Source organism: Medicago sativa, chromosome 6 (assembly GCF_051527215.1).
Source record: "Medicago sativa cultivar Bolivia chromosome 6, Bolivia_mono, whole genome shotgun sequence".
In the NCBI taxonomy this organism is placed as follows: domain Eukaryota; kingdom Viridiplantae; phylum Streptophyta; class Magnoliopsida; order Fabales; family Fabaceae; genus Medicago; species Medicago sativa.
Window position 1 is genome coordinate 33,749,695 of NC_140754.1, and position 123,200 is coordinate 33,872,894.

At 35.2% G+C, this 123,200-nt stretch overlaps 11 protein-coding genes and 1 long non-coding RNA gene across 13 annotated transcripts; 8 read left to right on the forward strand and 4 right to left on the reverse strand.

The window, feature by feature from the left end:
- The first annotated feature begins 14,098 nt into the window (after positions 1-14,098).
- LOC146914683 (uncharacterized) lies at positions 14,099-14,822 on the forward strand. Of its 2 annotated transcripts, XM_085717466.1 has the most exons (2): positions 14,099-14,416; positions 14,642-14,822. In XM_085717466.1, exons 1-2 carry the CDS (start codon positions 14,220-14,222, stop codon positions 14,820-14,822), a joined length of 378 nt encoding a protein of 125 aa, XP_085573592.1. In that variant the 5' UTR covers positions 14,099-14,219. The 2 variants fall into 2 exon arrangements, with proteins under 2 accessions (XP_085573592.1, XP_085573591.1); XM_085717465.1 differs by having other exon boundaries at positions 14,099-14,822.
- Positions 14,823-39,288: 24,466 nt separating this feature from the next.
- LOC146914684 (uncharacterized) lies at positions 39,289-42,999 on the reverse strand. Its single transcript, XM_085721116.1, has 2 exons — positions 41,595-42,999; positions 39,289-39,344 (listed from the first exon to the last, which is right to left on the reverse strand). The coding sequence occupies exons 1-2, from the start codon at positions 42,997-42,999 to the stop codon at positions 39,289-39,291; spliced, it is 1,461 nt and encodes a 486-aa protein (XP_085577242.1).
- Positions 43,000-67,996: 24,997 nt separating this feature from the next.
- LOC146914685 (uncharacterized) lies at positions 67,997-68,413 on the forward strand. The gene has a single exon (XM_085721117.1). It carries the CDS (start codon positions 67,997-67,999, stop codon positions 68,411-68,413), a length of 417 nt encoding a protein of 138 aa, XP_085577243.1.
- An 833-nt stretch (positions 68,414-69,246) lies between these two features.
- On the forward strand, positions 69,247-69,911 carry LOC146914686 (uncharacterized). The gene is made up of 2 exons (XM_085717469.1): positions 69,247-69,414; positions 69,619-69,911. The coding sequence occupies exons 1-2, from the start codon at positions 69,300-69,302 to the stop codon at positions 69,909-69,911; spliced, it is 408 nt and encodes a 135-aa protein (XP_085573595.1). The 5' UTR covers positions 69,247-69,299.
- Positions 69,912-75,386: 5,475 nt separating this feature from the next.
- Positions 75,387-76,276, forward strand: LOC146914687 (uncharacterized). Its single transcript, XM_085717468.1, has one exon. The coding sequence runs from the start codon at positions 75,418-75,420 to the stop codon at positions 75,943-75,945; it is 528 nt and encodes a 175-aa protein (XP_085573594.1). The 5' UTR covers positions 75,387-75,417; the 3' UTR covers positions 75,946-76,276.
- Positions 76,277-78,310: 2,034 nt separating this feature from the next.
- LOC146914688 (uncharacterized) lies at positions 78,311-78,971 on the forward strand. Its single transcript, XM_085717467.1, has one exon. The coding sequence runs from the start codon at positions 78,402-78,404 to the stop codon at positions 78,969-78,971; it is 570 nt and encodes a 189-aa protein (XP_085573593.1). The 5' UTR covers positions 78,311-78,401.
- A 9,785-nt stretch (positions 78,972-88,756) lies between these two features.
- LOC146914689 (uncharacterized) lies at positions 88,757-89,794 on the forward strand. The gene has a single exon (XM_085722284.1). The coding sequence runs from the start codon at positions 89,108-89,110 to the stop codon at positions 89,693-89,695; it is 588 nt and encodes a 195-aa protein (XP_085578410.1). The 5' UTR covers positions 88,757-89,107; the 3' UTR covers positions 89,696-89,794.
- A 4,727-nt stretch (positions 89,795-94,521) lies between these two features.
- LOC146914690 (uncharacterized) lies at positions 94,522-95,562 on the forward strand. The gene has a single exon (XM_085721118.1). It carries the CDS (start codon positions 94,957-94,959, stop codon positions 95,560-95,562), a length of 606 nt encoding a protein of 201 aa, XP_085577244.1. The 5' UTR covers positions 94,522-94,956.
- A 2,345-nt stretch (positions 95,563-97,907) lies between these two features.
- Positions 97,908-98,761, forward strand: LOC146914691 (uncharacterized). The gene is made up of 3 exons (XM_085721119.1): positions 97,908-97,946; positions 98,198-98,334; positions 98,446-98,761. The coding sequence occupies exons 1-3, from the start codon at positions 97,908-97,910 to the stop codon at positions 98,759-98,761; spliced, it is 492 nt and encodes a 163-aa protein (XP_085577245.1).
- A 5,407-nt stretch (positions 98,762-104,168) lies between these two features.
- Positions 104,169-109,110, reverse strand: LOC146914692 (uncharacterized). Its single transcript, XR_015014352.1, has 5 exons — positions 108,992-109,110; positions 108,692-108,858; positions 108,290-108,332; positions 108,021-108,202; positions 104,169-104,458 (listed from the first exon to the last, which is right to left on the reverse strand). It is a non-coding gene; the product is annotated as an uncharacterized LOC146914692 (long non-coding RNA).
- A 3,119-nt stretch (positions 109,111-112,229) lies between these two features.
- LOC146914693 (uncharacterized) lies at positions 112,230-114,674 on the reverse strand. The gene is made up of 8 exons (XM_085721120.1): positions 114,525-114,674; positions 114,162-114,429; positions 113,932-114,028; positions 113,706-113,827; positions 113,475-113,559; positions 112,829-112,946; positions 112,550-112,738; positions 112,230-112,466 (listed from the first exon to the last, which is right to left on the reverse strand). The coding sequence occupies exons 1-8, from the start codon at positions 114,672-114,674 to the stop codon at positions 112,230-112,232; spliced, it is 1,266 nt and encodes a 421-aa protein (XP_085577246.1).
- A 2,386-nt stretch (positions 114,675-117,060) lies between these two features.
- Positions 117,061-117,766, reverse strand: LOC146914694 (uncharacterized). The gene is made up of 2 exons (XM_085721121.1): positions 117,391-117,766; positions 117,061-117,245 (listed from the first exon to the last, which is right to left on the reverse strand). Exons 1-2 carry the CDS (start codon positions 117,764-117,766, stop codon positions 117,061-117,063), a joined length of 561 nt encoding a protein of 186 aa, XP_085577247.1.
- Between the last annotated feature and the right edge of the window lie 5,434 nt (positions 117,767-123,200).

Below are 123,200 nucleotides of genomic sequence, written 5' to 3' on the forward strand. Positions count from 1 at the left end.
ATAAAAACATAACTGCCCATAATTGCTATCATAAGCAGTGTAACACAATCCTTTGTTCTGTTTCTTATAATGAACTGAGTAAGTAACTGATTAAAATAAAACAACATATCACCATCTCAAGGTATATCATCATACACATCATGGTTTCTCAAAATAATTCAATAAAAGATAAGAAATAGAATCTCATCAAAGTCCTAAATTAGAGCCTACAACTAGACTCCAAAAAGCAAGCAAAAAGTGAGAAAGCTTCAAACTATCCGTGAGTACTCACACGATCAATTAAAAACCAGTTAAATTATATTAAAATAAGAATAATCCAGAAGAATATGAGAAACAATCCAAAACAATAGGAGTAATATTACACACTAAAACAACTTTATCTTGACTTTATATAAATAAAAAAATATATATTGTATTTTGGTGTAATTTATTTTTTTCTTTCAGTTTAATTTAATTTTTTTTACAACTTTATCATTAATTAGTCACTAATAAACATGTCAAAACGTAAACTAATGTACTCGTCTTGATAGATGAACACCAGCATGCTCTTCTGCTTGTCATCATAAAAATATGGCTAAAATATGGTTTTAGTCCCTGCAAATATGCCTTGTTTTGATTTCAGTCCCTGTAAAAAAAATTGTTGTTTTTCGTCCCAGCAAAATATTTTGTTTTTGAAAATAGTCTCTGACCCTACTTTTGTGATGATTTGCATATGTGGCACATGATGGCTGGACCTATTTTGTAGTTTTTGGTCCCTGCAAAATATTTTGTTTTTTAAAAAGGTCCCTGCAAAATATTTTGATTTTGAAAATAGTCCCTCCAGGGACTATTTTAAAAAACAAAAAATTTTGCAGGGACTAAAAACTAAATTTTTTTTACAAGGACTAAAACCAAAACGAGGCATATTTGCAGGGACTAAAACCATATTTTAGCCTAAAAATATTTAAATTTATGTTGAATTTTCTTAATAGAATATGTCTTTTTTTTATGTATAAGAGGGTTACAAATTATTGTTTTTCTAAATACATTTGGTATTAATCTAAAAAAGAAGATAATATTTTTTCTCCACAGTTTGAAACCTCAATCTACTTGCACAATTCTTATTCTCACTACTTCAGAAACTTCATCGTCCTTCATCAAATTTCTACTTTGACTTCCTGCACCGTTGTGATGACGCTTGTGGCTACACTATTGATGAGTTCAACATTTGCTCAATCTCCATCATCATATCCATCCAAATTTCCCGTTGCAAATTCATCCAAGTTCCCCGTTGTAGCAAATTCTTCAAAAGTAAAAAACCTTGTGGTCAAGTTTCGGAGATGAAAGCATACGGAGCTAAATGATGATAAGCTTGAGGATATTGCTATTGCAAAAATTAATGGTGCTATAGATAAGAACTACTTAGTGCAAAAATGAAAACATAATAAGAAGGAAAAAAACTAGTGGAGTTGTAGATGTGCACTGTGTAACAGCCCGTTTTTAGCTAGAATTATTTTAATTATTTATTATATGTATTTATGTGTGTTTATATATGCTTATTGGCTTTTGTGTGTATTTTATTTGGGATTAGTGTATTTTTGGCCTTGAAGGGTATTTTAGTCATTTTAGACTAAGGGGTGTTTTGGTCATTTGGTGAGTAAGGATAAATTAGCCATTTTATTAAGAGGGTTATTTTTGACGTTTTAGTGAAAATAGTTATTTTTACTAAGTTTCTATTGAGTTAGGGTAATTATTTAGAGATGGTAATTATTCGATGTTTTGACGAATTAAAGAGTAGTAACTTTTTAGAACTTATTATAGAGAGTTTTAAGCCCATTATGGTTGCTAAGCTCATTAAGGAAGAGTATATATTCATAAACTCTTAAGAGAAAACTAGGTTAAACTATTCATTCATTTCATTTCGCAAACTTAGAGAGGTAGGGAGAGAAAAAAGAGGAAGAACTTGGAGAAGAGGAAAGCTAGAGAAGGAGAGTGAAGCCATAGCTAGTGATTGTGAAGTTTTGAGGTAAGGGGGATAGATTCCTTTGATCAAATAAGCTATAATCTCATCTTTTGCTTTTGGGTCATAAGTGCTTTTGTGTGAATTATGACTTTTGTGATTTTTGATGTTGAATTTCGTGCTCTTAATTATTGTGAAGTTATGGGTATGTTAAATTTCATGGAATTGATGTGTTTATGTGCTCAAGTTCATAGTTGACATTTATGATAAGTTGCTTTGGTGATTTTTGCTCAATTAAGTGTAAACCATGATTTTGTGAGTGCTTGTTGTTTAAACTGAAGGTTAGAAAAACACAAGAAGAGGGGGTGAATTGTATTAGCTTTTTCTTCTTTTTAAACTAAGTCCAGAGTCCAGAGTCTAATAGAGTTCAAATTGTGGAACAATGTTCAGAGTCTAATGAAGCGGATAATGTAGAGAGAGAGAGAGAGAGAGAGAGAGAGAGAGAGAGAGAAGAGAAAGACACAAAGCAATTATACATGTTCTTTCCACAAACCGGAAGTAGTCTTGTCCCCTTGCACTTCCAAGGAGAGTTCACTAAAATCAGAATCTGATTACAAATGCTCAAGCACACAAGCAAAAGACTTCAAATACTCAAGCACACAAACAAGAGATTTCCAATGCTCAAGCACAAAAACAAGAGACTTCTAAACAAACAAAATTACACAAAAAGATGTTTGGTTTGAACACTTGATATACAATCAGTAGTGTTCACAATACAAATCAAATACAAACTCTTAAGACTCTAGAATATCTAAAATATTAAAATTGTTAAGAAATTCTTAGTGAACTGATGTGCAACAATCTCAGCAGAGTTTTGGCACAAGTAAATTATTGTTGAGTCTCTACTAATCTTCAAGTCTTCATTCCTTATGATAGATACGTTGTAGAAGTCCCAGCACATCAAAAGAGACGTTGTTGAAGCTTGATCATCACCAATGATCTGTTGCTTGAATTGGTTAATGTCCTAGGAAAAAATAATTTGAAATCCATTCATTGTTTGGAGAATTAACCAGTGTAGACACATCTGTAGTAGTACTATGTGAAGACAAGAAAGTGGAGTAGTGGAGTAGTGGTTGTACGATTGTACTATTGTCCTTAAACTGACTTCTAGGTTCAGACTCTGAAGGCTTCAGACTCTGTTGGCTTCAGACTCTGACTATCAGCTCCTGATGGTCTTCAGACTCTGACTTCTTCAGACTTGACTTTCAACATAAGCTTCCTTTTTAAATTCTCTTGCTCTCATTTGTGTTTCCAAAACCAATACCTTGTTTTAAGACTTATAAATTTTTAGTCTATGGTCTTGCGCACTTGAACAAATATTAGCATATCCAATTGAACTTTAATACTTTGTTATTATCAAATCTTAAGGTGACAGTGTTAAACACATTTTGTTCCAACATAAAACAAGTCTAAATTCACTTGATATACGATTATATATGTTTGTATGTAGTTGGGGTTTGAATTGTTGTTGTTGTTTGTGAAGTTTGAATGAAAATGAGAAAATATGATTTTTTGGAGAAAAATGAATTTGATGATGATTTTGATGTGAATTAAGGTTATGATTCCATGTTTGTAAGTGTTTTGATTGCCTTTTGATGTATCTTAACTAATAACAAAGTTTGGGGGACGAATTTGGATGAAAGGGGATCAAAATCGGGGTTTTTTGTGGAAAAATTGGATGGGTTCCCGAGAGGAAACCCAAAATCTTGGTGCACCTGTCTGGTGCAGCTCGCTAGGCGAGCTAGAGCTTGCCATGGCGAGTTGCCCAGGACAGACCCTATAATTTTGAGCATCCCGTGTTGTTGGGGGTCGATCCGGACTTTCCTAAATGCTTATTTTGATGTGTTTGATTACTGTTTTCACTTCTAAACCTATTGGAACATCAAATGGATTGGATTAAGATTGATTTTGTGAATCAAATTGAAACTTAGTTGAAAAATGTTCAAGAACATGAAATTTTCCGAAACGTGTTTTTCTCAAATGAAATGGTAGGGTTAAGGTTTGTTTTCTGTAACAATGATTTTAAAATGATTTTTAAAGGTGCATATAAGCTTTAACTTGGTCTTACTTTAAAAATGATTTCCTTTTAAAAAGGGGGGGAAAATGAGACGAACTTAGGGAATTTTTGAAATAAGTCAGAATAAAGTTATGATGGGGGTTATGTATGAACTATTGTGATCATATGTGATATGTTGTATGAACTATTGTGATCATATGTGATATGTGGATATGATTAGTTGATGTGTTTAAACATGGATGCCTTGTTCTTGGTGAATTATTTTGAAAAAAATGTATTTTGTGAAAATAGACGCACTTTGTCAGAATGAGGTTTTATCGTCGAATGACTTGTAAATGGCATTGTATTCATGATGATATGATAGAATAAGAATGAATCAATGATGATTGGGTGTTTAATATGATGAATACCATGGTGTGATTAGTTGTTCGTCTTTTATGTGAAATGTGACTTTGAAACTTTATTGTTTCCTTGAGGTGATAGTTCTTGATGATGATTATGATGATGATTTTAATGATGATGAATTCTTACATGCAAAATGACGATGATATTGATGATGACCGCATGTATGAAAAGTGACGATGTTGTAGACCATGATTTTCGGGTGTCAATCCATTAATTGGTTTTGAACCTTCAGTTACGATTGGGGAAGGGGTTAGGCACCCGAATCGTCCACGGTACTCCGTGGTAACCTCTTACCTAACTTTATCTTGTGCTAAATTCATTTGTTTATTTTGGAAATTATTGTCTAAAAACTTAAGTGAAAGAATGGAGGGAGGAGAAGTATGTTTTTGGTTGTTTTTATTTGGTTGGTTTGGAAGGATATATCCTTTGCCTACATACCCCTAAAGAAAAGGAATCAAAACCTAATGTAGTTCGCTCTCAAAAATATTTTTGGTGGGTTAGGTTGATTTTAATTTGTTTTTGAAAATGGTTTTAAGAAGGGTTGCGAGACCTCAAGGTATAGAAGAATAAAATGGTGTGAAGTTGTTCAATTTTAATTAAGAAATTTAGTCTAAGTTCAATTAACGTTCATTAGAAATTTGATTAAGAAAATAAAGGAGAAAATCTCGGATTTGGATCCAAGGTTTATTAAGAAAATATTTTTTTGACTTTTTGCTTAATTGATTTTTTTTGAGATAAAAAGATTTTTCTAAACTAATCGGTAAGCTAGCGTAACGACGAGAAAAAATAAAATAAAGCGGTCGTAAAGCGATAAATAAAGTGGTGTTGTGTCGGTGCTTGTGTCGGTGTGTGAAATTACTACATTATTACATACCCTCCTAGATACATTCTAGATACATTCTAAGGGAAATAAAAAAGCACAAAATAAATTACATCAAATTCCTAATTATACACACTAAATATCATGGAATTTAAATAAATTGCAAAAATAAAAATGCATGAGATTATACTAGAATTAAAGCACACAAGATAATAAAAGACTTAAGGGTATTACATACTAGGAAGAATTATCAAATAGAAAGCATGATGCCAAAATTTTTAAAGCAATGCATGGAGTAGAAATTGAAATATTAAAGCCAAATCAACATAAGATATTATGGAGTAAAAAAAAAAGTTTAAAATGCATGAAATAAAGTTTTAAAAATATTAAAGCAAAGTAAAAATGTCATGAAGATTAAAGTGTTTAGAAATGCATGAATTATAGTCATGAAATGAGTTTAAAAGAAAATGCAAGAATATTTTGAAAAGAGTTAAAAGAAAATGAGTAGAATAAATATGATGCAGGGAGGGGGGTGCAGGAGCATTTCAGGGGATGACAACAGTAAAACTGTAGTGATTTTTAAAGAAAAAGTTTGGGCTTAACAAAGACAGTATGGGCTCAGACTGTGCAGATCTGCACCGTCAGATGAATCCGAAGGTCCAGATCTGAACACAGGGGAACTCATCACAGCCATTGGAATTAATATCAGAAGGTTACAAACGAGGGAGCATGGGATAACGGTGGACGCACGTGCGTGGAATAACGGAGGGAGTATATAAACGTTTTTACTTCACAAAAATTCATTTGAGAGTGTTCTCCCTCTTTCCAAACAAACTGTTCTCCCTCTCTCACTAACAGCAAAACAGTGAAGATGAAGAAAAGGAACTCCGACGCGGCGGCCGGCCGGTTTCCGGCGGCGGAGCCACCGCGTCAGAAAACTCAAACTATTTTTCTAATTAAATTTTTTTATTTTGCGGAAACCACTCCTTTTCTTTTCCTCTTTTCAAATATCAACACAAAAGTTTCATAAGGCTAACACAAATTCGTAGATCTAGCATCAAAGAACACGAAAAAAAGACAACACAAATACTACCTCCTTCTCTGAAGTGTTCGACCGAATCTCTGATGATGATGATGATTCGGTTTATAGATGTTGTTTTGAGCCACGATCCAGATTCAACTTTGCTTGCTTTGGTAAGGACCGGTTCAGTTGATGCAAGGCCGGTTCAGTTTCCTTCTTCTTTGTTTCTTCTTTTCTAGCTCCGTTTGCTTCGGATCTTGAGTTGTTGTTGGTATGTGTACCGATCTGGACCGACCTTATGATGTTGGAATGTTATGGATGACGATTTGTGCTTTGTGAACGATAGAGGATTCGGATCCCTCCTTCAAAATCGGTTGTAGTTTGTGTAGTTCGGTTATGAACAGTTGTGTTATGGATTCGAAATTTGTAGTTTGAAATGGTGAGAAAACAGTTACTGAAGATGGTTGTTCATGCTGTTCACAATGTGTTCATGCTTTTTTTGATGTTCATCATTTCTGGAAAATTGTTCTTTCTATTTTTTGTTTTTTAATTTGAAAAAAAGGTTGAAAAGATAGAAATTAGGGTTTGTGAAATGATGGCTGCGGCTGTCAGTGTCAGTCCGTCCACAGTGACTGCAATTAATGTGTATTTATACTGTGTGAAAATAGGGTTTGCATGTATTCTGATGATGTGTCTGTCTCTGATTGGACCACTTGTACCCTTGCTGAAGGCTGGATCATACTTGAATAAATTTGGACCATGGACTAAAAAGGACATAAAATAAAAATAGAACAAAAACACTTCTAAAAGGAAACTAAAAAACGTGACATTAAGGGTAAATAATAATAAAAATGGAATCAAATAAATAAAATAAAAAGGAAACTAATTAAAGAGAAATTAAAAATAATAAAGCTGAAATAAATGAATTAATAAAAATGTAAAACTGTAGGTAACCAAATAATGAGGTATTTTAAAATACCTCTCTGCCGAAATTTCCTCTAAAACGACGAAGTTCCCCGGCTAAAAAAAATGACTAAAATTTCTAAAAAATGGTCAAAAATTGGGGTATGACAGATGCCCCTATTTAAGTTTCTTTGTCACGGGGATTTAAAATGATGAAATTTTTAAATCAACGGGTCGAAGAGATTTAAATATTAAGTACCCCAATTTTGACCAGTTGAAATACTAAGGATGCAATGCTTGTGAATGATATGGATGCTTTGTGATGCAAGTATGAATGCAAAGACGACGAAGATAATCTACCAAAAAAAACAATACGTAACACAATAATCTACCAAAAAAAAAAATTATAATTTGAAAAGTTCGCCTACTCCTATAATGACTTGGCCTTCTATAAATAACCTTCCAACCCTAATACTTTCTTCAAAACTTTCCAGTTAACCCTAATATTCTCATTCTCCTTTATCTTTCTGCTATGGCTTCTTCCCACACCGCTGTGTTGATGCTTTTGGTTGCACTGTTGCTAGGTTCAACCGTCGCTCAATCACCATCTGCGATTTCTCCTTCCGTTAACTCACCAGTGGCGTCTCCTCCTCCTGATTTCTTTGGTTTTCCCGTTGCCGCTCCTGCTACTGCTCAATTGTTGATCTCTACTCCTCCATCTCAAGCACAATCGCCAGCAATTTCTCCCTCCGATAACTCAACGGAGGCATCTACTCCCGTACCTGTGAAGAGCAGTCCTTCCCATTTACCGTCTGCCATCAACTCTCCACCATCTCCTCCTCATGCTTCCGCCGTAGCACTCCTGCTAATACTCCATCTAAAGCACCATATTTGAGTGATCATAGTATCATAGTTGGAGAAGTTAATAATTAGAATGGTGGTAACACCATATTTGAGTGGTCTCAGCACCATAATAGAGTGGTAGCAGTACCATATTAAAGTGGTTTCAGTATTAAAGAGTGGTCTTAGTACCATATTTGAGGGTGTAATTCTCGAACGGTTTTCTACAGTGCAGTAGTTAATCGAACAGTTGTAGTTGGGCTTGTTTTATCCTGGAGGCGGCGTGGTTGATAGTCTGCCTTGCACAATTTTGGGCAGTGCCACGAAACGTCTTAAAGAGAGCGACCTGGTCGTGACTCAACCTAGTAACAACTTCGGTAGATAATAGAATTTGGAAATTCAAATACAACAGTTTGGAAATCCAAAATCAACAATTTTAAGACGATTGGTACTGCTATGTCTACCGAAGAAGTTACTTATTGAGGTTCAGTTGTCCCTAAATACTACAAGGATAAATCAAGCTATAGAAATACATCTTTCGATTGAAACGATGAGGTGATTGTTGTTTCAAGCAACAACACTAAAAATTGAAATACCCAGAATCCGTTTGAAATTTGGAATACGATCTGTCACATACTCTTGTTACGAAGTAATAACAAGAAAATAACTTGGCTTCATTTGTTACTAAACAGTAACAAGAATTGATAATGATAAAGTTCTTTTTGATAAAACTTAATGTCTCTTACGTGATGGATTTTTAAAACAGTAACAAGAATTGCTATAAATTTATGCAACGATTTACACAAAAGGTGACTAGCAAGTTTTATGGCATATTGGGTATACAGAGTCGCAAGTCGGCATATTAAACCACAAGAATTTAGAATTCCCTTTTTTATGATGTTAGAGCCAAGGTTTGGACTTATTGCATGCTCTAAAAATAAGAAAGAGTCTGAATTTCAGATTTCTATTGAATAAGACTGAGTTGACTCAGACTTAAAGAGATACTTGTGTACCATGCATTCTTGTGGAAAAAAACTGCGCCTTTGATGACATGTTCAAAATTAAATTCTCCTTCTATTTTATTAGTTGTGTGATTTTAATATTTGACTTTATAATGTGAACAAACGTTTAGTTTTAAACTTGAGTAACTTGGACTTAATTCCAAAGTTATATGATTAGACAATTTTATTTTTTGCAGTTAACATATATGAACCAGAAATTCATATAAATCATAATTTAGAGAATTTGAATCTCTAAACATAATAAATTATGATATGTGCGAACTTGATGGCACATAAACTAGAAATGATAAAATGATATTTTATCATAGTTATTGATGACTGTGAATTTTGAAAAATAAAATTGATATGCTTGATATGTTCAATTTTTATCACGAAAATTGAAATTTATGTTGGATAGTGAACCCAAGTCTAAGAACTAAAATTATTATTAAGGAAATTTTTGAAGAAAAGACAACCCTACTTGTCTTATTTTTGAACTTGGGATTGTCTGAACTATATTTGGATTATGGACCCCAAGAGAGTTGAACTCACTAAGTAGAGCCTATGAATGTGTATTCATTAGGTATACTATAAACAATGAAACATATAGGTTTATGACCTAAATGCTAAAGTGATCATAGAATTAAAAGATGCCGATTTCTATGAAAATATTTACCCCTTTAACTAAAGAATAGTGGGGGCACTAGTGGGGGCGCTAGTGGGAGCACGACATTAGTGGGGGCAAAATAAATTCCCTTTTAAAAATTAAGAACTAGTGGGGCCACTATATCTGATCACATTTCAGCAATCAGAAATAGTTATGAAAACATCGTACCAGATGTTATAGAACCTCGAAGAGGTAAGAAAGCAAGAATTGCTAAAGAGTATGGACCTTATGGTTTATACATTGGAAGAAGATCCATTTGGCCTGCAAGAAGCTTTGTCTTCATTGGATGCTAACTTTTGAATAGAAGCAATAAACGATGAAATGGATTTACTAGAGTCTAACAAAACATGACACTTGGTTGACTTGTCTCATAGTTGCAAAACCAATCGGTTGTATTTGGATTTTGGAAAAGGAAACTAAAACCTGATGGTACGGTTGATGAATACAAGGATCTTCTTGTAGTAAAAGGTTTTAGACAAAGAAAAAAAAAATAGACTTCCTCGACACTCATTCACCAGTGACTAGAATCATATCCATAAGAGTACTAGTCCCTTTAGCCGCCGTTCATAACTCGATAGTACTCCAAATGGATGTGAAAATTGCCTTTTTTATGGTGAACTAGAAGAATTACATCTATATGGAACAACCTGAAAAATTTTGCGATTCATGGACAAGAAAACAAGGTATGTAAGTTAGATAATTCTTTGTGAGGTCTAAAATAAACTCTTAAGGAATGATGTAACACCCCGTTTTCCCAACGTAAAAATTTCATAACAATTATCAGAGTTTTTCATCACAAAACGGAATGTCACATTCTTTTCTTAAAATCATAAACTGAATAAATAAGTATTTATCCTTCAAAATCCAACAACATAATTATTTTAAACTTCGCAGCGGAATAGTTCAACAACTTAAATAGTCTTTGGCACAAGGGCCTCAACATAAAATCTCATAATATCTTGGTTCAACAACAATTCTTGAAAGATTCATAAAATAATACGTAAAGAACAGAAAACAAAGACATAATCCCATCCCGTTACGTATCAGAGCACCTAAGACACACACTTGTGAGGAGTCCACTCACGACCGCAACTAATCTTGGTTACCTGCAAGTTACTCATACGAAGAGCAATATTTTCAAGCAGAAGGGGTGAGATTTCACAAAACAACCCCACAACTCAATATTTATTTTATTTTCAAATCTTATCTTAATATATATAAATGTTATACAGTCTCCAATCAACCCTGATTAAGACAGATACTACCCACACCCCAAATAATCCAAGTTACACCCCAAAATTACTAATATACCCTTTAATTAAAATAAATTATTTTATGTAAACTGAGTTTACATACACTACGTAAACTGAGTTTACACAGTTTATGTAAACTAAGTTTACGTAGTTTATGTAATCTGAGTTTACATAAACTGAGTTTACATAAGTAAAGTAAACTAACGTAAACTGATTTTACACAGTTTAAGTAAACTGAGTTTACGTAGTTTATGTAAACTCAATTTACGTAGTTTATCTAAACTGAGTTTACATATACTACGAAAACTGAGTTTACACAGTTTATGTAAACTAAGTTTACGTAGTTTATGTAAACTGAGTTTACATACACTATGTAAACTGAGTTTACAATAAGAGTTTACACAGTTTACGTAGTTTATGTAAGTTGAATTTACATACACTATGTAAACTGAGTTTACATAAGTTAAGTAAACTAACGTAGTTTACACAGTTTATGTAAACTGAGTTTACTTAAGTTCATGTAAACTGATTTTACTTAAGTTCATGTAAACTGAGTTTACGTGTATGTTATTCCTCTTTAGAATATGTACGTAAACTAAATTCACGTGAGACCTATGTAAACGTAAATTACGTTACCCTTCTACGTAAAATTAAATTAAACAAATCGACAGACAAACGTGAAATTAACAATAACGATAAACATCCATGGTAAAATTAACAACATCAAATAAATCATAGAGCAAACGATAAATAGAAACTCGAAGAAAATTATGAAATTCACTTACTTGTATGAATCGAGTACGTATCAATGGATGAGATGTTGATTTAATTGACGATTTTAGTAGGTATTGATTGCATATCCATGGTGGTTTGTGGGTGAAAAAGAGGTGAGGGTTTAGAATGATAATGAAATAAGGGTTTTTAGAAATTTACATGAAGAGGACAATTTTGGTATTATTGTAAAATTTTAAATAAATTTGGGTGTAACTAAAATTACATGGGGTGAGACTAGAAAGAGTCCCTGATTAACCCTAATCCCGCCCTTTTTTCTGGGAAATTTTATGAAAAAAAGGGTTTGCAAGGAAAAAAAGGGTTTGCAAGGAATTGAACCAGGTACAATATGCCACCACTTCGTAACTTTTACCACTAGGCCACAACCATTTTTTTGAAATATTGTTGCTTCTAAAATACATATGTAAGGCGTTTTTTTAAGCCACTAACACCTTGGCGGTTCTTTTTCCAATAGCAGTAGCAGTTACTTTTTTATTATTGGCGGTTCCTTTTATATTTTTCCCAATTACTACATAGCAGTTCCTTTTCTTATTTTTTTTTTTATAACAACTTCTTTTCATTATTCTTTTTTTTCTTTCTGTAACCACATATCAGTTTCATATATTATTTTCTTGGTGCAAACTTTTGTCTATTATTTTCTTTTGATTACAATGTTCACTATGAATTATCATTTTAATTGTGTTGATATTCACCTTTGATTACCTCAACTTATATATGAAACTCTATAAAAACCCGTGCATCGCACGGGTTAGAATCTAGTATATATAAATGTTAAGCAGTTCTGATTAACCCTAATCCTGCCTTTTTTGAGAGTTTTGAAAAATATTTATGAAAAAAATTCTCTCCCAAGAGATTTGAACCCATAACATATTGGTTACTTCAAAGCATTTTGACCACCAAGCCACTTGTTGTTTTTGTGATATCATTTGGCTTCCACTACATTATATCCAACATTAAACTCCCTTTTCTAATAACCAATTAATTCTTTTTCCTTTCTTTCCAAACGGTTTTGAACCCTTTTTTCTCCTTAGCAATCTAAACCCGAAAGTTTGTGATTTTCAACCATTTTTTCCCTTCATACAGTAACTTTTTTCCAAAAATTTGTTCATTGTTTAAACATGTCGACAACTAATGATATAGTCAATTTGATGCTTATATATGAAAATCGAAATAAACCCGTGCATCGCACGGGTCAGGGTCTAGTTTTATTAAATAATAAAATAAGTCACAACATCTCATAAAATTCTCTAAAATCACATAATTCATATAAATCACATAAATCACATCGATTATATAATATTTTTTTTTTGACAGAGAGCGACCTGGTCGTGACTCAACCTAGGAACAACTTCGGTAGATAATAGAATTTGGAAAGTCAAATACAACAGTTTGGAAATCCAAAATCAACAGGCACCACAGCAAAATTCGTATCCATGGTTTCCCATCCGAACCCACCTCGATTTGATGAGTTTCTCAGCTTTGATTAAGTTTGGGTACGAGTTTGGATTTTCCTCAATTTTAAAACACGGGTACGAGGTAGGTAACATGGATATATGTACTCATCCCGAACCCACACACAAACTCGCCCTGGATGTAGAAATTACTTTATTACTCATTGATATTTGTCATGTTATAAAACGTGCCATTGATATTTAAAGTAGCAATCAAATCATTCGGTCAAAGAAATGTTAAAGTGAGCATATTAATAGATAGTGCATTATAACATTGCCCTCGGGGATGGACAAAAACTTGATTCTTTTGTTAAAAAAAAATAAATTATTCCCAATGGGGATACCCAAGCCCGTCAGAGACGAAAATGAGATTCAATTTCTCATCATCGTTAGATATGTGTAGGGTAACTTGTAAGTATTTGAGAGTCAGGGGATGGGGACGAAGAAGATAAAACTTGTCTCCCACCCATCCCATTGTGGTGCCTAAGTTTATTACTCATAACTTACTCCTTTTCAGTAAAACTAAAACTAGTTTTTTTTCTTCTTGGAAACAAAGTTTGATTGTTTTTTTTATCCCTCAAAAATAAAAGTTTGATTTTTTTTTTTTACACAAAATTTATTTAATTGTTACATGAAAATTTAAATTTCCATAAAACTAAATTGGTTTCCATATAATAGTGGTTATATGATAAGATCAGTTGAAGAATTGAAATACTATAAATTGGCAATTGTTTGTTATTGTTTGTTACGGGAGAGGGATATTTTCCTAAGTAATGCTAAAAAAAAACCAATAACACATCTATTAATCTAAAATAGATCCTCTCAAAACAAATCTAAAAAAACCAATAACACAATAATCTTCCAACAAACAAATCAATAATAATTTGAAAAGATCACCATCGACTTGGCCCATAAACTTCAAAACGCGTTTAAGCTTCTATAAATAATAACCTTCCAACCCTACTATTTTCTTCACAACACAACAATATCACTGCTTCAAAACTTTATATAGTTAACCCTAATTTTCCCATTCTCCTTCATCTTTCTACTATGGCTTCTTCCCACACCGCTGTGTTTATGCTTTTGGTTGCACTGTTGCTGAGTTCCGCTGTTGCTAGATCATCCCCCAAGTCTTCTCCTTTTCCATCACCTGCTATTTCTCCGTCCGCTAACTCACCAGTGGCGTCTCCTCCGGTACCTGTGAATAGTGCCCCCTCTCCTTCACCAACCGCTTCATCTGGTTCTCCCGCTGCCGTTCCTGCTGTCACTCCATCATCAATCTCTACCCCTCCATCTCAAGCACCATCGCCTACGATTTCTCCTCCCGCTGCCGCTCCTACTGTGACTCCATCATCGATCTCTACTCCTCCATCTCAAGCACCATCGCCTGCGATTGCTCCCTCCGCTAACCCAACGGCATCTGCTCCCGTACCTGTGAAGAGCAGTCCTTCTCCATCACGATCTGCCATCAACTCTCCACCATCTCCTCCTCATGCTTCCCCAGCAGCCGCTCCTGCCATTAGTCCATCGTCAATCTCTACCCCTCCATCTAAAGCTCCATCAACGTCCACAAACGCTGCCGCCGCTTTGAATAGATTTACAGTTGCCGGATCTGCTGTTGTCGTGGTTTTCGCTGCTGCTTTGATGATGTAGAGAGTTAGGCTGAGATTTTTTTAGGGTAGACGATGAGTTTTTTTGTACTTATTTTGTATTTAATCACGAATTTACATATTCCAGACTCTTGTTATTATGTTTTTTATCAGGAATTTACATGATTCTATTTCTGCCATCTGCTTGCAATTATTTTGTATACTATTATTTGCTTTGTCGATTATGGTTTTGATTGTAGATTATTTTCTTACCCTTTAGGTCAAGTACTGGATCAAACATGCTGTTTAAAAAAGGCTCATAGTATCCTGTTTCTTTGGTTTCTTTGTGATGAAATTTTGCATTTTGGGTTTCTCTAAATTATATGTATTTTTAATTTCTAGTTCGTGTAATTTCAGCAAGGACCGTGATTATGGTATGTTGTACATTTGAAAGACTGAGAATGTGTTATAATATTCCTTGCTTTTGCCCCTAATCAGAATTTTAAATGAAGAGAAACTATAATTGCATACTTGTTAATAATCGATAATAGGTATGAGAAAATTAGGTAGTTTTGGAGTTTAAGATGCACCTGTATATCTGATATCACATTATCACTTAGTTGTCAATAAACCGAATTAACGCTATCTATTTGGAAAACTAAAGTTTGTTTCTTGTTATCTTCAAATTTGAACAAATTTTTGTTACAAACAACGGTTACAAGAAGAGTAAATAAGATGAGTAACAATCGTTAAAAATTTCAAGTGCAAAGTAAAAGAATAAATTTGAGAGAAGAAAAATAAAAGACTCCATAATGTTAAAAAGTGTAAGAAAGTTAATTTTTTTCTTAACTTTTGATTAATGTGAAGTTAGAAAAAAATTTATATTGACTTAAAATAATTAAAAAGATGTGAACGATATTTAGAAAATTGACAATTGTTTGTTAGGAGAGAGTGCACAAAAATATAGCAATTTGTTGGATTAAAAGAAAATAACTAACAATTCTTACGAGAGAGAAAAGATAACATACTAAATATATTTGAAATATAAAGTGTGTAAAAAAATAGAAATTTATTGGTCGATTAAAATTAGGGTATAATAGGAACAAAATGTATAAAAATACACCTAGCTAATTTGGTGTTAATTTTCTAAAAACACATTTAAAAAGGAAAGGAGGGTGTATATCACATTATCACTTCCTTCGTATGCATTGGAGACTTCCAATGTTACAGGGGTTATGCCACAACAAATTATCCTTCCTCAAGCAGGGATGATAAAAAAAATCTGCATTCGTGGATACTTTAATGAATCTTCATAGGTAAAATAATCGGATATGTCTACCATCCGCTATTTAATGGATATAGATGCGGAGTTGATGGTATCTGGACCCTCGCATATCCATACTCATTATTGAACTAAATAAATTACATAATAATTACTACGCTTTCAAATTCAGAAAAAAATAATATTATATATTATTATTGCGTGACGGTTCAATTCTCCTCTAAAACAAACCAATAATGTTACCCTTTAATTCGCTTTTTTTTTGGGGTCGGGGTGAGGATAATAGGAAAAATTCTTGGATTGATTGGGAGTCCATTTTTTTGGATAAGGAGGTTGGTTGTTTGGGGGTAAGGAGAATTAGGGATTTTAATTTGGCGTTGTTGGTTAATTGGTGTTGGAGGTTGTTGGTGGATCGAGAGGTTCTGTGGTTTAGACTGTTAGCTGCTAGATATGGTTTAGTAGGGGGGCGCCTTCAGGCTGGTGGTCGGGAGGTATCCGCGTGGTGGTGGTAGATGGTGTTGGTAAGCGGTGGGCAGTTGGTTTTCTGATAACGCTCTCCTTGTTGTTGGTAATGGTACTAGTACTTTATTTTGGCTAGATAGGTGGTTTTGTGATATTCCTCTTTGGGATAGGTTTCGTCGCATGTATGATTTATTTGAGAATAAGTTGTTCACTGTGGCGCAGATGTATGAACTGGGGTGGGGTGGGGTGAGGGGTGGGGAGGCTTGGAAGGTGAGAAGGAGATTATAGGCGTTGGAGGAGGACATGGTAGTGGAGTGTAGGGATGTTTTGCTAAATGTTATCATGCAGGTTGATTTTCCTGATGTGTCGCAGTGGGTCTCTGATCTAGTTGTTGGGTATACAGTCAGTGGGGCTTACCGTACGTAGTCTCACAGAAAGGGCATCTACTCCTACTTCCATCCACGTGACTCTTTTATGGAGGAATGATGTCCCCTTGAAGGTCTCGGTGTTTGCTTGGCAGATTTTTCGGAATAGATTGCCATCTAAGGTTAATTTATTTCAAAGACGGATTATTCATCTTGACTCTCAGCTTTGTGTTTCTGGTTGCAGTCTTCAGGAATCAGAGAACCATTTATTTTTTTACTTGTAGTGTCTTTGGTCAGATTTGGTAACTTCTTAGGACTTGGTTGTTTGTTCTTTTAGCGCATCCATCTAACATATTGGATCATTTTCATCAGTTTGATACCTCTTTAGATTATGCCAAATCAATGTGTTCTTTATGCACTTGATTTGGTTTGCTAGCACTTGGGTGATTTGGAAGGAAAGAAATGATAGGTTGTTTCATGGTACTCAGAATTCTCCTTTTCAGCTTCTGGAGAAAATTAAACTTCTTTCTTTCTGGTGGTATAAAGCCAAATCCGGTGCTTTTCATTATAGTTTTCATAATTGGTGCTAAAACCCTTTTCTTTGTTTGGGTTCTGGCTAACCTGTGCTTTTTATTGTGAACTTGTGATGCATCTTTTGGCTATTTCTGTTGGAACAAAATGTGTTTAACAATAAACCTTAAAGAGTTTTGATGATAACAAGGTATTAAAAATTGTAAATTAGACTAGCTAATATTTGTTCAAGTGTACATGACCTTAATTAAAAAGTTACATCATTTATTGGTTCTGAATGAGCAAATGAAGAGCTAAAGGAATCAACAATAATTGAAGCTTAGTGCTTCTGAAGGCAACTCGCTCCTGAAGAGAAAAGTGCTCCTGAAGAAAAGCCGCTCCTGAAGTTAGTAAAGCGCTCCTGAAGAATAGTGCTCCTGAAGACAAGAGGTCCAGAAGCCACATCATCAGAAGCTGTGTTATCAGAAGCTGTATCATTCAGAAGCTGCATCATCAGAAGCTATGTTATCAGAAGCTGCCTCATCAGAAGTCATTTCACCAGAAGCTGAAGATCAACTGGATTTGCAAAAGATTCAAGGATTGAAGAATCATCACTGCAAAAGCTGTCTATTGGATTCGAAAACACAACAAAAGATTAGTGGAATTTTGCAACGGTCATTTCAAAGATGTTTGAAGACATGTGCTTGCAATTTGGATGAAAGCGTTGACATTGTACTATTGTACGAACTGTACAACCACCTTCTCCACTACTCTGTTTTGTGTCCACGCTACAAGACAAGAAAACAGCTCCAGAATACGGCTTCGCCTGCATAGATGTTCCTTTGGATAAGAAATGGATTTCAAATTGGTTCTTCATAGGACAACAACCAAATCAGGCAAAAGATCATTGGTGAAAGATCAAGCTTCAACAACGACTCTTTGATGTGCTGGCAATTTCACAACGTCTCTTTCACACCTCTATATAAAGGAGTGAAGACTTAGAGAATTGGTAATGCAAGAACGCTAAACAAAAGACTCTCATACAAGTGCCAAACCTCTGCTGAAATTGTTCTGCATTCACTTAGAATTTCTGTGTCTCAAAGTCTTATCTTAGAAATTCTTAAGTCATTGAGTCTGTATCTGATTTGTATTGTGAGCACCTCTGATTGTATATCAAGTGTTCAACCTTAAACAATTTTCTGTGTAATTTTGTTTAGTTAGAAGTCTCTTGCAGTTGTGCTTGAGCAGGAAGTCTCTTGATTGTGTACTTGAGCAAAGGAAGTATCTTGCTTGTGTGCTTGAGCAAAGGAAGTCTCTTGCTTGTGTGCTTGAGCAATTGTAATCAGATATTACTCTTAGTGAAATCTCCTTGGAAGTGCAAGGGGGACTGGACTACTTCCGGATTGTGGAAGGAACCAGTATAATTGCTTTGTGTCGTTCTTCTTCTCTCTCTCTGTTTTATTCCGCTGCATTTAGATTCTGATAATCACTTCAGAAGCTGTCTCACTTAGCTTCTGATCAAGTGTGTTCAGTTTTAGGAGAAACGAAGAATTTTTCAAAACACAATTCAACCCCCCTTCTTGTGTTTTTCTCACCTTCAATTGGTATCTAGAGCCTTGGTCTGTTGTGTAACATTTAACCGTGCAAAAATCAAAGATCTGAGAAAAACATGTCTACTCCTCCTCCTACTGGTTCTGATGATACTAGCTATAGACATGCCTCACATGATTATAGTGATAGTAAGAAATCCAGTGTTGGAAAGATTCCAAAATTCAATGGAGATGCTGAAGAATTTTCTTGGTAGAAGACCAACTTTTACAGTTATATCATGAGCCTAGATGAAGAATTATGGGATATTCTGGATGATGGTGTTGGTGAATTAGTCCTTGATGAAGAAGGAGCTGCTGTGGATAGAAAGAAACATACTCCTGAGTTGAAGAAACTCTACAAGAAGCATCATATTATTAGAGGAGCTCTTGTCACTGCTATACCCAAAGCAGAGTACATGAAGATGAGTGACAAATCCACTTCTAAAGCTATGTTTGCTTCACTCTGTTCAAACTACGAAGGCAGCAAGAAGGTCAAAGAAGCTAAAGCTCTCATGCTTGTACATCAGTACGAGTTATTCAAGATGAAGGATGATGAAACTATTGAAGAGATGTACTCAAGGTTTCAAACCTTAGTCTCTGGGCTACAAATTCTAAAGAAGAGCTATGTTGCTTCTGACCATGTGAGCAAGATACTCAGAAGCTTACCTACAAGATGGAGACCAAAGGTGACTGCCATTGAGGAAGCTAAAGATTTAAACACTTTAAGTGTCGAAGATCTTGTTAGTTCTCTCAAAGTTCATGAGTTAAGTCTTAATGAACATGAGTCTACTAAGAAGAGTAAATCAATAGCTCTTCCATCCAAAGGCAAATCATCAAAAGCTCTCAAAGTGGTTGAATCTGAAGAGGAAGATCAATCAAGTTCAGATTCTGAACCAGATGCTGCTGAAATGGTCATGCTCTCAAATAGACTTCAATATCTGGCCAAGAAGAACAGAAAGTTTTTAACCAAGAGGAGTAACTCCAGAAGCTCAAGGAATGAAGATCAGAAGGGATGCTTCAACTGTAAGAAGCCTGGACATTTCATTGCTGAATGACCTGATCTTCTAAGAGAAAAGTCAAAGGACAAGTCAAAGAGGTCTACATTCAAACCAAGCAAATTCAAGAAGCAGATCAAGAAGAGTTTAATGGCAACCTGGGATGATTTGGGAAGTGAATCTGGATCTGACATGGAGGAAGCTGATGAAGATGCAAAGGTAGCTGTTGGGCTGGTAGCAACAGCAACTTCAGAAGCTGGATCAGATTCAGACTCAGAAGATGAAAACGAGGTATATTCCAGAATTCCCAGAGATGAACTTGTTGAGTCACTTAAAGAACTTCTTACACATTTTGAAGTAAGAACCAATGAGTTGAAGGATTTAAAAGAAAAATATGCTGATTTGGTGAAACAGCAAAAATCAACTCAATTGGATCTGAAAGCTTCTGAACAAGGACTTAGGGGCTTTGACTTCATGTGTAAAACGTATGAAGATCAGCTCAGGTTCTTATGTCAGAAGCTACAAGAAAAGTGTAATGAAAAACCTTTAAGTAACCATGAAATTGCTATTGAATATTTTATTATATCTGGCATTGACAGAAGCAGAGTGGCTTCTATGATTTATAACAATTACAAGAACAATGGCAGAGGAATTGGTTTTCCAGAAGTGAAACTTGAGAAAACCAATCTAAAATCTTGTTGTGAATGCATCAAGGAAGGTCTGAAAACCTTCTTTGTACCTGAAGGTGCTGAGTCGGAAACTGTTGTTCAATCAGAACCTGGAGCTTCTAGTTCTAAGGATAAGATTACTTCAAAGCCAAAGAACTCTAAGTTAAAGGCTATGATCAAATCAGATTCCAAGACTTCAAAGATCAGGATCTTGAAAAGATCAGAACCTGTACCTCAGAGTCTGGTGAAACCAAAATCTGAGGTTCTGAAGTCTAAGTTTCAGAAGAAGACAGTTACTGCTTCTGAAGTACCAAAAGCAAAGGTAATGGTTAATCAGAAGCAACCCAACTCACAACACAAGGTACAAGGAGCGAAGAGTAAAGCCTTAAGCACTAACCTTCCAGGACCCATAGGACAATGGGTACCTAAATCTGAAAATGTCAATGATGCAGGTATGTCTAAGAGCAGCACCAAAGCAAAGATCATGGTACCTAGACAGCGGTTGCTCAAGACACATGACAGGAGAAAAGTCCAGTTTCCTCAGCCTAACAATGAAAGAGGGAGGAAATGTGAAATTTGGAGGCAACCAGTCAGGCAAGATCATAGGTACAGGAACTATTGGTAATTCCTCTACCTCAATTAATAATGTATGGTTGGTAGATGGTCTTGAACATAACCTTTTGAGCATTAGTCAATTTTGTGATAATGGTTATGATGTGCTTTTTGAGAAAACCAACTGTACAGTAATCAACAAGGAAGACAAATCCATTGTGTTCAAGGGAAATAGAGTTGATAATGTCTATAAAATCAATTTTTCTGAACTGGCTGATCAGAAGGTGATTTGCCTTCTATCAGTGAATGATAAGAAATGGATGTGGCACAGAAGGTTGGGACATGCTAACTGGAGGTTAATCTCTAAGCTTAGTAAGTTACAACTTGTCAAAGGGCTACCAGACATTGACTATCATTCAGATGCACTCTATGGTGCATGTCAGAGAGGGAAAATTGTGAAATCATCTTTTAAAACCAAAGACATTGTTTCAACCTCCAGACCCTTAGAATTACTCCATATTGATTTATTTGGACCAGTGAGTACTGCATCCTTATATGGAAGTAAATATGGATTAGTCATTGTTGATGATTACAGCAGATGGACTTGGGTGAAATTCCTGAAAAGTAAGGATCATGCATATGAGGTATTCAGTAACTTCTGCACACAAATTCAAACTGAAAAAGAGTCAAAGATTTTGAAAATCAGAAGTGATCATGGTGGAGAATTTGAAAATGAGCCATTTGAAGCTTTTTGTGAAAAACATGGAATTATCCATGAATTCTCTTCTCCTAGAACTCCACACCAAAATGGGGTTGTAGAGAGAAAGAATAGAACTTTACAAGAAATGGCCAGAACCATGATCCATGAAAACAATTTGGCTAAACATTTTTGGGCAGAAGCAGTGAATACAGCATGTTATGTTCAAAACAGGATCTATATTAGACCTATTTTGGAGAAAACAGCATATGAACTCTTTAAAGGAAGAAAACCCAATATCTCTTACTTTCATCAATTTGCATGTACATGTTACATTCTGAACAACAAGCTCTACCTAAAGAAATTCGATGCCAAGGCCCAAAGAGGAATCTTCTTAGGTTACTCTGAAAGGTCAAAGGCATACAAAGTGTATAATTCAGAGACACTCTGTGTTGAAGAATCTATGCACGTTAAATTTGATGACAAAGAGCTTCAAGATAAAACTTCAAAGCAAGGTGAAAGTGTTGCAGAGATACAGGTTCCTGAAGCTACTCCAGAACCTGATCAGATAGCTGAATCTGAAGAAAGTCCAGAAGCTGAACCCACATCAGAAGCGCAAGATGAAACTGCTTCTGATGAAGCACAAGATGGCTCACATCAAGAAGATCCTCCCAGAAACACTTTCAAGCACAAATCTTCACATCCTGAGGAACTAATCATTGGAAACAAAGATAGTCCAAGGAGAACAAGATCATACTTCAGACAAGAAGAGTCAATGATTGGACTGATCTCAATGATTAAACCTACAAAAGTTGAAGAAGCACTTTCAGATGATGGATGGATCTTAGCTATGCAAGAAGAGTTGAATCAATTTCAAAGAAATGATGTGTGGGATCTGGTACCCAAACCTCAGCACAAGAACATTATTGGAACAAAATGGGTATTCAGAAACAAGTTGAATGCGCAAGGTGAAGTAACAAGAAACAAAGCCAGTCTTGTTGCACAAGGGTATAGTCAACAAGAAGGCATTGATTACACTGAAACATTTGCTCCAGTTGCAAGATTGGAAGCAATCAGGTTACTTCTTTCCTATGCAGTTAATCATGGCATAATATTGTATCAAATGGATGTCAAGAGTGCATTTCTTAATGGCGTCATAGAAGACGATGTGTATGTCAAGCAACCTCCTGGATTTGAGGATATTAAATATCCTGACCATGTTTTTAAACTGAAGAAATCACTATATGGCTTGAAACAAGCTCCCAGAGCTTCGTATGATAGACTAAGTAATTTCTTAATCAAAAATGATTTTAAAAGAGGACAGGTTGATACAACACTCTTCAGAAGGACCCTTGGGAAAGATATTCTTGTTGTGCAAATATATGTTGATGATATAATATTTGGTTCTACTAATGCATCTCTTTGCAAGGAATTTTCTAAGTTAATGCAGGATGAATTTGAAATGAGCATGATGGGAGAGCTGAAGTTCTTCCTGGGCATTCAAATTAATCAATGCAAAGATGGAGTCTATGTTCATCAATCAAAGTATACAAAGGAGCTTCTGAAGAAGTTCAAGCTTGAAAATTGTAAAGTGATGAACACTCCAATGCACCCTACGTGCACCTTAAGCAAAGAAGATGAAGGAGCTAAAGTTGATCAGAAGCTGTATAGAGGTATGATTGGTTCTTTGTTATACCTTACTGCATCTAGGCCAGATATTTTATTCAGTGTATGCTTGTGTGCAAGATTCCAATCAGATCCTAGAGAATCTCATATGACTGCTGTCAAGAGAATCTTCAGGTATTTGAAAGGAACAACTAATCTTGGACTCCTTTATAGGAAATCCTTAGATTATAAGCTAATTGGATTCTGTGATGCTGATTATGCTGGTGATAGGATTGAAAGAAAGTCAACCAGTGGCAATTGTCAATTTCTGGGTGATAATCTTATATCCTGGGCTAGCAAAAGACAAACAACTATTGCTATGTCTACAGCAGAAGCAGAATACATTTCAGCTGCAAGTTGTTGTACACAACTACTTTGGATGAAACATCAGTTGGAAGACTATCAGATAACTGCTAACAGTATTCCCATTTATTGTGATAATACTGCTGCTATTTGTTTGTCTAAAAATCCAATTTTGCATTCAAGAGCTAAGCACATTGAAATCAAACACCATTTTATCAGAGATTATGTTCAAAAAGGAATTTTAGATATACAATTCATTGATACTGAAAATCAATGGGCTGATATATTTAATAAGCCTTTAACTGTTGAAAGATTTGATTTTATAAAGAAAAATTTGAACATGCACTTTGTGTCTGATTAAATGATTGCTTACTCCTGAATAAGATTTTAGGTTCTGAAGTTACTTCAGAAGCAGTAGTCCATCAGAAGCTCTTTATTGAGGTTCTGAGGAAAACTCGCTTCTGATGATGACGTCAGCATCTGAAGTCCAGAAGCTGGATTTTATGCTTCTGAATAGTAGAGTTAGTGGAAACATTGGGAGTTACTTTTTATGGTAACTTCTGGCCCACTAACTTGGTAGTTACTCTGTGAACTTCTGACGTGGCCTGTTTGTATTGGTGTATAACTAAAAAGGGCAATGATGATTTAATAGCTTTGAAAATACTTTTCACGCGCCCCCAATTTTGTCATTAATGTTATGTTTGTTTGTCTCTTTTGACTTGTAATCGTTTTACTTTTAACACTTTGTCAATTCACACACTACTCACTCACAACAAACACATTTGCTTTCAAACCTTTTGCGAAGTAAGCGCATTATCTCAACCCTAGAATCCTAAAAACATCATCTTCTTCAAATCTTCTTCAATCATCAAATGGCATCATCAAGCTCAAAAATTTCAGAATCTACTGCACGAATAGTCCCTGAATATGACTACAGAGGTAGAAGCATGAAATTGGAAGAATGGGATTTAGAGGTTCAGATAGAAAATCCAGTGGATTTTGAATCACTAGCTTTCCATAAGTGTTGGATCAGAAGCTACTATGAAGAGCAAGGACTTCTGGATTACTTCAAGATGTTGAATGGACCAACATACGAAGCATTGGTTAGGCACTTCTGGGTAAGAGCGAAACTCTATAACAAAGAAGCATCACAAGCCGAAGAGAATCAAATGGTTTTAATGTATCCAGAACTAAAGGGGAAGACAAGAGAAGAAATGGGACTTGAGCCATTTACAGAAGATGAAATCAGGTCAAGCATCTGTGGCATTCCAGTGAGAATTACACAATGGCAGATAGAAGTTGTACTTGGTCGGAAAGCTTCTGGATATTACTCTGGAATTGATCTTTCAAGTGCTGCTGAAAAACGCATTTGGAAAGAAAGAGCTAATTTGGTTATATACAATTCCAAGAAGGAAGGGAAATATGCTGACCTAGACATGGTAAAGAAGATGCTTCTGAAGATTCAGAATGAAGATTTACTACCATGTGGTGGTAGTGAGAAACCAAATTTGGCTCAGAAAGTCTTTCTCCAGCACTTCATCAAGAAGGAAAAGGTGAACGTGCCAAAATACATGTTCAAGTACTTGATAGAGTGTCTGAATCAGAGTCAGCTGCAGGACAAACCCTGGGTTCCTTATGGAAGACTCTTATCATAGATATTCTATCAAGGAGGTGTCTTGGACAGCCTAAACAGAGCTCAAGCCTTCACTGATAAGATGATTGACACTAAGACTGGGAAGTTCATCAATGCTCATACTCTCTTGAATATGGAGCTAATCAGTGAGGTCACCAAACTCCAAACTGATTTAAGTGAATCCCATGTCAGGTCTGATCTTATGAGAGATTTTTCACCCATCTGCAAAAAGGATCCTATTGATGTGCAGATGTACTACATCAAGGATTACTATGAAGCAACCAACAAGGTCATTAGATTGGATGAGGTACCTGAGGAAATGTATGGTGGTGCAGTGCCTCTGGCAAAAGGCAGTAGAAGAAAAAGAAAAATGATTGTAGAAGAGTATATGGAGGTTGAAAAATCTGCTAAGAAGGAAAAACCTGCTTCTGACAAGCTTAAAATTGGTGGTTCTGCAATGCCATCAATTGAAGAGATAGCTGAAGACACCAACTCTAATGTGGTCCTAAGTATTGGTATTGCTCCTGAACAACCTGTTATACCAAAGAGGAAGAGGAAGCCAGCTTTGAGGAGGACCAATGATTTTCCTCATATCACCAAGATAACTAAAGCTGCTTCTGATTTAGAATTGAAGGACTTACAAGGGAAGAAGGCAGAAGCTGAAAAGGTTTTGGAGATTGCATCTGAGCTACAAGAGTTTGTAGCTTCAGAAGCCAAGCAACTGATGCTGATGGCTAGTGAGTCTGCTGAGAAGGATTCTGATCCTGAACCAGAAGAGGTAGTCAATATTTCATCAGATTCCACATCCTCATCATCATCAGATTCTGATGATGACATACCCATAGCTCAACTTCTTCAAAAACCAGTAAAAAGCCAGTCAACATCAACCAAAACCAACAAAAAACCCTCTCAGTCAACCACTTATGAACCAGTTGGTCATATCATCAATGAGAAGTTGGCTGAAATGGCTGAGCAGAGAGATAGAGTCATTGACACTATCTTTCGCCTTAACCCTCAACCTCTTAACATTCAACCTCTCAACATGATTCCTCCAGAAGATGTTGAACCCAACTCAGAGAAAGCCTCTGAAGCAACTCCAGAAGCAGCTGCTTCTGAAAATATTGTTTCAGAAAGCCCCCATCAACAACCACCTGAACCACACAAACCCACATCACCTCCACAACCTCAATCACCAACTGTTAACATTGACCCCCAACTCAACTCTCAAACATCAACTTCACCACATCAACCACCAACCGAAACTGAAACCAACTCCCCACTTAACCAACAACCAGAAGAATCCTCTCACCAACACACTCCCATGGACATTGATCCTGACCAACCATCAACCTCAACCCAAGCTGAACAACTCACAATTCCAGAATTCATCCTTGTTCAAGATAATACTCTTAATGATTCTGACCTGGAAACCCTTGAACAACCACCCCTAGACATCCTGGAATCTGAACGTATTGACAATGAGCTACTCAAGATTCATTCTGAAATGCATGGTCTGGTGGATCAAAGAAGGACAATTGATCTCACCAATGCATATGAAGAAGCATGGACATCACTTCAAAACAGAGCTGCAGAATTAATAGAAGTTGTTAAGGCCAAGTGCATCAGAATCAAGGAAGCTTCTGTAAGAAGGTTAATGGAGAACCTGAAGCAAAGACTCAGAGTCAGAAGTCCTAGACTGCTTCTGGCAAACAAGCCTTTCTTCTCTGAAATGGAATATTTGACCATAGACGAAAGGATGTTCAAGCTTCTGAGGCAGAAGATGGCAAAGCAACAGCAAGAAGCTAAGGAAAGGGAATTGGAGCTTCTCCAGAAGCAACAACTTCTTGAAGATCAGTTGAAGCAACAAGCTGAAGAAATGGAGAGGACGAGGAAACTACTTCAAACCAAACCTTAGTTGCACACCTTAGTGTTTATATATTGTTTGTTGTTTGTTTAATACTATCTATTTCTTGCTTCTGATCACTTCTTATCTTAAGTTTCTTACTGCTTCTGAATCCTTCATGGTTCTGATTCTTGAATGCATGAATACTTTGTTTTGTTCATCTATATACTCATTGCCTGGCTATTTTATTTTTTGTTATAGATTTTAGGTTCTGATACTTTATTATACTATCTTATTGTTTGAATTTTTTCTCAAATCTTTTTGTCTTGTTTTTTTTTTGATAATGACAAAAGGGGGAGTATGTGTGATGGTATTTAAAGGCTCTGAGCCCCTTTAATGATATTTGAAAATTTTGAAAAACTTATAACTTTTTGTCTTACCTAAAGAAGGGTGTATCAAAATGGGGGAGTATCAAATTTCAAATAAAATTAATTGAACCACTCTTCTCATCTATAACTTATTTCATTTTAAAGCTCTAAGATTATTATTGCGCTAAGAATGAATTTAATTAACCTGGATAGAACTTAAGGGGAGCTTACAAACCTCACCTAAAGACTATCAGACTCAGGGGGAGTTTAAGCTTACAAACCTCAGATTCTGAGCTTACAAACCTCAGAACCCCAAAGTCAACTTGTTAATTGGATTAACAACAATTGATCAATTTTAAATACTATTGTTTGTCATCATCAAAAAGGGGGAGATTGTTGGAACAAAATGTGTTTAACAATAAACCTTAAAGAGTTTTGATGATAACAAGGTATTAAAAATTGTAAATTGGACTAGCTAATATTTGTTCAAGTGTACAGGACCTTAATTAAAAAGTTACATCATTTATTGGTTCTGAATGAGCAAATGAAGAGCTAAAGGAATCAACAATAATTGAAGCTTAGTGCTTCTGAAGGCAACTCGCTCCTGAAGAGAAAAGTGCTCCTGAAGAAAAGCCGCTCCTGAAGTTAGTAAAGCGCTCCTGAAGAATAGTGCTCCTGAAGACAAGAGTGTTGGAACAAAATATGTTTAACAATGAACCTTAAAGAGTTTTGATGATAACAAGGTATTAAAAATTGTAAATTGGACTAGCTAATATTTGTTCAAGTGTACAGGACCATAATTATAAAGTTACATCATCATTGGTTCTGAATGAGCAAATAAAGAGCAAAGGAAACAACAAAAATTTGAAGCTTGGACGCTCCTGAAGGCAACTTGTTGCTGAAGAGAAAAAGCGCTCCTGAAGATAAAAGTCGCTTCTGAAGTAAGGATAGTGCTCCTGAAGTTAAGACGCTTCTGAAGTAAGAATAGTGCTCCTGAAGACAAGAAGTCCAGAAGTCATATCATCAGAAGCTGCATCATCAGAAGCTGCATCATCAGAAGCTATTTCACCAGAAGCTGAATCTCAACTGGATTTGCAAAAGATTCAAGAATTGAAGAATTATCAATGCAAAAACTGTCTATTGGATTCGAAAACACAAACAAAGGATTAGTGGAATTTTGCAACGGTCATTTCAAAGGCGTTTGAAGGCATGTGCTTGCAATTTGGACGAAAGCGTTGACATTGTACTATTGTACGAATTGTACAACCACGTTCTCCACTACTCTGTTTTGTGTCCACGCTTCAAGACAAGAAAACAGCTCCAGAATACGGTCTCGCCTGCATATATGTTCCTTTGGATAAGGAATGGATTTCAAATTGGTTCTTCATAGGACAACAACCAAATCAGGCAAAAGATCATTGGTGAAAGATCAAGCTTCACTAACGACTCTTTGGTGTGCTGGCAATTTCACAACGTCTCTTTCACACCTCTATATAAAGGAGTAAAGACCTAGAGTTTTGGCAATGCAAGAACGCTGAACGAAAGACTCACAAGATTTTCACAAGTACCAAACCTCTGCTGAAATTGTTCTGCATTCACTTAGAATTTCTGTGTCTCAAAGTCATATCTTAGAAATTCTTAAGTCCATTGAGTCTGTATCTGATTTGTATTGTGAGCACCTCTGATTGTATATCAAGTGTTCAACCTTAAACAATTTTCTGTGTAATTTTGTTTAGTTAGGAAGTCTCTTGCAGTTGTGCTTGAGCAGGAAGTCTCTTGATTGTGTTCTTGAGCAAAGGAAGTCTCTTGCTTGTGTGCTTGAGCATTGGAAGTCTCTTGCTTGTGTGCTTGAGCATTTGTAATCAGATATTACTCATAGTGAAATCTCCTTGGAAGTGCAAGGGGGACTGGACTACTTCCGGATTGTGGAAGGAACCAGTATAATTGCTTTGTGTCGTTCTTCTTCTCTCTCTCTGTTTTATTCCGCTGCATTTAGATTCTGATTATCACTTCAGAAGCTGTCTCACCTAGCTTCTGATCAGTGTGTTCAGTTTTTAGGAGAAACGAAGAATTTTTCAAAACACAATTCAACCCCCCTTCTTGTGTTTTTCTCACCTTCAATTGGTATCTAGAGCCTTGGTCTGTTGTGTAACACTTAACCGTGCAACAGTCAAAGATCTGAGAAAAACATGTCTACTCCTCCTCCTACTGGTCCTAGTGATACTAGCTATAAACATGTCTCACATGATTATAGTGATAGTAAGAAAACCAGTGTTGGAAAAGTTCCAAAGTTCAATGGAGATGCTGAAGAGTTCTCTTGGTGGAAGACCAACTTTTACAGTTACATCATGAGCCTGGATGAAGAATTATGGGATATTCTGGAAGATGGTGTTGGTGATTTAGTCCTTGATGAAGAAGGAGCTGCTGTGGATAGAAAGAAACATACTCCAGAACTGAGGAAACTTTACAAGAAGCATCATATTATCAGAGGAGCCCTTGTCACTGCCATACCCAAAGCAGAGTATATGAAGATGAGTGACAAATCCACTGCTAAAGCTATGTTTGCTTCTCCCTGTTCAAATTATGAAGGGAGCAAGAAGGTCAAAGAAGCAAAGGCTCTCCTGCTTGTACATCAGTATGAGTTATTCAAGATGAAGGATGATGAAACTATTGAGGAGATGTACTCAAGGTTTCAAACCTTAGTTTCTGGGCTACAGATTCTAAAGAAGAGCTATGTTGCTTCTGATCATGTAAGCAAGATACTCAGAAGCTTACCTGCCAGATGGAGACCAAAAGTGACTGCCATTGAGGAAGCTAAAGATTTAAACACTTTAAGTGTCGAAGATCTTGTTAGTTCTCTCAAAGTTCATGAGTTAAGTCTTAATGAACATGAGTCTACTAAGAAGAGTAAATCAATAGCTCTTCCATCCAAAGGCAAGTCATCAAAAGCTCTCAAAGTGGTTGAATCTGAAGAGGAAGAACAGTCAAGTTCAGATTCTGAACCAGATGCTGCTGAAATGGCCATGCTCTCAAACAGACTTCAATATCTGGCCAACAAGAACAGAAAGTTTCTCTCCAGAAGGGGTAACTCCAGAAGCTCAAAGAAAGAAGATCAGAAGGGATGCTTCAACTGTAAGAAGCCTGGACACTTCATTGCTGAATGCCCTGATCTTCAAAGAGAAAAGTCAAAGGACAAGTCAAAGAGGTCTACATTCAAACCAAGCAAACTCAAGAAGCAGATTAAGCAGAGTTTAATGGCAACCTGGGATGATTTGGGTAGTGAATCTGGATCTGATAAAGAGGAAGCTGATGAAGATGCAAAGGTAGCTGTTGGGTTGGTAGCAACAGCAACTTCAGAAGCTGGATCAGATTCAGACTCAGAAGATGAAAACGAGGTATATTCCAAAATTCCCAGAAATGAACTTGTTGAGTCACTTAAAGAACTTCTTACACATTTTGAAGTAAGAACCAATGAGTTGAAGGATTTAAAAGAAAAATATGTTGATTTGGTACAACAGCAAAAATCAACTCTATTGGATCTGAAAGCTTCTGAACAAGGACTTAGGGGCTTTGACTTCATGTGTAAAACATATGAAGATCAGCTCAGGTTCTTATGTCAGAAGCTACAAGAAAAGTGTAATGAAAAACCTTTAAGTAACCATGAAATTGCTCTTGAAGATTTTATTATATCTGGCATTGACAGAAGCAGAGTGGCTTCTTTGATTTATAGCATTTACAAGAACAACGGCAGAGGAATTGGTTTTTCAGAAGTGAAACTTGAGAAAACCAATCTAAAATCTTGTTGTGAATGCATCAAGGAAGGTCTGAAAACATTTGTTGTACCAGAAGGGGCTGAGTTGGAAACTGTTGTTCAATCAGAACCTGAAGCTTCTAGTTCTAAGGCTAAAATTACTTCAAAGCCAAAGAACTCTAAGTCAAAGGCTATGATCAACTCTGATTCCAAGACTTCAAAGGTCAGGATCCTGAAAAGATCAGAACCTATTCCTCAGAGTCTGGTGAAACCAAAATTTGGGGTTCTGAAGTCTAAGTTTCAGAAGAAGACAGTTGCTGCTTCTGAAGTACCAAAACCTAAGGTGATGGTTAATCAGAAGCAACCCAACTCACAGCACAAGGTACAAGAAGTGAAGAGTAAAGCCTTAAGTACTAACCTTCCAGGACCCATAGAACAATGGGTACCTAAAACTAAAAATGTCAATGATGCAGGTATGTCTAAGAGCAGTGCCAAAGCAAAGATCATGGTACCTAGACAGCGGTTGCTCAAGACACATGACAGGAGACAAGTCCATGTTCCTCAGCCTAACAATGAAAGAGGGAGGAAATGTGAAATTTGGAGGCAACCAGTCAGGCAAGATCATAGGTACAGGAACTATTGGTAATTCCTCTACCTCAATTAATAATGTATGGTTGGTAGATGGTCTTGAACATAACCTTTTGAGCATTAGTCAATTTTGTGATAATGGTTATGATGTGCTTTTCGAAAAACCCAACTGTACAGTAATCAACAAGAAAGACAAATCCATTGTGTTCAAGGGAAAGAGAGTTGACAATGTCTATAAAATCAATTTTTCTGAACTGGCTGATCAGAAGGTGGTTTGCCTACTATCAGTGAATGATAAGAAATGGATGTGGCACAGAAGGTTGGGACATGCTAACTGGAGGTTAATCTCTAAGCTTAGTAAGTTACAACTTGTGAAAGGGCTACCAGACATTGACTATCATTCAGATGCACTCTGTGGTGCATGTCAGAGAGGGAAAATTGTGAAATCATCTTTTAAAACCAAAGACATTGTTTCAACCTCAAGACCTTTAAAATTACTCCATATTGATTTATTTGGACCAGTGAGTACTGCATCCCTATATGGAAGTAGATATGGATTAGTCATTGTTGATGATTACAGCAGATGGACTTGGGTGAAATTCATAAAGAGTAAAGATGTTGCGTGTGATGTATTCAGTAGCTTCTGCACTCAAATTCAATCTGAAAAAGAATCAAAAATTTTGAAAGTCAGAAGTGATCATGGTGGAGAATTTGAAAATGAGCCATTTGAAGCTTTTTGTGAAAAACATGGAATTTTCCATGAGTTCTCTTCTCCTAGAACACCACAACAAAATGGGGTTGTAGAGAGAAAGAATAGAACTTTACAAGAAATGGCCAGAACCATGATTCATGAAAACAATTTACCAAAACATTTTTGGGCAGAAGCAGTGAATACAGCATGCTATGTTCAAAACAGGATCTATATTAGACCTATTTTGGAGAAAACAGCATATGAACTCTTTAAAGGAAGAAAACCCAATATCTCTTACTTTCATCAATTTGGATGTACATGTTACATTCTGAACAACAAGCTCTACCTAAAGAAATTTGATGCCAAGGCCCAAAGAGGAATCTTTTTAGGTTACTCTGAAAGGTCAAAGGCATACAGAGTGTATAATTCAGAAACACTTTGTGTTGAAGAATCTATGCACGTTAAATTTGATGACAAGGAGCTTGAAGATAAAACTTCAAAGCAAGGTGAAAGTTCTGCAGAGATACAGGTTCCTGAAGCTACTCCAGAACCTGATCAGATAGCTGAATCTGAAGATAGTCCAGAAGCTGAACCCACATCAGAAGCACAAGATGAAGCTGCTTCTGATGAAGCACAAGATGGCTCACATCAAGCAGATCCTCCCAGAAACACATTCAAACACTAGTCTTCACATCCTGAGGAGCTAATCATTGGAAACAAAGATAGTCCAAGAAGAACAAGATCACATTTCAGACAAGAGGAGTCAATGATTGGACTAATCTCAATGATTGAACCTACAACAGTTGATGAAGCACTTTCAGATGATGGATGGATCCTAGCTATGCAAGAAGAGTTGAATCAATTTCAAAGAAATGATGTGTGGGATCTGGTACCCAAACCTCAGCACAAGAACATTATTGGAACAAAATGGGTATTCAGAAACAAGCTGAATGAGCAAGGTGAAGTAACAAGAAACAAAGCCAGGCTTGTTGCACAAGGGTATAGTCAACAAGAAGGCATTGATTACACTGAAACGTTTGCTCCAGTTGCAAGATTGGAAGCAATCAGGTTACTTCTTTCCTATGCAGTTAATCATGGCATAATATTATATCAAATGGATGTCAAGAGTGCATTTCTAAATGGTGTCATAGAAGAAGAAGTGTATGTCAAGCAACCTCCTGGATTTGAGGATATTAAATATCCTGACCATGTTTTTAAACTGAAGAAATCACTATATGGCTTGAAACAAGCTCCCAGAGCTTGGTATGATAGACTAAGTAATTTCTTAATCAAAAATGATTTTAAAAGAGGACAGGTTGATACTACACTCTTCAGAAGGACCCTTGAGAAAGATATTCTTGTTGTGCAAATATATGTTGATGATATAATATTTGGTTCTACTAATGCATCTCTTTGCAAGGAATTTTCTGAGTTAATGCAGGATGAATTTGAAATGAGCATGATGGGAGAGCTGAAGTTCTTCCTGGGCATTCAAATCAATCAATGCAAAGATGGAGTCTATGTTCATCAATCAAAGTACACAAAGGAGCTTCTGAAGAAGTTCAAACTTGAAGATTGTAAAGTGATGAACACTCCAATGCACCCTACGTGCACCTTAAGCAAAGAAGATGAAGGAGCTAAAGTAGATCAGAAGCTGTATAGAGGTATGATTGGTTCTTTGTTATACCTCACTGCATCTAGGCCAGATATTTTATTCAGTGTATGCTTGTGTGCAAGATTCCAATCAGATCCTAGAGAATCTCATATGACTGCTGTCAAGAGAATCTTCAGGTATTTGAAAGGAACAACTAATCTTGGACTTCTTTATAGGAAATCCTTAGATTATAAGCTAATTGGATTCTGTGATGCTGATTATGCTAGTGATAGGATTGAAAGAAAGTCAACCAGTGGCAATTGTCAATTTCTGGGTGATAATCTTATATCCTGGGCTAGCAAAAGACAAACAACTATTGCTATGTCTACAGCAGAAGCAGAATACATTTCAGCTGCAAGTTGTTGTACACAACTACTCTGGATGAAACATCAGTTGGAAGATTGTAGACCAAGATTTTCGGGTGTCAAGCCATTGATTGGACTTGAACCTTCAATCTACCGGACTTGCTCGATTTTATTCTTGGGAAGGGAAAAATGAGATTGAAAAACCCTTTTTGGATCCGGGGGTAAGTTACGATTCGGGAAGGTGTTAGGCACCCGCGTCGTTCACTGTACTCCGTGAGAACCTCTTTCTAACTTTATTTTTATTTGAAAATTTGTTGTTTAAAATTGAAGTGAAAGAATGGAGGGAGAAGAAGTGGGAGTTTTTGTTTTTTATTTGATCGATTTGAAAGGAATAAACCCTCTGCCTACGTACCCTAAAAAGGGATCAAAACCACCGTAGTTCTCTCTTATAAAAATATTTTTGTGGGTTAGGTTGATTTTAATTTGATTTTGAAAATGATTTTGAGAATGGTTGCGAGACCTCAAGGTATAGAAGAATAAAATAGAAGTGAGGTTGTTTCATTTTATTTGAGAAATTTGGTCTAAGTTTGATTAAAGTTCATTTAGGAATTTGATTAAGAAAACAAAGGGAAAACCACTTGGATTTGGATCCAAGGTTTATTAAGAAAACAATTTGGCTTTTGCTTATTTGATTTTTGAGACAAAAAAAGATTTTTCTAATTAACGGAAAGCTAGCGTAATAACGTGAAAAGTAAAGCGAGGGTAAAGCGATAAATAAAGTGATAGTGTCGGTGCAAGTGTCGGTGCTTGTGTTACCTACATTATTACAAAAATCCCTAGATACATTCTATGGCCTCTTTGCCAAGCTACAAACCAATGACAAGAATATACATCCATTTCCTAATTATACACACTAATATCATGGAATTTAAATAAATTGCAAAAAAAGAAGAAAAATGCAAGAGATCATACTAGAATTAAAGCAAGAAAGCTTAGAGGTATGACATACTAGGATGACTTATCAAATAAAATGCGTGATGTTGAAGTTTTAAGGAAATGTATGATGAAGAAATTGAAATATTAAAATAAGATCAACATAAGATGTTATGGAGTAAAAAACTTAAAATGCATGAGATACAACTTTTTAAAACATTAAAGCAGAAATAAAATAAAACATAGAGATTAAAGTATTTTAAAATGCTTGGAAGGAAACCACAAAATGAGTTTAAAAATGCATGAGATGATTTTCGTGTTTCGAAGCCTATAGGCTATAACGCATATGGTGAAGATTAAATTGATAAACAAAACCTAAAATAAAATAATTTGAATAAGAAACGCATGAAGTGATTTTTTAGTACTAAAATGCATTAAATAAACTAAGTTCAAAAATGATATGACAAGAAGATTGAAGCCTTGATTAAAAATACATGATATGATGGGATATGCATTAACAAAAGCAACGTTACAGTAGCAAGCACAGGGGGTTTAAAAGCAAAATTGTAGAGACCAACACAGAAAGAAAAACACACGCTGGGCTGGGTGTGGGTTGAAACAGTGGAGCGGGTTAAAAGAGTTGGATTAAGGTTATGGATACATTAAAACGGGTTAGAAATTGCAGAAGATACATATGTTCCCAGCTTGCTCTTTTCTTCCATTTTTTTAAAACAAAAGCTTCTTTTCATAAAGTAAGAACTCTCTTCTCTCTCGTTCAAAACCAGTGCCGCCTTGGAACTTCTCTCAAAAATTTCAAAACGAATAAAAGCTCTCTCTTCACTCACTATGAAACAAAACTTCATGTTAATGAAAGAACAATAACTTCAAATGCAAACACAGCTCCTTCCTTCTAATTCGCAAAACAAAATTTCAAAGCAAACACAGCTTCAGGTAGATCTACGAAAGAAGATTGAATTCGAAAGCAACAAGAATGGTCAAGAATCTTACCCTTCCTTCTTTGGATTTTACTTCGAACTGCTACAGGTCGGTGCCGGTTCTGATTCGGACTTAAAGCTTGCGTATATTGCTGTTTGTTGAATGGATCTGGTGCAGTTGGTCCTTGATTCTACTCACTCCGATTCCCGCATTTCTTCTTCTTGCTCGGTTTCAGCTTCTTTTCCTTTTGCTTCCTTTTCTTCTATCCGAAACCACGTGCTTCAGTGACTGTTGTTGTGATGTTGCGGCTGAGAGTGGCTTGTGGTGGATGGATTTGTTTACAACGAAGATTTGAGTTGTGGATTTGTTGTTGAGCTTGGGATTGAAGGTTGATGATAGATTATGTGATGAGGCCGATTGGTTGAGTGTGTTTATGTTGAACTGTCATGAATGAATTTGAAAACGGGAGGTGTGTTCTTGCTGAAATTGAGAGAAAGCTGATTGGATCCGAAAAAAAAAGTGTTTGGTGTTGCTACTGGCTATTTATGGAATTCGAAAATAATAGATGTGTGTTCATGATTTCTGGAACAATTTGTTCGTGAGTGTTCTTCAATGAATTGGGAATAAATGGTGTTTTGATCCAAAAAAAACTTGGGCTGCCGCTTGCTCTGTGTTAGCGTGGAATACTATGCCCCCTGATGATTGAATCTGACAGTGTTATTTATAGTGGACCAATTAGGGTTGAAATGAAAATTTGCTGGACCAAAGTGCCCCTGACTTGGGCAGCAAGAAGCTTGAGGACCAAATGACTAAAAAGACCAATTAACTAAAAAGGAGAATTAAAATAAATGAATTAAACACTAAAGCTAAATAATAAAATAAATAATAAACTAAATGAAAAAATAACAACTACATAAGATAAAAATTACGAACTTAAATTGCGATTAAAAATAACTGCTTAAAATGTGACTAGAAAAGTTCTAACTGACTAAACAAATTACAAAAAAAAGATAAAATATTTAACTGCTTGAATAAAAAATGTTTTAACCAACTAGAATACGAATAAAAATGTTTGACTACTTAAAATAAGACTAAAAATATTTTAACGAGCTAAAATACGAATAGAAATATTCAGCTGACTAGAAATAGGAATAAAAACAAATTGATTGATTTAAAAAGCGAAAAAAGCTTTAACTGGTCAAAATTTGGGGTATGACAGATGCCCCTATTTAAGTTTCTTCGTCACGAAGATTTGAAAGAAAACTTTTAAATCGATGGGTCGAAGAGACTTAAATACTAAGTACACCGAATTTTGACCAGTTGAAAAGCTGAGAATGCAATGAATATAATGATATGAATGCAAACGATACAAGTATGAATGCAAAGACGACAAAAATAAACTGACTGGGGAACAAACTGATGAGCATCACTGGGGAGATAAAGCTTGTCTATTACCGACTTCCGTGGTAAAGACGAACATACAAAAGATAAAGCTTGAACGGAACATAAAGCTCAGACGGAAGATAAAGCTTGAGACAGAAAATAAAGCTTGAGACGGCAAATAACGCTTGAGACGGAAAATAAAGCTCAAGACGGAAAGTAAAGCTTGTCCATTACCGACAACCCGTGGTAAGGACGAAAGTACAGAAGATAAAGCTTGTCTATATTGGTTAGTATTGATAACGAGATTACTGGATGGGATCTACCATTTGAACACAAATTGATTGGTGACATTTATGAATTAAACACCTTGAGGATGACCTTTTTATGTATTGGATTAGTGACGCCTTTTGAACACAAGTTGGGGACGACATATTAAGGGAATGACAGGTAAACACAAGCTGTCCGTGGTTTGGGACTGACCTTTTGAAGCAAAATAAATGTTTGCGAGAATCCACTCGGCTTTTGATGAAAGGTTTGCGAGAATCCACTCGGCTTTTGATGAAGGGTTTGCGAGAATCCACTCGGCTTTTGATGAAGGGTTTGCGAGAATCCACTCGGCTTCTGATAAGAGGTTTGCGAGAATCCACTCGGCTTGTGATGAAAGGTTTGCGAGAATCCACTCGGCTTCTGATAAGAGGTTTGCGAGAATCCACTCGGCTTGTGATGAAAGGTTTGCGAGAATCCACTCGGCTTTTGATGAAAGGTTTGCGAGAATACACTCGGCTTTTGATGAAAGGTTTGCGAGAATCCACTCGGCTTTGTAAACATTTGCGAGAATCTACTCGGCTTTTGATAAAAGTTGGCCAGAATCCACTGGGCTTCATAAGAGTTTTGCGAGAATCCACTCGGCTTTTGATAAGTTTGCCGGAATCCACCGGGTTTACAGTGAATGACATCTCTGGACCAGACACACTGGGGTAGACGCTTTTATGAGATACAGTTGAAATAAAAAACGAGGTGATAAATGCAATCATGTATAAATGATATTTGTATGCATGCAATATGTGCATGAATGTTTATATGCATGAATATATGTATGAGTGAATGTATGAGAATATGAATGTATATGACAGGTGAACTTGATGGAACAAAAGAGGATAGGTAAGATGAGAGATGGACTGACACCGCAGTACAAACACTCGGCAATCTTCATTGGGGATAACATTACTGGAGATGAGTTAAACACTGTCAGGGTAAAGCTCATACTCAGACCACTGGTGGGGGAACAACCCATAACCACACCACTGAAGGGAGAATGCCCCATAATCAAACCGTTTGGAGACAGAATGCCCCATAATCAATCCTCTTGGGGAAACAGCTCATCAATCAACAATTTGGCAGAAGTCGCCAACTCTAAGGGATAAAATACATCAATCAAGCCACAGATGGGAGACACCGTCAATTAAACCATAGGCAGGAGTCGCCATTCATCAAATCACCGGCAAAAGTCACCATTTCTCGGGATAAAACCCATCAATCAACCATTCCAGCAAAAGTCGTCACTCGTAAGCCAGCACAAAGTGCATTCTTTCCATTTGGCCCACTTGAACTGTGATACCTCTGTCTTTTATTCATTTTTTGTATTTTTCTTCTTCTTTTTTTTTTTGAAAATCCCTAACTTTTGCCTGGATCGCCCTTTCAGGTGTTCAATCCACCGGGAGTGTATATATATATATATATATATATTTTTTTTTTTTTTTATGCCCCTAATTTTTGCCTGGACCGCCCTTTTCGGGTTTTCAGTCCACCGGGACGCTCATTTTTGGCTTAAGCCGCCCTTTCGGGTTTTCGACTTAGCGAGCTCTTCTTCTTTTTTTGTATTTTTTTTCTCTTTTTTTTTTTGACAGAGGTCATCTCACAGCTTTTGGTCATGCTTACCCTGCAGAGTTTAACTGTCCTTGAGATGAATGTTGATGTATGTTTCTACTACTCATAAGTTCAAAGAAGATGTACCTGTTGTTTATGCTTTTCAAAAGACATTAATTTTTTTTTTTATTTTTTGCTTTAAGTATTCACATCAAAAATAGAAGAAAATTATGCAAACAGAATAAATGAGAATTTCAAATAAATGGGCACAGGCTCAAATTAGATGTAAAGGAGTGGTGACCTGCCAAAGGCGTGGTTCCAAAGATTTAAAAAAAGTTTGGAAAATGGTAATTATATTGGAAAAGGTACATTGAACACGATAACCGCTATGCTCTCTAACAACTTTGAATTCCACCGTTTCGAGTCTTTGATTTGCAGATGCTTCATGTCGAAGGTCTTTTGACAGTTGAAAATGCCCCAGATGAATCATATCTGAATTGATGCAATTACCTTGCCATAAATCGGACGTCTTTTGACGGCTGAATTGCCCCAAGTGAGTCATGTCCGACCAGATGCAGTTACTTTGTCACAATCCTTAACTTTTGCATAGGTCGCCCTTGCGGGTGTCAACCTATCAGGATAAACACATTTTTTTTATCACTTTTTTTTTACATGTCTCTAACTTTTGCATGGACCGCCCTTTCGGGTTTTCAGTCCATCGAGACGCTCTTTTTTGCCTAAGCCGCCTTTTCCAGTTTGCGACTTATCGAGCTTTTCATTTTAACAAAGTATTTCTTGACTGCACTGGCATTCATAGGACACACAAGTTCATCACTATCCTTGGTAATTAGGCATACATTGCCCCTGGAATCAGGTAACACATTTTTAGCACGAAGCCACTTTCTTGACTTTCACGGGGACGAGCCTTCTTTGTCAAATACTTGCTTTATCCTTTTGACCTAACTGTACAGGGCACATTGCAATAACACTTTTAAATTCGATCCAGCTTAGCTTTCATTGGAATTCCTGTTGACAGAACTTTGACCTCCATGTGGGGCACTACTTTTATATTGTATATCGAGGGATGGTGGGGGGGTTGCCCCTGTTAAAGTGTGCACTTGAAGTACAATATCCTTGCAGGCAGATGGAAGCATCTTGTGCCTGTCTTTGTACATGGAAGTCCTCTTCTGGACAATCTTTCTTGATACTTGCAGCTTCGACGGCCAAAATGCCCCAGTAGGCAATATATCACATTTAGGAAACTTTCATCCTCCTTTTCTTCAGTTTCGAACACAGAGAACTCAAAGTCGAGAGAGAGCATAGGGTTAAAGTGTTCAACGGGTTTATTAATGCATGATTTGATTATTGATATAAACATTATGATTATGCAGGTATGTGAAAATGATTTAAAGAAAAAGAATTTTTTTGGTTTTTTGTATTACCATTTTTCCAGAAAAAGCACAAAATAAAACAAAGTCGAGATCGAGACGACCTTTTAATTAATGATGAAAATACATAAAGCAAAAAGCCCTAAACAAGTTCACTTCCGTCTCGGGTGGGATGAAAGGATTTTTTTTGAAAAACATAAAGCAACAAACAAACATATTAATTAAACAAATGAGTAATAGAAATAAACTTCAGCAAAGACCCAATTCCAGCTAAACATTCCATGTACCAAGATCCGCTAGCGGATTAACTTGCGTATTCAAATTCAAAACTCTTCAAAAGGTATGAGATTTTTCTGGATCAACTTCTGGACTATCTTCTGCAATGCACAACAGTGCTCAATATCATGACCTGGTGCCCCTTGATGGAAAGCACAAAAGAGGTCGGGCCTGTACCGGGCTGACAATTTTGTTGGCATTGGCAGAGGTGCCTTGGTATAGACCAAATTCCTTTCAAGCAACTTTGGAAGCAACTCTGCATACTTCATGGGAATGGGATCGATCTGCTTCCTTGAAGTCCGTTGTCGAGGTTGTTGTTGATATTGCTGAAACTGGGTTTGATAACCCGAACTTTGCAGAGCATTTGTGACAGGCATAACAGCGGCCACAGGATGATAAGCCAGATACTGTTGTTGAGGCTGACTTTCCTCCATACTCATATCCTGGTATTCCTCCTCTGAACCATCAGTGGGAACAATTTCTTTGATCAAACATCCTTTTCGGACCCATTCTTCGATACGCATGCCCGCGGTCATCATATCCGCGAAATCGCCAGTTGCACTTGCAAGCATATGCTCAAAATAGAACGGATGCAGAGTTTCCAGGAAAATCTCGGTCAACTCTTTCTCTTCTAGACGTGGACGGACTTGTTCAGCTAAATCTCTCCAACGTTGCGCATAAGCTTTGAAGGATTCATTATCATTCTGAGTCATGGCCTGCAGTTCCTTTCTGTTTGGGGCCAAGTGCAAGTTGTAGTTATATCGCTGGATGAAAGCCTCACACAAATCACTGAAAGTTTTGATATCATCCTTGCTCAGACCCATGTACCATATCAGTGCAGCACCAGTCAAACTATCTTGGAAGCAATGGATAAGGAGTTCATCATTACCTACTTGAGCAGACATCTTTCTCACGTACATTATCAAATGAAGCTCAGGGCAAGTGTTCCCTTTGTACTTATCAAAATCGGGGACCTTAAATTTGGGTGGTACCACGACATTGGGAACCAAGCAAATATCATAAGCATTTTTCCCAAACAGTTCTTTCCCACGAAGAGCTTTCAATTCCAACTGTATTCTGTCAAACTTTTCTTCCAGTTCAGCTATCCGGTCGTATGCAACCACATTTTCTGAGTGATAGATTGGCCCAAGGCCCTGCTGAGTAGTATGAATCAACGGTGATGAGTAAGTCATAGTAGCTTGAGGGATCAAAGGGCCTGATTGAGGGATAGGCGTTGTCTGTTGCACAAAAGGAGCTTGAACCTTAGAGACACCAGGATGGAATACTTCACTAGAACTTAAAGGTGTACTCCAGAGATAACCTTCCAGCATAGCATGTTGAGGAGTACTAGCAAACACTGTTGAAATTGGAGTAGTGGAAGCAACCGTCTGAGCTTGAGTGATGCCAACTGGAAGAGATAATGGCTGACTCTGTGCAACCGTCATCACAGATACCAAGTTCCTCAAAATCTCATTTTCGGCCCGGAGGGTTGTCACCTCTTCACGAAGCTTGTGGTTCTCTTGTTCAAGATGATCCATTCTGATTTGCTCGAGTGTTGTAGATGCGAGAAGATTGGTGGATTGACCTTTTGTAGACAGAAACAAGATATGAGACACGGACTAGAAACTATGAATGCAAAATGATGCATGATATGCTTATGCAAATTTTTTTTTGAAGGACTTATCAAAGCTAATTTGTAAACATTGTAGAGGAACACGGTTTCATTTGAAAATTGTAAAGATATTACAATCGGTTTCCTTTTTCAAAACGTAAGAACGAAACCAAGGACAAAGTTCTTTAGCAAAAGCAAAAGCTTAGTTAAGATTTTTTTTTGAAATTGTATTGCTTGGTGTTCATTCTTACAAGGTCCATACCTTTGATGTTTACAAAAACTTGGCTAAGTCCTTCAACATTTTTTTTTATGGATGGAAAAAAAAAGGTTTATGGATGAATGCATGTATGCATGGTTATGCTAGAATACATAGAATACATGAGGGGTTAGATTCACAATGTTGGAGTTGAGAGGTAACGCCATTTGGTAAGGACTATGGTTTAACTTGCACTTGTAACAAAGGTTCTACCAAGTTCCCAAATTACAACTACCCTCATGGACTTATCGGTGCGTAGGACTGCTCCTAGACCAACAGTATTCACAAGGAAGTCTAGTTTGAGTGTAGTATCGCGTGACAGCTAAAGTCAAGACCGCTCTTGGTTTAGCCACCGCACTACGTCCTAAAAAAGGCCAAGATGGGTTAAAGGTGATCTAAAGGTCCTCAACGCTTGATGGGTTTCAAAAATAATATCGCCAATCACGACTGCTCATGGTGACGTATATTTACTCTTGAACCCACGTTGAGTGGAGTTATATCACATGCACACATAGGCAGGACCGCTCCTGGTATGGCACTATGATCGTACTCCGTCCTATCTTATGTTTCACTCAAGTCCGGGAGTAGGACTTTTATTTTTCTCACCCCTCACGTATGAATATTTACAAAGTATATACAAATGATAAAGCATAAGAAATAAAGAAAGAAAGGTGGGCTTAACCCGCGTAGGATCCCCAGTGAAGTCGCCATTTTTGTAGACCAAGATTTTCGGGTGTCAAGCCATTGATTGGACTTGAACCTTCAATCTACCGGACTTGCTCGATTTTATTCTTGGGAAGGGAAAAATGAGATTGAAAAACCCTTTTTGGATCCGGGGGTAAGTTACGATTCGGGAAGGTGTTAGGCACCCGCGTCGTTCACGGTACTCCGTGAGAACCTCTTTCTAACTTTATTTTTATTTGAAAATTTGTTGTTTAAAATTGAAGTGAAAGAATGGAGGGAGAAGAAGTGGGAGTTTTTGTTTTTTATTTGATCGATTTGAAAGGAATAAACCCTCTGCCTACGTACCCTAAAAAGGGATCAAAACCACCGTAGTTCTCTCTTATAAAAATATTTTTATGGGTTAGGTTGATTTTAATTTGATTTTGAAAATGATTTTGAGAATGGTTGCGAGACCTCAAGGTATAGAAGAATAAAATAGAAGTGAGGTTGTTTCATTTTATTTGAGAAATTTGGTCTAAGTTTGATTAAAGTTCATTTAGGAATTTGATTAAGAAAACAAAGGGAAAACCACTTGGATTTGGATCCAAGGTTTATTAAGAAAACAATTTGGCTTTTGCTTATTTGATTTTTGAGACAAAAAAAGATTTTTCTAATTAACGGAAAGCTAGCGTAATAACGTGAAAAGTAAAGCGAGGGTAAAGCGATAAATAAAGTGATAGTGTCGGTGCAAGTGTCGGTGCTTGTGTTACCTACATTATTACAAAAATCCCTAGATACATTCTATGGCCTCTTTGCCAAGCTACAAACCAATGACAAGAATATACATCCATTTCCTAATTATACACACTAATATCATGGAATTTAAATAAATTGCAAAAAAAGAAGAAAAATGCAAGAGATCATACTAGAATTAAAGCAAGAAAGCTTAGAGGTATGACATACTAGGATGACTTATCAAATAAAATGCGTGATGTTGAAGTTTTAAGGAAATGTATGAAGAAGAAATTGAAATATTAAAATAAGATCAACATAAGATGTTATGGAGTAAAAAACTTAAAATGCATGAGATACAACTTTTTAAAACATTAAAGCAGAAATAAAATAAAACATAGAGATTAAAGTATTTTAAAATGCTTGGAAGGAAACCACAAAATGAGTTTAAAAATGCATGAGATGATTTTCGTGTTTCGAAGCCTATAGGCTATAACGCATATGGTGAAGATTAAATTGATAAACAAAACCTAAAATAAAATAATTTGAATAAGAAACGCATGAAGTGATTTTTTAGTACTAAAATGCATTAAATAAACTAAGTTCAAAAATGATATGACAAGAAGATTGAAGCCTTGATTAAAAATACATGATATGATGGGATATGCATTAACAAAAGCAACGTTACAGTAGCAAGCACAGGGGGTTTAAAAGCAAAATTGTAGAGACCAACACAGAAAGAAAAACACACGCTGGGCTGGGTGTGGGTTGAAACAGTGGAGCGGGTTAAAAGAGTTGGATTAAGGTTATGGATACATTAAAACGGGTTAGAAATTGCAGAAGATACATATGTTCCCAGCTTGCTCTTTTCTTCCATTTTTTTAAAACAAAAGCTTCTTTTCATAAAGTAAGAACTCTCTTCTCTCTCGTTCAAAACCAGTGCCGCCTTGGAACTTCTCTCAAAAATTTCAAAACGAATAAAAGCTCTCTCTTCACTCACTATGAAACAAAACTTCATGTTAATGAAAGAACAATAACTTCAAATGCAAACACAGCTCCTTCCTTCTAATTCGCAAAACAAAATTTCAAAGCAAACACAGCTTCAGGTAGATCTACGAAAGAAGATTGAATTCGAAAGCAACAAGAATGGTCAAGAATCTTACCCTTCCTTCTTTGGATTTTACTTCGAACTGCTACAGGTCGGTGCCGGTTCTGATTTGGACTTAAAGCTTGCGTATATTGCTGTTTGTTGAATGGATCTGGTGCGGTTGGTCCTTGATTCTACTCACTCTGATTCCCGCATTTCTTCTTCTTGCTCGGTTTCAGCTTCTTTTCCTTTTGCTTCCTTTTCTTCTATCTGAAACCACGTGCTTCAGTGACTGTTGTTGTGATGTTGCGGCTGAGAGTGGCTTGTGGTGGATGGATTTGTTTACAACGAAGATTTGAGTTGTGGATTTGTTGTTGAGCTTGGGATTGAAGGTTGATGATAGATTATGTGATGAGGCCGATTGGTTGAGTGTGTTTATGTTGAACTGTCATGAATGAATTTGAAAACGGGAGGTGTGTTCTTGCTGAAATTGAGAGAAAGCTGATTGGATCCGAAAAAAAAGTGTTTGGTGTTGCTACTGGCTATTTATGGAATTCGAAAATAATAGATGTGTGTTCATGATTTCTGGAACAATTTGTTCGTGAGTGTTCTTCAATGAATTGGGAATAAATGGTGTTTTGATCCAAAAAAAACTTGGGCTGCCGCTTGCTCTGTGTTAGCGTGGAATACTATGCCCCCTGATGATTGAATCTGACAGTGTTATTTATAGTGGACCAATTAGGGTTGAAATGAAAATTTGCTGGACCAAAGTGCCCCTGACTTGGGCAGCAAGAAGCTTGAGGACCAAATGACTAAAAAGACCAATTAACTAAAAAGGAGAATTAAAATAAATGAATTAAACACTAAAGCTAAATAATAAAATAAATAATAAACTAAATGAAAAAATAACAACTACATAAGATAAAAATTACGAACTTAAATTGCGATTAAAAATAACTGCTTAAAATGTGACTAGAAAAGTTCTAACTGACTAAACAAATTACAAAAAAAAGATAAAATATTTAACTGCTTGAATAAAAAATGTTTTAACCAACTAGAATACGAATAAAAATGTTTGACTACTTAAAATAAGACTAAAAATATTTTAACGAGCTAAAATACGAATAGAAATATTCAGCTGACTAGAAATAGGAATAAAAACAAATTGATTGATTTAAAAAGCGAAAAAAGCTTTAACTGGTCAAAATTTGGGGTATGACAAAGATTATCAGATAACTGCTAACAGTATTCCCATTTATTGTGATAATACTGCTGCTATTTGTTTGTCTAAAAATCCAATTTTGCATTCAAGAGCGAAGCACATTGAAATCAAACACCATTTTATCAGAGATTATGTTCAAAAAGGAATTTTAGATATACAATTCATTGATACTGAAAATCAATGGGCTGATATATTTACTAAGCCTTTAACTGTTGAAAGATTTGATTTTATAAAGAAAAATTTGAACATGCACTTTGTATCTGATTAAATGCTTGCTTGCTCCTGAATAGGATTTTAGGTTCTGAAGTTAGTTCAGAAGCGGTAGTCCATCAGAAGCTCTTTATTGAGGTTCTGAGGAAAACTCGCTTCTGATGATGACGTCAGCATCTGAAGTCCAGAAGCTGGATTTGTTGCTTCTGAATAGTTGAATTAGTGGAAACGTTGGAAGTTACCTTTTAAAAAGTAACTTCTGGCCCATTTAACTTGGTAGTTACTCTGTGAACTTCTTACGTGGCCTGTATGTGTTGGTGTATAACTAAAAGGGCAATGATGATTTAATAGCTTTGAAAGTACTTTTCACGCGCCCCCAATTTTGTCATTAATGTTATGTTTGTTTGTCTCTTTTGAATTGCAATCGTTTTACTTTTAACACTTTGACAATTCACACACTACTCACTCACAACAAACACATTTGCTCTCAAACCTCTTGCGAAGTAAGCGCATTCTCTCAAACTTAGAACCCTAAAATCTTCATCTTCTTCAAATCTTCGTCAATCATCAAATGGCATCATCAAGCTCAAAAGTTTCAGAATCTACTTCACGGATGGTCCCTGAATTTGACTACAAAGGAAGAAGCATGAAATTGGAAGAATGGGAACTACAGGTTCAAATAGAAAATCCGGTGGATTTTGAATCACTCGCCTTCCATGAGTGTTGGATCAGAAGCTACTATGAAGAGCAGGAACTTATGCATTACTTCAAGATGTTGAATGGACCAACATACGAAGCATTGGTAAGACACTTCTGGGTAAGGGCTAAGGTTTATGACAAAGCTGCGTCTATAACTGAAGAAAGTCAAATGGTGTTGATTTATCCCGAACTGGAAGGGAAGACCAGAGAAGAAATGGGACTTGAGCCATTTACAGGTATTGAAATCAGGTCAAGTATTTGTGGTATTCCAGTGAGAATTGCGGAATGGCAGATAGAAGTTGTACTCTGTAGAGAGGCCTCTGGAAAATACTCTGGAATTGATCTCTCAAATACAGCTGAAGAACGCCTCTGGAAGGAAAAAGTAAACTTGGCACTGTACAACTCAACGCAAGCAGGAAAGTATGCTGATCTAAGCATGGATAAGAAGCTGCTTCTGAAGATTCAGAATGAGGACTTACTTCCATGTGGTGGTAGTGAGAAACCCAATTTGGCACAAAAAGTCTTTCTTCAACACTTCATTAAGAAGGAGAAAGTGAACGTGCCAAAATATATGTTCAAATACTTGATAGAGTGTCTGAAACAGAGTCAGCTGCAGAATAGAACCTGGGTACCTTATGGAAGACTCTTGTCAGAAATATTCTATCAAGGAGGAGTCTTGGACAAGCTAAGCAATGCTGAAGCCTTCACAGATGAGCTGCTTGATACTAAAACTGGAAAGTTCATTAATGCACAAACCCTCAAGAATATGAAGTTGATCCCTGCTGTCACCAAGCTTCATACAGATTTGAGTGAATCACTTGTTAAGTCTGATCTTATGAAGGACTTTCCACCCATCTGCAAGAAGGATCCCATTGAAGTGCAGATGTACTATATCAAGGAACATTTTGAGGCAACCAATGAGAGAATCAGATTGGAAGATATTCCAGAGGAAATGTATGGTGGTGCTCTGCCACGAGCCAGAGGCAGAAAGTCAAAAAGGAAGATGACTGCAGAGCAATATCTAGAGGTTGAACAATCTGCTAAAAAGGCAAAAGTTGCTACTGACAAGCTCAAAATTGGTAGTTCATCAGTACCTTCTATTGAAGAAGCCATTGAAGACATGGATTCCTGGATGATCATGGATGTTGGCATTACTCTTGATCAACCTGCAATACCAAAGAAGAAAAGGAAGCAAGCAGTAAGGAGGACCAAGAACTTCCCTCATGTTTCTAAGAAGACTGAAGCTGCTACTATTGTGTCAGAAGCTATTGGAAAAGCTATGGAGATTGCTGCTGAGCTACAAGAGTCTGTAGTTTCAGAAGCCAAGCAACTGTTGCTGATGACCAGTGAGTCTGTTAAAGAGGATTCTGTTCCTGAACCAGAGAAGGTAATTAATATATCATCAGATTCCGCATCCACACCATTATCAGATTCTGATGATTCTGATGATGATATACCCTTAGCCCAACTCTTTCAAAAACCAGTAAAAAGCAAGTCAACATCAACCAAAACCAACAAAAAGCCCTCTCAGTCAACTACTTATGAGCCAGTTGGTCACATAATTAATGAGAAGTTGGCTGAAATGGCTGTGCGGAGAGAAAAAGTCATTGAGACTATCTTTCGCCTTAACCCTCAACCCCTTAACATTCAACCTCTCAACATGATTCCTCCAGAAAATGTTGAATCTACTTCAGAAAAAGCCTCTGAAGCAACTCCAGAAGCAGCTGCTTCTGAAAATGTTGTTTCAGAAAACCCCCATCAACAAACACCTGAACCACATAAACCCACAACACCCCCACAATCACCAACAGCTACCATTGACCCCCAACTCAACACTCAAACATCAACTTCACCACAACAACCACCAACTGAAATTGAACACTCCCCAGAACCAACTCCCATGGATGTTGACAACTCCCTAGTCAATGTTCAAGCCTCAACCTCTACCACACACATTGCTTCTGACCAGCCTTCATCTTCAAACACACAAACACACTTTACCATTCCAGTTCCTAACCCTGTTCAAGATTTGGAAATCAGTGATTCTGATCTTGAAATCCTTGAACAACCACCCTCAAACATCCTGGAATCTGGATATATTAATTCTGAGCTTCTCACAATCCTGAGTCAGATGCATAATCTTGTGGATCAACGAAGGACAATTGATCTCACAAGTGCATATGAAGACTCCTGGGCATCTCTTCAGAACCGGGCAACTGAGCTAATTGAAAGCATAAGGGCTAAGTGCATCAGAAGCAAGGAAGCTTCTGTCAGGAAGTTAATGGAGCATCTGAATCAGAGTCTCAGAGTAAGAAGTTCTACACTGCTCCTGGCAAACCAGCCTTTCTTCTCAGAAACGGCCTACTTGACCAGAGAAGCAAGGTTGTGTAAGCTTCTGAAGAAACAGATGGCACAGCAGCAGCAAGAAGCTAGAGAAAGGGAACAGGCTCTTCTCCAGAGGCAACAACAGCTTGAAGAACTGTTGCAGAAGAAGATTGAAGAAATGGAGAAGATGAAGAAACAACAACAAACCAACCCTTAGTTGCACACATTTGTGTTATTTTTTTTTGTTGTTTGTTTTAAATTCTTAGTCCTTGTTTCTGAAACCATCTTGTTTTATTTCTCTATGCTTCTGAATGCTTACTGCTTCTGACTGCTTACTGCTTCTGATAATTGGATATTCATGCTCATATTTTTTTTATCTGATTTATTTAATTAATTTCTTGTATACTCTCTTTTGTTTGAGTTTTTCTCAAATCTTTTTGTCTTTTATGCTTATTTGTTTATTTCATTTTGTTTGATAATGACAAAAGGGGGAGTATATGTGACAAGTATTTAAAGGCTCTAAGCCCCATTAATGGCATTTGAAATTTTTGAAAAACTTCTATCATTGTGACCTTATTGGTATAAGCTATGAACGAACTAAGAAGTATCAAAATTCAAGTAAAATTAATTGAACCATTCTTCTTTTCTATAAGTTAATTCTTTCATTGATTCAATTTTTTTTAAAAGCTCTGATATTTTTTATTATGCGAAAAATGAATTTAATTAACCTGGATAGAACTTAGGGGGAGCTTACAAACCTCACCTTAAAGACTATCAGACTCAGGGGGAGTTTGAGCTTACAAACCTCAGACTCTGAGCTTACAAACCTCAGAACCCCAAAGTCAACTTGTTAATTAGATTAACAACAATTGATCAATTTTAAATACTTTTGTTTGTCATCATCAAAAAGGGGGAGATTTTTGGAACAAAATATGTTTAACAATGAACCTTAAAGAGTTTTGATGATAACAAGGTATTAAAAATTGTAAATTGGACTAGCTAATATTTGTTCAAGTGTACAGTACCATAATTATAAAGTTACATCATCATTGGTTCTGAATGAGCAAATAAAGAGCAAAGGAAACAACAAAAATTTGAAGCTTGGACGCTCCTGAAGGCAACTTGTTGCTGAAGAGAAAAAGCGCTCCTGAAGATAAAAGTCGCTTCTGAAGTAAGGATAGTGCTCCTGAAGTTAAGACGCTTCTGAAGTAAGAATAGTGCTCCTGAAGACAAGAAGTCCAGAAGTCATATCATCAGAAGCTGCATCATCAGAAGCTGCATCATCAGAAGCTGCCTCATCAGAAGCTATTTCACCAGAAGCTGAATCTCAACTGGATTTGCAAAAGATTCAAGAATTGAAGAATTATCAATGCAAAAACTGTCTATTGGATTCGAAAACACAAACAAAGGATTAGTGGAATTTTGCAACGGTCATTTCAAAGGCGTTTGAAGGCATGTGCTTGCAATTTGGACGAAAGCGTTGACATTGTACTATTGTACGAATTGTACAACCACGTTCTCCACTACTCTGTTTTGTGTCCACGCTTCAAGACAAGAAAACAGCTCCAGAATACGGTCTCGCCTGCATATATGTTCCTTTGGATAAGGAATGGATTTCAAATTGGTTCTTCATAGGACAACAACCAAATCAGGCAAAAGATCATTGGTGAAAGATCAAGCTTCACTAACGACTCTTTGGTGTGCTGGCAATTTCACAACGTCTCTTTCACACCTCTATATAAAGGAGTGAAGACCTAGAGTTTTGGCAATGCAAGAACGCTGAACGAAAGACTCACAAGATTTTCACAAGTACCAAACCTCTGCTGAAATTGTTCTGCATTCACTTAGAATTTCTGTGTCTCAAAGTCATATCTTAGAAATTCTTAAGTCCATTGAGTCTGTATCTGATTTGTATTGTGAGCACCTCTGATTGTATATCAAGTGTTCAACCTTAAACAATTTTCTGTGTAATTTTGTTTAGTTAGGAAGTCTCTTGCAGTTGTGCTTGAGCAGGAAGTTTCATGATTGTGTTCTTGAGCAAAGGAAGTCTCTTGCTTGTGTGCTTGAGCATTGGAAGTCTCTTGCTTGTGTGCTTGAGCATTTGTAATCAGATATTACTCATAGTGAAATCTCCTTGGAAGTGCAAGGGGGACTGGACTACTTCCGGATTGTGGAAGGAACCAGTATAATTGCTTTGTGTCGTTCTTCTTCTCTCTCTTTGTTTTATTCCGCTGCATTTAGATTCTGATTATCACTTCAGAAGCTGTCTCACCTAGCTTCTGATCAGTGTGTTCAGTTTTTAGGAGAAACGAAGAATTTTTCAAAACACAATTCAACCCCCCTTCTTGTGTTTTTCTCACCTTCAAAGAGGTCCAGAAGCCACATCATCAGAAGCTGCGTTATCAGAAGCTGCGTTATCAGAAGCTGTATCATTCAGAAGCTGCATCATCAGAAGCTATGTTATCAGAGCTGCCTCATCAGAAGTCATTTCACCAGAAGCTGAAGATCAACTGGATTTGCAAAAGATTCAAGGATTGAAGAATCATCACTGCAAAAGCTGTCTATTGGATTCCAAAACACAACAAAAGATTAGTGGAATTTTGCAACGGTCATTTCAAAGATGTTTGAAGACATGTGCTTGCAATTTGGACGAAAGCGTTGACATTGTACTATTGTACGAACTGTACAACCACCTTCTCCACTACTCTGTTTTGTGTCCACGCTACAAGACAAGAAAACAGCTCCAGAATACGGCTTCGCCTGCATAGATGTTCCTTTGGATAAGGAATGGATTTCAAATTGGTTCTTCATAGGACAACAACCAAATCAGGCAAAAGATCATTGGGGAAAGATCAAGCTTCAACAACGACTCTTTGATGTGCTGGCAATTTCACGACGTCTCTTTCACACCTCTATATAAAGGAGTGAAGACTTAGAGAATTGGTAATGCAAGAACGCTAAACAAAAGACTCTCATACAAGTGCCAAACCTCTGCTGAAATTGTTCTGCATTCACTTAGAATTTCTGTGTCTCAAAGTCTTATCTTAGAAATTCTTAAGTCATTGAGTCTGTATCTGATTTGTATTGTGAGCACCTCTGATTGTATATCAAGTGTTCAACCTTAAACAATTTTCTGTGTAATTTTGTTTAGTTAGAAGTCTCTTGCAGTTGTGCTTGAGCAGGAAGTCTCTTGATTGTGTTCTTGAGCAAAGGAAGTCTCTTGCTTGTGTGCTTGAGCAAAGGAAGTCTCTTGCTTGTGTGCTTGAGCAATTGTAATCAGATATTACTCTTAGTGAAATCTCCTTGGAAGTGCAAGGGGGACTGGACTACTTCCGGATTGTGGAAAGAACCAGTATAATTGCTTTGTGTCGTTCTTCTTCTCTCTCTCTGTTTTATTCTGCTTCATTTAGATTCTGATAATCACTTCAGAAGCTGTCTCACTTAGCTTCTGATCAACTGTGTTCAGTTTTAGGAGCAACGAAGAATTTTTCCAAACACAATTCAACCCCCCTTCTTGTGTTTTTCTCACCTTCAATTTCCTCCGCACATCTTGTGATGGGAAGATAGTCTGCTGGTAATAATATATTTCATTTTGATTTCTTAAAAAAAAAAAATTAATGATACCCTTTATTTGTTAAATTTTTAATCACGCAACTTTGTTTTTATTAAATATGATTAATTTTTTTTTTTTTAGAAATGAAATGTATGGATATACTAGTATTTGGTAACAAGGATAAAAATGAATGTGATAAACTTTTGTTGTTTAATATTCGGTAATTATAATTTTTTTTAGCAAAATTCATTTTTTAAAAATTGTATCCATGGATATTTGTTTATATCCTTGGATACCTCAAAAGTATCTGCTTAACAAAGATCCGCATAGAATGAAGAGGGGACACATATCATACTTGTCCAGTTTAACAGTCTGTTTTTGTCAGAATTATATTAATTATTTATTATACGTGTTTATATGTGTTTATGTGTGATTAACTGTCTTTGTGTGTATTTTATTTGGGATTAGAGGATTTTTGGTCTATAAGGGTATTTTAGTCTTTTTAGACTAAGGAGTATTTTGGTCATTTGGCGAGTAAGGGCTAATAAGTCATTTTTATTTAGAAGGTTATTTTTGGTATTTTAATGAGAATGATTATTTTTACCAAGATAGTAGTGAGTTGGGATAATTATTTATAGATAGTAATTATTCAGTGTTTTAACGGTTTAAGTAAGTAGTAACTTTTAGGAATTAGTTAGTAAGGATGTTAGTCCCATTATGACAATTAGAGAACCTAACCCAATTGGATGGGAAAATTGTTGTTCTGACTTCAATATCTTCCTAATAAGACATTGAAAGTGCAAAATTGCCCCCAGCGGTAGTTAACTACGGTTTAGGAAACTGGCAACAGTTAACTACCGCTGGCCCCAGCGGTAGTTAACTACCGTTGCAATCTGTATTTGAAGAACACAGAAACGCCATCTTCTGGTTTGCAAAAACACATGCAAACTTGTTCAAAACATACTAAATTCACCCAAACCTTCATTTGCACGAAAATCATCCAATTTGCTTCAAGTAAATCACAAGTAAGTATCTTTCTTCCTATTTACATGCAATGTAGGTTGTTTAGGGTGTTAGCTTTCATAATTTTAGCAAAATATTGGGGTTTAGGTTATGTTTAAAAATTGCAAATGATGATAGAATTTGATGTTATAATGTACGGTTCTTGCTGGAATTGTTGTTTAGAGTAGGTTTAGGTACAATGTAGTTGTTTAGATGTTCAAATAACATTAATTGTGCTGCTAATTTAGAATGCACTTAAGGTGTTTGATGAAATGCCTAAGTGAGATAATCTTGCTTTTTTTATCTAATTTATTTTGCAAATATGTTAAATTTTATAAGGCTTAAATATGGAATGGTCCCTACAAATATCTAGTGTTTTGGTCTTAGTCCCTATAAAAATATTTTTTTGGTTTTAGTCCCTGCAAATAGAGAATATTTGGTTTTGGTCCTTGGTATTTGGTTTTAAAACCCAGACACAAATCTGATCGTTCATCCTCATGAACCCAGATGAAGATCATGATGAACACAACAATATTCTGAAGTATTTCAGTTTTCCCATAATTTCAAGTAAAAGTTTGTGGGTCCCAGGACACGTGGCACAAAACTATTAGTCACACTCCAACGGCTACAAGAGGTCAAGACACTCTATAAATAGAAGTGGAAGGCTCAATATTACATACACCTTTGCAAAGCATACAATAAAACAACATAAGAGTGTTTGAAGCTTTAGCAAAAACATTGATCTCACAAAGATTCCATGAAGTCTTTAAACGTGTGTATCAATATTTCTCTTATCTTTTTAAAGATAAATATCTCCCTTCATTCTTCTCTTGTAAGATTTCTATCATTCAAACTCACAAACAAATTGTAAAGTCTCATCTAACTTTAGGGGTACTAAAGTGTTAGGTTGAGCAGAAAGGTGTAAAGTCTAAGTGGGTAACTTAGCAAGAAAGGGGTAAGCCTGCTGAGGCTTAGAGAATACAGTTGTTGCAATTGTTCAGGTGAACAAGATTGTAAGTGAAGGTGAGAAAAACACAAGAAGGGGGGGTTGAATGTGTTTTGAAAAATTCTTCGTTTCTCCTAAAACCTGAACACACTGATCAGAAGCTAAGTGAGACAGCTTCTGAAGTGATAATCAGAATCTAAATGCAGCGGAATAAAACAGAGAGAGAGAAGAAGAACGACACAAAGCAATTATACTGGTTCCTTCCACAATCCGGAAGTAGTCCAGTCCCCCTTGCACTTCCAAGGAGATTTCACTAAGAGTAATATCTGATTACAATTGCTCAAGCACACAAGCAAGAGACTTCCTTTGCTCAAGCACACAAGCTAGAGACTTCCTTTGCTCAAGAATACAATCAAGAGACTTCCTGCTCAAGCACAACTGCAAGAGACTTCCTAACTAAACAAAATTACACAGAAAATTGTTTAGGTTGAACACTTGATATACAATCAGAGGTGCTCACAATACAAATCAGATACAGACTCAATGGACTTAAGAATTTCTAAGAAATGACTTTGAGACACAAAAATTCTAAGTGAATGCAGAACAATTTCAGCAGAGGTTTGGCACTTGTAAAAATATTGAGAGTCTGTCGTTCAGCATTACCAAATCTCTAGGTCTTCACTCCTTTATATAGAGGTGTGAAAGAGACGTTGTGAAATTGCCAGCACACCAAAGAGTCGTTGTTGAAGCTTGATCTTTCACCTTTGATCTTTTACCTGATTTGGTTGTTGTCCTATGAAGAACTAATTTGAAATCCATTCCTTATCCAAAGGAACATCTATGCAGGCGAAGCCATATTCTGGAGCTGTTTTCTTGTCTTGTAGCGTGGACACAAAACAGAGTAGTGGAGAACGTGGTTGTACAATTCGTATAAATGTCAACGCTTTCGTCCAAATTGCAAGCACATGCCTTCAAACACATTTGAGATGACCGTTGCAAAATTCCACTAATCCTTTGTTGCGTTTTCGAATCCAATAGACAGCTTTTGCAGTGATAATTCTTCAATTCTTGAATCTTTGCAAATCCAGTTGATATTCAACTTCTGGTGAAATGGCTTCTGATGAGGCAGCTTCTGCAGCTTATGATGATACAGCTTCTGATGATATGACTTCTGGACCTCTTGTCTTCAGGAGCACTATTCTTACTTCAGAAGCGACTTAACTTCAGGAGCGCTTTTTCTCTTCAGTAGCAAGTTGCCTTCAGGAGCGTCCAAGCTTCAAATTTGTTGTTTTCCTTTGCTCTTTATTTGCTCATTCAGAACCAATGATGATGTAACTTTTTAATTATGGTCCTGTATACTTGAACAAATATTAGCTAGTCCAATTTACAATTTTTAATACCTTGCTATCATCAAAACTCTTTAAGGTTCATAGTTAAACACATTTTGTTCCAACAATCTCCCCCTTTTTGATGATGACAAACAAAAGTATTTAAAAATTAATCAATTGTTGTTAATCTAATTAACAAGTTGACTTTGGGGTTCTGAGGTTTGTAAGCTCAGAATCTGAGGTTTGTAAGCTCAAACTCCCCCTGAGTCTGATAGTCTTTAAGGTGAGGTTTGTAAGCTCCCCCTAAGTTCTATCCAGGTTAATTAAATTCATTTTTCGCACAATAAAATTATCAAAGCTTAAAAAAAATCATTGAAAGAATTAACTTATAGATAAGAAGAATGGTTCAATTAATTTTACTTGAATTTTGATACTTCTTCTTTCGTTCATAGCTTATACCAATAAGGTAAAAAAAATGATAGAAGTTTTTCAAAAAATTTCAAATACCATTAATGGGGCTCAGAGCCTTTAAATACTTGTCACATATACTCCCCCTTTTGTCATTATAAAAAAATGAAATAAAAGTAAATAAGCATAAGGGACAAAAAGATGTGAGAAAAACACAAACTTGAAGAGAGTATAATAAATAACTAAACTATCCAGTCAATCAGAATCAGAATCAGTTAAGCATTCAGAACCATTAAGCATTCAGAAGCAATAATCATTAAAGCAAGACAGTTTCAGAAGCAGATACTAAGAACTTAAAACAAACAACAAACAAAAGAAAACACTAAGGTGTGCAACTAAGGATTGGTTTGTTGTTGTTTCTTCATCTTCTCCATTTCTTCAATTTTCTTTTGCAACTGTTCTTCAAGAAATTGTTGCCTATGGAGAAGAGCATGTTCCCTTTCTCTAGCCTCTTGCTGCTGCTTTGCCATCTGTTGCCTTAGAAGCTTAAACATCCTTGCGTCTCTGGTCAAGTAGTCCATTTCTGAGAAGAATGGCTTGTTTGTCAGGAGCAGTGTAGGACTTCTGACTCTGAGACTCTTCTTCAGATGCTCCATTAACTTCCTGACAGAAGCGTCCTTGCTTCTGATGCACTTAGCCTTTATATCTTCAATAAACTCAGCAGCTCGATTCTAAAGTGATACCCAGGAGTCTTCATATGCGTTGGTGAGATCAATTGTCCTCCTTCGATCCACCAGATTATGCATTTGAGAGAGAATAGTGAGTAGCTCAGCATTAATATATCCAGATTCCAGGGTGTTTGGGGGTGGTTGTTCAAGAATTTCAGGATCAGAATCACTAAGTTCAAGGTCTTGAACAGGGCTAGAAACTGGAATGGTGATGTGTTGAGTTGGGGTTGAGGTTGATGGCTGGTCAGAAGCAATGTGTGCGGTAGAGGTTAGGTCTTGGACATTGACTTGAGAGTTGTCAATATCCATGGGAGTTGGTTCTGGGGAGTGTTCAGGTAAATGTTGAAAGTCAGTTTCAGTTTCAGTTGGTGATTGTTGTGGTGAAGTTGTTGTTTGATTGTTGAGTTGGGGGTCAATGGATGCTAATGGTGATTGTGGGGGTGTTGTGGGTTTATGTGGTTCAGGTGTTTGTTGATGGGGGTTTTCTGAAACAACATTTTCAGAAGCATCTGCTTCTGGAGTTGTTTCAGAGGCTTTTTCTGAATTTGACACAACTTTGGGTAGCTCACCTAAGTAGTGGAGAGCAAGATTGTCTAAAACAGAAGTGTCTTCTGTAGGTTCAGGTGCAGGTGGTTGTGATGAAGAGGGTGAAATGAGGGGTGAGGTAACTGGAATCTGAATTACCTTGTCTGAAGAGCCAGCTACTGATATGGTAGCATCTGGTGCACCAACTGAAGGAACAGAACCTGAAGCATCAGCTTCTGGAATTCTAGGATTCTCATTCTGATCCATCTGTCCTTGCTCTTCTCTTTCAAAATCCTTCAGAGCTTTTGCTTCTCGCCTATTTGCTAGGAAATCATCAGAATGTTCCTTAGCCATTCTCTTCATGGCTGGAGTCACTTGAACCATAGAGCTTTTCATATCAAGTGGAGCCTTCTTTCTTTTCAGCTTAGGCTCTGCCTCTTCTTTCTCTATCTCCTCCCAAGCTTCTTCCAACCTTTCTTTATGAAAAACGGTTTCAGCTTTCCCTCTCTTTCTCTTAGCAACCTTCTGTTGCTTTCCCTTATCAGTAGCAGTTACTGATTTAGTAGTTCCCTTGACTTTCTTTCCTTTTCTAGGAGCAGCTTCCTCCTGAGGGCTAGCATCTTCCTCTAGGACGTACTCAGCTACTAATTTGACTAAGATTTCAGGATTGCTTTCCTTAAAGATGGAAGGAAAGTCCCTGATAATCTCAGTTTCTTCTGTGGTCAACTCCAACCACTTTTCATCTTGAGGGGCTTCCTTGATAAACTTCATAGAGAATAGACTCCTGCTACTGATAGTCCTTTCAGCAGTAGACACTTCGAAGCATTTATCAGAAGCATCCCTTGTCTTTTTCAAGAGATCCAGCACTCTTCCTTGATAAAGGATCTCAGATAACAATCTCCCATAGGGTACTTGTTTTCTTCCTTTAACAGTGCCTTCATTTATAGCCCAACAGAGATGATCCATTACATATCTTGGGAAGTTTATCTTTTCCAAATTGGTCATGAAGTAAATTGCTAGCTTCTGTTGGTTGTTGGGTTGATCTGACCCTCCTGCTCTTTGAAAGAAACAATCGTTACTGAATTTCACCAACATTCTGTTGTGAATCTCCATTTCAGAAGGCTTAGCATCTTTGTTTCCACCCAGAAGAGTGTTGTAGTAGCTTTGTAGCAAGACATCTTCCTTCTTGACTATTTCTTGAAACCTTCCTTCTGCATTCATTCTACAAGCTTTAGCTATAACATTCTCAGTGATGGTTATAGGAATGCCCATCACTTCAGATCTTATTTCCAAGCTATCAAAGGAGGTGGGATTCATATCCATGATTGTTTTCCCTTTCTTTGACCCAGCTTGTTTAACTTCGACCTTTGCAGGCTTTCCATTGTACACCTCAACCTTTAGCCAGAGGTCTTTGACCAGGTTCACATATGTTGGCCCATTCAGCATTCTGAAGTACTCAGACAGCTTCTGAGTTTCTATCAATCCTTCCATCTTCACTTTGTACTTCTGAAGTGAAGCGAAGTCCACCGGTGATTCTACTTGAACTATTAAGGATTTCCATGGAATATCCATAGTCTTCTCTTTGTAGACGGACCTAGATTCTGGTGCGCTTTGCATGTTTGAGGTAGATGCTGAAACTTTTGAGCTTGATGATGCCATATTATGATGATTGAAGAAGATTTGAAGAAGATGAAGATTTTAGGGTACAAGGGTTGAGAGAATGCGCTTACTTCGCAAGAGGTTTGAAAGCAAATATGTTTGTTGTGAGTGAGTAGTGTGTGAATTGACAAAGTGTTAAAAGTAAAACGATTGCAATTCAAAAGAGACAAACAAACATAACATTAATGACAAAATTGGGGGCGCGTGAAAAGTACTTTCAAAGCTATTAAATCATCATTGCCCTTTTAGTTATACACCAACACATACAGGCCACGTCAGAAGTTCACAGAGTAACTACCAAGTTAGTGGGCCAGAAGTTACTTTAAAAAGTAACTCCCAACGTTTCCACTAATTCAGCTATTCAGAAGCAAAAAATCCAGCTTCTGGTCTTCAGATGTTGACGTCATCATCAGAAGCGAGTTTTCCTCAGAACCTCAATAAAGAGCTTCTGATGGACTACTGCTTCTGAACTAACTTCAGAACCTAAAATCCTATTCAGGAGCAAGCAAGCATTTAATCAGATACAAAGTGCATGTTCAAATTTTTCTTTATAAAATCAAATCTTTCAACAGTTAAAGGCTTAGTAAATATATCAGCCCATTGATTTTCAGTATCAATGAATTGTATATCTAAAATTCCTTTTTGAACATAATCTCTGATAAAATGGTGTTTGATTTCAATGTGCTTAGCTCTTGAATGCAAAATTGGATTTTTAGACAAACAAATAGCAGCAGTATTATCACAATAAATGGGAATACTGTTAGCAGTTATCTGATAGTCTTCCAACTGATGTTTCATCCAAAGTAGTTGTGTACAACAACTTGCAGCTGAAATGTATTCTGCTTCTGCTGTAGACATAGCAATAGTTGTTTGTCTTTTGCTAGCCCAGGATATAAGATTATCACCCAGAAATTGACAATTGCCACTGGTTGACTTTCTTTCAATCCTATCACCAGCATAATCAGCATCACAGAATCCAATTAGCTTATAATCTAAGGATTTCTTATAAAGGAGTCCAAGATTAGTTGTTCCTTTCAAATACCTGAAGATTCTCTTGACAGCAGTCATATGAGATTCTCTAGGATCTGATTGGAATCTTGCACACAAGCATACACTGAATAAAATATCTGGCCTAGATGCAGTGAGGTATAACAAAGAACCAATCATACCTCTATACAGCTTCTGGTCAACTTTAGCTCCTTCATCTTCTTTGCTTAAGGTGCACGTAGGGTGTATTGGAGTGTTCATCACTTTACAATCTTCAAGCTTGAACTTCTTCAGAAGCTCCTTTGTATACTTAGATTGATGAACATAGACTCCATCTTTGCATTGGTTAATTTGAATGCCCAGGAAGAACTTCAGCTCTCCCATCATGCTCATTTCAAATTCATCCTGCATTAACTTAGAAAATTCCTTGCAAAGAGATGCATTAGTAGAACCAAATATTATATCATCAATATATATTTGCACAACAAGAATATCTTTCCCAAGGGTCCTTCTGAAGAGTGTTGTATCAACCTGTCCTCTTTTAAAATCATTCTTGATTAAGAAATTACTTAGTCTATCATACCAAGCTCTGGGAGCTTGTTTCAAGCCATACAGTGATTTCTTCAGTTTAAAAACATGGTCAGGATATTTAATATCCTCAAATCCAGGAGGTTGCTTGACATACACTTCTTCTTCTATGACACCATTGAGAAATGCACTCTTGACATCCATTTGATATAATATTATGCCATGATTAACTGCATAGGAAAGAAGTAACCTGATTGCTTCCAATCTTGCAACTGGAGCAAACGTTTCAGTGTAATCAATGCCTTCTTGTTGACTATACCCTTGTGCAACAAGTCTGCCTTTGTTTCTTGTTACTTCACCTTGCTCATTCAGCTTGTTTCTGAATACCCATTTTGTTCCAATAATGTTCTTGTGCTGAGGTTTGGGTACCAGATCCCACACATCATTTCTTTGAAATTGATTCAACTCTTCTTGCATAGCTAGGATCCATCCATCATCTGAAAGTGCTTCATCAACTGTTGTAGGTTCAATCATTGAGATTAGTCCAATCATTGACTCTACTTATCTGAAATGTGATCTTGTTCTTCTTGGACTATCTTTGTTTCCAATGATTAGCTCCTCAGGATGTGAAGACTTGTGTTTGAATGTGTTTCTGGGAGGATCTGCTTGATGTGAGCCATCTTTTGCTTCATCAGAAGCAGTTTCATCTTGCGCTTCTGATGTGGGTTCAACTTCTGGACTATCTTCAGATTCAGCTATCTGATCAGGTTCTGGAGTAACTTCAGGAACCTGTATCTCTGCAAAACTTTCAGCTTGCTTTGAAGTTTTATCTTCAAGCTCCTTGTCATCAAATTTAACGTGCATAGATTCTTCAACACAGAGTGTTTCTGAATTATACACTCTGTATGCCTTTGACCTTTCAGAGTAACCTAAGAAGATTCCTCTTTGGGCCTTGGCATCAAATTTCTTTAGGTAGAGCTTGTTGTTCAGAATGTAGCATGTACATCCAAATTGATGAAAGTAAGAGATATTGGGTTTTCTTCCTTTAAAGAGTTCATATGTTGTTTTCTCCAAAATAGGTCTAATATAGATCCTGTTTTGAACATAACATGCTGTATTCACTGCTTCTGCCCAAAAATGTTTAGCCAAATTGTTTTCATGGATCATGGTTCTGGCCATTTCTTGTAAAGTTCTATTCTTTCTCTCTACAACCCCATTTTGTTGTGGAGTTCTAGGAGAAGAGAATTCATGGATGATTCCATGTTTTTCACAAAAAGCTTCAAATGGCTCATTTTCAAATTCTCCACCATGATCACTTCTGATTTTCAAAATCTTTGACTCTTTTTCAGTTTGAATTTGTGTGCAGAAGTTAATGAATACCTCATATGCATGATCCTTACTTTTCAGGAATTTCACCCAAGTCCATCTGCTGTAATCATCAACAATGACTAATCCATATTTACTTCCATATAAGGATGCAGTACTCACTGGTCCAAATAAATCAATATGGAGTAATTCTAAAGGTCTTGAGGTTGAAACAATGTCTTTGGTTTTAAAAGATGATTTCACAATTTTCCCTCTCTGACATGCACCACAGAGTGCATCTGAATGATAGTCAATGTCTGGTAGCCCTTTCACAAGTTGTAACTTACTAAGCTTAGAGATTAACCTCCAGTTAGCATGTCCCAACCTTCTGTGCCACATCCATTTCTTATCATTCACTGATAGTAGGCAAATCACCTTCTGATCAGTCAGTTCAGAAAAATTGATTTTATAGACATTGTCAACTCTCTTTCCCTTGAACACAATGGATTTGTCTTCCTTGTTGATTACTGTACAGTTGGGTTTTTCAAAAAGCACATCATAACCATTATCACAAAATTGACTAATGCTCAAAAGGTTATGTTCAAGACCATCTACCAACCATACATTATTAATTGAGGTAGAGGAATTACCAATAGTTCCTGTACCTATGATCTTGCCTGACTGGTTGCCTCCAAACTTCACATTTCCTCCCTCTTTCATTGTTAGGCTGAGGAACATGGACTTGTCTCCTGTCATGTGTCTTGAGCAACCGCTGTCTAGGTACCATGATCTTTGCTTTGGCACTGCTCTTAGACATACCTGCATCATTGACATTTTTAGATTTAGGTACCCATTGTCCTATGGGTCCTGGAAGGTTAGTACTTAAGGCTTTACTCTTCACTTCTTGTACCTTGTGCTGTGAGTTGGGTTGCTTCTGATTAACCATCACCTTAGGTTTTGGTACTTCAGAAGCAGTAACTGTCTTCTTCTGAAACTTAGATTTCAGAGCCTTAGATTTTGGTTTCACCAGACTCTGAGGAATAGGTTCTGATCTTTTCAGGATCCTAACCTTTGAAGTCTTGGAATCAGATTTGATCATAGCCTTTGACTTAGAGTTCTTTGGCTTTGAAGTAATCTTAGCCTTAGAACTAGAAGCTTCAGGTTTTTATTGAACAATAGTTTCCAACTCAGCCCCTTCTGGTACAAAAAAGGTTTTCAGACCTTCCTTGATGCATTCACAACAAGATTTTAGATTGGTTTTCTCAAGTTTCACTTCTGGAAAACCAATTCCTCTGCCATTGTTCTTGTAAATGCTATAAATCATAGAAGCCACTCTGCTTCTGTCAATGCCAGATATAATAAAATCTTCAAGAGCAATTTCATGGTTACTTAAAGATTTTTCATTACACTTTTCTTGTAGCTTCTGACATAAGAACCTGAGCTGATCTTCATACGTTTTACACATGAAGTCAAAGCCTCTAAGTCCTTGTTCAGAAGCTTTCAGATCCAATAGAGTTGATTTTTGCTGTTGTACCAAATCAGCATATTTTTCTTTTAAATCCTTCAACTCATTGGTTCTTACTTCAAAATGTGTAAGAAGTTCTTTAAGTGACTCAACAAGTTCATCTCTGGGAATTTTGGAATATACCTCGTTTTCATCTTCTGAGTCTGAATCTGATCCAGCTTATGAAGTTGTTGTTGCTACCAACCCAACAGCTACCTTTGCATCTTCATCAGTTTCCTCTTTATCAGATCCAGATTCACTACCCAAATCATCCCAGGTTGCCATTAAACTCTGCTTAATCTGCTTCTTGAATTTGCTTGGTTTGAATGTAGACCTCTTTGACTTGTCCTTTGACTTTTCTCTTTGAAGATCAGGGCATTCAGCAATGAAGTGTCCAGGCTTCTTACAGTTGAAGCATCCCTTCTGATCTTCTTTCCTTGAGCTTCTGGAGTTACCCCTTCTGGCGAGAAACTTTCTGTTCTTCTTGGCCAGATACTGAAGTCTGTTTGAGAGCATGGCCATTTCAGCAGCATCTGGTTCAGAATCTGAACTTGACTGTTCTTTCTCTTCAGATTCAACCACTTTGAGAGCTTTTGATGACTTGCCTTTGGATGGAAGAGCTATTGATTTACTCTTCTTAGTAGACTCATGTTCATTAAGACTTAACTCATGAACTTTGAGAGAACTAACAAGATCTTCGACACTTAAAGTGTTTAAATCTTTAGCTTCCTCAATGGCAGTCACCTTTGGTCTCCATCTGGCAGGTAAGCTTTTGAGTATCTTGCTTACATGATCAGAAGCAACATAGCTCTTCTTTAGAATCTGTAACCCAGAGACTAAGGTTTGAAACCTTGAGTACATCTCCTCAATAGTTTCATCATCCTTCATCTTGAATAACTCATACTGATGTACAAGCAAGAGAGCCTTTGCTTCTTTGACCTTCTTGCTACCTTCATAGTTTGAACAGAGAGAAGCAAACATAGCTTTAGCAGTGGATTTGTCACTCATCTTCATGTACTCTGCTTTGGGTATGGCAGTGACAAGGGCTCCTCTGATAATATGATGCTTCTTGTAGAGTTTCCTCAGTTCTGGAGTATGTTTCTTTCTATCCACAGCAGCTCCTTCTTCATCAAGGACTAAATCACCAACACCATCTTCCAGAATATCCCATAATTCTTCATCTAGGCTCATGATGTAACTGTAAAAGTTGGTCTTCCACCAAGAGAATTCTTCAGCATCTCCATTGAATTTTGGAATCTTTCCAACACTGGATTTCTTACTATCACTATAATCATGTGAGACATTTTTATAGCTAGTATCACCAGAACCAGTAGGAGGAGGAGTAGACATGTTTCTCTCAGATCTTTGACTGTTGCACGGTTAAGTGTTTCACAACAGACCAAGGCTCTAGATACCAATTGAAGGTGAGAAAAACACAAGAAGGGGGGTTGAATTGTGTTTTGAAAAATTCTTCGTTTCTCCTAAAACCTGAACACACTGATCAGAAGCTAAGTGAGACAGCTTCTGAAGTGATAATCAGAATCTAAATGCAGCGGAATAAAACAGAGAGAGAGAAGAAGAACGACACAAAGCAATTATACTGGTTCCTTCCACAATCCGGAAGTAGTCCAGTCCCCCTTGCACTTCCAAGGAGATTTCACTAAGAGTAATATCTGATTACAATTGCTCAAGCACACAAGCAAGAGACTTCCTTTGCTCAAGCACACAAGCTAGAGACTTCCTTTGCTCAAGAACACAATCAAGAGACTTCCTGCTCAAGCACAACTGCAAGAGACTTCCTAACTAAACAAAATTACACAGAAAATTGTTTAGGTTGAACACTTGATATACAATCAGAGGTGCTCACAATACAAATCAAATACAGACTCAATGGACTTAAGAATTTCTAAGAAATGACTTTGAGACACAGAAATTCTAAGTGAATGCAGAACAATTTCAGCAGAGGTTTGACACTTGTAAAAATATTGAGAGTCTGTCGTTCAGCATTACCAAATCTCTAGGTCTTCACTCCTTTATATAGAGGTGTGAAAGAGACGTTGTGAAATTGCCAGCACACCAAAGAGTCGTTGTTGAAGCTTGATCTTTCACCTTTGATCTTTTGCCTGATTTGGTTGTTGTCCTATGAAGAACTAATTTGAAATCCATTCCTTATCCAAAGGAACATCTATGCAGGCGAAGCCGTATTCTGGAGCTGTTTTCTTGTCTTGTAGCGTGGACACAAAACAGAGTAGTGGAGAACGTGGTTGTACAATTCGTGCAAATGTCAACGCTTTCGTCCAAATTGCAAGCACATGCCTTCAAACACCTTTGAGATGACCGTTGCAAAATTCCACTAATCCTTTGTTGCGTTTTCGAATCCAATAGACAGCTTTTGCAGTGATAATTCTTCAATTCTTGAATCTTTGCAAATCCAGTTGATATTCAACTTCTGGTGAAATGGCTTCTGATGAGGCAGCTTCTGCAGCTTCTGATGATACAGCTTCTGATGATATGACTTTTGGACCTCTTGTCTTCAGGAGCACTATTCTTACTTCAGAAGCGACTTAACTTCAGGAGCGCTTTTTCTCTTCAGTAGCAAGTTGCCTTCGGGAGCGTCCAAGCTTCAAATTTGTTGTTTTCCTTTGCTCTTTATTTGCTCATTCAGAACCAATGATGATGTAACTTTTTAATTATGGTCCTGTATACTTGAACAAATATTAGCTAGTCCAATTTACAATTTTTAATACCTTGTTATCATCAAAACTCTTTAAGGTTCATTGTTAAACACATTTTGTTCCAACAGTAAGGTGCAGGATTTGAGAAGTTATCTCAAGCATCATAGTGGACAATCTCACAAGATTGTGAGGATTGGACTAACGCACATTGGGTGAACCACTATAAATTTTTGTGTGGTCTTCTTCTCTTCTCTTTACACTTTACTTTCTGTAAACACAACACACACAAACACATTTAATTATTTAAACTGTTTTTACACTAACACTTCAGAACGTTCTGACGTCTGTCTCTTAACTTAACCATTCCAAGTTTACAACTTGAGAATAACTTTTAAGTTACAAGTTTAATTTTTAGAGGATCACAACTCGAACCCCCCTTCCTTATGACTATTTTATCTACTTCAAATGATACTGAAAAATATAAGTGTGGAAATAAATACAGTTTTTTGTGTAACAATTTTTTGTAACTAAACTTTAACATCTAATGTAACATTGATGCCTCTTTTTCTTCTTCCATGAATATGGTGGGTATCGGGATTAGTCTTCGTGACGACAGGGGCAAATTTGTTAGTGCTAAAACATATTGTTTTTCCCCTCTTTGTGATGTTGTTGTGGGTGAGGTCGTAGGCTTTCATACGGCGTTGAAATGGATGGCGGAGCTTCACTATGATAATGTCGACTTTGCGTTAGATTCCAAAATAGTGGTTGATCATTTCCGGTCTTCTTTAGAGGATGACAGTGAGTTTGGATGTATTATGTATGCTTGTAAACAACTGTTTGAGATTAGTTTTCAGAACTCTCATGTCGAGTTCAATAGGAAGCAAGTCAATCGGGTCGCTCATGAATTAGCTAGGGTAGCCCCATCTCATGCTAGCTCCCATGCTTATGATAATGTACCTTCATGTATTTCTTCTTTGATTGATAATGAGAAGCAATGAATTTATCCTTTACAAAAAAAACACTAATATATTTGAGCAATTTAAATTATGAATGCAATGGTTTTTTTACTCAAATACTCATTTTATTTAAGCACGACAGCAAAACTCGTATCCGTGGTTGCCCATCCAAACCCACCTCGATTTAATGTGTTTCTCCGCTTTGACTAAGTTTGGGTATGAGTTTGGATTTTCCTTGATTTTTAAACACGGGTACGAAGAAGACGAAGATGATATTCTATTTCTCATTATCGTTAGATATGTGTAGGGCAACTTCGAAGTATCTGAGAGTCGGGGGATGGGGACGAAGAAGACAAATCTCATCTCCCACCCATCCCATTGTCGTACCTAAGTTTATTACTCATAACTTACTCCTTTTCAATAAAACTAAAAATAGTTTTTTTTTCTTTGAAACAAAGTTTGATAGTTTTTTTTCTCCCTAAAAAAAAAAAGTTTGATTGTTTTTTTACACAAAATTTATTTATTTGTTACATGAAAATTTAAATTTCCATAAAACTAAATTGGTTTCCATATAATAGTGGTTATTCCCTCAAAAAAATATAATCGTGGTTATATGATAAGATCAGTTGAAGAATTGAAATACTATAAATTGGCAATTTTTAGTTATTGTTTGTTACCGGGAGATATTCTCCAAAGTAAAGCTTCTATCTATTAATCTAAAATAAATCCTCTCAAAACAAATCTAAAATAACCAATAACAATAATTTTCCAACAAATAAATACAATAATAATTTGAAGACGCGTTCGTTTAAGCTTCTATAAATATAACCTTCCAACCCAACTATTTTCTTCACAACACAACAATATCACTGCTTCAAAACTTTATATAGTTAACCCTAATTTTCCCATTCTCCTTCATCTTTCTACTATGGCTTCTTCCCACACAGCTGTGTTGATGCTTTTGGTTGCACTGTTGCTGAGTTCCGCTGTTGTTGCGAGATCATCCCCCAAGTCTTCTCCGTTTCCATCACCTGCTATTTCTCCGTCCGATTACTCACCAGTGGCGTCTCCTCCGGTCCCTGTGAATAGTGCTGCCTCTCCTCCTTCACCTACTGCTTCATCTGGTTCTACTGCTGCTGCTCCTGCTGTCGCTCCATCATCAATCTCCACCTCTCCATCTCAAGCACCATCGCCTACGATTTCTCCACCCGCTGCCACTCCTGCCGTGACTCCTTCGTCGATCTCTACTCCTCCATCTCAAGCACCATCGCCTGCGATTTCTCCATCTGCTAACTCAACGGTGGCATCTGCTCCCGTACGTGTGAAGAGCAGTCCTTCTCCTTCACCGTCTGCCATCAACTCTCCACCATCTCCTCCTCATGCTTCCCCAGCAGCGGCTCCTGCCATTACTCCATCGTCGATCTCTACCCCTCCATCTAAAGCACCATCAATGTCCACAAACGCTGCCGCCGCTTTGAACAGATTTACAGTTGCCGGATCTGCTGCTGTCGTGGTTTTCACTGCTGCTTTGATGATGTAGAGAGTTAGGCTGAGTTTTTTTTGTATACTTATTTTTTATTTAATCACGAATTTACATATTTTTGACTCTTGTTATTATGTTTTTCTATGACGAATTGTTTAAGCATAATTTCTATTCCAAATGGTGAAAGTGCAAAACACATAATAAAAACATAACTGCCCATAATTGCTCTCATAAGCAGTCTAACACCACCCTTTGTTTTGTTTCTTATAATGAACTGAGTAACTGATTAAAATTGTGCTTTTGTTTCTTATAATGGTGAATTAATGAAGTCTTCTGACATTGGCCTAGTGCTAGATCAAACATCCTGTTTAAAAAGTCTTCTTTGGTTTCTTTGTTATGAAATTTAGCATTTTAGGTTTCTCTAAACCATTGCCACGAAATTGAAAAGAGTTCATTTGATTTGTTTAGGATTAAGACAACCTGTGTTATGGTTTGGTTTTGTTAATATGGTGAATGATTTTAAATGTATTCTTCACTACTATATGTATTTGTAATTTCTAGTGAATGATTTTAAATGTATTCTTCACTACCCTAACTAGTCATAGACAGAGATGAGATTCAATTTCTCATCGTTGTTAGATATCTGTAGGGTAACTTGTAAGTATCTGAGAGTCGGGGGATGGAGACGAACAAAATAAAACTCGTCTCCCACGCATCCCATTGTCGTGCCTAAGTTTATTACTCATAACTAGCAACAAACCCGTGCTAAGCACGGGCCCGTGCTCTGCACGGGTTAATTCAAAGTGGGGGGTTATGTATCAAAGCGCATTGCAATACTATATAAATTGAGAAATTAAGAAAAAAAAACTAATGATAAAGCCGACGTTAATGATAAAAGGGCAAATTACTTTGACTTCCCTTGAGATTTTCTATAACACAAGCAACCCTTCTAATATTCAAACACATCAATCTCCCATCACTTTATCCATTTCAATAACTTTGTAAATATACAATTTAATTTCAGTCATTTTGGTTTGTTTGTATCTGTTTTCTCTTTTCACAATTAAGTTAAATAAGATTTTTTTTCTTGATTTGTTTGTATTTGTTTTCTCTTTTCAAAATTAAGTTAAATGAGGTTTTTTTTTTCTCGCAATGGAGAAACAACAACAACATTTGTTTTTACCACCAAATAGAATCAAACATCGGCAATTACATAAGAGATCAAAGGAGAATATAGAGATGAGAAGAATTTTGGTGGATGAACATTGTGGTTGATCAATGAAAAGGAAATAATCTTCGATATATCCGTTTTATTACATTAGAGATTAAAAATTAAACCACCTTGACTGAGGAACAATAAGTTGAGAAAAATCACCAAGTGAAAAATGGAAGAAAAAATTGTTGAAAATTAAATGAAGAAGTTAGTTGCTCAAAATAAATAAAATTAACAAAGTTTAAATCGTGTTATATTATAAGAGAAATGCTTGTCAATTTGATAAAAAAAATAAAAAATAAGAGAGATTGGTGTTTAGTTAAATAATAGAGCGGGTGTTGTGTTATTTAAGAAGACCTTAAGGGAGGTTAGTGTAATATTATGTAGAAATATTTAAAATAGTAAAGATTTCATTATTGATATAGATGTCGTTATGAGTCACGTGTATGAATTGTACAACAATATTATTTATTGACTCATTTATCATGTTTTCATTGTTTTTTATAGTCATTTTTCTAAAAGATATAATAATTAATAATCTACAACAATAAAAAATAATATTTTATAATATGACATGATGGTCTGACTTCTTTGATTCTCAGTTGTTTTCAAATATAATATGACATGATGGTCTGACTTCTTTGATTCTCAGTTGTTTTCAAATATGTTGAGATATGCAGGTTTCTGTAACATCCCAGACTTCTTACAGGATTGCCGACTAACCCCACAAACCAACACGAGTCTTTTCAGCATGCTTTGTCCTCACTCACATGCTTACCGGGAAACTTCCCGGTAGGTCACCCATCCTAGTACTACTCCAAGCCAAGCACGCTTAACTGTGGAGTTCCTATGGATTGAGCTCCCGAAAAGAAGATGCATCTTGTTGATATGGGTAGTACCCAACAATTCTTATAAGCCTTCCTTCAACCATGTAGTCCCATACCTACACGGCCTCCGGATCCCTCTCATTCCGATGTGATTCGGTTCCTCATATCAACGTGGGGTCATCCTGTAACAGCCCGACTTCCCTGGGCTACCCGGCCTTGGCCGACTTCCACTATGGGCTACCCGGCACTGTTACTGGGCCACGTTGTGGGTGTTACATGCCCCCCAGCTTCCGCCTGGTTCGTCCCCGAACCACGCCGTACTGGGAGAGGTCTGCTCTGATACCAAGTGTAACATCCCAGACTGCTTACAGGATTGCCGACTAACCCCACAAACCAACACGAGTCTTTTCAGCATGCTTTGTCCTCACTCACATGCTTACCGGGAAACTTCCCGGTAGGTCACCCATCCTAGTACTACTCCAAGCCAAGCACGCTTAACTGTGGAGTTCCTATGGATTGAGCTCCCGAAAAGAAGATGCATCTTGTTGATATGGGTAGTACCCAACAATTCTTATAAGCCTTCCTTCAACCATGTAGTCCCATACCTACACGGCCTCCGGATCCCTCTCATTCCGATGTGATTCGGTTCCTCATATCAACGTGGGGTCATCCTGTAACAGCCCGACTTCCCTGGGCTACCCGGCCTTGGCCGACTTCCACTATGGGCTACCCGGCACTGTTACTGGGCCACGTTGTGGGTGTTACATGCCCACCAGCTTCCGCCTGGTTCGTCCCCGGACCACGCCGTACTGGGAGAGGTCTGCTCTGATACCAAGTGTAACATCCCAGACTGCTTACAGGATTGCCGACTAACCCCACAAACCAACACGAGTCTTTTCAGCATGCTTTGTCCTCACTCACATGCTTACCGGGAAACTTCCCGGTAGGTCACCCATCCTAGTACTACTCCAAGCCAAGCACGCTTAACTGTGGAGTTCCTATGGATTGAGCTCCCGAAAAGAAGATGCATCTTGTTGATATGGGTAGTACCCAACAATTCTTATAAGCCTTCCTTCAACCGTGTAGTCCCATACCTACACGGCCTCCGGATCCCTCTCATTCCGATGTGATTCGGTTCCTCATATCAACGTGGGGTCATCCTGTAACAGCCCGACTTCCCTGGGCTACCCGGCCTTGGCCGACTTCCACTATGGGCTACCCGACACTGTTACTGGGCCACGTTGTGGGTGTTACAGTTTCAAAGTGTGTTGTTTGTCTCCACTCTGGTTCTTCAAGCTCGGAAGAGTTTTTATGCTTGTTGATTTGTTTAGGGAGTTCTTGGCACTTGGATTTTGATATTGTGTTCACGGTCGATCCATTAATTGTTTTTCGCAGAGGTCCACTTTTCATTTTTTTTGTAACCTGGTTCCGCGCCCGTGTATATTTTCGCTTGTTGATTAGTGAATTTTTGTTGCGATAGATTTGGGTTGATCCACTTGGTCTGATTTATTATGTGGTATCCCCGTTTTTTGTTGTACCTGAGTCAGGTTTAATGCCCTCGGTCTCTTTATCTATTTTTTTATTTAATATATTTTTTCTTTTGACTATAAAAAAGATAAAAAAAAAAAAACAAATGCAAATTCTTTTTTGAAAAAAAAAACAAAATTGAAAATGTGTAATTTTTTAAAAAGTAGGTATATGCCTTGTAATAAATATTTTGTAATTTTGTTTAACTCTTTAGATATTTAAAAGTTGAATTATAGAAAAATTTGTTTTAATTGGAATTAAGATTAAATTTGTTTGTTCTTTAAAAAAATATTCAGTTGGTGTGTTTTATTGAGTGAATTTGTTTTATTTTGTTTTTAAGAGAAAAAATATGGAGAAGTTGAAGCAAAAAACACAAAAAGATATAATTTTGATGATGTGTCAAATTTAATAGGGGGTAAGATTGTATTTTTGGTACATATTAATTTCATAATTAAAGAATAGAAGATTGTATTTTTTTTAACTCTTGATATTCAGAAGTTGAATTATAGGAAAATTTGTTTTGGTTGAGATTAAGATTAAGTTTGTTTGTTTTAAAAAAAAGATTGAGTTAGTGTGTTTTATTGAGTAAGTTTGTTTTAATTTGTTTTTTGAAGAGGAAAAATAGGGGGAAGTTGATGCAAAAGACACAAAAGGATATAATTTTGATGACATGTCAAAAAATTGAGAAGGGGTAAGATTGTATTTTTGGTAGACATTAAGTTTCATATACAGAGAATAGAAGATTAAGTTTGTTTGTTTAAAAAAAAAAGATTTTGAGTTAGTGTGTTTTATTGAGTAAGTTGGTTTTAATTTGTTTTTTGAAGAGGAAAAATAGGGGGAAGTTGATGCAAAAGACACAAAAGGATATAATTTTGATGACGTGTCAAAAAATTAAAAAGGAGTAAGATTGTATTTTTGGTAGACATTAAGTTTCATATATAGAGAATAGACTTACTCCTTTCCAATAAAACTAAAAAAAGTTTTTTTTTTTCTTTGAAACAAAGTTTGATTTTTTTTTATCCCTCAAAAAAAAGTTAGATTGTTTTTTTACACAAAATTTATTTATTTGTTACATGAAAATTTAAATTTCCATAAAACTTTTTTTTTTGAGAGAAAATTTCCATAAAACTAAATTTGTTTCCATATAATAGTGGTTATATGATAAGATCAGTTGAAGAATTGAAATACTATAAATTGTTTGTTATTGTTTCCATATAATAGTGGTTATATGATAAGATCAGTTGAAGAATTGAAATACTATAAATTGTTTGTTATTGTTTATTACCGGAGAAAGATATTTTTCTAAGTAAAGCTTATATTAATGGCTAAATTGCATTTTTGGTCCCTTAACTATTTAGGTAGTATCGCTTTGGTCCCTTAATTAAAATTCGATTTATTTTGGTCCCTTAACTTCTCTCTGTTACACATTTTGGTTCTTTCCGTTGGTTTTAATTCAAAAAAGTTAGGTTTTCTTCATTTTCTTCTATAATTTTTTTGGGATTCTTGTTGTTGAAGGTTGATGGAGATGATATGAAGATGAAAAAGAGGAGAAGAAGATGAAGAAAACCTAACGTTTTTGTTTATTTGTTACATGAAAATTTTAATTTCCATAAAACTATATTGGGTTCCATATAATAGTGGTTATATGATAAGATCACTTGAAGAATTGAAATACTATAAATTGGCAATTGTTTCCTTCAAAAAAAAAAAATTTGCCAATTGTTTGTTATTGTTTGTTATGGCAGAGGGATATTTTCCTAACTAAAGCTTCTATCTATTAATCTAAAATAAATCCTCTCAAAACAAATCTAAAAAAACCAATAACACAATAATTTTCCAACAAATAAATACAATAATAATTTGAAGACGCGTTCGTTTAAGCTTCTATAAATATAACCTTCCAACCCAACTATTTTCTTCACAACACAACAATATCACTGCTTCAAAACTTTATACAGTTAACCCTAATATTCTCATTCTCCTTTATCTTTCTACTATGGCTTCTTCCCACACCGCTGTGTTTATGCTTTTGGTTGCACTGTTGCTGAGTTCCGCTGTTGCTAGATCATCCCCCAAGTCTTCTCCTTTTCCTTCACCTGCTATTTCTCCCTCCGCTGACTCACCAGTGGCGTCTCCTCCCGTACCTGTGAATAGTGCTCCCTCTCCTTCACCGACTGCTTCATCTGGTTCTCCCACTGCCGCTCCTGCTGTGACTCCATCGTCGATCTCTACTCCTCCATCACAAGCACCACCGCCAGCGATTTCTCCCTCCGCTAACTCAACGGCGGCATCTGCTCCCGTACCTGTGAAGAGCGGTCCTTCTCCTTCACCTTCTGCCAACAACTCTCCACCATCTCCTCCTCATGCTTCCCCAGCAGCCGCTCCTGCCATTACTCCTTCGTCGATCTCTACCCGTCCATCTAAAGCACCATCAACGTCCACAAACGCTGCTGCCGCTTTGAACAGATTTACAGTTGCCGGATCTGCTGCTGTCGTGGTTTTCACTGCTGCTTTGATGATGTAGAGAGTTAGGCATAGATTTTTGCTATTTCTGCTATTATGTTTTTTATCAGGAATTTACACGAATCTATTTCTGCTATTTGCTTGCAATTATTTTTTATACTAATATTTACGTTGTCGATTATTGTTTTGAATTGTACAACGAAACAAATTTATAGAGGAAAAAAAAAGTAACTCCATCAATGTTTTTTCGATAATGATGGACAAATAAGAGTAATTGAATGGAAACCATAATCAAAAACCGAACAAACACAAGGAAAATTATTTTTAGTTTTGTTTGGTACTAGTATACTATTTCTATAGTCCTTTTTTATGAAAATTAATTATTGTAATTGACTGAGTGCTAGATCAATATGTTGTACCTAGTGCTAGTATACTATTTTTAGTTTATCTCCTATTTCAATATGGTTGTACCTAGTGCTAGATCAAACATGCTGTTTAAAAAAGGCTCATAATATCCTGCTTCTTTGGTTTTTCTTTGTGAGGAAAATTAGTATTTTTGCATTTAGGGTTTCTCTAAACCATTGCCACGAAATTGAAAAGAGTTCATTTGATTTGTTTAGGATTAGACGATCTATGTTATGGTTTGGTTTTGTTACTATGGTGAATGATTTTAAATGTATTCTTCACTACTATATGTATTTGTAATTTCTAGTTGGTGTAATTTCAGTAGTAGTAGGATACAAGTACAGTGATTATGGCATGTTGTACATTTGAATTACTGAGAATGTGTAACAATATCTTCAAGTCCTTGCTTTTGGCTCTAATCAGAATTTTAAATGAAGAGAAACTATAATTGCATACTCAATGGATATAGATGCGGGGTTGATGGTATCCGCACCCGTGCATATTCATATTTGTTATTGAACTAAATAAATTACATAAAGAGTCACGTTAACAAGTGCCCTTATGCTCTCTTTAAGGATTCTAAAACAAGAACTTATTTTATAAAACAAGTCAAATGAATGTGCTGAACTTTTGTTGTTAAATATTCGGTAATTATAATTTTTTTTAACAAAATTCATATTTTTTTTAAATTGTATCCATGTATATTTGTTTATATCCACGGATACCTCAAAATTATCCACTTAACTGAGATTCTCGTGGAATGAAAAGGCACGTCTATAATATTTATCCAACAGAACGGGGATTTCAAACTATTTGTGTCTATGGATATTAACATACATCCTTGTTCTCAAACGATTGTCGAAAAAAGTTAGACCATGTTCCAAGACTTTATGCCAATGATGAATAACGATGTGGTTCAAGACCAATTTTAAAAAAAAAATCAATGTCAAGTGGGAACCAAATATCATTTACCCCCTATGTATTATGAATAAAGAAAACTTAAACTGATACAAAATTCTTTTACTAACCAAGTGATTATTGATTTTCTTCAATTTTAAAACACGGGTACGAGACGGGCAACGGGGATATATGTATTCATCCCAAACCCACACACAAACTCGTCCTGAATGTAGAAATTACTTTATTACTCATTGATATTTGCCAAGTTATAAAACCTGTCATTGTTATTTAAAGTAGCAACCAAATCATTCGGTCAAAGAAATGTTAAAATGAGCATATTAATAGATAATGAATTATAACATTTCCCTCAAGGATGGAAAAAACTTGATTTTTTTGTTAAAAAAAAAAAATTATTCCGTATGGTGATACCCACATCCGTTGAAGACGGGGATGATATTCAATTTCTCATCATCATTAGATATGTGTAGGGTAACTTGCAAGTATCTGAGAGTCGGGGGAGGGGGACGAAGAAGATAAAACTCGCCTTCCACCCATCCCATTGTCGTGCCTAAGTTTATTACTCTTTTTTTTTTGAAACAAATAGAAATATTATTAACTCAAAAGGTCATGAAGGTATACATCTGTAATAAACTTAATAAACTTATACATCAGTAAGTTTATTACTCATAACTTACTCCTTTTCAATAAAACAAAAAATAGTTTTTTTTCCCTTTGAAACAAAGTTTGATTGTTTTTTTTATCCCTCAAAAAAAAAGTTGGATTGTTTTTTTACACAAAATTTATTTATTTGTTACATGAAAATTTAAATTTCCATTTGTTACATGAAAATTTAAATTTCCTTAAAACTAAATTGGGTTCCATATAATAGTGGTTATATGATAAGATGAGTTGAAGAATTGAACTACTATAAATTGCCAATTGTTTGTTACAGGAGAGGGGTATTTTCCTAAGTAAAGCTTCTATCTATTAATGTAATTACAATAATAAAACAATAACACAATAATCTTCAAACAAAAAAATAAATACAATAATAATAATTTGAAAAGATCACCCTATAAACTTGAAGACGCGTTTAAGCTTCTATAAATAATAACCTTCCAAATCCAACCCTACTATTTTCTTCACAACACAACAATATCAAAACTTTATATAGTTAACCCTAATATTCCCATTCTCCTTCATATTTCTACTATGGCTTCTTCCCACACCGCTGTGTTTATGCTTTTGGTTGCACTATTGCTGAGTTCCGCTGTTGCTCGATCATCCCCCAAGTCTTCTCCGTTTCCATCACCTGCTATTTCTCCGTCCGCTGACACACCAGTACCTGTGAATAGTGCTCCTTCTCCTTCACCGACTGCTTCAGCTGGTTCTCCCGCTGCCGCTCCTGTTGCTGCTACATCATCGATCTCTACCCCTCCATCTCAAGCACCATCGCCTACGATTTCTCCTCCTTCTGCGACTCCATCGATTTCTACTCCTCCATCTCAAGCACCATCGCCTGCGATTTCTCCCACTGTTAACCCAACGGCATCTGCTCCCGTACCTGTGAAGAGCAGTCCTTCTCCTTCACCGTCCGCCATCAACTCTCCACCATCTCCACCTCATGCTTCCCCAGCAGCCACTCCGGCTATTACTCCATCGTCGATCTCTACCCCTCCATCTAAAGCGCCATCAACATCCACAAACGACGCCGCTTTGAACAGATTTACCATTGCCGGATCTGCTGCTGTCGTGGTTTTCGCTACTGCTTTGATGATGTAGAGAGTTAGGCTGAGATTTTTTTAGGGTAGACGATGAGTTTTTTTTTTTTTTTTTTTACTTGTTTGTATTTAATCACGAATTTGCATATTCCTGACTCTTGTTAATGGTTATCAAAATCCCAACTTAAGTCCCAAAATCCAGATTTTTGCGACTTTGCGTAGCTTCACTCAAATCCATAACAAAGTCCCAAAAACAGACAAAATCCTATCAAAATCGCACAAAATCGCACAAAATCGTGAAATCCATTCAAAATCGCAGGATTTTGATGGATTTTGTTCATTTTTTTTTATAAGAGTCAATTTTTGATCCGGTTAGTCAATTGCCGATTTGAATCCATGACCCAGTGTTATAAACACCCAAAAGGTCAAAAATTGTCATTCTTTCACTTACCCCACACTTCCTCATTAGTTACACGGTTCATCTAGTTCAAAATGAACTAAACCTAGGTTGTTTAGCATTATTATGACTACTAAAGAATATTTGTATCTAGGCTCTAAGTCATTTATGTATATGTATTTTGTGGACTTTGAACTTTAAGTCATGTATGACTCTATGCAATTTATAACATATATTTAACATTATTTTTGTTTTAGTAGAATCCTCGATTTTGATTGCGATTTTATGAGTCCCGATTTTGCTATCCTATATCGATTCTACAAAAGTCCTTGAGTAAAATCCTTCGATTTTGATTGCGAATCATATCTGTATGAAATTGGGAATCAAAGAAGTTTATGAGTAGAAACCATACTCATACTATTTTGTTTGGAAGGGTTTAGGGTTTAGGGAAATCTAAAGTTGGCACTTATATGTTGCATTTTGATTATTCTAATATCATTATCTACAAAGTGGATTTTTTTTTTTTTTTTTGTGAATATCTACAAAGCGGATTGAACGTGAGTATCTATTTACAAAATAAGCTTGAATAGTTAAGCTTTTATAAATTAGACTGAGAAAACGAGACATGCACTGTCAGTGTAAATTAGTTATACATTGAACTAATTAAATTGCCATATCTGCCAGTTTTGTTCCTTCCAGTTTTGTTCCTTCTACGTTCATTATTTCCTTGTCTAAACATGGATTAAATCTGTTTACTTGTATAGCTGCTAAGACCTGATAGAGTCACTTGGTTCGAATTCAAAGCCTCCTCGAGCTGCTTTGTGCTTCAGAAGAGAAAGTTGAACAGGTTGGTTATTAGAGCATGAAGAGAAGATTATACCTCAAGCAACACAAATAAATCCTAGTTCATAAAACATCAAAAAAATAAAAATCCTAGTTCATAAAGCTTACTTGCAATACAAGCTACCTAGTGTTAATTAGCTTAACCCACGTCATTAGCATGTAATTAGGTGTTGTGTAGCTCATGCATATAATTATAAATACCCATTGTATCATGATTTTAAGTATGATAAATGAGTTTGTTTTCTATCTTTTATTTCCCATAACATGGTATCATTGAGCCTCTCACATTTCCATGGAGAAAGTTAGTTAGAAGTTAGTTACAACTTCATTCTTCATCAATTTTTCCTTGAATCTTCATCGTTTTTCCTCGAACCTTCATCAATTTTCTTCGCAGTTTTTCCATTGTTTTTGTTGATTCTTCACCGATTTTCTTGCACATTGCTACATCTTCTTTTATTTTCTCTATGTTCTATATTTTAGAAATGTATATAATCATAAAAAATAGATAAATGATACTGAAAAATATAAGTGGAAATAAATACAATTTTTTGTATAAAAGTTTTTTGTAACTAAAGTTTAACAACTAATAATATTTAAGCAATTTAAATTATGAATGCAATGGTTTTCTACTCTAATACTAATTTTATTTAGGCACCACAACAAACTCGTATCTGTGGTTGCCCATCCGAACCCACCTCCATTTGATGAGTTTCTCCGCTTTAACTAAGTTTGGGTATGAGTTTGGATTTTCCTCGATTTTAAAACACGGGTACAAGACGGGTAACATGGATATATGTACTCATCCCGAACCCACACACAAACTCGTCCTGGATGTAGAAATTACTTTATTACTTATTGATATTTGTCATGTTATAAAACATACCATTGATATTTAAAGTAGCAACCAAATCATTCGGTCAAAGAAATATTAAAGTGAGCATATTAATGGATAGTGCATTATAACATTTCCCTAGGAGATGGAAAAAACTTGATTTTTTTGATTAAAAAAAATTATTCCCTGTGGCGATACCCAAACTCGTCAGAGACGAAGATGAGATTCAATTTCTCATCGACGTTAGATATGTGTAGGGTAACTTGTAAGTATCTGAGAGTCGGGGGATAGAGACGAGGAAGATAAAACTCGCCTCCACCCATCCCATTGTCCTAATTTTATTACTCACTAGCGAAAAGACGGGCACTCATGTGCCCGTCTTTCAGCTTTTTTATTGCACTAATGTTTGAAAATTATTAACAGTTTTTTTTATGAAATTTTAATTTTGATTTAAAGGAAAAATATAAATGTTTTTTGCTTTCAATTTATAACAATCAAACTAATCATGATTATCTATTTCAATGAAACCAACAATATAACAAAAAAATAATCTAAATTCTTATTTTTTTTTTTAATGACTCCAACAACAATCTTTATTATTGAAAAAGTTGTTGTTTAAGGGTATAATTGGGATAATAAAAAAGTAAGTATAGATACACTCATCTAGTTTGTTCCACTTTTTAAATGATAAAAGAAAAAACTGGACATTTGTGTTTGTTACACTTTTATTTTAATATTTAAATTTATTCTTATCTATTTGTTAGTTGTTACATGTGTTTTGTATTTAAAATTAAAGGTATTTTTGAAAAGAAATATCCAACCAAAAAGTGTTGAACAAGGTGGTTTTCTTTATATATAATTTCTTTATATATAAAGAAAATCACCCCTTTAACACATAAATAAGAATAAATTTAATTTAAATATTAAAACAAATGTAACAAACATGAACAAAAAATAATGTTAAAGATTGAACTTTAAATCCTCTAAAAAAAAATTAGTAACAAACGTGAGCAAAAAATAATGTTAAAGATTGAATTTTATATCCTCTAAAAGATTAGTAACAAACATGAGCAAAATATATTGTTAAAGATTGGACTTTAAATCCTCTAAAAAAAAGATTAGTAACAAACGCGAGCAAAAAATTATGTTAAAGATTTGACTTTAAATCCTCCAACGTTATGAATGCCATTGATCGTAAAGAGAGTCAAGTATTTTTTGTTGATGGTCCAGGCGGAACAAGTAAAACATTCCTTTATCGAGTATTAATGACAACTTTGAGAAACAGAGGAAAAATTGTCTTATAGCAACCACGTCATCTGGTTTAGCTAAAACATTATTACTAGGTGGTAGAACTGCACATGGGTGGAGATGATGCTCCATTTGGTCGAAAAGTTATGATCATGGGTGGAGATTTTCGTCAAGTACTTCCAGTTATTCAAAAAGTTTTTTTTTTTGACAAGAGTTATTCAAAAAGTAAGTAAGGCATAAATGATATCTGCATGTATTATTAGGTTTTATTTGTGGGCTAATACCAAGGTCCTACATTTGGTACAAAATATGCTATCAATGAATGATCCTGAATTTGCACAATTTCTTATGCGAATTGGTGACGGTGTTGAACCTACCAAACCCAATGATTTGGTGAGGATACCTCCTCAAATTGCATTACCATGGGAAGGAGAATAGTCAATGCAAACTCTTATTGATCATATTTTTCTACAATTAGATTTGCATGGATGGGATGCGTCGTATATGGTCGAAAGAGCCATAATTACACCTACAAATGATGATGTTCAAAAATTGAATGACATAATTATCAATCTTCCAGGAGACGAACATAAGTTATTGTCGTTCGACGAGGTTGAAGGGGATACTCATAACTTGTATCAACATGAATTCTTAAACTTAATTTCTCAAGGAAGTATCCCACCACATATATTCAAGGTAAAAAAAAGGTGTACCTTTGATGTTGTTGCGAAACATAGACCCAAGATATGGTTTGTGTAATGGGACATGATTATGTCGTGATTTATTTAAGAATATGCTGGATGTGGAAATCCTAAAAGGAAGCAATGCTGGAAAAAGAGCATTCTTACCTAGAATTAAATTAAAAACAAATGTGAGTTCAGGAGTTCCCTTTGTGCTTAGTATAAATTTTTTTCCCGTTTGACTAACTTTTGCAATTACCATAAATAAGTCACAAGGGCAGACCATTCCCAATGTCGGAGTCTATCTTCCATGACATGTTTTCAGCCATGGTCAATTATATGTAGCTTTATCAAGAGGAGTTTCTCAAAATTCAACAAAAGTTCTCATTAAAGAGGGGAAAATAGGTGGAGAAGATGGAGACTTTACGAAAAATGTAGTTTTAAAGATTTTCTTTTATCGCAATCATAGCAATTTTTCTTTTACATAACATTAGAATAAACAATAAATGATCATTATTTTATATGCAGACAAACTAAAATATGTTGAGTTCATAAGTAATTTTGTTATTTGGCTTGACAATATTTTGTTGGAACAAAATGTGTTTAACATTACCCTTTGAGAGTTTTGATGATAACAAGGTATTAAAAATTGTCAATTGGATATGCTAATATTTGTTCAAGTGTACAGGATCATAGACAAAAAATTTGACATCTTAAATTGGTTCTAAAAGAACAAAAGAGAGCTAAGGAATCAACAAAAAGGAAGCTTGAAGAATCTGAAGAAAAGTGCTCCTGAAGTTTAGCGCTCCTGAAGTGATGATGTCATCAGAAGCAAGTACATCAGAAGCACTTCACTAGAAGCTGAAGATCACCAGAAGCTGAAGTTCATCAGGAGATGCAAGACTTAAATCTTCAAAGGTTGTTCAATGGGTTTAATCTCGTCTAAGCATTGCAGAAGACTAGAAGAGTGAAGCAACAACTATTTTGAAAGGATTTGAAGGCATTGGATGCTCGTTCTTTAAAGAGCGTTGACAAAGTACAATTGTACGAAGTGTACAACCACTACCTCCACTACTCTGTTTTTGTCTCTCCTACAAGACAAGAATAACAGCTATGCCTACAACGATGTTCCTTCATACTTGGAATGGATTTGAAATTGATCCTTCATAGGACAATAACCGTATCAGGCAAAAGATCATTAGTGATTGATCAAAGCTTCAAACGACTCTATTTTGATGTGCTGGCAATTTCACAACGTCTCTTTCACACCTCTATATAAAGGAGTGAAGGCTTAGAGAATAGCAAGGAATCAACAACAATTTACAAGTGCCAAAACTCTGCCGAAATTGTTCTGCATTCAAAAGTTCACTTAGAATTTCTTTTTCAAAGTTAATATCTTAGAAATTCTAGAGTCTGTATCTGATTTGTATTGTGAACACCACTGATTGTATATCAAGTGTTCAACCTCAAACATTTTTCATTGTAATTCTGTTTGAATTAGAAGTCTCTTGCAGTTGTGCTTGAGCATTAGAACTCTCTTGATTGTGTTCAGGAGCATAGGAAGTCTCTTACAGTTGTGCCTGAGCAGTTTGAAGTCTCTTGCTAAGATTAGCATTGAGCAGTTGTAATCAGATATTACATTTTAGTGAAATCCTTGGAAGTGCAAAGGGGACAGGACTAGTTCCGGTTTGTGGAAGGAACCTGTATAATTGTTTTGTGTCTTTCTTCTTTCTCTCTCTCTGTTTTATCCGCTGCATTTAGTCCTGAACATCACTTCAAAAGTAGAACTCTATCTGCTTCTGATCAGTTTTTTCAGCTTAAGCGAAAACGAAGAAAAAGTTACACAAAATTTGTTTATTTGTTACATGAAAATTTAAACTTCCATAAAACTAAATTTGATTACCTATAATAGTGGTTCTATGACAAGATTAGTTGAAGAATTTTTTTAGTTTTTTTTTTTTTTAAGAAAGATCAATTAAAGAATTGAAATACTATAATTTGGTAATTGTTTGTTACGAGAGAAGAAAAAAGTCTTTGACAATTGTTTGTTACCGGATAGAGATATTCTCCTAAGTAAAGCTTCTATTAATCTAAAATAAATCCTCTCAAAAAAAATCTTAAAAAAACAATAACACATTAATCTATAAGAAAAAAATAAATACAACTAATAATATTTAAGCAATTTAAATTATGAATGCAATGGTTTTCTACTCTAATACTCATTTTATTTAGGCACCACAACAAAACTCATATATGTGGTTGCCCATCCGAACCCACCTCGATTTGATGAGTTTATCCGCTTTGACTAAGTTTGGGTATGAGTTTGGATTTTCATCGGTTTTAAAACATGGGAACGAGACGGGTAACATGAATATATGTACTCATCCAAAACCCACACACAAACTCGTCCTGGATATAAAAATTACTTTATTACTCGGTGATATTTATCATGTTATAAAACATGTCATTGATATTTAAAGTAGCATCCAAATCATTCGATCAAATAAATGTTAAAGTGAGCATATTAATGGATTGTGCCTTACAACATTGCCCCAGGGGATGGGAAAAACTTGATTTTTTTGTTAAAATTTTTGTTTATTCCTAGTGGCGATACCCATACTCGTCAGAAACGAAGATGAGATTCAATTTCTCATCGTCGTTAGATATGTGTAGGCTAACTTGTAAGTATCCGGGAGTCGGGAGATGGAGACGAGGAAGATAAAACTTGTCTCCACCCATCCCATTGTCATGCTTAATTTTATTAATCATAACTTACTCCTTTTCAATAAAATTAAAAATAGTTTTTTTTTCTTTGAAACATAGTTTGATTGTTTTTTTACACAAATTTTGTTTATTTTGTTACATGAAAATTTAAGCTTCCATAAAACGAAATTTGATTACCCATGATAGTGGTTCTATGATAAGATCAGATGAAGAATTTTTTGACTTTTTTTTAAGAAAGATCAGTTAAAGAATTGAAATACTGCTAGATATTTGACCTGTGCTCCGCATAGGTTTATTGTAAATGAATTGACATACGAATAAGGATATAACCAACAGGATATGAATGAAATTGGTGCGATGCATTTTTTTATTATTAGATAAGTGTACAAAAAAAAGCAAGAGGATAGGAATGAAATTGGTGCGATGCATTTTTTTAGATGGAATTTGTTAGGTTAAATTACTGCTAACCTAATACAGCAAATGAGCGGGAAAATATTAAGTTAAATTGCTGCAGACCTAACAAAATTAATAAATAAGGATATAGCGAACAGGATACGAATGAAATTGGTGCGATGCATTTTTTAGATGGAATTTGTTAGGTTAAATTACTGCTAACCTAATACAGCAAATGAGCGGGAAAATATTAAGTTAAATTGCTGCAGACCTAACAAAATTAATAAATAAGGATATTGCCAATAGGATATGAATGAAATTGGTGCGATGCATTTTTTAGATGAAATTTGTTAAGTTAAATTACTGCTAACCTAATACAGCAAACGAGCAAGAAAATATTAAGGTAAATTGCTGCAGACCTAACAAAATTAATAAATAAGGATTTGTTAGGTTAAATAATTGCAAACCTAAAAGTGTATAAAATATTTTCTTAAAAAAAATGCAAGAGGATAGGAATGAAATTGGTGCGATGTATTTTTTTAGATGGAATTTGTTAGGTTAAATAATTGCAAACCTAAAAGTGTAGAAAATATTTGCTTCAAAAAAAAAAAGGCAAGAGGATAAGAACGAAATTGGTGCGATGCTTTTTTTTAGATGGAATTTGTTAGGTTAAATAATTGCAAACATAATTTGCAAATGAGCGGGAAAAAATTAGGTTAAGTTGCTGCATACTTAACAAAACTAGACTCTAACCCGTACGATGTACGGGTTTTGTAGAGTTTCTTATATAAGCATCAAAGTGACTATATTATTAATTTTAGAGTTACATTCAAAGTAATAGAAACAATGAAACTAAGTGATGTTTGAGAGTGATCGACATGCAAAATCTCAAAAAAGAAAATTATAACATTAGTTTGCATCAACAAAAATGAACATGGAATAAAAGTCATAAATTAAATTATGTGAAATTAATCAAACATGAAAATAAACACAATAAAAATGAATGTTAGTGGCTTAAAAAAAAGGCCTTTAAGATTACATATCCATTTTAGAAGCAACTATATTTCAATAAAAATGTTAATGGTCTAGTGGTAAAAGCTCTAAGGTGTTGTTATGGGTAGTTCGTTCAATTCCTTGCAAAACAATTTAAAAAATATATATATTTAGACCCGCCAAAAAGGGCGGGATTAGGGTTAATTAAGGTTAATTGGAGAATATCTAAAATTTAATATATATATATATATAAAAATGAAAAAGATTCGTTATGATTTTTATAGAATTTTTCAAGCATGTGATAGTTTAAGGAATGTGATAGTTTTTTGTTTCTTTTGTTTTTAGGGAGGTATGTGATAGTTTTATTTTCACGGGATATACCACGTAATAATTTGATTTATTTTTAATTTAGAAAAATATTGATTTACATTATGTCAACGTGTGGAAAGATGGGCTTTCACATAGCCGTCTTTTCGTTTTTTTTATTACTCTAACACATATAGATTATGAACGATATTTTATATAAAAAAGTTTATATAGATTAAAATTATAAGCATAAATATTTATGAATTTCAAATGTAACAAACAAAATTGTTTAAGGTATAATTTGAATAACAAAAGTCAGCCTAAAATCCTCTATTGTTTATAAATATAGTACAAATATATCATTAATAATTGTAACAAAAAAAATATCATTAATAAGTGTACAACAACTTGTCAAAAAAAAAAGTCTACAGAAACAATAGATATATACAAACGATGACACAACAGGATATGAATAAAAAGCTTATCAGCGAGGAGAAATATTAGGGATTGCTGCATTTTAGAAGGAATTTGTTAGTTTAAATTGATGCGCTGCATTTTAGATGGAATTTGTTAGGTTAAATTGTTGCTAATCTAATGAAGAATTTTAGAGGGAAATTATTAGGTTAAGTTGCTGCAGACCTAATAAAATTAATAAATAAGGATAAAAAAAGCATGAAATTGGTGCGATGCATTTTTTTAGATGGAATTTGTTATGTTAAATAATTGCAAACCTAAAAGTGTAGAAAATATTTGATTTAAAAAAAAAAGGAGGATAGGAATGAAATTTGTTAGGTTAAAAAATAAGGATTCGGCTGGCCAAAATTATAGCAAACTTGATAAAAAAATTCGGCTGGCATTAAATAAGATGATTAATGGCTAAAATTGAATGGCGCCTAAATGTGCAAGATCCAATGGCTCAGAAAAGTGGAGGGAAAAATGGGGGGAAAATATTAGGGAAACAATAGCTTGAAGAGTTAAGCTTTAGTAAGTTAGGGTAGAAAATATTTGCTTCATAAAAAAAAAAGGCAAGAGGATAGGAATAAAATTGGTGCGATGCATTTTTTTAGATGGAATTTGGTATGTTAAATAATTGCAAACCTAAAAGTGTAGAAAATATTTGATTAAAAAATAAAAGGAGGATAGGAATGAAATTTGTTAGGTTAAAAAATAAGGATTCAGCTGGCCAAAATAATAGCAAACTTCAAAAAAAAAATTTGGCTGGCATTAATTAAGTAAGATGATCAATAGCTAAAATTGAATGGCGCCTAAATGTGCAAGATCCAATGGCTCAGAAAAGTGGAGGGAGAAATTGGGGGAAAATATTAGGGTTAGAAATAGCTATAGGGGTTAAGCTTTATTATATAATAAGATAAGATTAATAAATAAGGATAAATTGGTAATTGTTTGTTACCGGATAGAGATAAAAAAACTCTGACAATTGTTTGTTACCGGATAGAGATATTCTCCTAAGTAAAGCTTCTATTAGTCTAAAATAAATCCTCTCAAAACAAATCTTAAAAAAACAATAACACATTAATCTATAAGAAAAAAATAAATACAATAATAAAAGAAAAAAACAATAACACAATAATCTATAAACAAAAAAATAAATACAACCGACTCATCATAACGACCTGGCCCTATAAACTTGAAGACGCATTTGAGCTTCTATAAATAATAACCTTCCAACCCTAATATTTTCTTCACAACACAACAATATCACTGCTTCAAAACTTTATATAGTTAACCCTAATATTCCCATTCTCCTTCATATTTCTACTATGGCTTCTTCCCACACCGCTGTGTTTATGCTTTTGGTTGCACTATTGCTGAGTTCCGCTGTTGCTCGATCATCCCCCAAGTCTTCTCCGTTTCCATCACCTGCTATTTCTCCCTCTGCTGACACACCAGTGGCGCCTCCTCCCGTACCTGTGAATAGTCCTCCCTCTCCTTCACCGACTGCTTCATCTGGTTCTCCCGCTGCCTCTCCTGCCGTCGTTCCATCATCAATCTCTACCCCTCCATCTCAAGCACCATCGCCTACTATTTCTCCTCCTGTTGTGACTCCATCGTCGATCTCTACTCCTCCATCTAAAGCACCATCGCCTGCAACTGCTCCCTCCGATAACCCAACGGCATCTGCTCCCGTACCTGTGAAGAGCAGTCCTTCTCCTTCACCGTCTGCCATCAACTCTCCACCATCTCCTCCTCATGATGCTTCCCCAGCAGCCGCTCCTGCCATTACTCCATCGTCTACCCGTCCATCTAAAGTACCATCAACGTCCACGAACGCTGCTGCCGCTTCGAACAGATTTACAGTTGCTGGATCTGCTGCTGTAGTGGTTTTCGCTGCTGCTTTGATGATGTAGAGAGTTAGGCTTAGTTTTTTCGATTATGAAGGGAACGAGAATTGAAAACCTGTTTATTTCCTATTTCTTTATGTTTGTACTAAGTTCTATTCCCAATAGTTATTGCTATGTTATGTAATCATTTATACATAAGTGTGATATTCATACAAATTATTCCGCCATTCTTGGTTTTCTTCATGGTACCATACCATTGACTTGGAAAACTAAAACCTAAGGATATGGTTCTTACATACTTATGATACAACAAGTAATATTAATAACAACATGTGTAATGGTTTTTGACTCATGTTGTGTGAAGAATGTCAACGACCGGTGGCTTTAGTGAAAGTGCAAAACAGAAACAAAATCCTTTGATTCTAAACAGAAACACACACATAATAAAAACATAACTGCCTATAATTGATATCATAAGCAGTGTAACACAATCCTTTGTTTTTTTTTTTTTTTCTTATAATGAACTGAGTAACTGATTAAAATTGTGCTTTTTTTTGTAGATTTTTTTTCTTACTGTTTAGGTCTAGGGGAATTGATCAAACATGCTGTTTAAAAAAGGCTCATAATATCCTGCTTCTTTGGTTTCTTTGTTATGAAATTTAGTATTTTTGCATTTTGTGATGAAATTGAAAAGAGTTCATTTGATTTGTTTAGATTAGACGATCTGTGTTATGGTTTGGTTTTGCTACTATATAAGATGAATGATTTTAAATGTATTCATCACTACTTTGTGTATTTGTAATTTCTAGTTAGTGTAATTTCAGTAGTGATTATATGTTGTACATTTGAAAGACTGAGAATGTGTAACAAACTAACAATATCTTCAAGTCCTTGCTTTTGCCCCCTAATCAGAATTTTAAATGAAAAGAAACTATAATTGCATACTCAAACTTTGTTAATAATCGATAATGGTTTCTATGATGAATGAGATAATGAGGTAGTTTTGGAGTTTAATTAGTTGTAAAATTAGAGGTGGAAATTATCACATATAAGAAATTAAGGAGAAATATCATAACTAATAAATACAACTGATAATAAAGTAACATAAAGGATAAGAACTTATCGAATTTGGTTGCAGACATGGCTCCATCAAAACCTTCACAAATTAAATCAGAGGAAACCTCCAAAACAACACACAATGTTATTTAACCTAAGGCGTGACATAGTCACTGTCCTTGAGGATTTTATCCTCCTCATTAGCGCATATCCTCCCAGGATACAACAGGTCCTTCCCTGTTATGAATCATAACCGGAGGTAACAGAACAACACAAATTTTTGGTAAAAAAGATAAAAATGAATGTGATGAACTTTTGTTGTTAAATATCTATAATTATAATTTTGTTAACAAAATTTTTATATTTTTTAAAATTGTATCCATTGATATTTGTTTATATCCACGGATACCTCAAAATTATCCGCTTAACGAAGATCCGTGTTGTACTTGCAAAAAGTACAATAAGGATTCTAGGGTTCAGAATCGTATTCTAGGGTTTAGATTGATTATTAGATGCCTTGAGAATGCTCTCAAGAGTGGTATTTATAGCCTTCTCTGGGCTTAGGATTTGCTTGCTTGGTTTCCAAGAAACAGGGGTGTTTTCGGTATTTCAGCCCTTTCTAGAGGCTTCCAGAAGCGGATAGAGGCGGCGTCCTGGGAAGGACGCGCCTTTGAGCCCAAGGACCCTTTTTAAGGGTGCTGAGGCCTCTAGGAGGGTCTAAAAGTCCTTCTGAAGGTCTCTTAGGCTTAGAGGAATATTATGATGGTTCACAGCCCCCCAATCACGAGTCTTGGGACAGGCGAAGTGATGAAAATGTGGGCTTTGGCCCCTTTGGAGGGTACCTAAGTCTTTAGGAAAGCATTAGCGGTTCACGCATGGAATGAAGAGGGCACGTATATCATACATTTCCAACTGAACGAACGAGGATTTCAAACTATTTGTGTTCATGGATATCCACTTACATCCTTATTCTCAACCAATTGTCGAAAAAAATTAGATCATGTCCCAAGACTTTATGCCAAAGATGAATAACGATATGGTTCAAGACCAATAATAAAAAAAAAAAAAAAAATCAATGTCAGTGGGCACCAAATATCATTTAACCCCTATGCATTATTATAGTGTTAACTTCTTGCATAAGAATGGTATAGTCATTAACTCAAATATCTTAGTAGTCCGCATTGAGGTAAAACACATTGCAGCCAACCAAATAGACCACAATATCAATTAAGTGGTATAGGGTCGGTATGTTACAAATTAAAATAACAAATATTTTGGTATTGAATAATTCGGAGATGATTTTTAGAGATTTTATAAAAAATCAGAATCTATTTTACGTTTGTTTACCAAAATAAAAATCATTTTTGTTAAAAAAAATAATTTAGTATGTTTGGATAAAACTATATAAAAGAGATTTTTTTATACAAAATCAGTTCAGTCTTAACAACTTCTAATTGCTAACTTAAAAAAATATTTTCTCATACGCTACACTTAACAACTTTTCATTCGAAGTTGTTTTCAGATTTTTTTTTAAAAAAAAAAAACTAATAACAAACGAATACAATACTCTTATAAGTGATTGTTTTTATTTTTTTTTTAAAGTGATTTTTTTACTTCAAAAAAATTGTATCAAATAGGCGATTAATAAGATTGGCTATATTGTTGGCATTTTTTTCATTTTATCAAGCAAAAGAAATGCAATAAAGATCAGGAGGGGGCCTGAACCCGTAACAAATATTCATTACATCACAATTCTAACAAAGGGTCTACCATAACAATTCCCAGTCAATAGAGGAAGAATGTGGGGCGGGGGAGCTTATAACACGGGTACAAGACGCGTAACATGGATATATGTACTCATCCCGAACCCACACACAAACTCGTCTTGGATGTAGAAATTACTTTATTACTCATTGATATTTGTCATGTTATAAAACCTACCATTGATATTTAAAGTAGCAACCAAATTATTCGGTCAAAGAAATGTTAACGTGAGCATATTAATGGATAGTGCATTTTAACATTTCCCTCGGAGATGGAAAAAACTTGATTTTTTATACAAAAAATAAAATCATTCCCTGTGGCGATAGCCAAACTCGTCAGAGATGAAGATGAGATTCAATTTCTCATCGTCGTTAGATATGTGTAGGGTAACTTGTAGGTGTTGAAGCAAAAATCCTTTTAAATTTTTTTAAAATGATAAACAAACTCTTGTATTAAAAATAAGATTATAATTTTATTTGGTTATTTAATGTGTGCTCTTGAGTGGATTTTATTAAGGATAGGAAAGTCCAATTCTCACATTATGTTAAAGCCATGTATCCTTCGATGATTATGCTCAAGCTTTCAAGAATATGATGATAATTCATTTTTAATCAAGAAAGGATAATTATTTATTTAATCCAAAAAGCATCACAAGAAATGCCATGCGCAAATGCAAGGGAAAATGTACAATCATTGTCTTTTAAGCATGTGTTAATCATTTGCTAAAGATAAGGATGATGACAAAGCCCTAATTTGAATCTTGATGAGCAAGCAAGCAAAAAAGCATAAAGCAACATGACTTGGTGACCAAGTATGCAAATATGATTAATTTATTGTGTCTTGGAGACAAAGAAATGCAAGGACAATTAAAGCCATGCATCTTGGAGAAAAAGTAAGAAAAAAGTGGTAAAGAGAAAAGACCTTTTTACTATTCATGTACTTTTCATTGTTCATGTACGTTTTTGTAAAAAGATAATCTCAAGCTCTTAGTGTTAAAGTTGAGGTCGAGGCTAAAAAGTTCAAGCTCAGCGTACAAAAGAATGGGACAATGGCAAGTTTGCAATTCCCATCAACAGTAAGGGTGTCTATACAAGAATGAACAAATGCAAGATATTGAAGGATAAAGGCTGGCTATAAATAGAAGCTTTCTCTCAACAAAGAAAGTATGAATTTTACAAACAATCACAAGCCTGCATACAAGTGAAAAATTCATCAATCAATCCCAATATCAAATACTCTTCAGTTCTCAATCATATTTTCGGATCATCTTCTCAAGAGTACTACAAACTACAATCCCTCATTCTCTTAATATCTTGAAAGTTGTAATTAGATCCAAACATCAAATCTCATTTTGATTGTATATCCTCAAGCCTGTAAAATCTTAAGTGATAGTGTAAGCTTGCTGAAGCTAATAATATTAGTAGTGTAAGCCTGGTGAGGCTAAGAAAATACATAGTTGATTGTATATCCTCAAGCTCTTCAAAAGCTCGAGTGATAGTGTAAGCCTGGTGAGGCTTAGAGAGAATACATATTGTTTTGCATATTGCAAAGAGGAGGAAGAAACTCCTAAGAACTAGTGGACGATCTCACAAAAGTTGTGGGGACTGGACTAACCCGTATTGAGGGAACCAGGATAATCTTTACTTTCCGTGTTATTTATTTTAGTATTGCATATTTGTTATTGTGTTACTAATCTTCTTACTCCAAGTAAAGTCTTGAGAGTCTAATTTCTTAAAGAGAACGGAGAAATTTTTAAAGGGTCACTATTCAACCCCCCTTCTAGTGACATTTACTTCAGCTTCAGTAAGTACCTGAGAGTCAGGGGATAGAGATGAGGAAGATAAAATTCGTCTCCACCCATCTCATTGTCCTAATTTTATTACTCATAACGTACTCCTTTTCAATAAAATTAAAAATAGTTTTTTTCTTTGAAACAAAGTTTGATTGTTTTTTTTTTCACACAAAATTTGTTTATTTGTTACATGAACTAAATTTAAACATCCATAAAACTAAATTTGATTACCTATAATAGTGGTTCTATGATAAGATCAGTTGAAGAATTTTTTTTTTGTTTTTTTTAAGAAAGATCGGTTAAAGAATTGAAATACTATAAATTGGTAATTGTTTGTTACGGGAGAGGAAAAAAGTCTTTGACAATTGTTTGTTACCGGATAGAGATATTCTCCTAAGTAAAGCTTCTATTAATCTAAAATAAATCCTCTCAAAACAAATCTTAATAAAACAATAACACTATAATCTACCAACAAAAGATAAATACAATAATAAAAGAAAAAAACAATAACACAATAATCTATAAACAAAAAAATAAATACAATAATAATTTGAAAAGATCACCAACGACTTGGCCTAGAAACGTGAAGAAGCGTTTAAGCTTCTATAAATAATAACCTTCCAACCCAACTATTTTCTTCACAACACAACAATATCACTGCTTCAAAACTTTATATAGTTAACCCTAATTTTCCCATTCTCCTTTTCTTTCTACTATGGCTTCCTCCCACACCGCTGTGTTTATGCTTTTGGTTGCACTGTTGCTGAGTTCCGCTGTTGCTAGATCATCCCCCAAGTCTTCTCCTTTTCCTTCACCTGCTATTTCTCCCTCCGCTGACTCGCCAGTGGCATCTCCTCCGGTACCTGTGAATAGTACTCCCTCTCCTTCACCGACTGCTTCATCTGGTTCTCCCGCTGCTGCTCCTGCTGTCGCTCCATCGTCGATCTCTACCCCTCCATCTCAAGCACCATCGCCTACTATTTCTCCTCCTGCTGCCGCTCCTGCTGTGATTCCATCGTCGATCTCTACCCCTCAATCACAAGCACCATCGCCAGCGATTTCTCCCTCCGCTAACTCAACGGCGGCATCTGCTCCCGTACCTGTGAAGAGCAGTCCTTCTCCTTCACCGTCTGCCATCAACTCTCCACCATCTCCTCCCCATGCTTCCCCAGCAGCCGCTCCTGCCATTACTCCATCGTCGATCTCTACCCCTCCATCTAATGCACCGTCGACGTCCACAAACGCTGCCGCCGCTTTCAAAAGATTCACAGTTGCCGGATCTGCTGCTGTCGTGGTTTTTGCTACTGCTTTGATGATGTAGAGAGTTAGGCTGAGATTTTTCTAGGGTAGATGATGAGTTTTTTTTTTTTACTTATGTTGTATTTTATCACGAATTTACATATTCCTGACTCTTGTTATTATGTTTTTTTTTTCACGAATTTACATGAATGTATTTCTGCCATTTGCTTGCAATTAATTTTTATACTAATATTTAAGTTGTCGATTATTTTTTTGAATTGTACATGATATCCCTTCAACAACAAAACAAATTTATAGAAGAAAAAAAAAAGTAACTCCATCAATGTTTTTTCGATTATTATGATGGACAAAAGAGAGTAATTGAAGGGAAACCATAATCAAAAACCGAACAAACACAAGGAAAATTAATTTTAGTTTTGTTTGGTACATAGTATCTCTCTCTCTCACAGATCCTTAGTCCTTTTTTATGAAAATTAATTATTGTAATTGACTGAGCATGGTTTATCTCCTATTTCTAAATGCTTGTACCTAATTTCTATTCCCAATAGTTATGCAATCACTTCTGCACTATTGTGATTTGTTTCAATGATATACATACAAGTTATTCCGCTATCATAAACAGTCTAACACAATCCTTTGTTTTGTTACTTATAATGAACTGAGTAACCGATTAAAATTGTGCTTTTTTTGTAGATTTTTTTTCTTACTGTTTAGGTCTAGGGGAATTGATGAAGTCTTGTGACATTGGCCTAATACATAGATCAGACAGCTTATTTGGTTTCTTTGTGATGAAATTTAGTATTTTTGCATTTACGGGTTTCTTTAAACCATTGCCACGAAATTGAAAAGAGTTCATTTGATTTGTTTAGGATTAGACGATCTTTGTTATGGTTTGGTTTTGTTACTATATATGGTGAATGATTATAAATGTATTCTTCACTACTATATGTATTTGAAATTTCTAGTTAGTGTAATTTCAGTAGTAGTAGGATACAAGTACAGTGATTATGGTATGTTGTGCATTTGAAAGACTGAGAATGTGTAACAATATCTTCAAGACTGAGACTGAGAATCAGAATTTTAAATTAAGAGAGAAACTATAATATAATTGCATACTCAAACTCTGTTAATAATCGATAATGGCTTGTCTGATGAATGAGAAAATTATGTAGTTTTGAAGTTTAGGGTTATCTCTATTCTCAAGTATTTCTGATGCCAGCTTCAGAAACGGATGGCACTTAAATAAACCCGTAAACTACTACACGATTACAAAATTAACATGATTTTTTCCATTCATCTGTATGAAATTGGGAATCAAAGAAGTTTATGAGTAGAAACCATACTCATACTATTTTGTTTGGAAGGGTTTAGGATTTAGGGAAATCTAAATTTGGCACTTATATGTTGCACTTTGATTATTCCAAAATAAGCTTGAATAATTAAGCTTTTATAAATTAGATTGAGAAAATTGGCATATCTGCCAGTTTTGTTCCTTCTACGTTCATTATTTCCTTGTCTAAAGATGTATTAAATATGTTCAAAGCCTCCTCAAGTCGTTATTAGAGTATGAAGAAAAGATTGTACCTCAAGCAACACAAATAAATCCTAGTTCATAAAGCTTACATGCACTACAAGCTACCTGGTGTTAATTAGCTTAATCCACTTCATTAGCATGTAATTAGGTGTTGTGTATCTCATGCATATAATTATAAGTACCCTTTGTATCATGATTTTAGGTATGAGAAATGAGTTTGTTTTCTATCTTTTATTTTCCATAACATGGTATCATTGAGCCTCTCATATTTCCATGGAGAAAGTTAGTTAGAAGTTAGTTACAACTTTATTCTTCATCTATTTTCCTTGAAACTTCACCGATTTTCTTGCACATTGTTGCATCTTCTTTTATTTTCTCTCTATTCTATATTTTAGAAATGTATATAATCATGAAAAATAGATAAATGATACTATAAAATATAAATGGAAATAAATACAATTTTTTGTATAATTTTTTTTGTAACTAAAGTTTAACAACTACGAGTAATATATTTAAGCAATTAAAATTATGAATGCAATGATCTTTTTACTCTAATACTCATCAAAACTCGTATATGTGGTTGCCCATCCGAACCCACCTCGATTTGATGATTTTCTCCACTTTGACTAAGTTTAGGTATGAGTTTGGATTTTTTCTCTATTTTAAAACACGGGTATGAGACGGGTAACCTGGATATATGTCATTGATATTTAAAGTAGCAACCAAATCATTCGGTTAAATAAATGTTAAAGTGAGCATATTAATGCATAATGCATTATAATATTGCCCTCCGGGATGGAAAAAAATTGATTTTTTTTGTTAAAAAAAAAAATGATTCCATGTGGTGATACCCAAACTAGTCATAGACAGAGATGAGATTCAATTTCTCATCGTCGTTAGATATGTGTAGGGTAACTTGTAAGTATCTGAGAGTCTGGGGATGGAGACGAAGAAAATAAAACTCGTCTCCCATGCATCCCATTGTCGTGCCTAAGTTTATTACTCATAACTTACTCCATTTCAATAAAACTAAAAATAGTTTTTTTTTTCTTTGAAACAAAGTTTGATTATTTTCCTAAGTAAAGCTTTCTATCTATTAATCTCCCAATCCTACTATTTTCTTCACAACACAACAATATCATTGCTTCAAAACTTTATATAGTTAACCCTAATCCTACTATTATCCTTTATCTTTCTACTATGGCTTTCCCACACCGTTGTGTTGATGCTTTTGGTTGCACTGTTGCTGAGTTCCGTTGTTGCTAGATCATCCCCCAAGTGTTCTCCGTTTCCATCACCTTCTATTTCTCAGTCAGCTAACTCACCAGTGGCGTCTCCTCCAGTACTTTTGAATAGGTCACCCTCTCCTTCACTGACTGCTTCATTTGGTTCTCCCGCTGCTGCTCCTTATGTCGCTCCATCGTCGATCTCTACTCCTCCATCACAAGCAACATCGCCAGCGATTTCTCCCTCTGCTAACTCAACGGCAGCATGTGCTCCCATACCTGTGAAGAGCGGTCCTTCTCCTTCACCGTCTGCCATCAACTCTCCACCATCTCCTCCTCATGCTTCCCCAGCAGCCGCTCCTGCCATTACTCCATTGTCCATCTCTACCCCTCCATCCAAAGCACCATCAACGTCCACAAACGCTGCCGCCGCTTTGAACAGATTTACAGTTGTCGGATCTGCTGCTGTCGTGGTTTTCACTGCTGCTTTGATGATGTAGAGAGTTAAGCTGAGTTATCCGTTTGGTTCGAGAGTTTTGGAGGGGAGGGGAGGGGAGGGGAGATTTTTAATTTGAAGTGTTTGGTTCAATTTTTAGAAAGGGGAGGGGAGGGGTGGGGAGGGGAGCGAATTTTATTGCACTGCCAAATTAAAATTATCCTTATATTAATTTAAAATCTCAATATTATCCTTGTAACAACATTTATTATTATTAGGTTATATTATTTTGAAACAACTTTTACTATTATTAGGTTATAGGTTATATTATCTTGTAACAACTTTTATTTCATATTATTAACAATTTTTTCTTGTAACAACTTTTATTACTACTTGTAATTGTAACAACGCTATTACTAATCCAATATTCCATCGTCTATATCGTGTTGTCATCGATTACATCGTTATTGTTTCGTTACTTTATTATTCTTATTTAATTAAGTTTAAGGGTAAAACAGTAAAATAATTTTAAAATCCCTCCCCTCCCCTTGTGAACCAAACAGACTTTTAATTAAAATATCTCCCCTCCCCTCCCCTCCGTTAAAATTCCTTCCCTCCCCTCCCCTCCCCTCCCCTCCTAATTCTCGAACCAAACGAAATGTTGAGTTTTTTTTTTGGACTTATTTTGTGTATATTCACGAATTTATATATTCCAGACTCTTGTTGTTGTGTTTTTTTTATCAGGAATTTACATGATTCTATTTCTGCCATTTGCTTGCAATTATTTTTTATTCTTTGTCGATTATTGTTTTGACTGTACAAGATAGGAAAAATATTTTTAGTTTTGTTTGGTAATTTCTTTCATCAGAGCTAGTACACTCTCCCTCACAGATGCTTAGTCTTTTTTATGAAAATTAATTATTGTAATCATGTTTTATAGCTAATTTCTATTCCAATAGCTATGTCCATGTTGGGACAGCATTTGGGTGACATAATGTCACCGTGACATTGAATCTGGGTCACACAACACACATTGTCATTTGCATCTGGGCCACACAACACATCCATGAGTACATTTGTGTGGCCCAGATTTAATGTCACGGTGACATTATGTCACCCAAGTATTTTCCGTCCATGTTGTGTGAAGGATGTCAACGACCGCTAGCCTTAGTGAAAGTGCAAAACAGAAACACAATCCTTTGTTATAGATTTTTTTCTTACTGTTTATCATGCTGTTTAAAATCAGGCTCATAATATCCCGCTTCTTTGGTTTCTTTGTGATGAAATTTAGTATTTTTGCATTTAGGGTTTCTTTAAACCATTGCCACGAAATTGAAAAGAGTTCATTTGATTTGTTTAGGATTAAACGATCTGTGTTATAGTTTGGTTTTGTTACTATGGTGAATGATTTTAAATGTATTCTTCACTACTATATGTATTTGTAATTTCTAGTTAGTATAATTTCAGTAGTAGTACAGTGATTATGGTATGTTGTAACAATATCTTCAACCAAGTCCTTGCTTTTGCCCCTAATCAGAATTTTAAATGAAGAGAAACTATAATTGCATACTCGAACTCTGTTAATAATCGATAATGGTTATGAGAAAATTAGGTAGTTTTGGAGTTTAAGATGCATATGTATATCACATTATCACTTAGTTAAAGTGTATGATTCGTAAATTATACATTTGTCAATTACTCGTAATTTTGTCAATAAAACTAATTAATGCTATCTATTTGGAAAACTAAAGTTTGTTTTTTTTAAACAAAGTTTGTTTCTTGTTATCTTTATATTTGAACAAATTTGATACAAACAATGGTTCCAATAAGAGTTGAGATTCTATAAATAAGATGAATAACAATCGTTAAAAATTTCAAGTGCAAAGTAAAAGAATAAATTGGAGAGAAGATAAATAAAAGACTCCAAGAATGTTCAAAAGGAAGAAAAAGTGGAAGAAAGTTAATTTTTACTTAGCTTTTGATTAATGTGATTAAGTTAGAAAAAAAAAATTATATTGACTTAAAATAATTAAAAAATGTGGACAATATTTAGAAAATTGACAATTGTTTGTTATGAGAGAGTGCGCACAAAAATAGGAATTTGTTGGAGAAAAAGATAATAACTGACAATTGTTTGTTACGAAAGATAACATACTAAATTTATTGGAAAGATAAAGTGTGTGTAAAAAAATAAAAATTTATTGATGGATTAAAATGAGGGTATAATAAGAAGAAAATGTTTAAAAATACACATTGTTAATTTGGTGTTAATTTTCTAAAAAGACATTTAAAAAGGAACGGATGGAGTATATCACATTATCACTTCCTTCGTATGCATTGGAGACTTCTAATGTTACAGGGGTTATGCCACAACAAATTATCCCTTCTCAAGCAGGGATGATAAAAAAAAAATCCGCATCTGTGGATACTTTAGTAAAAAATCCGCATCCGTGGATACTTTAATGAATCTTCATGGATAAAATAATCGAATATTTCAACTATCTGCTATTTAGTGGATATAGATGCGGAGTTGATGGTATCTGCACCTTCGCATATCCATACTCGTTATTGAACTAAATAAATTACATAATAATAACTACTCTTTCAATTTCAGTAAAAAAAAATGCAATACATTATTATTACGCGGCGGTTCAATTCTCCTCTAAAACAAACCAATAATATTACCCTTTAATTCGTTTTTTTTTTTTGGTCGGGGTGAGAATAATAGGAAAGTTTATTGGATTGATTGGGAGTCCATTTGTTTGGATAAGGAGGTTGGTTGTTTGGGGTAAGGAGAATTAGGGATTTTAATTTGGCGTTATTGGGTAAGTGGTGTTGGAGGTTGTTGGTGGATATCGAGAGGGTTTGTGGTTTAGACTGTTAGCTTCTAGATATGGTTTAGTCGGGGGGAGCCTTCAGGCTGGTGGTCGGGAGGTGTCCGCGTGGTGGCAGAAGATGGTTAGCATTCGTGATGGTGTTGGTACAGCGGTGGGAAGCTGGTTTTCTAATAATGCTCCTTGTTGTTGGTAATGACTAATGGTACTAGTACTTTATTTTGGCTAGATAGGTGATGTGGGGATGTTCTTTGTAACAGCCCGATTTTCGCTAGATTTATTTTATTATTTATTATGTGTGTTTATATGTGCTTGTTTGTGATTATTTGTCTCTGTGTGTATTTTATTCCAGGATTAGTGGATTTTTGCTTACAGAGGGTATTTTAGTCATTTTAGACTCATGGGCATTTTGGTCATTTGGTGAGCAAGGATAAAATAGTCTTTGGGTTACGAGAATTATTTTTAGTGTTTTAAGTGGGAATCACTATTTTACTAAGTTACTAGTAAAGTAGGGTAATTAATTAAGAGCCGGTAACTATACGTTATTTTATCCGTTGAGTGAGTAGAAACTTGGTGAATTAGTTAATGAGAACTTTGAGCCCATTAAGACATTTGAGAGTTGAGCCCATTTGTGTAGAGTCTATATAAACTCTAGTCTTTAGAGAAATTAGGTCATTTACACACTTCACAAACTTTTGAGAGAGAAAGAACAAGAACAAGGGTTAGAGAGAAGAGCTTGGAGAGCAAGAAGAGGGTAGTGATTCAAGGAGCAAAAGTGAAGTCAAGGCTAGGGTTGTGCACAATTGAGGTAAGGGGGATAGTGTTCATTCGTAATTTAAGCTAGAATCTCTTTTTCTACTTAATTTCATAAGTGATTATTTTGTGAATTGAGGTTTTTGTGAAATTAAATAATAAAATTCTTGTTCCTTTTTCATGTAGAGTTATGGGTGTGATAAACTTCATGAATTAGTCATGTTATTATCTTAAACTTCATTGTTGTTGTTGTTGTTGTTGTTGAGTTGTTTTCATGATTTTTGACTATTTGAGTGAAATTAATGAATTGGTGTATGATTGGTGTTGAAATATGTTTGAATTTACTTCATTGATGTTTATTTATGTTCATGTGTTGATGGGTTTTGAATTGATGTGGTTGTTTTGAGGTTTGGATGAGAAATGAGGAAAATGGTGGTTTTTGGTGAAAATGAACTATATGATGATTTTGAGATGAATTGGTGTTTTAATCCGATGTTTGTTGTGGTTCTGAATGCCTTTTTATGTTTGTAATCAAGTGTATAAGTGTTAGGGTCAAATTTGGGGTTAAGGGGGTTAAAATTGGGGTTTTGGGGTTGTAAATAGTGGATTCCCGAGAGGGAAATCACCAGGAACAAGGTTGTTGTTCTGGTGTATCTCGCCCTGGCGAGAATGTTGCTCCAGGCGAGATGCACAATGATACCACACCTCGTTTTGGGTGTTCCGGGCAGCCGGGGTCTATCCGAGTGGTTCCAAACCGATTATTTTGATGTAATTAAATGCATTTGAGCTTTCTAAATCTTGGGTAACATCAATTGAATTAGATTGGACTTGATTTTGTGAATTGTATCATAACTTTTTGAAAATAGTTCAAGAACATGAATTTTTCAAAAAATTCAATTTCTCAACGAAAAAGTGTAGGACTAAGGTTGTTTAGCATTGTTATGATTTGTAAAATTGTTTTGGATGGGATTCATGGACTTTAACTTGGTTTTGTCTTGAAAACTTGAATTTCTTTGAAAAATAGTAAAATGATACGAATTTTTGCAAAACTTTGAAATTAAAGTGAATTGGCCTATGAGATGTTGATGTATACGCTACTACACTCATATGTGATTTGTATATATACTTAGTAGAGGCTTCTCAACGTGTTCGTTTTGTTTTGTCAGATAACTTGAAAATGAAAGGAATGTGACAACTTGTAACACTCATACTAAATTTATCTAGACTATTTAGCATGTGTGTTAAACTTAGTACTAGATACATTAAAATTACAATAATAAAAAAATTCTTCTAAACAAAATATAAAATTACTTGTTTATACATACAAAATAGTAACACTGGCATGTACAAAATACATGTAATTGACAAAGTAACATGATTGTCCAGTTTCTTCTGCTACTTCATCACGTACTATCCTGCTTGCAAGCCACCTGTGCATCTGAAATAAAATAAAAGGGATTGGGGTGAGACATGGTGTCTCAGTGAGTTCCACATATCCTAGGTTGTAGGCAATCTGGGGGAACTTAGGATCGCCATCTGTTTCTAAACTCAACCAAATTTGGGTTTATGCAGTTTTATCATACATGACTGAGTGATCGAGGGATAACTAGGATCACTGTCTGAAATACTAATATATCCTGATACTAATGCTCAAATCATAATCATAATTATAATCATAATGTCTGTCATATTATGTTAGAAATGTTAGCGTTGAACAAACAATATTATCTGAGTTGATTTTACGGAATAAACTCAGGTGGAGTAACCCCGGAATTTAATCCACTGCTAACCGGTAGTAATTCCAACTGGCGGGTGTAACGCCCTAATTCTATTAAAGCGATAAAACACGCGAATATAATAAATATTCAAGAAATAGACGCTACGTCTCATCTAAACAACATCCAGCATGCATATATATAATAATATTTCAACAGTCAGAGCGGAAAACAACATATATCCTCAACAATACATATGTCATGGTCAAATAACATCAACATAAAATTCTCCAAATCTCAACAATGAGTACAACCCAAAAGAAAATAGTCCAACAAAACTAGGACACCGACTCAACCTAATCAGAGCCCTAGACTACTACGCCAAAATGATAGCGGAGATAGCTCCCGCCATCCAAACATCCACGAGCAACTCACCAAGCGACTAATCCTGCACAGCATCTACCCATCCATACAGACAGGTAGGCGGTCGAAACCACTAGAGGTTAGCATTACATTAATCATAATCAACATAAACAACTAGGCATGATGTAAATCAATTCAGTTTCCAGTAAATTACATAAACAGTTAACCTCCACATAGTCAATCACACCACAATCACAAATATCACAATATAAGTATTCATTATACAATCATCACCAACATAGTTCTTACAACGGCAATAAGCAAGACTTCATGATAACATGTTATGCACCTAGACTCGACACATGCATGTGGTACCAAACTCCTCCAAGGTCGTCACCTTATGATGCAACAAAAACATCATTATCAACGGCTATAATCAACGGCAATATGGATATAACATCAGACACGACATATGATGTTTGAACATATGACTCAATCCACTATGCATATGTTCACAACAATTCAACGGCTATATTCAACGGCTATAAGCAACGGCTATATCAACATTTAACTTTATCATAAAGTTCAATAACTTCATTCCAACACGACACATGATAACAAACATCATATCTTTCATCTAATAATCATTCAAACATCTTCTTACCATCATATTAAACTATCCATAAAGGATTCATAAAGCATTCGGCTCTTAAAACCATTTTCGTCAAAGTTCGTCTCTAATTTCACCATTTCAAAATAATTGAAGCAATTAAACCAAAACCAAGTAAACAAGATTCAATGCCACAACTAAATATACCTCTAGGATACTTATAAGTACAGTAGAGGATACAATTACGTTTCACCGGCCAAATGCGACGAAATCATGAAAATCACAAAATTCGTCTCACTTTATCACTTTTCGAGAAATTTCCATTTTCATTTCAAAACAAGTTACATCCATCACACCATCAGTTGAATACTCTAAAACACCTTAATTGAACTTAGAGAACATAAGTTTGAAGTTAAGAAACATTCCATAAAGTTTGGGTTGACTTAGAAATAGTTATGCGGAATTTTCGTAAAATTTCCCTAAGACCTCCTTGGAGTATTTTCCTCATAACTCACAAACCAAAAATCATTTTCAAGTCAAACCAAAGCCTCTGGAAAGCTAACAAAATTATCTACAACTTTCATGTTTACGTCAGAAGCCAAATCAAAACAGAAATGTGAGAAAAAGACGCAAGAACACAGAACAGACATGCTGTCTGAACAGCAGCTCCTGAACTGGATCAGCTCCAGAACGGATCAGCTCCTGAACGGATATGCTCCTGAACGGATCAGCTCCTGAACTGATATGCTCCTGAACAGATATGCTTCTGAACTGTAGTGCTATCCAGAAATTAAGTTTTCGGATTTTAACCCATTTTCACCCAAAAATCTCAATTTTGATCATTCCAATCCCCAAAACTTAATCCCAAAGATGTTTATAGGTTATATAACATTCAAAACACTTAAACATACACAATTTTTGAGATTAAAACATCAACACAGCAAAATTCATCAAATCACCAAACTTCCACAACTTTCAACAACAACAACAATTCTCATCACCAATTCATCAATTCATGATACCCAATGCATCAATTCATCAACAACACATGTTAAAACAACAACAACAACATTTGAACTTGATTTCATCAACAATTCAACAACCACAACTTCATTCATCATCAATTTCATACAAAAACATATCATGTTCATATCTATCCATTTTGACATACAAATTTAACAACAACAACACAATTAACATTTAATTCATGTACATAATCATGTCAACAAATTAAGCACGAAACTCTACAACCAAAAATCAAATTAAGCTCTTAACCACAATTATGCAAAGAATTATGGTAGAATTAAACTAAATGATTATGATTAAAGCCTAACCCTCTTACCTCAATTCTTCTCAACACCAACTAAGGCTTCACTTTAGCTCCAATCCTAGCTCCAATCCTTGAAGCTTGACCTCCCTCTAGCCTTCTCTAGATCTCCTCTCCAAACCCTTGTCTTCTCTCTATCTCTATCTCTTCTCAATTGAAAATAAAAATGTTGGCCAAAATACCTATTTTCTCTACCAACTAGAGCTTATATAGATTTCATCTAATTGGGCTCAACTCACAACACCTTAATGGGTCTAACCCATTTCTATTCTAACCCAAAAATGTTACTACTCACTTAACGGTAAAACGTAATACTAACGGTCACTACCGGTAATTAAAATAAATTACTACAACTCCCTAGCACTTAGTAAAATAACAACTCTCACTAAGCACTAAAAATAATTCTCAACGCAATTAGTAAATTACCCCTACTCTCAAAATGACCAAAATACCCCTAAGTCCAAAATGACTAAAATACCCTTCTAACACCGAATTCTACAATTCACGACCAAAAGTGCACACAGAGGCAACTAATCACATAAGAGCACATCTAACACACATAAATAAATAATAAAATAAATCTAGCGAAAATCGGGATGTTACAGCGGGAACCCAACTGACGGGGATACCGGACTCCTCTTATTGTCATGGGGTCATCCTTACGGATAGTGTTCGTTCCAACTGGCGGGAACCTTTCGTATCCAATTGGTGGGATAGCGAAAGTCACGGCTTAAACATGTTTTAATATTATAACTGAACTGATTTCTGATAACCGAAATAATTCTCAACTCCACTACTAATAGCGAGTTAGAGAGGCAAGAAATTAACTGATTTCTAATAATAATAATAATAATAATAATAATAATAATAATAATATTTCTGATGCTAACTCATTCAGGCTCTAGGCATATCGATATCATATGACGTTCTTAAAGGTCATAAAATATCTCCATGTTCTAATAAAACTAATTTCGACTAATTTAGTCAAAATTCCATAATTAAGGTTCCATATTTTTCCAATGATTGGAAATCTACCCATGAATTGTTTCTATGACTAATTCATTCTAAACACATCTCTTATGTCAAAGTGCAATAATTATGAAATGGCGCCTAAGTTGGAGGATTACCTAATGTTCTTTGTCAAATAGTTGGAAAATATGCATATAGGTCCATAAGAATATGTTTACATTACTATCCATATTGGAGGATTCTAAAACATTCTTGGCTAATTGTTGGTTAAAAATGAATATTTCATATTCTAGCCGAAAAATGGCCAAATCTATGTATGATAAGCTTTCTTGTAAATCATTTAAGATTATGTAACCAATATAAGTAAACAAAGCAAGTGTTAAATTCAAATATTTTTCTCAATTATTTATATAAATAAATGCATCATTTGCCTTGTCTAACTATTTCCTCCAACATCTACACTAACATAAACATATTTGTAACATAAGAGAAAATTTAGAATAAACTAGTAGCCAAATTATGTGACAATTCCATTTTCCATGTGTGTATCAAAACTTCTATTCAAATTCTATCCTCCACGTTAGGACCAAAGTAGTTTTGCACATTAACATAAGGAATTTTAGAACAAAATAATGGGAATCTAGTAATGTTATAATTATGCTAACATGTTTTAATAATTCATAATCACATATTAGCATGCTAATGGTATAATTTACTACCCAGTGGTGGGTTTACTAACTAAAGGAACTCACCTCTAAATTGAATATATGCGAAGTCCACTTCAATATCCACTTCTGCACCTCCCTGCTAGGCGAGGCTTCATGCTCGCTCGGTGAGCTAACACAATTAAACCCATATTCTGCACAAAATCTGCATCAGACCCCATACTTCAAAGTTGTCTCTGGACCTCAATACTGAACTGAAATTAGTGAAACTGGTGCCAAAACGTCGGGAATTTCGTTAGCTATCCATAGCAATAACAACCACTCAATTCAGAGTTACAGGGAGAGAGAGTTCTTACCATTTTAGTGGAGTCCTGTCCCAAAACCCATAAGCAGTTTTTTCTGCAGAATTTACAAAACTTCAAATGTATTTTCCGAATTCGTTTCTAATCCAAATCATATGAAATTTATATCCAAAATGAAGGGAATTAAATGTGGAATCCAAAAATCCAATTATTACTTGATTATGGATTACACAGCGGTATATACGAGTCAGTGAAGGCCATACGAATTTCACATAATTTGATCTCCTTTAATCTTCCATTTAATCTCCACACATAATCCAATATACTAACACCTCTTAACCTTTATTCATAACTTCAATCCACAATTACCAAATCATATAAGAATAAGAACTCACATATTTACTACTCAACCAATTACTAACAATTAACAATTCAAAGCTTAAGTAGAGAACCTACCTTGTTTGTTGAACACATAAATTGATGAACTTTGTGATTCTCCATGTTTCTCTCCAAATTTTAAATCTTCATGTTCTTGAACCAAAACATTCCTTCCTCTAATTTTCCCATGCTTCTTGTCCCATGCTTCCTTTACAAACAACCCCTAGATATCCAATTCACATAACCTTGAACAACAAATTTCATCATGCAATTGCTTAATTTCTACACATAAAACAAAAAAATGAAGATTTGGGTAAAAAGGATATCATTTTCGGCCAACCCATGAAAAGGAAGGAGAATAGAAATTTTACAACTTACCTCTTGTTTCTTTTTGTTTGAATTGAAGGATTTGGGTGAAAGATTTAGGTATTTAAGCTTCAAAGATCAAAAATGGAAGATGGTGAGGGTTTGGGAAAGTACACGTGAAAGAGAGAAGCAAAAATATCTCATTCTTCTTTTCTTCCAACTCTTCTATATGCCCCTTATCAGCTCATACAATTTACTAAAATGCCACTACTCATGGAAATGACCACTTTGCCCTTTTCTACACTATTCTAAAACTCACTTAACCGATAAACATGTCGTTAAAGTTTTAAGCGGACGATTACACTTCCCGTAGTCCGTTGGAATAATACGATTTGGTCCTGAAAAATCTTATGCACAATTTATCACTTTACCCTTCACTTAAAAGTTCCAAGGAAACAGTAACTGATGTTGAATCTTTAAATGTGGGGTATTACACAGCTTGTCGTAATTTTGTGATTTCTTAGAATTGGCCTAGGATACTCATATGCCTATGCTACTATGAACATATGTGAGTAGTGCATGTGTTTTGTTGAGGCAATTGTATATATTTGCTTAGTTTGGATTAAATTCTTTATATGTCGACTTTCCTTGTAAGTGTTGCCTTTTGATGATAATTTGATAGTGATGATGTTGCCAATGTTGTTGATATGAATATGATGAATGTCAATTGTTGATGGTGAATTTATACATGCTTAATATTGATATTTGGATGTGGTGATTACATGTATTGAATTACGTTATTGAATTACTATATACAATTTGATGACGATAATTATGGTGCTTACAAGTATGAAAGGTGTTTGTTTATGGTGATGATTATTTGATGAATGATTGGTTATAAACATGTTTATTTTTTGATGTTGATTATGTTGATGATTCATTATGTTGTTGAATTATTACATGCAAATAATTGTGATATTGTTGGTGAATGCATGTATGAATAATGATGGTGAATTATTGTTGAATATGTGCATAGTGTGTCATATGTTCATGCATCATAAGTCGTGGATATGTATATCCAGTTGAGGTGATCGAATACTTTGTATTCAAATGTTGGTGATATGATGTTTTTGTTGCATCATGAGGTGACGACCTTGTTGGTGATTGGTACCACATGCAAATAGGTGTCATATCTAGGTGCATTGCATAATTTGTCATGAGTCATAATTACTTATGTGCTTGGTGGATGTTGTGAATGGTGAATTATGTGATTTAGTTGAAGACGTGCATAAATGTTTATGTGCATTGATGAAATTGGTGAGTTGTGTACTTGATGATGTTTTGTTATACTTGTATACTTGGTGAACATGTGAAGATGTGTACTTGATGATGTTGTTATTATTAGGGATACTCGTACATTTGATTATTTTAATTGATGATGTTTACTTTGGAGACAATAATAGAGTGTGATGTATATGAATGTGATTTGATGATCTTTTTGGTGACGATGACTTTCTTGCTTATAATTTCGAAATGATGAATTGTATTTGTTGAGTTAATTATACTCAGCGATGAATAAGGTGAGTAATCATTATATTGATTGATGTTGTTAAGTGATGAATCTTGATGATGATTGAAGGTATGAATATGCTTGATGTGTATGATAGAAGTATGATAACATGATTGATGTTGAACTAGGGATAATAAACATGTGATGGTAGTATTCTAGGAATGTTGAGTATGTATATGTGTTATGCATGAAATCCTTGATTGCTTATGTTTGATTTTGCTTGATTATGATAATGTGAAGCTAACCCCCAGTGGTTGTTTGATTGACCGCCTACCTATTTGTATGATGATGTAAAAAAAATAATTTTTTAAAAATTAATTATGTATCCGCAAGTATTAGAAGAGTATCAGTATCTAATACAAATATATCTCTGAGTTTAATTAAAGCATTCGGGCTTCATAATTGCTATACATATATTGTTGTTGAGTACTTGAGAGATGAAGAGAAAAGAGAAGAAAGAGAGAGAATTGAGCGAGAAACGAATGATGGTTTCGGAAAATATTACTCCTTCGATTCAAAATGATTATCGTTTAACATTTTTACTCATATATTAAAAAATACAATGATTAAAAGAAAGAAAATTATATTATTCTACTAAACTATCCTTATCAACTATTGATTCATTATCCATAAAAGTAGAATTAATCTTTTGAATAGTACATAGTATTAATAAAACGGTAGAATTTAAAACACAAAGTACATTTTAAAGAAAGTCTTTTTTGGCTCAAGTGTGAAACTAGTGTTTGTGTGTGATGTGAGGGAGAAATAAATAAGTATGGTAGACTGGTAGTGCCGTATGTAACTTTACCTAACAAAAGGACAAATTAAATTAAGAGAAATAGGTACGGGAGTACTCAATTTCAAGCTGTCACCTAAGGGGGCTAGGGGTCAACAAAACAGAAGATATGTTCAGGATGGAGAAATTTATCATTGCATGAATATGGACTAGGATACCGTTACCCGTGCATTGCATGGCTAAGACTACGCTTGATTGAATTATACGAATCAATGTCAAGATCAAAAATATTTACGATGTTTTAATTTATTATTACAATAATGAAAATAAGATCGATTTGCACTAAGGTTTGGGTAACAAAACAAAGGAATACCATTTGATGAAATTATATTAAGATTGAATATAAGATTTAGAACAATTGAAGTTTGAGTGATTGGACAAAAGGTAAAAAAGATGCAAATTAACTATTAAAAGGAAAAAGATGCCGTCTAAAGTGATAATCATGAAGAATACATAAGAAATACACAGAATAAGGCGCTAATCCATTTGATGAGCTGATGCAGATCACATATTCTAAAATGGATAAATCCGGAGTCGAAAATACTAAATAGGTACACTTGCCTCTAATGTAACAAAGATAATATTAAATTGTTAAAGGAAATAAGTTAATAGGTAAAGCAACAATTGTTGTAATACGATAACTCAATACCAGTAACATAGCAAAAGAACCAATACAACAATACCTCTATTTTTCTTTTCCAATCTAAACAACTTGGAAGAAATTCCATCATTAGAATAATAGAGATCTTCAAAAAAAAACCTATGAAACAGCGGTAATATTTAGAAGAAATAAAGTTTAAGTGATTAGAAAAAGGAATATCTCTAGGTAAATTATATTTGCATGTCTTAAAGAGAAATAAACTAATAATCAAAGGACCATTTGTTCTTAATACAACAACGGTGGTACCCAAAACATAGGATGAACCAACATATTCATAACACCTCTATTTTTTTTCAAGCCTGAACATCTTATAAGAAATTCCAACATTAAAATCATCAACCTCATCAAAGACATCAAACAAATTTCTTTTAGAGTAACTTGTCCCTTCACCTAAACTTCTCGATTGTTTTCCAACAATAGAATCATCTGAACAAATTAAGTCATCACCGGGCATATCGTCCGCAGATTTTATACTACTATGAAAATCAACTGGCATATTGAATATATCATCCTTAATGACCTACACAGAAGGTTAAAAACAGATGAAATAAAATTAAAAAAAAACCCAAAGGTTAATTAACTCCTAGAACCAAACAGAACTACCTTAGTAAAATTAAAGCTCTCTTCATAACCCATGAATGCTCTAATAATATCCACCTCTTTGCATGTTCTAATCACATTAAAAAAAGGATCAATGCAAGAGTTGTTGTCAGCCCTTCGTTCAACCTTGAAAAGGAACCTTTTACCAACCAAAGCTTCATGCTCAGGAGGATGGCCAACACAATTTTTTACCTACAAGCATATAAATAGGAACATGCTATTTTATAACAGAGCAAGGAATCCAGAAAAAACAAAAAATATAACTAAAGTATGCTAAAGAACCTTGGAATTTTTAATTAGTCGAGCACAAGTCTTTCCAACAAGGTAACGAACATCATGATCAAACAATACAAATAGACCTTCTCCATAAGCATCTTTAACTGTAACCTTCACCTCAAACCTAATGTTTATTTACACATTTAAAAATAAAACTGAAATGATTATTACAATTTTAAAAATATATTGGAACCACTGTTAATAAACAAAAACAAGGAACAGAGAAATTGTACAAAAGAAAGATATCAATACCTTTGAACAGGTCTAAAAAAATGTCGATCGCAACCACTACAATAGTAATCACCAAATCCCCGAAATCATTTCCTATAGCACTTGCAAGAAAGATAGGAGTAATCACCCTCAATTAATCCATCTATATAGGCACATACTATAAAAATACCACTTTCAGTATGATTATTTAGCTCAGTGATGGTCTTCCTGGAAAACAAACGAAGAAACTGATCCCTTTTTGATATAGTAGACAAGTCTTGTATGATTTTGGTAGGAAAATTTGATTCAATTCCATGAGAAACCAATCTAAGAGTAAAAAATTAATTTAATTAAATTACTAAAATAAATCATTTAAAAAAGAATGTCAAAATTTAATCAAATAAACTTTAATTGAATAAAAAAGATTATATCTAAGTTTCACCCTTCTTTAAAACTAAGAACTTCAGGAATTTGAGGATTAATCAGCAATCTTGTGACTTTCCTGACACTTTGCAAAGAAGAGTTTCCTGATACCAAGATAAATTAAAATATTAAAATAGATAAATTAAAAATAGATATATTATCAGATCAATATCAAGATATAAAAACAAAATATAATTGGAAGCTCTGAAATGGACAAAACAAAATATAGGAAATAGATAATTGAAATTACCTCTAAAATTTTTAACTTTAGCATATTGAATAACAATAATTGGTAGGGTATCATCGCACTTCTCCACAAGTTTCTTTAACATGTCAACGTACTCATCGAATAATGCATAGTAAACCTTACCACTGTCAAATGTTATATATTTATTAATCAAAAAACCAACATAAAACTAAGGTTAATTAATAGTAACATATATATAAGTAAAAAAATTTGGAGATTTAATTCAAACCTGACATCAGTTATCTCAATAACAACCATCCTAATAGTCTTCCCCTCTCTTATGCATTCCTTCGGAGTAGACATCGCGCTCAAAAGCCCAATTATATCTAATAATAAATACACAATATTCAAATTTACATGTACTTTACATGTAATACACTAATAGAATTAACAATAAAGATGCAAATGAATGAGTAACAACTTAACATATAATGCTACGAATTCAGAAAAAATACATACCAATTAAATGAAATGCATCATCCTTGATGGACTTAATATGGGATGATTTGAAAAGAGATAAAACATAAAGAGGTATGGTCGAAGCATGTATCTCCTGAATTACAGTGTTCAGTTGAAAAAGGATCTTGAACTCATGAGGGTTAGTGCGATAAATGTCAGTATTTTGATCAACATCAAAGAAAGAGATCACGTAAGCAACACCCTGCATAATTCTCCGTTGAAAAAGGTCAATAAGGTGTGCCTCTATCGTAGCATGAATGCACACACCCTATACACAAAACATGTTATTGTCACAAGTGGATATATCAAAAAATAAACACCGTAAGATAACATTCTTTTGTATAAAGTTAAAGAGATACAAACCATTTCATCACACAAAACCATCTCAATGGAAATAGTATGTCCATGATTAATTACGGATGGTAATCTCCATAATCTTAAAACACGAACCTTGAGACTCCTAGATTGTCTTCCAGTTTTCACATCAGAAATACAATCAATCACTGGATCCATGATATAGAGAGATAATACAAAGAGTATAGAGAGATAATACAAAGAGTAATTGTGTAGAAAGATTTCATAAATGGATATAGCTATATACTCTGAATATACAACTAAATGGTCTTATATAATTGAATATAATTAAATTGAGTAATTGAATATAATTGAATCTTACCAAGGAAAATACACTTATACTATTCCTCAACAAAATATGCACAAAGATATTCATCATTTTATTTCTGCGCATCAATCCAATCAATTGTCACATAAAACAGTGCCGATTATATCTTGCTGTTAAACCAATTTCCCATTCTGAACTACATCGGGAAACTAAAACCATCTAATCCTTAAACTATTTAATTCATGGAAGTTGCACAAATTATATCAAAAATCAGATAAAATGCAGAGTTACTAAACTATTTAATCCCTAAACTATTTAACTCTTTATAAAATGCACTGAATGTGGTCTCCAAAATCAGATAATTAAGATTAGTTAGAACTTAATTATTTTTTTCTTTGTCGAACAAAGAAATTTATTATACCAAACAGAGTTACTAAGAAATAGAAATGACAAGACTATTTAAGTTCCAAAATTGCAGAATCAATAAAATTAACAAGTTCGAATAGACTACTTAATAAATAAAAAGATTTTATTGTTTTGTCTTTCAAATTTTTTTTTGTAACCTTTGATCAGTATAAATTAACCACAACGCTATTCCAGCAATTGAGCTAAACAAAAATAATCGTTATTTACGAAACGATATCAGAAACAATTTATAAAAAATTAACAAACATTAAATTTAAGATAATGCCTATATTATTAACCAATTAATTATAAAGATAATATACAACAGCAACACAATTACCCAACAAGATACATCATAAAAAACCAAAAGTAGTTATGAAAAACCTATTTCAGATAAAACACGACAAGGCCTAAGAGAACATCCAATACTCATTTAAATATGTTACAAGAATATCATAAAATACCCCAGCAGAAACGTAGAACCTGAAAGAAAAAACAAATCATTATAAATAAATTTATAAAAAATTCAAACGGTGCCCTTTTTACAATGAAATAGTTACAGTTAAATACCTTAGTTTATTGGGGTTTTTTCCTTATAATTTCAACCGAGAAACAGGAACTGAGATAATGAAATTGAAAGCGAAGCTTGTCTTTTACCATTAAATTTGCCCTTTCCTGATCAAGATAATCAATCCAGCCTTTATACAAACAAATCTTAGAAGGTATGGTTGAATTTTTGACAATTCAAAATCAACCAACTGAACAAAATTCTTCCTGTCCAATGCAGCACCAACATAAACTCGTTCTGGTATAAGAAATTAGTGTTCAAGTTATAAATTGGGATTTCTATTTACACGTAAATGAGTCCAAAACAAACTCGGAGGTATAAGAGTAAATTTGGATCTTAAAACGAAAAAAACTAGGTTCACAAAGAAAAATTAAGACTTCATGGCTTTTACACTCAAATCACACTAAAACGAGGGTGTAATAAAAACTCAAAAATTACGGTATCTATAACACACACACAACACACACACACACACACACACACACACACACAGAGAGAGGATCATCTATACACGGGAAAGGAATATCAAAATAGAATAGTAAATTTTTTTGAAAATCAACGGAAATTACATAATCACGGTGGATATTTCCTCCAATGCGGTGGTTGCGGGTGACGACACTGAAATCTAAAAATAAGCCAACATAATAGACAATTCATGACATGGGAATCACAGATCGAGTACTCAACTCTATGAATGAGCTCAGAGGTGGTAGGAAATGGAGCTTTTGACGGTTGAGGTTCGCCAACAACTTCATCATTTTGAAAAACAAATCAATAGAAACTGAGATCACAAAGAGAGGAGGATGAGAAAATAAATATGTAAATGAAAAAAGGGAGGTTGATAAGATGTTTGATGGCTGGTTTTGAAGGAGGGTGAAAAAATGGCCACATTTATTCTTTTAATTGAAGAGAGAGAAAATAAATATGCAAGTTAGAAAGAAAATAAAACACTAGGTATACATTAGAATTAGGTGATTGTACCAAAAAAATATTAGAATTTGGTGTAATTAAATTAACAATAACAAGTTTTCTATTATTTAAATTTGTCAACTACGCTTATCAATTTTTTTATAAGACGCTTAACGCTTATTTTATGCCAACTACACTTATCATAAAAGCTATTGATTGATCTCAAGTGATTAATCGGTTTGTTTTTTTTTTTGAACAAATCAAAATGGAATATATTGCTCAAAATGAAGGTGATTCACCCCGCACAAGGTGTGCTAAAGTGGTGAAACACCCAATGTCTAATACAAACTACAGGCACCTAACAACGATGCCCGCACCAAAGACAAAAATAAAAGTTACATGATACCCATACAAAATAGTGGGTATCTCCACCAGTCATGAAAACCAAACGGAATAGTAACAACATTTGAAGAAAGCCATAAGAAGGAGTTTAGCTTCACTCTTTCAACAATGCTGAGAGGATCACTAACCATACTTTTGAATACACACTTCAAGTAAACATGAGAAGCCCGCGGCAAACCTGCCAAGTTAATAAACTGAACAAAATGTTGTTTTACCGAGCCGTGAAAAACACAAGGGATACCAAGCCAATGACACACTAGGTACCAAACTCTCCCAAAGAAAGTACACCCAATGAAAAAGATGAGCCACCGTCTTCAGGGTACCGCACCCCCCAACACATAAGATGTCAGCAGTCTGTAACACTTGACGACGCACTAAATTTGCTCTAGTAGGAACTTTATCTTGGAGAAGGCGCCAAGCAAACAAAGACACCTTGGAAGGAACAAATTTGTGCCACACATCAAGACCTGCGCCGGTAGATATTTGAACAGCGAAATTAGTTAAGAAACAATATGTCCCCTTAACCGTATAGCCATGGATTGGGTCGAGTAACCACCACCACTGGTCCTGGATATTATCCTGCAAAACAATATTATTTAACAGAGTAACACACTCCCTCACACCATCCTCCTCCCAAGCCAATAAACGACGCCTCCACACCCAACCACCTCCTGCCTCCTCCCACCCCGCTCTCGCCATATCCTCCACCGAACACTCCTTATGAACAGCTAACTCGCCAAAAGAGAGTATTCCGACCGTTACCTATCACCCGTCTAATGTTGTCATCAAATCACCTTCCAACCCCCAACCCGCTTCCTTCCCTCACATTACAAATCATTCTCCACCACCTAGATGAATGTCGACCCCCCTCCTGTAACCGACCTCCAACCTCCCCATACCGTGCCTTTAAAACACGATACCACAACCCATCCTTGTCCACCAACATCCTCCAACACCACTTACCTAATAAAGATAAATTAAATTCCCCTAACCTCCGAACCCCCAAACCACCTTTACTCATAGGTAAACAAACAAAATCCCAGTTAATCCAAGCAATTTTTTTAGAGACCTCACACCCACCCCAAATTTTTTTTTAAAAATAGATTCAATAGAGGAGATTATATCTGTAGGTGCCTCGATAGATTCGATTTGCAAGGACCTTTGCCAACACTTTATACATACTACCAACAAGAGAAATTGGGCGAAAATCAGCTAGCCTTTGAGGACTATCCACCTTCGGTATCAAAGCAATGAACGTCGAGTTTACACCCTTTGTTAATTTCCCGTTTCGATGGAATTCCACAAAAAACCTCAAAAAATCATCTTTAAGTTCATGCCAAAAATCTTTGATGAACCCCAAATTAATGCCATCAGGTCCGGGACTCTTAAAACTATCACAATCCCAAACCGCCTGTTTAACCTCATCCAACGTAAAAGGGCGCACCAAATTACGTGCTTGAGCACCAGTTAATTTACGAAAATTTAAACCTTCAACACCTGGCCTCACCGCATCTTGATTACGAAAAAGGCTTGCAAAATGATTGTAAACAGCCGCTCGAATATTCTGAACCCCTTCCACCGGCACACCGTCAACATGAATCACATGTAAAGAATTCCTACGTTGTCTTCTAGACATCACGTTATGAAAGAATTTAGAGTTTGCATCTCCCTCCCTTACCCACTTCAATCTCGCCTTCTGCCAATTCATACTAGTATGCACTCGTGACATAGAGTGTAACTCAACAGACAAATCTCGAAGCTCCTTAGCTTCTTCCTCCAGCAGCTCGCATTCCTCCCTTTTAGTATCAAGGAGAGAAATTCTATTCTTTACCTCCAAAATCTTGCCATCAATATTCTTGGAATGTTTTTGATGCCACTCCTTAAGACACAATTTAATCATTTTGAACTTCATTTTCAGCACATGTCCGCCCCACCCTTCCAAATTAAAAGAATTCAATTTTTCACGGACAAACTCACCGTAACCAACATATTCAGACCAACACTTCATCAAACACAAAGGTCGACGGCCCCAATTTGACTCATCAACATATAAAACAAGGGGAACATGATCAGAAAGGCCCCGCTGATGTGCAACCTGAATACAGTTAGGCCAAGATTCACTCCACTTAGCAGACACCAGAATTAATCTATCAATCCTGCTCATTGAAATACCATTGCCGCGATACCAAGTAAATAATCGACCACAAATCGGCAAATCTATCAAGAAACTACCGTCAATTAAATTATTATAGTAATCGATTTGTTATGGTCGAATTGTTTAGAAGAACACGAATTTGACATCTAATAGAAAGAGTTATTGTTTATGTTTAACTTACTTCTCAACCGAACTCTGGATTACTATAGCTTTTTACCCTAAAAATTGAAAGGATAACATAGACAAAGTAAACTACATTTATTATTTTTAGTTGGCATTGAATTCTTTTTATATTTAATTTTTTCGGTGAATAAAGTGACAACCGTAACTTAAAGTTCAAACGCAAATATGAAATTTTAGGATCGAAATTAGATAAAAATATTTAACCTAACAATATAAACATTAATTAGTTGAACTATGTCCTTCAAATATACTCAAATTATAATCATATTACTTAAAATAGGTTAAGTTGATTCAGATATATTCATAATTATTTTGACAAAGAAAAAAAAACTAGAGAGCCTCTTATACAATCCTCAGATTAAAGGGAACATAGGTGAACCCAAAAAAATGATCGGATTAAGCCGAACTACAATTTTTGAGGAAACAATTCCTTATATATTACTCAAACAATTAAAATACAAAAATTTATAGGAAAAATAAAATCCTTCATAAATAAAAGGTACAACATTTTATGGATGAGAAATATAATAATATAACATAGGACAAATTTGTATATACGGTAAGTATAAAAAAAATACACAGGATAAATATAGTAAAAAATATGGGATATATATATATATATATATATGGACATATCAAATGAGAACACTCTTTATTATGAGAGGGTGAGAGGAAGAAATCACAACCATTTAATTAATATAAACGGCTGATATTAGACTGCTCCTTAAAAAGTCACGCACTATTCTAAATTCCTAACCTTCATCTTCTCTATCTCATACCCTGCTTCTTCTTCCTTCTGAAATTTATATCCCAGTCCTACCATTGTCATATGTTTCCGTCTTTTTCTTCCACAATTGTTCAATACTAAGTAACACCCCCTTTGATACTCTAGTTTTTCCTTTTCTTACCTTCTGTATAGATCTAACCAACTAGAATTATCAGGTCCACACAAATCAAGTCTAATTATATAAAAACTATGAGATTCAAATAGCGGAACTTCTCAAACAAAGATCCCATGAGTTTATGCCAAACATTAATTTTATTTTATGGGTAAAATCTACCACTGTCGCATACCAATATAGTTTGGATCTGGGTTTTGATATCCTTGAATATTATTTTAACATTACTTTTTAAATTGGATTTTTCATGGTAGTTTGTTTGTGGTTATAATAATGGAAGAGAAATTGGAATTAAAAAAAAATTGTATTCTACAATAATTGTATTCATGGGAATGTTGGTCGTAGATTACTGTTCATCCCATCCTTCTTGTTTCAATTTCATTCGTGGAGTTCTGGAAAAAGGGAGATGAAGAAATCCGGAACGGAAGAGAGAAAGGAAAATTGAGAAAAATTGAAGTGTGTGAGTCACTATAATAACAATTTTAATCTGGACCATTGATTTTGATCTAATGGTTGATAAAAGATCCTCTCACCCTCTCATTTTAAAAGTGCTCTCATTTGATACACTCCCTATATATATATATATATATATATATATATATATATATATATATATATATATATGGCATATCACATGAGAATGGTATCTATATGTGAGAATGGTAGGAATAAATTACAACCATTAGATTAAATTAGATTAAAAAGGAAGGGCTGAGATTAAAACACAGTATAATGAGTCAATTCCCTTATTTCATCCCCTCATTCACGCGCTTTCCTTTCTTCTTCTCCCTTTCAACTCAGTTGCGGTTTCAGATTTCATTCCTTCATCAACCTGCTTTATACTTCTTTCCAGTTTCAACCTATTTTCTTCTAATTACTTTACTTCTTTCTGAGATTTAGGGATTGAAATTTTTTTTCTATTTAATTTTCAATCTACCGTGCTCATCTGCAATCAATTAGAGCTGAACAGTCCAATTTTGGTTTTGATTTGGGGTTTTGTCCTACGTTTCCTAGGTGCCGCAGGTTTGGTATCTGTGATGTTTTTGTGTAGAACTCTTCTTTCTCTCTGCCAACGCTGTTTTTTTTTTATTTTATTTTTTTTATACTTATTCTTCTCTCATCTCTGTCACTTGTTTTCATGTATTGGATTGAAACGCGTCAAACAAAACAATAATTTGGAGATTGGGTACATCAACTCAGTTAACCCATCTTTTAATCTCAACCCTTCCTTTTTAATCTAATTTAATCTAATGGTTGTAATTTATTCCTACCATTCTCACATATAGATACCATTCTCATGTGATATGCCCTCTATATATATATATATATATATATATATATATATATATATATATATATATATATATATATATAGGGCATTTCAAGTGAGAGGAGTCTTATTGTGAGAGATGAGAGGCTTAAATCCTAACCCTTGGATTCACATCAACGGTTCAGATTTAGTATTTTTAATAAACTCTGCTCGTATTTAATTTCTAGCACAATACCATCTTCTTCCTTCTTTAGCTTTTCAATGCCTTTTCTCGGTCGCTTCTGTTTCTATCTCATGAAACTCCAATTTTTATTTCTGACTCACTCCAATTTTATCTCATGAAACTCCCATTTTTTTCACAGCTTTTTCAATCCCATAGATAATTAATTAACAACTCTCGTAAGTTTTCTTTCAAATGACTAAAGGAACTGCAATTTTTGGGGTTTAATAGGATGAGCCCCTAATTAAGTTAAATTATTATTTTTGATCAAGATTCAAATTGATCCAGCATCTGAATTTATATCCAATAATTGTTATTTTTTATATTGAAAAGAATACTATGATTGTGAGGTCAATAATGGCTACATGTGACAGAGATGAAGAAAGTTTAGGTGTGTAAATAATAACCTTTAAATTCGTTTTAACCGAAACAGTTACAGTTGATTCAGCAAACAAGCATTGCCCAAGAATTGGGAAAGTTAAAATTGAAAGCGAAGACTGTACCAGCAACATTCGAGAGAAAATGCAGAATGATTTTTGTTTTTTTCAAAGAAGAAAGGAAAGGTCGCACAGGCAACGAAAAGTTTGGATACGGTTACAAAAATTCAATATCATGGTAAAGATTAATCTAAGGGCTAGGATTCAACCCTCTCACCTCTCACAATAAAAAGCCCTCTCACTTGATATGCCCTATATATATATATATATATATATAGAGAACATATACTATGAGAATGGCATCCTTATATGAGAATGGTGAGAATGAATTACAACCATCAGATTAAAATAAAGGGATGAGATTAAAACATCACTTAAGTTATTGTCATGTGCCATTCTCATTTCCCATTCAACTTTCTCTCTCTCTCCCCCCACAATCAGTGCTAGTTACCCGCGCTTCTTTCTTCTCAACATCCTAGAACGGTTTTTGATACTGTATCTTTGCCCTCCACCGGCGACTCTCATTTCGGGCCGTCCTCTTGCCATCTCCTTCTTCTCATTTCCTGTTAAAGGTGTGCATATATTAAGTTATCGCAAAGACTAACAACAAGGGGAGAAAATTATCATCCACATGAATCAAATAATACATACAATATTGAGATATTGCACTCATAGCTAGTAACTGAAACTAGCATGTTTAAATTGTCAATCTAAGAAGAAATGTGCACCAGTTTGTTGCATGACCTCTTTGACATTGGTTAGACATTTTTAATTCAACAAAATCACCATGACATGAATCCAGACATTGGTCAGCATCCATTTTTAATATCCTTGGTTTTTAATTCAACAAAATAATCACCATGACATTTGTTAGACTTTGTTCATGCTACGTAATATCCTTGGTTGGTAAACGTAGCTTGCTGACCTATGACATGAATCCACTTCAAACATTCAATACCTGATCCAAGC

What these genes read in the sequence shown, in the direction of transcription:
- LOC146914683 (XM_085717465.1), top strand. Translation starts at nt 14,220, where the DNA reads ATGGCTTCTTCCCACACCGCTGTGTTTATGCTTTTGGTTGCACTGTTG.
- LOC146914684 (XM_085721116.1), bottom strand. Translation starts at nt 42,999, where the DNA reads ATGGATCATCTTGAACAAGAGAACCACAAGCTTCGTGAAGAGGTGACA. An exon ending in TTTCCATCAAGGGGCACCAG is followed by an intron (nt 39,345 to 41,594) that starts GTCATGATATTG and finishes TTTATCCCTTAG; the next exon opens with AGTTGGCGACTTCTGCCAAA.
- LOC146914685 (XM_085721117.1), top strand. Translation starts at nt 67,997, where the DNA reads ATGGTGGGTATCGGGATTAGTCTTCGTGACGACAGGGGCAAATTTGTT.
- LOC146914686 (XM_085717469.1), top strand. Translation starts at nt 69,300, where the DNA reads ATGGCTTCTTCCCACACAGCTGTGTTGATGCTTTTGGTTGCACTGTTG. An exon ending in TCCATCACCTGCTATTTCTC is followed by an intron (nt 69,415 to 69,618) that starts CGTCCGATTACT and finishes CGTCGATCTCTA; the next exon opens with CTCCTCCATCTCAAGCACCA.
- LOC146914687 (XM_085717468.1), top strand. Translation starts at nt 75,418, where the DNA reads ATGGCTTCTTCCCACACCGCTGTGTTTATGCTTTTGGTTGCACTGTTG.
- LOC146914688 (XM_085717467.1), top strand. Translation starts at nt 78,402, where the DNA reads ATGGCTTCTTCCCACACCGCTGTGTTTATGCTTTTGGTTGCACTATTG.
- LOC146914689 (XM_085722284.1), top strand. Translation starts at nt 89,108, where the DNA reads ATGGCTTCTTCCCACACCGCTGTGTTTATGCTTTTGGTTGCACTATTG.
- LOC146914690 (XM_085721118.1), top strand. Translation starts at nt 94,957, where the DNA reads ATGGCTTCCTCCCACACCGCTGTGTTTATGCTTTTGGTTGCACTGTTG.
- LOC146914691 (XM_085721119.1), top strand. Translation starts at nt 97,908, where the DNA reads ATGAGATTCAATTTCTCATCGTCGTTAGATATGTGTAGG. An exon ending in CGTCGTTAGATATGTGTAGG is followed by an intron (nt 97,947 to 98,197) that starts GTAACTTGTAAG and finishes AACTTTATATAG; the next exon opens with TTAACCCTAATCCTACTATT. An exon ending in TGTTCTCCGTTTCCATCACC is followed by an intron (nt 98,335 to 98,445) that starts TTCTATTTCTCA and finishes TGCTGCTCCTTA; the next exon opens with TGTCGCTCCATCGTCGATCT.
- LOC146914693 (XM_085721120.1), bottom strand. Translation starts at nt 114,674, where the DNA reads ATGGATCCAGTGATTGATTGTATTTCTGATGTGAAAACTGGAAGACAA. An exon ending in TGGTTTTGTGTGATGAAATG is followed by an intron (nt 114,430 to 114,524) that starts GTTTGTATCTCT and finishes TTTTGTGTATAG; the next exon opens with GGTGTGTGCATTCATGCTAC. An exon ending in TGATGCATTTCATTTAATTG is followed by an intron (nt 114,029 to 114,161) that starts GTATGTATTTTT and finishes ATTTATTATTAG; the next exon opens with ATATAATTGGGCTTTTGAGC.
- LOC146914694 (XM_085721121.1), bottom strand. Translation starts at nt 117,766, where the DNA reads ATGGCGAGAGCGGGGTGGGAGGAGGCAGGAGGTGGTTGGGTGTGGAGG. An exon ending in CTTATGTGTTGGGGGGTGCG is followed by an intron (nt 117,246 to 117,390) that starts GTACCCTGAAGA and finishes TTAACTTGGCAG; the next exon opens with GTTTGCCGCGGGCTTCTCAT.